Source organism: Giraffa tippelskirchi, chromosome 5, assembly GCF_054371585.1.
Source record: "Giraffa tippelskirchi isolate mGirTip1 chromosome 5, T2T-mGirTip1v1.2.pri, whole genome shotgun sequence".
NCBI lineage: Eukaryota > Metazoa > Chordata > Mammalia > Artiodactyla > Giraffidae > Giraffa > Giraffa tippelskirchi.
The window spans coordinates 135,976,414-136,120,592 of record NC_137279.1 but is presented as its reverse complement, the minus strand read 5'-3'; the positions used below and the strand labels follow the sequence as shown (position 1 = coordinate 136,120,592).

The following is a 144,179-nucleotide window of genomic DNA, read 5'->3' as shown; positions in this document are numbered from 1 at the left end:
GTGTGACCCCAGAGATGGCAGCCCACCAGGCTCCCCCTTCCCTGGGATTATCCAGGCAAGAACACTGGAGTGGGTTGCCATTTCGTTCTCCAATGCATGAAAGTGAAAAGTGAAAAGTTAAAGTGAAGTTGCTTATTCATGTCCGACTCGACCTGCAGCCTACCAGGCTCCTCCGTCCATGGGATTTTCCAGACAAGAGTACTGGAATGGGGTGCCTTTGCCTTCTCCAAACTGTATTGGAGTACATGATTAAAAATTTAAAGGGATTTGGAGGAGACTGTGGGGTGAAGATGATGCCTAACCGCCTCCACATACTCTGTGAGGGCGAATGGCCCCCTATGGGAGTAGGATGGCCACCAGAGAACACCATGAACTTAAAAATAGTGGGAACAGTGTATACAGTAGTCACAGGAGAGCCAGGACACCCAGATCAATATCCATATATTGACTCATGGCTACGGTTAGACCCTCCTACTTGGACAAGGTTCTGTATCCAGAAGGGAAAGGGATAAATATTAATGGCACAAAAACTGACTGATGATAAAAAAGAAAATTCTACAGGATTTGGATGGGGATGACCTGACCCCTCCCCCATACAGGATAATGACGCACCTGCCTCCCAGTGCTCCATCAGGACCAGAGGCCACCTTAATGCCCCATCCAGGGCCAGGTGAAGTTCCTGCAGCAGCCGCTGCTCTTCCACCAGCTCTCCTGGAGATCGTAGAGCCACCATTTCGGCAGGCTCTGATCCCAGCAATGGAGACTTCTGATCAACGCCCCCAAAATTCCACCTCAGCCAGACCTCCTAGATTGTATCCACCTCTCCCAGTGAGTACTGATGGGAAGGGGAAAAAAAATACAGGAATTAGACAGAGGCGAAAGAACCCCACTACAGATGCCCCTCTGAGCTACAACAGCCTCCGGTTCAGGACGCATGTGGGTACTACCATCAGCCCCTTGTAGCCTACTATTATTACCAGCCATTTTCCTCTACGGATATATTAAACTGGCAGAGACACACTCCACCACACTTGGGGGAGCCACAAGCCATGATTAGGCTAATTGAGATTATTTTTCGAACCCACCTCCCTACACAGGATGACATAATCCAACTACTGGTCTCCCTTTTCAGCACTGAGGAAAGACACAGGATCCTAACTGAGGCCAGGAAATGGTTAAGAGAAATGGCACCTGAGGGTACCGTAAACCTCCAACAATGGGCAGAACTAGCCACCCCCGATGAGAAGCCCAATTGGGACTGTAACACAGAGGAAGGGAGGGGCCACCTGGAGAGATATCGGGTGGCTATTTTACAAGGTCTCAAGAGGGGGGCCCGAAAACCTATGAGTATGGCAAAACCCTCCGAAGTGATTCAAAGGGAAAGTGAATCACCCTCTGAGTTCTACAAAAGACTGTGTGAGACCTGTAGACTTTATACGCCAATAGATCCAGAGGCTGCTGGGTCTCAGATGGTGATAAATGCAGCCTTTGTGTCTCAAGCCTACCCTGAAAATGTCAGATGGGGAGACACCAAGTGACTCGTGAATTTTTATACATCCCTGAATGCCCAGGACCTTTGTTGGGAAGAGACTTGCTGTCTAAATTGGGAGCACAAGTGACCTTTCTCCCCCACGAAAGACCCACTGTTTGAGTGGACTCAACCACCTATTTACTCTTCCTCTCGGTAACCCTTCAAGATGAAAGGAGGTCGCACGATCTCCCGGAAGGGAAATCAGATGGGCTAAACAGTCGAGAGAGATCATTAACTCAACAATTCCATGAAGTCTAGGCAGAAGACAACCCCCTCTCCAGGCTTGCAAAACAAATCCCACTGGTAATAGAACCCAAACCCAGTACAATTACATCAGCCCCTGCCTTGGGCCTGCCAGATCTTGCTAAGCTGTTTTCTCTTTATGTGACTGAAAAGGACAAGGTGGCTATGGGAGCGTTGTCCCAGACTATGGCGACATGAGACAGACCCCTGGTTTATCTCCCCAAACCGCTGGACAATGTTGCCACTGGGTGGCTTGGATGTTATGGGCTGTTGCTGCAGTTGCCTTACTGGTCCAGGAGGCAACCAAGCTGACTTTGGGCCAAGATTTGATTGTAAAAATCCTGCATGAGGTCAACACTCTCCTGCAAGGGGACCTTCATAAATGGTTGTCAACATCCTGGATTACTCAATACCAGGGACCGTTATGTGAGAACCCCCATGTTACTGTTGAGCCTTGTCAGGCCCTGAATCAGGCCACTCTCCTTCTTGTGGGAGAAGGTGGGCCCTCACATGATTGCAAGGAAATATGCCAACAGACCTGACTTGAGAGACCAGCCAATCCCGGACCCAGATTTGGTCCTCTACACCAATGGCACCAGCCTGGTGATACAAGGACAGCGACTGTCGGGATATGCAGTAGTCATGGCAGAAACCATCGTTGAGGCTAGCTCTCTGCCATCACACTGGTCCGCTCAATGGGTCGAACTATATGCTCTAATCCGGGCCCTCCAGCTGTCAAAAGGTAAAAAGACAAACATTTACACAGACTCCAGGTATGCTTTTGCCACACTACATGTACACAGGGCTCTGTATAAGGAGAGAGACCTTTTGACAGCTAGTGAAAAAGATACTAAAAATAAGGAAGAAATTAAGACCCTATTAGATGCCGTCTGGGAACCAGAAAGGGTTGCAGTCATACACGGCTGAGGACATCAAAAAGAGGATACCCCCAAGGTTTGGGGAACAGACTGGCAGATAAGACCACTAAACAAGCAGCTGAGGGCTTGGGGGTGACAAGTGAGTTTCCTATTAAAGCTCTCGTATTGGCGGAGCTGCCTGAGCTAACGTTGGACTCTCCAAAATACACTGAAGCCCAAAACCAACTAGCCAAAGGGGAAGGGACCATCAAGACTGAAAAGGGATGGTGGAAATTGCCAAGTGGCAAATTGTTGGTACCAGAGGAGCTGGCACCCACTCTGGTAAGCCAAACACACCAAACGACCCCCCTAGGCCATGATAAACTGGAAGAGCTAATTCATAAATATTTCTTGGTTCCCCGCCTCTCTTCTCTATGCAGGACAAAATCTCAGAACTGCACTGTCTGCTCACAGGTCAATGCTGCCTCTCAGCACAGACAGAAACCTCCAGGGATTCAGCTAAAAGGCACGCTGCCCTTTGAACACCTGGAAGTGGACTTCACTGAAGTGAAACCTCACCGACACTACCATTACCTGCTGGTCATGTTATGTACATTCTCAGGATGGGTAGAAGTTTTTCCTACCTGGACTGAAAGAGCATCAAAAGTAGCCCGGTGCCTGCTTGGGGAGATAGCTCCCAGATTTGGATTTTCTACCAGTGTTGGATCAGACAATGGCCCGGCTTTTGTAGCTGATTTAGTACAAGTAAGCAAAACTTTAAACATCAAGTGGAAATTACATACAGCATATAGGCCCCAGAGTTCTGGGATGGTGGAAGGAACTAACCAGACACTTAAAGAGACACTCTCCAAGTGGATCATAGAGACTGACTGCTCCTGGGTGGACTTGTTTCTGATGGCTCTGCTCAGACTCAGGATGACCCCACGGTCCCATGGCTATTCTCTGTATGAAATTGTGTATGGGAGGCCCCTTCCCATAATAAAACAGGTGTCAACAAATTTGCCTCAGGTAAGGGGAGATGAGATTTCACAGCAGATGGAACTGGGTAAGGGAATAAATCAGGTAACTAAGTTTGTACAAGAAAGGGTGCTGTTCCCCCTTGGGGAACATATTCATGAATTTGTGCCTGGGGATCAGGTGTGGGTCGAGGACTGGAAACATGACTCCTTGGCCCCACATTGGAAGGGTCCATGTACAGTTGTTCTAACCACCCCTATAGCAGTTAAAGTTGCAGGTGTCACTCTCTGGGTCTACCACTTGAGGATGAAGAGAACATACCACAAAGACCCAGAAAACGCTGAGTGGACCCCACTGACCCTCAAGAGACTAAGATCATCCTTAAGAAGAAGGAAAAGAAGATCTTGGATGAGCCCCTTCAGGATGAAGCCACATAATCAACTCCTGCTGCTTGGCTTCATCAACGTGATTTTGAATTTAACTTCTGTTTCAACTCAGCACAATGTTTTAATCTCATGGGCACATTCCTACATGGACTTCCACAACACCTCCAACTGCTGTGTATGTGGGGCAATGCCTCTGTGATAGATGGACTTCCTTGGTGCTATTTTCTGGGACGACAAAAAGAGACTTTCCCTTCTCTTGTCAATCATAATCTCTCCCTGCTCTCTTGGTGTAAGCCAGACCTACAGTCAATAGACTTGGGTCATGGGGTCACATTTGATGTAAACACCAGTTTCATAGGAGTAATAAAAGCCTATACCTCATATTTAAAGAACAAAAGGAAAAAAGCTCCCTGACCGGCAAGGGAGGACAGGCCTCTAGGAATGTTGAACAATTCAAGTCTGGGATGAATATTTCTGGATGACCCCAGAAAAGGGTCAATTAATCACTCCCACTGCTATATGCTGGGAAAAAAAGAACAAAGGATAGGGTTCAGTGACCTCCATTAGACCCAAAAGAACTAAAATATATGGGGTATCTATCCCCTGAACAATGTAAATGAACTTTCGAGGTCACACACCACCCCAACCAGTCCATCCATTGGCCAGGCTCTGATTGGAAATATAACCCTGGAATCCATTGGATGGAGCCCAGTGAGACCCAATGGCTTTGTGGGCCTAACCTTTGGCCTTGGTTACCAACTGGCTGGGTAGGCCGCTGCACACTGGGATTCACTTTTGCCCATGGCAGCATAAAGCCTAACCTACAACAAGCCCTGGTAAATCTACCTTATTTACATGCTAGATGGACAAAGTCTGTGTTTCAATTGTATGAGTATATTGCTGCCTTATTCATACCTTCTATGAGGACAACAGATATTATGATTAAAGTAGAGGCCTTGACTAATTTCACAAAACAGTCCCTCCTAGATGGTGCTAAACCCATCCAAGCCTTAAATGAGGAATAAATCCAAATGAGAAAAGTGGTAATTCAAAATAGAATGGCTTTGGACATGCTCACAGCTGCTCAAGGAAGGATCTGTGCTATAATTAAGGTTAAATGTTGTATATATATTCCTGATTTACCTGACAATGTATCAGCTGCTTTAGATGACATGAAAAACCAGGTAAAAGCAATGTCAAATGAAAATATTTCTTTCTGGACTTCGGTCCTATCTTGGGTGAAGGATGATTGGCAGAAAACTGTATTTACCATTGTTACAGTTGCCTTGATAGTTCTGCTTTGTGGACCCTGCATTTTACAATGTATTATGAACTTTGTAACCCAAAGGTTGGTGTCATTCTCCCAAATTGGCGGTCGGAGAGCCAGGGTGCAATATATCCCTATGAGTGATGCTCATACTATGAGTTAAGAGCATCAAGAGGGGGGAATGAAGGAGGAAACAGACAGAACAGGCTCCATCTTGAAAGCAGGACTCCATCTTGGGCCGGACTGTGGACTTTGAGCTATATGCCCAGTATCTATGGAAACAACAGACATACCAACTGGAAAACCAGACCCCCCTAGATGAAAGAGCCCCAGGGCTCGTACCTAGACTCTCCATCACCTAAAAGAATACCCTAATTATCTGTGTAACTGAATAGAATCATAAATTCTATTATGCTTATTGGGGTAGGACCACAGGCCTATTGATAATTGTCCACTGTTAACTACCTAGGCTTAAGGCATACGAATCACGGGTTAACTTTGATTGTCTCTTTCTTTCCCTTTGTTTGGACTAGTTTCAGAGAATTTGGGGAGGTGGGTTTGAGCACGTACACTTAGGGTATATAAGGTTTTCACAAAAACTGGTCAGGGTCCTTGGCTAAGAGGAGACTCTGCCTTGGGCCCGCCGGTGTAATAAACTGCACTCTACTATCTGCATTGTCCTTCTGAGTGAGTTTGTTTCTGCGAATGTGTGGCTACAACATTGACAGGCAGACTCCTTACCACTGCACCACTTGGGAAGCACCAATGCACCAACAATCATGATCAGAAGTCTACAAACAACTCCAGTTGCAAGTCTGGGTTTCCAGGTACCCTGCTCCCCTCTCTACTTCTCTTTAGACCCTTGTCCTTCATCTTCCTGCCCCGCCCCCACACACCCATAGGATCTCATGATTCTTCCAGAGAATGGGTTTGGACCACGTGTATGATGATCTAGATGGGCATGTCTCCTCAGGCACAAAATCGTATCTTCTCCCCCGCTCCACCCCTGTCTCTCTCCTCCCCCACCCCTACTGCCCTGTTTCACAGTTAGAATTCGGCTCAGAGTGAAACGAGCTGGCACCCAGGAGATGGCTGCAGGCAGTACCTTCACACAACCTGGACACCCACTCCTCCGCAGAAGGAACCTGGCAGTGCCATATGTCAGGGCTGCTAACATTGCCAGCAGAAGAGGAGCTTTGTTCTTTTGTTGGGTTTGTTCTGAAAGGGAACATAAATAATCCACACCCACTACTCCTTCCCCAGCAGTCCGGGCAGAGCTCGCTGGCAGGCCTTGTGGTGGCTCTGAGTGGCCTGAATTGTTCCCCAAACATGGCTGGGGACGAGAGCCAGCCTTGGCCACCAGATGGATGAAGTCTGATGAATTGCCAACAGTAAATAGTTCTCCTCTTGCTTTTCTCATATTTAATCATCAAATGAGATTTGTTTGTTTGTTTCAGAAACAATCATGTTTCCCTGTAAAAATTCAGGATCTTTGTTTTCACACAACCCAAAAAGCTTCTCACAAAGTCGATGGGAGCAATGGGTGTTCTTACCTTCTGGGCCAACTGTGTGTGTTGGGGAGCGGAGAAGGAGGGGAGAAGAAGGGGGGAGTCTATGGGGATGGGGGAGGGCCAAGGTCTGAATGTCCTCAGGGTGCTTGTGGAAATAGTGTCAAATGAGGAGCCCCAGGGGTCTGTTCTGCCGCAGCCAGCCAGGTTTGTTTCTCCTACAGAAATTCTGCATGCTTCTCAAAGTCACTCATTTCAAGCTGTGAAAAGCATCTGAAAGCTTGGAAAAGCAGCCCGGCCTTTCTCAATACCTCATCCAGCCTTAGCAATGCCGGCACATTGTCAATTCTCAACAATTTCTGTTGGATGAGTGAGTGAGTGAGTGATTAGATGAATGACTGCTATTTGGGTTAAATTTTGATAGCTTACAATGTGTTTTGGAAACAGATTTATGTGTGTGTGTGTGTGTGTGTGTGTGAGAGAGAGAGCTTGTATTACGTGCATATGTATCCAAAAAGGATCTAAGATAATCTAGCCAGGGTATTAAAAGTGCTTAATATTTATTGCTAGTCTCTATTTTCTGCTTTTTATATATTACTTTGGTTATTAGAAAAAGATTAACTTCATTTTGAAAAGGAAACAGGCATCACTAAATAAACAAAAATAATATCAATCATCATCATTATAGTAATTACAATTTACCAAGAAACTTTGCGTGTCAGACACTGTTCTGAGCATCTTCCATGCATGACCATACTATTAAGTAGGAATTATTATTAACCCTTTTTACCGAAAGGAATCCTATGAATGCAAATGATCTGTGTTCCTAAAGAGTGTGCATAATGCAAAGATAAAGAAATTAACACAACATCCATTTTATAGCAATTTCCTGGCAGCAGTGTGTAACTGACAGCTAGGCTCTGAGACGCCGTATCCGAAGTAATGCGGTCTACGTCAACAGCGGTGTCTGCTGGGTGTGAGAGGAATCAAACAGATACGGGAGTTTCTGGCACTGGTCCTGGCCTTGGGCTGGATTTAATAAATGCTAGTTCTCTCCTTTGGAGAAGGCAATGGCACCCCACTCCAGTACTCTTGCCTGGAGAATTCCATGGACGGAGGAGCCTGATAGGCTACAGTCCATGGGGTGGCTAAGAGTCGGACACGACTCAAGCGACTTAGCAGCAGCAGCAGTAGCAGTTCTCTCCTTCAGCCTTCAGTCCAGCCTCCACCCCTGCCCCCAGATTTCTCCTGGGTCCTTCATGGGTGAATGGTAACATCCAGGCTTGAGCTGTAGCATCCAGAAACATCATCACCAACAACAAAATAACCAATTTGAGAGGGAGTAAGGACTTGCCCCATGGTGGATGTTTTGTAACTCTTCCCTCCTTCAGTCAGTCTGACTACTAACTCTGTCCCCCAGTTGTAGCCTGTATGGACTCCATCTGCCAGTACGGGACATCAACTGGATTTATGCAAACAACATGAGACAAGACTGTCCAGTCTTCTAGAGCTCTTGACATCATCCCCTAAAAATAATGTTCCATGCCACTGTAGTATAAAATGGATTTTGTTTGGGGAAAAAAAAATGTTGTTCTTTTCAAAGTCAGTAATCATATATGGCTGTCATCTCCATTAACAACTCTTTGCAGCGAGTTCATGGATCATGCATCCAGTGAATAGGAGAGGCAGCTGTGACATTTTGTGGACGATGGCGAGGTCAGGAGACTAAGTTAATCCTGACTCTGCCTCTCAGAAGCTGGGTGAAAGAGGGCTTCGGCTGCTCACTGTAACACAACGAGGTTGGCTCTGTCTGGTTGCTTCCAGCTATAAAATTTCAAGAGTCTGAGCTAACAAAGCCCCTGGAGACAAAAGGACAGCAGAGTTTTCCCTGTAGGCAGGGGCATATGATGAGTGTACTCCCCACAGACTTGTTAAGTCCAAGTTCTGAAACCATGGACAGATCTGCATATTATTGACAATAGCCTTCTTTAAATGTATGAGAGTGAAGTGGGTTTTGTGGGGATGGAGGAGAGAAGGCTTTCTCTTGAAGTGGAAGGAGATTAGAGAAAGGTGTCGGGAAAAAAGCTTTCCTGCTTGGAAAATACCGAAATCTGCTCACCAGGGCAGGGCATGCAGCACATGTGTGCTCAGTCACTCAGCGTGTCCGACTCTTTGTGACCCCGTGGACTGCAGCCCGCCAGCCTCCTCTGTCCATGGGATTCTCCAAACAAGAATACTGAAGTGGCTTGCCATTTCCTATTCCAGGAGATCTTCCCAACCCAGGAATCAAACCCGTGTCTCTTTTGTCTCCTTCATTGGCAGGTGGGTTCTTTACCACTAGCGCCACCTGGACCTGGAAAATGCAGTTCAGTTCAGTTCAGTCACTCAGTTGTGTCCGACTTTGTGACCCCATGGACTGCAGCGTGTCAGACTTCCCTGTCCATCACCAACTCCCGGAGCTTGCTCAAATTCATGTCCACTGAGTTGGTGATGCCATCCAACCATCTCAACCTCTGTCGGCCCCTTCTCCTGCCTTCAATCTTTCCCAGCATCAGGGTTTTTTCCAATGAGTCAGTTCTTCGCATCAGGTGGCCAAAGTATTGGAGTTTCAGTTTCAGCATCAGTCCTTCCAATGGATATTCAGGACTGGAAAAGAGAATGGCAAACCACTTCAGTATTCCTGCCTTGAGAACCCCATGAACAGTATGAAAAAGAACATGCAGTAGCCATATAGTTAATAATAATTTTTTTAAAAAGGAACAGCTTACAATGAGTTAGTTCAATGAACATTTGTGGGTAGCTGCTGTGGGTCATGGAGAAGGAAATGGCAACCCACTCCAGTACTCTTTCCTAGAAACTCCCATGGATGGAGGAGCCTGGTAGGCTGCAGTCCATGGGGTCGCTAAGAATTGGACACGACTGAAGCAATTTAGTAGCAGCAGCAGCAGCAGCTGTGGGTCAGGAATAGACTGGTACTAGAACATCAAGGGGGCTTCTCTCTGGTCCCTGCTCTCAGAGAGTTTCCAATCTAGTGATCAAGCCTCGAGCAGGGCGGGTCACTAGAGACCTCCAGACTTTTGGGAGAATGGCAGCAGTACAGAGACTCACATATTCAGGAAGTGTCATCTAGGTCAGCAGTCCCTAACCTTTTTGGCACCAGGAACCAGTTTCATGGAAGACAATTTTTCCATGGCCCCAAGGGATGCAAGCAATGCAGAGCAGCTGTAAATACAGGTGAAGGTTCACTCTCTCAACCCTCACTTCCGGCTGTGTGGCCCGATTCCTAACAGGCCATGGACTGGTAGCAGCCTGTGGCCCAGGGGTTAGGGACCCCAATCAATATCAATGTAAGATCTTCAATTTAGCAATGAGCCAACCATAAGACTTTGACATGGCAGAGAAGGGAGAGGAAGGGATAACATCCTTCCCTTTAAGATGATTGACTCCTTTCTCTGGGCTCATGCCTGTGCAAACCCCCTGCCTGCTGCTGAAAAGGCGATCCTCCTAAAACATGGAGAGCCTTGGGTCACTCTTCACAAGCTGTCATCACCTCTCCATTTGCTGCAGAAAACTCCTAGTGTGGCACTCAAGCTCCTTCACAGAATGACTGTCTTCCTGACCTCACCCCCCACATTCTGTGTCCTGGGGATGTGCCAGGAGTGGACTCGTTTCCTCGTGGCTGTTCATGATGTTGTCCCTTTCTGATGACCATCTAGTCCCTCTTTTCCTTAGGGAGCCAACTCAAATATTATCTTTCCTGGGAAGATTTCCTCTTCTTACAAATTCATTCCATTTAGCGCAACAAAACCTCCATTGTATCCCTTTTCTCCCAGTGCCAAACACATTGCTCTAGATACATAGGCATTCTTGTGAGCAAAATCCTCAGAAACTGAAGGGTTTTGAATGAAATTGCTAATAGGAACTCTAATTTGCAGACTGGATTTTTATCTTGCATGCCAAACCCTGTCCTCTGATGACGCAGAGAAGGATTTTAATGCAGCATTCTGATCTAGCAGGAAAAGTATGGTGGTTGATTAATGAAATCTGCCACTGTCACAGGAAGGGGTAGCAGCAAGCTTGCCATTTTCCCATCATTTCACTAGAAGCTTCCAAAAGGCACATACTTTGTGTTGTTGTTAATATAATATAGTCCTGGCTGTTGATTTTTTTTTTTTTTGTCAGTATAATATGTTCTCAGTCATTACGAGCCAGTTTTTCAGCTGTCCGTAGCCCTTCCAGCTGACTGTATCTGCATATAGCCCATAGATTCTTGGAGGCTATAGCATGTATTATCCATAGCTCTGGTTAAATAATGAGAAAAAGATCTGTAAAACAAAATGCAGCTGGATTAAAATGCCGTCCACTGATATTTTATAGCATTGAGGCATATTATTATGTAGACTCTTAGTTTTCAATGCTCTGAGCCTCAAACACTGCTGCTTATCTGCATAGCCAATCCTGCATAGTACTGTCTTCTGCATTCATTAAATAACGTGTTCTGGATGCTTAACAGTGAAGCGCAATCTGGTCTTCATTCAGCAGTTTGGAGAAAAAAATGCCCTTGCAAAAAACCAAATATACTTCTTCCAGTCCTTATTTGACTTGGGTGCCCACAGCGAGGCAATTTGCACCTGAAGCTCAAGACAGATTCCCAGTCTTTGTGCAGACACTCCCTTGTGAGGTTTCTAACACAAATCAGTGGTCCATGAGTGCCCTGTGATCACAGTCAACTCAGGTAAAACAAGGATATCTCCTGAGTTAAGGCTGAAAGCAGTTTTATTCACTCAGGTATTTTTTCACTTTCTCCGTAGACTCTGAAGGTGATGATCTTCCCAATCAAGGACCATCTACTGCAAAGGAATGCAATCCGTGTAACACCCAAGGGCACACGGTTTCTCTCGCCAAACATGAAAAATATGTCTCAGCTGCAGAGAGGCCGCCTGGGTTGTCGCCACTGCCAAGGGACAGGGGAGGGAACCAGAATGGAGCCAGGATGCTCTGCTGGAAGGGAGGTGGCTGCCTGTCTGAACTGATGCTTTTGAAAAGCTCCTGCTGGGAACACCCTGGGAAGTGCTAATGGATGTAATGAACCAAGACTCCCAGGGAAGCCAGAGAGAGCAGTCCCATCAGCCAGATCATTTAAAATTAGAGCAAGGAAAAACACTTTGGAGGAGAAACACAGTGGAGCCCTTCAGTGTGGCCCTGGAAATGGGCCAGAGCTCCTGAAATCAAGGACTTAGTCATCAGCCCTTTGGCCCTGAAAGAAGATACATGGTGTGTTTCCAGCACAGAGATAGAAGGTAGGCAATCCGCTCCAAACAGGAGTCTCCTACCTGCTTTGGGGAGGGGTCTAGGCTGGTGAGGATAGTTTTCCAAGGTAGACCGCAGTGGAGGGGGAAGCACAGGGCGCCTGAAGCTGGGTGCTCCCACAGACCCCTCCCCCTTCTTGGCCCGTGTCCGCCTCACCTTGACCATTTCATCCTTGTCTGCACATATTCAAGTGGGTGCCTGCTTCCACTTCTGCCCCTGTACTTGTTCCAATTTCTACTGTAACAAACTACCACAAACCGGGTGGCATAAAACACCACGTGCTTATTCTCTTACAGTTCTGAAGGTGTGGAGTCTAAATGGGCTGTGCATGTGTGCTGCATGCTCAGTCGCTTAAGTTGTGTCCGACTCTCTGAGACCCCATGGACGTAGCCCACTAGTCTCCTCTGTCCATGGGACTCTCCCAGCAAGAATACTGGAGTGGGTTGCCACGCCCTCCTCCAGGGGAATCTTCTGGACCCAGGGATCGAACCCGCGTCTCCTGCAGCTCCTCCATTGCAGGCAGATTCTTGACTGCTGAGCCACTGGGGAAGCCCAAAATGGGTCGTATTTGGCTAAAATGAAGGCGTCAGTAGGGTGCATCTTTTCTGGAGGCTCCAAGGTTGAACCCATTTCCCTGTTGTTTCCAGTTCCCAGGAAAACCTACAATTTCATAAGCTTACATTTTTCTGGCTCATGTTCTTTCCTCCATCTTCAGAGTCAGCAGTTTGGTGTTTTCAAATTTCTCCCTGAGCTTCTCCCCACTGCCTCCCCCCGCCTTTTTTTTTTTTGCCATGGAAGGATCTCGGCAATTACACTGGGCCCACTTGAATAATCCAGGATAATCCCCTCAGCTTGAGATCCTTAATTTAATCACATCTGTTTGTCACGTAGGGAACATATTCACAGGTTCTTGGGGTTAGGACTGGCCCTCTTTGGGGAGCCACTATTTTGCCTACAGGGCTTCCCTGGTGACACAGCAGTGAAGAATCTGCCTGCAACGCAGGAGACCTGGGTTTAATCCCTGGGTCAGGAAGATCCCCTGGAGAAGAAAACCGCCACCCACCCAGTATACTTGCCTCGAGAATCCCATGGACAGAGAAGCCTGGCAGGCTACAGTCCAGGGGGTCACAAAGAGTCGGACACAACTGAAGGGACCAAGCACATTCTGCCTACAGCATCTCCTGACCTCAGCAGCCAGTGGCAGAAGTGCTGTCCCAGGAGCTGCAGCTCAGGAGCCAAAGGGGCCTGGGAGAGGGTGCAGCTAGCATTCTTTACCAGTTGGATCATGAAGCTAGGGTGTCTTTACTCTACTCGATGCACCCATCTGGCACACTGTCATCTTGACTCCTGGCACTTCTAGCACCTGGTGAGTAGACAGCTTGCCTGGAGCTTGAACCCTCTCTGCCCATACCCATGTGTGTGCATGCGAAGTCACTTGAGTCGTGTATGACTGTTTGAGACCCCATGGGCTGTACCTCATCAGGCTCCTCTGTCCATGGGATTCTCCAGGCAAGAATACTGCAGTGGGTTGCTCTTCTCCATGTGGTCAGCTGTAACTCTTTGGTGCTTCAGGTTTGGAGCTCACTTGCACTTGACAAACACAGTCTTAAAAAAATATATATTTATTTATTTTATTTTTGCCTGTGATAGGTCTTCATTGCTATGCGCATACTGTCTCTATATCCTGCTAGTGGGAGCTACTCTCCAGCTGCGTTTCATGGGCTTTTCATTGTTGTGGCTTCTCTTCTTGTAGAGTACAGGTTCTAGAGCGAGGGATTCAGTAGTTGTGGCACACAGGCTTAGTTCCTCTGCCGCATGTGGAATCTTCCTAGACGAGGGATCGAGCCCATCTGCATTGGCAAATGGATTCTTAACTACTGGACCACTAGGGAAGTTAGACAAATGTAGGCTTAATAAGTCATTTTTCCCACCCACTGCTCCTTATCCACTTATTAGAAGAAGCCCTTGAATCACCACATGACACCAAGAGTCATTTGAGTTTTAGCACAGCCTAGCGGAAATTCAAATGCATTTTCCAATGAAAGCAGTGTTAACAATCATGGAGAGAAATCACTGAAATGGTGCTATGTTCAAGGTACGTTATGTGTTAAGATTGTTGGGTAGCTGAGACCTGCCGTTCACCTTGAACTTTACTTCTGTGGTGCAAATGTTCCTGGGCCAGCAAGCGCTCATCTGCCATCCCAGTGTGAAGGATAGTTTTCCAGCTTCTGTGTTGAACTTAGGATTTTGCTAAGTCCAGCCACATGCCTCCATCACCACTCTGTTAAATTGCTCCCTTCCTGGGAGTTTTATTGTTTCACTGGTAACTTCAGTTCGCTCACTATCCTGGGGAGACACTGCACATGCCTCTTCACCTTATAGAAAGAATTGGCAACATTGGACCTCAGTGTAAGGTTAGTAGGAAGAGCAGAGAAATACAATGAACGGGAAAGTTGTTAAATTTGCCACAGTCTTGTACAGCTGATGAGGGAATTATTCAGCGATTGAGTCTGGGCCCAAGATCATACCTTCCTGAATTTTAACCTGAATTCTGCCATTTTAGTCTATACGACTGTCTCACCTTCCTTGTGTGTGTGTGTGTGTATAATATATATATAATATACATAATAACGGTAGAACATGCCCAACCCTGTCTTCCTCACCTGCTTCACACTAGAAGTGGAGAACAACAGACACATGTCTTCCCATTCTCCTTTGCTGCTAGAGGTGACCCAGTCCTGGCCATGGGCTGCTGGAGAATTGGGAGAAATAGTTTCCTCTATAATAGAAGGCATGGGAAGAGAGTCTTCTTTCTTTTACCTTCCTCTCTTTCTGCTGTGGATGCTGCCTTGTGAGAATGTGACGTTTGCAACTGCCATCACCATATCACCAAGAAAGGGAGGCCAAGAGAATGCAAAGATGCTCACCCTGTGCCCGGACATCACTGAGCTGCTGAATGTCCCTGCAACTACTCATCTTTCTGTCCAGTGAGATGATTAAATGACCTCAGTCTAGACCACCATCCACCGAGTGTTCGGATTCTTACAACTTGGAACATCCCAGCTAATACAAATTCTTATCTCAGGGAATCATGGTAAAGATGAACTGAGATAGTGCGTGTCAAGTGCCAGGCACAAAGTAATCATTCTTTAAATGATAATTTATAGAATTATTCTATAAATGGTAATCTAGAATAATTATTACTAATACATGGGGTTTAACTTGGTACTTTCCAATACTGCTAACTCATCAATTTATATTTATGCTGGGAAATGAGTGAAGTTTCATAGACTCAACTCCATTTGTTGAGTACATATCCCTATATGGACTCCTGGGACAGGAGCTCCTCAAGGTCAAGAGCTGTGTCTCATTTATCAGTAAGCTCCATGCCTGGCACAGAGTGTCCTGAGTAGATGTTCTTGGGTTGATGGATGCCTGGATATGGATGGCTAAATGGATAGATATGGTTGGATATGAATGGGAGCGGGGGTGGATGGTTGGATAAGGAAGGGTAGATGGATTGATGGTTAGGTAGATAGTTGGATGGTATGGATGGATAAATGGATATGGATGGATATAGATGGGTGGGTGGATGAATATGAATGCATGGGTGAGCTGATAGTTGGATTGATAAACAGATGGGATAAATGGCTGGACAACTGAACTAACTCCAGAGCCTATGCAGAGTCCTTTCTTACATGGCATCAGGCCCAGTAGTCTCTTGTTCTGCACAATGCCAAAAAATGAAAATCAAAATTCCACTGTCATAGAAATTTGGCACTTCTGATTAAGACACTAACTAATGATATTTTACAGTCTACGCAGGGATATTTCTACCTGGGCTGAAAATAGGTCAAGGTCACCAAACGGATTTATCCTTCTCACTGTGGTGATCAACATCAATCATCAAATTTTATTTTATTTCATATATTCCTGTATCAGCTAGGAATTTCTATTGGCTGCTACTAACAGGCTGGAACTAATGCATAATAAACATGAAGTTTGGAGATAGGTAGGGTTTCCCAGGTGGCTTAGTGGTAAAGAATCCACCTGCCAGTGCAGGGGATGCAGGAGACTTGGGTTTGATCCCTGGGTCAGGAAAAGCCCCTGGAGGAGGAACTGGCAACCCACTCCAATATTCTTGTCTGGAAAATTCCATAGACAGGGAAGCCTGGTGGGCTACAGTCCATGGGGTTGCAAAGAGCAGGACACGACTGAGCAGCTAACTCACTTAGCGGTAGGTGGTCCAGGCCTGGTTGGTGATTCTTTATGTCATCAAGAAGTTAGGGTTTTATCTCACACTTTTAGTTGTGGTTTCCACCTCAAGGCTGCCTCATGCTTCAGTTATGGTCACAATAACTCCAGTCATTAAACCTGACTTCCAAGTAGGAAGCAGAAGGAACTGAACAAGAGTACTTCTCAACCATTTTCCTCTTTAAGGAACCTTCCTGGAAGTTCTACCAAACAGCATCCATTTATATTTCGGTGGCCAGAAATTTGTCAAATGGACACAACTCCCTGCAAGGGAAGCTGGAAAATATAATATCAAAATTTTGGCTGGTAAGCGGCCACCATGCATATGACTCAAGTTCATTACTAAGGAAGTCTAGGAGGATGGTTATTGAATAGAAACAATCAGTTTGCTCCATCTTTACTCTGCCTTTCCCTATTTCACTCCCAAGAGTCCATCTAAGTTCTGACCTCTGATCTATTTGGGTTTTGGTTTTTCTTTAAATCAGTGTTTAACTTTTCATGTTTATTACCTAGTCTCTGTGGAGTAGGAAATGGCAACCCGGTCCAGTATTCTTGCCTAGAAAATTCCATGGACGAGGAACCTGGTGGGCTACAGTCCATGGGGTCCCAAAGGGTTGGACACAACTGGGGGACTGAGCACGCACCAGCAGGCCCACATCTAGTCTCTGTATGAAGGGGCTGTTTGTGGCGTTGTTAATGATGCCTTTCCACCACAACAGACTGAACAGCTTAACTCAGCCAGGCTGCCTCTCACCTTAGACAGAAGCCTAATGCCTCCAAGTAGCCTGCCATTAATTTCCCAACACCACCAAAGATACAGGTTTAGAAAGAGGCAAACAATCTATGACTGAGTCTTTACTATGTCTCATTTAATCCTTCCAACCAACACTTAATGTTAAGTACCATTATTAATCCACATTGATAGATGAGGAAACCAAGGACCAGAGAGATTAAGTAAGTTACTCTAAGTCATACAGCTGTAAGTGGGATTTTAAACTCAGATGTGTTTTATCCCAGAGCATTTCTTAGTACACTAGATGTTTTAGTAAGTTCTAGACTGCCTCCTGAAGATAAAACCAGGCCCAAACTGGAGCCCACAAGTGTGAGGGTCTGTCCAGAACACACCAACCCCAGCCTGGTTAGGGTCACTGATTTCAGAGGCTGCCCTTGGCCGTCTGGCAGTCTGCAAGATGGAAAGAATCGTCATTGGTCTAGTCTTCAGCCTCTGTGCTGCTTCTATCCCATCGTGGCACATGTAGAAAATGACAATATTTGTACAGCAGGAGGGGAATAGAAGCGGATCCTGGTGCCCTCCTGCCAGATGATGAGGGCTTCATGCCCCTTGCCGTCTCCTCTTTCAGGAACACTGATGCCCTTTTCCTGTTCCAGGCTGCAATCCAGGGCTCCACATTTCATCTGCTTGGCATTTCTCTTCAGTCTCCTCTAATCTCTGGAAACTCCTCTGGCTTTCCTAGTCTTTCATCACCTTGATGCTTTTGGAGCACTCTCATCAGTTATTTTTTATAGCATATCTCTCAAACTGGGTTTGTTTGATGTTTTCTTATGATTAGATCAAAGATTTTATCAAGAGTGCATAGAAGTGATGTGCCTGTCTCAGTCTATCATACCCAGGGGTCCATGATGCCAGTGTGTCTTACAATTGGTGATGTTGACCATGAACATTTGGTTAAGGGTGGTGTTTTCTGAGTTTTCCCACCGTCAAGTTACTATGGCCCCATTGTAATTAACAAGCGTCTTGGGGGAGATACTTTCAACCCATTCAAATAATCTGTTTCCTGTCAAACCTCTGTCCACTAATTTTAGCATCCATCTGTGACTCCTACTCATGCTGTTCTGAAGGTGATTGTTATATGTGCCTCATTCCCTCATTTATTAATTTTAATTTTCCTGTAAAGAAGAGTTGTCCCTTTCCCACATTTATTTATTCATTTGACAATTTATTTATATCAATATTGACTCAGGAATATTTTTTTCTAAGAACTATAATACTGTTTTGAATTTTTTGCTACTCAAGTTGCTTTAGCTCTGGCCATTGGGAGCTCTTTCAGATTAGCTTTTTCAATGAGCTGTTGTCCTTTTGGGGATAATTTCTTACTTTTCAGAAACTACAAGATGTTTCAGATTTATCCTGGGTTTTAAGGCCATAAGATAGGAAACTGAAAGGTGAACTCCCCAGATCGGTAGGTGCCCAATATGCTACTGGAGATCGGTGGAGAAATGACTCCAGAAAGAATGAAGAAACGGACCCAAAGCAAAAACAACACCCAGTTGTGGATGTGACTGGTGATGGAAGTAAAGTCTGATGCTGTAAAGAGCAATATTGCATAGGAACCTGGAATGTTAGGTCCATGAATCAAGGCAAATTGGAAGTGGTCAAACAGGAGATGACGAGAGTGAACGTCAACATTTTAGGAATCAGCAAACTAAAATGGACTGGAATGGGTGAATTTAACTCAGATGACCATTATATCTACCACTGTGGGCACGAACCCCTTAGAAGAAATGGAGTAGCCATCATAGTCAATAAAAGAGTCCAAAATGCAGTACTTGGATGCAATCTCAAAAATGACAGAATGATCTCTGTTCATTTCCAAGGCAAACCATTCAATATCACAGTAATCCAAGTCTATGCCCTGACCAGTAATGCTGAAGAAGCTGAAGTTGAATGGTTCTATGAAGACCTACAAGACCTTTTAGAACTAACACCCAAAAAAGATGTCCTCTTCATTATAGGGGACTGGAATGCAAAAGTAGAAAGTCAAGAAATACCTTGAGTAACAGGAACATTTGACCTTGGAGTACAGAATGAAGCAGGTCAAGGGCTAATAGAGTTTTGCCAAGAGAACACACTGGTCATAGCAAATACCCTCTTCCAACAACACAAGAGAAGACTCTACACGTGGACATCACCAGATGGTCAATGCCGAAATCAGATTAATTATATTCTTTGCAGCCAAAGATGGAGAAGCTCTATAGAGTCAGCAAAAATAAGACTGGGAGCTGACTGTGGCTCAGATCATGAACTCCTTATTGCCAAATTCAGACTGAAATTGAAGAGAGTAGGGAAAACCACTAGACCATTCAGGTACGACCTAAATCAAATTCCTTATGGTTATATAGTGGAAATGACAAATAGATTCAAGGGATTTGATCTGATAGACAGAGTGCCTGAAGAACTATGGATAGAGGTTCATGACATTGTACAGGAGGCAGTGATCAAGAAAAAGGAAAAGAAATGCAAAAAGGCAAAATGGTTGTCTGAGGAGGCCTTACAAATAGCTGAGAAAAGAAAAGATGTGAAAGGTAAAGGAGAAAAGGAAAGATAGACCCATTTGAATGCAGAGTTCCAAAGAATAGCAAGGAGAAATAAGAAAACTTTCCTCAGTGATCCATGCAAACAAATAGAGAAAAACAATAGAATGGGAAAGACTAGAGATCTCTTCAAGAAAATTAGAGATACCAAGGGAACATTTTATGCAATGATGGGCTCAATAAAGGACAGAAATGGTATGGACCTAACAGAAGCAGAAGATATTAAGAAGAGGTGGGAAGAATACACAGAACTATACAAAAAAGATATTCATGACCCAGATAACCATGATGGCCAGACATCCTGGAATGTGAAGTCAAGGGGGCCTTAGAAAGCATCACTACAAACAAAGCAAGTGGAAGTGATAGAGTCCCAGTTGAGCTATTTCAAATCCTAAAAGATGATGCTGTGAAAGTGGTGCACTCAATATGCCAGCAAATTTGGAAAACTCAGCAGTGGCCACAGGACTGGAAAAGGTCAGTTTTCGTTCCAATCCCAAAGAAAGGCAATCCAAAGAATGCTCAAACTACTGCACAATTGCACTCATCTCACATGCTAGTAAAGTAATGCTCAAAATTCTCCAAGCCAGACTTCAACAGTACGTGAACCATGAACTCCCAGATGTTCAAGCTGGATTTAGGAAAGGCAGAGGAACCAGAGGTCAAATTGCCAACATCCGTTGGATCATCCAGAGAAGGCAATGGCACCCCACTTCAGTACTCTTGCCTGGAAAATCCCATGGACGGAGGCTGGTAGGCTGCAGTCCATGGGGTCGCTCAGAGTCAGACACGACTGAGCGACTTCACTTTCATGCCTTGGAGAAGGAAATGGCAACCCACTCCAGTATTCTTGCCGGGAGAATCCCGGGGACGGGGGAGCCTGGTGGGCTGCCGTCTATGGGGTCGCACAGAGTCAGACACGACTAAAGCAACCTAGCAGCAGCAGCAACTGGATCATCAAAAAAGCAAGAGAGTTCCAGAAATACGTCTACTTCTGCTTTATTGACTATGACAAAGCCTTTGACTGTGTGGATCACAATAAACTGTGGACAATCCTGAAAGAGATGGGAATACCAGACCACCTGACCTGCCTCTTGAGAAACCTGTATGCAGGTTAGGAAGCAACAGTTAGAACTGGACATGGAACAAAAGACTGGTTCCAAATCAGGAAAGGAGTATGTCAAGGCTGTATATTGTCACCCTACTTATTTAACTTATATGCAGAATACATCATGAGAAATGCCGGGCTGGATGAAGCACAAGCTGAAATCTACCAAGATTGCCAGGGTAAATATCAATAACCGCAGATATGCAGATGACATCAGCCTTATGGCAGAAAGCAAAGAAGAAGTAAAGAGCCTCTTGATGAAAGTGAAAGAGGAGAGTGAAAAATTTGGCTTAAAACTCAACATTCAGAAAACTAAGATCATGGTATCCAGTCCCACCACTTCATGGCAAATAGTTGGGGAAACAATGGAAACGGTGAGAGACTTCATTTTCTTGGGCTCCAAAATCACTGCAGTTGGTGACTGAGGCCATGAAATTAAAAGATGCTTGCTCTTCGGAAGAAAAGTTATTACTAACCTAGAGAGCATATTAAAAAGGAGAGACATTACTTTGCCAACAAAGGTCCATCTAGTCAGAGCTATGGTTCTTCCAGTAGTCATGTATGGATGTGAGAGTTGGACTACACAAAAAGCTGAGTGCTGAAGAATCGATGCTTTAGAACTGTGGTGTTGGAGAAGACTCTTGAGAGTCCCTTGGATTGCAAGGAGATCCAACTAGTTCATCCTAAAGGAAATCAGTTCTGAATATTCATTTGAAGGACTGATGTTGAAGCTGAAACTCAAATACTTTGGCCACCTGATGCGAAGAACTGACTCATTTGAAAAGACCCTGATGCTGGGAAGGATTGAAGGCCAGAGGAGAAGGGGACAACAGAGGATGGGATGGTTGGATGGCATCACCGACTCTATCGACATGAGTTTGAGAAAACTTCGGGAGTTGGTGATGGACAGGGAGGCCTGGCGTGCTGCAGTCCATGGGTTGCAAAAACTGAACTGAACTTCCCTCTCAGTCCTATAGTCAGCCACTTTTCCAAAGGAGCCCTGGTTTCTTTTGATGGAGAACAGTATTTAGAAAACAAGATCTGGATACTAGGTGGCATTACCTATCATTGTAAGATAATTTCGAATCAAAGCTTGACTCATTTTAGAGGTGAGAAGTATAGGGATTGGTGAGGTTACATGAATGCCTGATGTTACACAGGACAAAAGGCTGAAAAGTTCAAACCAGAACAGATCCTGCACGCTGAAGCTCTCCAGTAGTGTAAATGCCTTTTTTGTTATAAATATGAATTGATACTTGGCAGAAAAAGTGAAGATGTGCTAGTGTATCTATGTGTAGAAATGTGATTTCTGGTTGATGGAGTGTCAAATAAAGTAGACATATGTAAAAACAGACTCGGCATCTAATAAATATTTTTGGATAGATTCCGTTGAATGAATCATCATTACCATCAAATATTTCTAGGTCTCTGTGAAATATTCCTACTATTCAGCTGTACTTTCATTCCTTTCTGGAACATATGCAAAATAATAAAGAACACAGAAAAATAAAAACATGACAGGTTCACTTTCTGGGTCCCCATGGTCTTTGGATGGAAGTTTAATGGCAGAGTTCACCCTCCCTTTGCCATATTATCCTAGCAAGACAAAACCTAAGTCTTAGGACAGTATCTTGGGTTTAGCAAGTGGGGAGCAGAGTGGACCTAGTATTGCTGTCTTCAGGCTGTCGTCCCAACTGCCTTTGAGCCTCATGATCTGATTAATTACAGCCCAGGGCAGAACAGCAGCTGCAGAGACTGAGCTTGGTTGGGCAGGACCAAAGTTGAATCCTCTGTACCTTGTGACCCAAGCGCTTGGGTCAGGTGAAAGGCCAGTCCACACTGCCAGGGGAGACCTAACAACTCCAGTCCCTTCTTGTCCCTTCCTATGCTTAATCCTCAACACCAAAGCCACTTCAGCTTTAGTCGTGGCCAAAAATCCAAAATACACATTAAGAAGAGAAAGTAAATATGGTGGCTTGACTGAAGGAGCCTAACCCAGAGGGAGGAGACCTGGTTTCTAAGTCCAGTTTTGCACTAATGAGTTGTTTATACAAGGAAAGATCTCTCGTCTTTCTGAGCTCCACAAACCTGGCCTCAGAATGATAGGGTTGAACTAGATGATCTCTAAGGTCCAATGTTGGTTTGAAATTCTAGGATGCTTCAAATTCATCTCAAGAATTTCCCTACAGGGGCCATAGGCCAACTGTGGTCTCATTGGTAGAGCTCTGGCCCCACCTAGTGGCCAATTTGGAGCATTTTCCCCTCAAAACGCCTTCTGCTCATAGGTCTCCATTGAAGTAAGAGAACAAAGCCAGTTCATTAATTCCTTTGCAGAAGTACAGCAAACTGCCAGACCTGGGAGAAACACGTTTAATTAATGTCCTAGAAAGATATTTTTTGTGAACACACAGCCACTTCCTATGGCAAAGGCCTTGGTGTGGTGGGCATGTGGTTCCAGAGCCGGCTCCTGATGTCAGGAACACGAAGATGCCCTGGCACATGCAATGGGGAGATGTGTCTGGGTTACTCCGTGTGTGCTGCTCCGTTACACACTGGTCCTTAATTCTTTCAGCTGCTCCACAGTTAACACTTATTACGCATGCATGCAGTGCTTCCATCCTGTGCCTTACCCTGCAGTCAGAACCTCCGGCCAGACATCTGACTCAGAAAGAGGAGGGAAGGACCCCTTGGGTCGCCTGCCAACCTAGACCAATCCTTCATTGTTGGACGATCCCTCTGGGTTTATTTTTTTCCCCGACGTGTGTACTCAGTTGTGTCTGACTTTTTGTGACCCCACGAACTGTAGCCTGCCAAGCTCGTCTGTCCATAGGATTTCCCAGGCAAGAATACTGGAGTGAGTTGCCATATCCTACTCTAGGGAATCTTCCCAACCTGGGGATTGAACCCACATCTCCTGCATTGGCAGGGGATTTTTTTTTGCCACTGAGCCACCTGGAAAGCCCCTTTTTTCCTGACATTCCCATCTAAATAATGACTCTTTCTTTCTTTCTAAATAAAGACTATGTTATTTTATTTATATTCTGAAGCCTATCTGGTCCTGCTTTGAAGTATCCGGGTCATCCTTGGGCTGCAGTGCGTTTATGTCACACATTTGTCAGTGTTGCCACTAATTCTGGAATGACAGACACTGCCTGATGGCTCATCACTCTCTCATGGTGACTGCTGTTTTCCTGGAGCCAGAAGTTCCACGTCGTTTGTCTTCTGTTTCTATATCCTGGCGAGGCAAGTACATATAGGCAGCAGTATTGATGTCCATTGTACAGGCAACAAAACCGAGGTAAAAAACAGGTAGGTGACTCTCCCCACATATCCAAAGAGCAAGGGGTGGAGTAACCCCAGAGTGAAGGCGTTTTGACCCCCTGTTCAATTAACCCCCACTGTTTGGGACTTTGTTTTCTATGGTATCAGTGAGGGGCCATTGATTCGTTAATTTTTACCACAAACACCATTGAAAACTATTAATTGCCCATGCCTTAAATAGCTGTGTTCTTTTGTTGTTGTTCCGGAGTTTTTTCATGCCAAGCAAGACAAGGGGTGGAGAGGGCACTGGGATGGGAACCAGAAAGCCTGGGTTCTTTTCTGACATGGCCTCTGCCAAGCTCAGGGCAGAGGAGTCACCATCCGAGGCTTTCATTCCCTCACCTGTGAAGTAAAGAGTCTGCATTAAAGTTCCTTCCCTTCCAGAATGCCATATACATGGAAAGGGCATGTCTGCATGTTTGGGGCATGTTCCAGTACCTCTCTGACTCTGGATCTGTTCAAATAAAATGATTCAGTGCAGATATCTTTGCCTAATAACTAAGTATCATTCATCTGGACCATCAAGATTGTTCAGGTGAATTTATTTATCGATTTTTAAGCTTTTTCTTTCTCCCTCTTTCTGTTTTGTTGTTGTTGTTTGGTTGGTTGGTTAGTTGGTTGTTTTTATGTGTGTGTGTGTGTCCTGGCCTGTTCTTGGTACAAAATTCCAATTCCAGGTTATAAATTCCCAGGGCAGTTGGCAAAAAGGTTTCATCCTGAATGCCCTTCACTTCAGTGGGCATTGGCTGTCGGGAGCTCTGAGTTAAAGAGTCCATGTTCTAAGGCTGTGGGGGAGAGAGACTGATTAGCCATGTCTGCCATGGGTGTGGGCTGGGGAACTCTGGAGGTCAAGGGCTTTGTCTACAACAGGAATTCCCCAGTGGCTCAGACAGTAAAGAAACTGCCTGCAAGGCAGGAGACCTGGGCTCAATCCTTGGGTCAGGAAGATCCCCTGGAGAAGGAAATGGCAACCCACTCCAGCACTGCCTGGAGAATTCCATGGACAGAGGAGCCTGGCAGGCCCCATTCCATGGGGTTGCAGAGTGTTGGACACAACTGAATGACTAACACAGGCCATGCTCAGAGGCACAGAGCCAGAAGAGAGATTGGAATCCAGGCCTCCTCCCTTCAGGACTCCTCCTCCCTTCAAGTCCAGCCAACCCCCACCCAATTCTCCCTCCTACTTGGATGTCACAGGCAATCAGATGTTTTTGGATGATGATGATGAAGAAATTGATGGTGCTGCAGCAGCAGGCTGCCTGCCTAGTCTCTCTGAGCAGTTTTGTGTCCACCCCACAGATGTGTTTCTTCCTTTCCAAGGGACAGAAAGCCTTAACACTTGGCAGAAGTTTGACCGGATGACTTTAATAAATGCCCCAAAGGCTCACGTCTGCGTTAAAACATGCCCTTCTCCTCCCCGCCCGTCGACAGGTGGCAGCACGGGGAAAGCATCGGGGCTGCACATGGGAGGGCGGTGGGGAGGAGAGGGCAGACGGGAGGGGGGCGAGGGGACAAAGGCACCGGCCTCCTTGCTTCGCAGAGGGGCGCCTGAGTGAACAAGGATGGCTTGCGGCCTCCAAATGGCAGAGGCACCGTCGCAGAGAGGCTGGCTGTGGAGAGGCTGCCCACCCAGATGGACTCGCTGTCCTGTGAAGGAACGTCCTGTGCTCCCTGGCTGGCAGCCAGCACCGGCCCATCATCCTCCCCTGAGTGCACCCCTGGGGCCCCGCCGGCTTTCTCACGGGGCACCCGGAGCTCCTGCCCTGAGCAGAGGCCTGGGCTTTATGTTCCCACACAGCAAGTGGCCTGCGGCGATCCATCCGTCTTTCGCACCTTCATCAGGGAGACAGCGCTGCGGCTCTAAGCCCGTGCAGGGAACCTCTGGCCAGGCGGTGAGGGAGGGTGCCGTCTGGGTGGACAAGGCAGCGTGGACCCTGGGCATGGGGGATTCTGGGGCACGTCCAGGGCCCTGGAGCCTGAAGGCCATTCTGTTTGCAATGGGACGAACCCACTCTTTAAAAAAGCATCCATATTGCTGGAGTCCCAGGAAAAGTGGGTGCAGCTGACAAGCTGCTAGGAAGGGACCCCTCAGGCTCTGTGCGCCACCAAGCCTCTCCAGGGATGCCTGGGCCTGCCTCTCTGTGTGCACAGGATTCCCTCGAAACACGTCTTCTGTTCACAGGTGGGTAGCTCCGCACAGAGGAAGGCCCAAATGTCATCTCAGAGCTACAGAGAAGGGGCTCTGGTTCCCCTTATAGGTCTGGAAGAGGCCCGTGTTCTCCGATCAGTGAGCCTTCCAGTCGACTCCTCAGGACGAGCTTTCCCATCCTCTTCTCTCAGTTCAGACACAGGGACCACCCAGCTCCCACGGGACTCCAATCCAACCAAGTGGGCTCGTCCTTTCTTTGCCACCATCAGCTCACATGCCTCAGTCACACAAACCCCAGGATGCCAGACATCTGCATCACGAGGTTGCTGATTTTCACAACATGATGATCACCAGAGGGTGAATATGATTTGGGTCCTCAGAGACATTCAGTCACTATCAAAGGTGACCTTGTCAATCAACTGAGACTTGGGGCTAAGTTTCTGTCTCCTGGGATTCCAGGGCAGACCTTTCAGGGGAGGCAGGAACAGTCTGAATCCACCTACTGGGGCAATCCTTGCCCTTGGGGTCAGACCAGGACATTTGTGTAAGCATTCCTGACCCAAACTGTCTGGTTGGGTTTCTTTACACATCTGGCCCCATTTCATGCTCAGATTTGTCATGCTTTCCTCTGCAATTGAATGTAAGGAAGAGGCTGCTCCCATGCATAGATGCACCCCCTGCCAGGCAGAAAGGTACTCAGACAAATAAGTGAGCAAACATTTATTATCTGCCATGTTCCAGGCATTGCGCCAAGCTCAGGCTCCCTCAGAGGTCCTCACTGCGCTTTCAAATATGGGGAGGGAACCAGTACAAAATGTTACAGGTGCCGTGTTATAATGAAATATTGGTTTTGTGGGGACACAAAGTAGATGCAGGAGGGGAGAGGAAAGGGCAGGAAAGCTCCCCAACCACCTGGAGTTGTTTTGGGGATGAAATTCACAACATGGAGGTTTTTTTAATAGACTCTTAGATCTGTTTGCCAGGCTTCAGTCCTGATGGTCACAGGCTATCTGCCTGCCCTGTCTGGTGGGGACCAGCATCTAGGGTGTGGGTCAAGTCTTCCAGCCTCCCAGGAGGTGGTTAGGACATCAGATTGTCAGCATCCTAATTTTCCACAATGGGAGAACAGTGATGTCCATGAGACAGCATCCTTACTTGGAAGGAGGCCACTCCTTCTCTTGCATAAACTTGCCTAGGGAATCCCAAATAGATGTTCTCTTCAATAAGAGCTGTGTGTATCTAAGAAACACTCCAAGCCAGGGAGAAAATAAATAAATAAAAGAAACAACCCAGGACTTCCCTGGTGGCACAATAGAAAAGACTCCACCTGCCAATACAAGAGACTCGGGTTCGATCCCTAGTCCAGGAAGATTCCAGGTGCTACAGGGCAACTAAGTCTGTGTACCACAACTACTGAGCCTGTACTCCAGAGCCCATGAACCACAACAGCTGAGCAGTGTGTTGCCACTACTGAAGCCTGGGCCTAGAGCCCATGCAATGTAACAGGAGAAGCCACTGCAACGAGAAGCTCACACACTGCAAGGAAAAGTGGCCCCCACTAGATGCAACTAGAGAAAGTCCTCAGGCAGCAACAAAGACCCAATACAACCAAAACTAAATAAATAAATAAAACCTAAAAAAAAAAACAATAACCCATCCCTGGCTAGAGAACCTGAACACTGCTCAGGAAATCCAGCTAGGTTTGTCCAGAGAGCCATAGACTTGTGATTTTATGTGATATGACTAAGGAAAAACACACTCCCAGTACATTTCTAGACCACAACATCAGGAGAGTTCGGGTTCTCCCTGCTCCCAGATCTGTTCAGGATATCATCGCCTTTCATGACTGCATCAGTCCATGGGCCTCATGCAGTACTGTCACAGTGATGCTGTATTACAGGTGTATTACCATGGAAATGCCGCCTACAGCATGGACAATAGTTCACAGCCAAGGGCCAAAGGTGGCTTCTTCCTTACCTTGCCAATCTCACTACCCAGCATGAAACTAAATTCGAACATGAATTATCTAAATTAACTAAATTCTAGCAAGAATTGCTAGGTCACGCTAGAGTTCATGGAGCATGCTCTCCTTTTTGCTATTAGTTACCTTATTTGATTAATTTTCTCCTCTGGCTTGATTTCTCTGCTCCATGCAGGCTTGGGGAAGGCACACATCTGCTTATTACAACCTCTGAAAGTGCTTGGAGTTTACAAGCACTTTGTCCTATGGAAAAAACCCATGCCGTTAGAGGCACCTCTAAGTCAACCTCCAGGAAGTCTCCGAGGTGCATTATTGTATTCAGTTCACCCTCTATCTGGTCTTGATGGGGTGTGTGAACCCTGGAGGCTGGGTGAGGTGGGGCCAGGATGCTGAATGCTCCCTCTGGCCTCACCCCAGAGAAACAGCAGGAGCAGGCAGCCCTTCCCACCTCGCTCCCAGAGGCCAGGGTGTGACCAACACAGGTTGCTGCAAAATCAGTAGCAGCCAGGCAGAACCAAGAGCAAAACTCACTTTTGCTTTTATTGAAAATCAAGATCTGTGCTATGTGCTGCCATTAAAAAGTCATTCCTGAGTTTAAAAGCAGTAAACCACCCATTGCCAGGGTTACTTTTAAGACACGCTTTTGGTCCTGGAGGAAGTAATGATACCTGGAGGGAGAGAGGAGGTGGGCTGTGGGGAGGGGGGAGGCAGGGGAGCTTCCGGGAGTCCCTTCAGGCTATAACTTTCCTGTCGGGCAAGGGCTCAGATCCCCTGTGCATTTGGGGGCTGTAGGACTCTTCAGAGCACAGCTCGGTGCCTTTTGGGCACTCTGTTGTTGCTCTGAAACCCAAGGCTTGTCCCAGGCACACAAGCGTTCCTGTGCCCAACATCCACTTTTAGGCCGTGTCACTGTATGGAATCGGAATCGACTCAGAAGAGATGCCTTGTACTCAAGTGTCTTTAGGAAGCACTGACTTGGTACCTCCCCCCACTGCCCCCCACCACCCCACATGGCAGACACTGGTCTAGCCACAAAAGTCCAAGAGTGAACCCGACACAGCTGCTGTCATCATGGCGCTAACATTCTTGGGGAAGGCAGCAGACAATCAGCAAATAAAACACATGACTGTATAACCTAGCATCTGATAGTGATCCACACCAGGAAAAGTATAAAGCAAGCTGGGAGGACACGAGCGTTCCTAGGTGGGGTGGTCTGGGAAGGTCTGCTGATGAGCTGAGCTTGGAGCAGAGTCCTGAGTGGAGAGCATTTCAGAGGGATCAGTGGGTGCTTAGACTCTCCCTTAGAGGAAAGGAGTCTCCCTTAGAAGAAGGGAGAATCTGGCAAAGAGCACTCTGGACACTAAGAACAGCTACTACTATTGAGTGCTTATTGTGTATGTTACACCTTGTGTTCTCCTTACACGGTGATGGTTTAGTCACTAGGTCATGTCTGACTCTTTGCAACCCCATGGACTGTAGTCCTCCAGGCTGCTCTGTGCATGGAATTCTCCAGGCAAGAATACTGCAGTAGGTTGCCATTTCCTTCTCCAGGCAAAATTCCTGACCCAGGAATTGAACTTGAGTCTCCTGAGTCTCCTACATTGGCAGGCAGATCCTTTACCACTGAGCCACCTGGGAAGTCTGCTCCTTACATATGCCATCTTATTTAATTGTAACAACAGTTCTGTGTCACTGGTACCATTACTCTCCCATCTAGAGATGATGAAGCAGAGGCTGAAAGACCACCTAGTTCCTCTCAGATCTCATAGTTAGGACACGGCCGCGCTGAGGCTCAGCCCCTGTGTCTAGGCTGAATTCATGTTCCCAGCCACTCAGCTGTAGTGCTCTGTGTTGCTACAGCAGAGGCCACTCCCAAGCCCACAGGGCTTCGTGTGGAGGAAAGAGTGTTTCTGAGACTGTGTGTTACCTGGAAGATGCTTTGCTCTTCAGGAAAATCGCTTTCTTTTATGATTGCTTTCTTTCTCTAACCTGGAAACACTGTTCAGCCAAAGCTACTTCTGGGGGTGCCTTGCTAAGTCTTTGTGTCTTCACGGTTTTTATGAGGTAAATGTGGTTTCTCCCAAGATGCCCATGAATGCTACTCTGGTCCTCAGCTTTATTTCAGGGCTTCCTAGGGGTGCCAAAAATGTGCGAGGTTCTTTTAAGAACCTGGCATTGGGGATTCACATTTGTCAGGCTGATTCATTCTTACATTAGCTCCGAGATCAGAAATAAGTATAAGGAATAGTCAGTGAATGCATCAGCAGCAGAACCATGCAGACACAGTGAGGTGTGGTGAAAAGAACAGCAATTTGGAATCAGTTAGTTTGTAGTTTTGCAGAGTCAGACCAAAACCAGACAAAAAACAAACAAAAAAATCAAAACACACACAAAACGGCAACAACTGCGTGGCCCTGAGCAGGTAAGTCGATAGTCTTCCCTGGCCTCATCTAAAAAATGTCAACCTCTTTCTACCCTCTTCAGTGTGAGAATATGCTTCTTGTGAAGAATCTCCTTCAACTCTCTCCAGAAGAGAAGGAAAAAAAAAAAAACCACGAACAAAATTCCAGGTGCAGAGCCCGACTCCTATCTCCTGGATAAGAAATGCCTGGATGCTATAAAATCACCTTGGTGTTTATCCATGCTCAGACAGCAGCGTTGTGTGTTGGCTCTTCTACTGGCTTCCAGAGGCAGAGCAAGGTCACTGAAGGATGTTCTTTTAGGCAGAAGCAGCACGGAAAGCACCCTGAATCAAGATAAATAAGAAACCATCTCAATAAATACATTTTGGAATTTAAAAACTTGACCGAAAATACAATGTGTAGGTAGCTGTAGATGTGATTCATCGTTCAGGTATGGATTCTGAGCCAGTTTCTTGAGTTCAGACTGTGGCTCTGCCACTTTCTAGCTGTGTGACCTTAAGTGACTTAATTGACATCTCTGTTCCTTTGTTTCACTCTCTGTAAAACAACGATAATAATAGCACCTACCCCAGAGTTCAGGAACATCCCTGTAGTTTATACGGTAAAGAACCTACCTGCAATGCAGGAGACCTGGGTTCGATCCCTGGATCAGGAAGATCCTCTGGAGAAGGGAATGGCAACCCACTCTAGTATTCTTGCCTGGGGAATCCCATGGACAGAGGAGCCTGGCGGGCTACAGTCCATGGGCTCGCAAATAGTCGGACACAACTGAGCAACTAAACACACACACACCCCAGATTTCTTGTGAGGTTGAGTAAGTAAATGAGATACATGTACACAGAGACCCTGACAAGTTAAGCACTATTAAGTGTGGGTTATTTTATAAGGGTAGGACCAGGTAAGTACTGGTGCTTGATATTGGTTTCTAATAACAGACAAACAAAACAATAAATAAATAAATAACAAAAAGGGAAAGAAGACAAACTAAAGTCTCTTCCAGTTAAAAACACCTCACCTGGGGGAAAACTCCAGTCCATGAGAAAGACACTGTCACTTAAATATCCAGGGAATAGTATTCTCTAGGAAAAGCAAAATGTACCTAGGAAAAGTGGCTCCTTGGGTGAAGGAGGTGTGTGGAGGCGGCCCTTGACTGGGGCTGAATGTGTATAAAAGCTCCGTTCCTCGGCTCTCTGTCTCATCTCTGGGGGCAGGAGGAATGTTAAGTGCATGCTGCATTGTCATTAATTAATTTCTCAAGGGCTGCAGTAATCAGGATGCTCATTAATGTGTTTGAGCCTGGCTTTCATTTAGAGAATGAGTAGCAAATGTAAATGCAGTGCACTTAGAAGCCTTAAAAACCATTCAGGGCTGTAGTAGGAGGAGAGACACCCTGGTATGTCTCGAAGGAAAAGAAAAAAACCCACGAGGGCTTCTTTAATCACATGAAGGACGAGCAATTCTAACTCGACAGCAGCGGAGGCTCCCTGTGGCTTTTCAAATATTAGCATTTGGAGCCTGCTGTCCCTCTGCTCTGTATGATGTTTGAAGATGCCATGGTCCATTCAAATTTATATTCCTCCCAGCAGGGAGCCTGACCCTGGTAGGCAGGTTCCGGGGTCCAGGACTGGGTGTGCACGTGTGCTAAGTCGCTTAGTTGTGTCCGACTCTCTGCAACCCCACTAACTGTATAGCCCGCCAGGCTCCTCTGTCCATGGGATTCTTCAGGCAAGAATACTGGAGTGTGTTGCCATGCCTTCCTTCAGGGAATCTTTCCAACCCAGGGATGGAACCCACGTTTCTTACATCTCCTGCATTGGCAGGTGGGTTCTTTACCACTAGCGCCACCTGCCACTGTAAAGGGGTGGCCCTGAGCTCACCAGGATGTGCAAGAGGAATCAGGTCCCCAAAGGCCCCCCCTACCAGAGGCTTGTCTGCTGGGCCAGGTTGGGGGCACAGGCTGGTAGTTTCTATAATTCTTCAAGGCCAACTTCGGGATTACTGGCATTCTTCCTCACTCTGATCTTGACCTCCTCTGAGGAGGTGCTCAAACCACACCAATTGCTTCTTGTCTGTGAAGTCAGCATGTTTCGGAGGACCCTTTCATAGGCCTGGACCCCTTCTTCCTCAGTTAGTCCTGTTACATGACCATAGAAAGGGTTTAGCACAATGGCTCGCTGCTTGTAAGCCCTCTGTGTTTACTATTCTTGCTGTTATTGTTAGCCACTGGCAGAGAGTGGCCACAGCATCTGGGGTCTGTCACTCCCAGGGTTCCTCACTGGGCTGGCTTTCTGACCACAATCACTGTACAAGTCATCATATAACCAATCACAGCATCTTGGACTATGACTCAAACTTTCATACGTCCAATTTCCCCATCTTTATCTTTGATCCTCTTAGGTCAGTTCAACACCTACTCTCATTTTTACCCTCCCCTAATGTAGAGGGCAGAGGGCTGGGCAGAGGTCTACACCCTCCCTCCAGAGTAGGACATGCCTCCAGGGGAGATGGTGATCAGCCCACAGAGAGCAGAGGATCCCCCGGGCAGAAAAGGAACACCAAGGAATCTGAGCACATTTCTACTCCCCAGGGAAAAGAACCATTCAGTCACCTAACATGTACACTGCCCCATTTCACCCTACCCCTGCCTCACTCTATGGCCTTGAAATATCCTGCACATGTGTCTCCAGCCTTTCCTTGTTAAGTTCAGTTCAACAAGCAGCTATTGTGTGGCAAGCTCGATGACAAGTGCTGGGGAATATAAAATGAATGAGCCTCTACCCTGAGGGATTAAGTCACACTTGGAAACACAACTCCAATAAATGGGGGAACAGAGAAAAGTATGTCACCCAGTGTAGGCTCCCCAGAGGGGATGGTGACCTAGGCTCGGTCGTCAAGGATACATGGCAGGGCCCCCCAGCACTGGGGAGTGGGTGGGCATTCCAGAACCAGGCAGGGAACATGACGGCATTTACTTTCAAGGAGCGCACAGTGTGTACCACCCAGTAGGTGCCCAGCATGCCCACCAAGAGGTTGATGGGTGGCAAGCTGAAAGATGCTGCCGCAGTGTGGATTCCAGGCTGTCCTGGGAGATGGTGCTAGAGAGGGATTGAAACCCTGAACCTGAGCAGGATGTTGAATGCGAGGCCTTTACCTGTAAAACATTATCCCTACAAGAGTTTGAAGCAAAAGGGGCTGACACGGTCGGTATAACATTTTACTTGCTCAGTATTCCACTACTCCAGAGGAAGTCCCCTGAGAACACTGAAGAGGAAAGCTTTCAAGGTCACAGTTTTATATTCTGCTAATGAAAGGAGAGAGCTTCCCTGGTGGCTCAACGGTAAAGAATCTGCCTGCAATGCAGGAGACACCGGAGACATGGGTTCGATCCCTGAGTGGGGAAGATTCCCTGGAGGAGGGAATGGCAACCCACTCCAGTATTCTTGCCTGGAGAATTCCATGGACAGAGGAGCCTAGTGGGCTACAGTCCATAAGGTTGCAAAGAGTTGGACACGACTGAAGCGACTGAGCATGCATGCACGCGTTGTAAGGAGATGTTCCCCAGCCCTAAGAGAACCAAGCTGATCCTTTGTTAAACAGTTTGATAGCTGGATGTCTAATCTTGAGATGTTTAGTTGAAAGTTGTTTTTTTTTTTTTCTTTTATAGCTTTTTTGTTTTTTTATAAATTTATTTATTTTAGTTGGGGGCTAATTACTTTACAATATTGTAATAGTTTTTGCCATACATTGACATGAATCAGCCATGGGTTTACATGTGTTCCCCTTCCTGGACCCCCCACCCACCTCCCTCCCCGTCCCATCCTTCTGGATCATCCCATTGCCCCGGCCCTGAGCCCTTGTCTCATGCGTCGAACATGGAATGGTGTTCTGTTTCACATATGATAATATACACGTTTCAATGCTATTCTCCCAGAACGTCCCACCCTCACCTTCTCCCTCAGAGTCCATAAAATTGTTCCATGCCTCTGTGTCTCTTATTCTGTCTCGCATATAGGGTTATCGTTACCATCTTTCAAATTCCATATATATGCATTAGTATACTGTATTGGTGTTTTTCTTTCTGGCTTACTTCACTCTGTATAATGGGAAGTTTTATAGGTCGAAACTTTCAGTCTCTGCCTTAGTTCCTAAACTGTAAATAGACCTTTTGACTTCTATTGAAATACTTTCTCCTCCATAAAGCTGTCCTATTAATCAGTTTGTTCCTGTCTCCTGCTCTTAAGCCCTGTGATTCCGTGTCACAGGGCTATTTGTACCTTTATGGGTCTATATCACAATATTACAGCCTGGAACTGGATCAGCTTCTTTGATGCAACATGCTGCAGCATAAAGAACTTAATTCTAGGCTTTGACACAAATCAGGCCAAGGCTGAAATTCAAAGGAGTGGTATTTATTGCAGTACTAGTTTTAAACCTGAATCATGCCTCACTCTTTAAGATTTTTGTTACATTTTAGTGATTTTTCTGAAGATTAAATAAAATAATGGGTAAAAAGCTTACAAATGCTCTACTATAGTAAAACCTCAAGAATGCTGCCTCTATTCATTTTTATTCACACAGGTATTTCTGCTAAAGATTCAAAGTTATTTGCCTCAAGAGGTTGAAATTAATCTACTGTGAGAAATGAGTTTGGCATTTTTTTTAAATGTTTGATTACTTTGGCCTCATTTAACTTCTGTATTGTTTTTAATGTTTTGTATTCAGGTCTTGGGTCCCTAATTATACTATAAGGAGTTTGAGGGCAGAGATCTTATTAGACTTCTGTTTTTATACCCCTCACAGAACTTAGTACCATTTGGTGTGTAAAATAGATGCTCAAGAAACACATGTAGAAGGACTAGATGCATACAGGGCTCTATCAATGAATATTAGAGTGTTCATCATCACAAAACTTGGCAAGTCATTATCTGCTCCAGAGCCCTTTACTTTGCCATTACTTCTCAGTTCAGAAAAATGAGTAAAATGAGGGTCCCGAGGTGGAGTAAAGAACCCCAAATACTATTAATATAAACCGTGCCAGGTGCCTGGTTTGCACAACTTGTCTCATCCCTGAGTCTCCTTCCCGCATTGTACACTGATCCGGCAGAATTGATGACCTTCTCTGCCCTCTAGCTTCCCAGGTCATAAAGAACTTTTCTGCCAATGCGGGAGATATAAGAGACATGAACTCGATTTCTGGGCTGGGGAGATCCCCTGGAGAAGGGCATGGCAACCCACTCCAGTATTCTTGCCTGGGAAATCCTATGGACAGAGGAACCTGGCGGGCTACAGTCCATGAGGTTGCAAAGAGTCAGACATGACTGAAGTGACTTAGCATGCACACAGTCTGCCTTCTAGGCTCCAGGGAACCAGCTCCTCAGGCTGTTACTTGTGCTAAGATCCAAATGACTTCTTCACAGTTCAAGAGCGGCTTTGTAGAGGAGGCTCCCTCCTAGGTCACCTGCAGCAAGTTGGGGCAAACTGGGTTGGCTCCATCATCCCTTTCAAATAATAGGCTATTCAGTCTTAGGGAGAGAAATGACTCAGCAAGCCCAGGGCCATGCTGGTGGCTGAAGCAGCTGCCAGCCAGGGAGCCCATTTCAAACATCTAATTAGTATGAGAACCACAAGCGGATCTGAGCAGACCCAGGCACCTCTCTCTGCACACACATGTGAGGGAAAGTGAAGTCATTTCACTTTCTGCGGCGTTGTTCCACTCCAAGGAACAAGCTTCATTTGTCTCAGAACTTGGCTCTCCTTGACTGGCCAGATGAAAAATGATGTGAAGTTCCTGAAATCACCTGCTAAGGGAAATGAATCCAAGCTCAGTAGAAGTTTGCTGCTTTTCCAAAGCACATCTGTCAGACTGTCTTATAAGCAAAACAGAACCTTACTACCAGGTAAAGACAGTAATTATTTCAATTAGCAATGGTATTAGATGTAGAAGGTAATGAAGAATAAAGATGCTGAACCCAGCGCAACCATTCAGTACCCATGCTTCTCTTTGCTGTTCTGGCTAAAACAGCAGATAAACACAGAGTGAACTCAGCTGAGGGATGGATGATGGAGGCTTTCCCCTTGTTAGACTGAATCACAGTTCATCCTTTGCTGCCTGACAAGAGGCAGCACGATGCTGGAGGCCACATGGCCATGAGATGCCAACAGTGCTTGGGCCACCCTCCGTCCTTGCAGAAAATGAAAAACTACAAGGTCGTATGGCAGTTAGGGAAGCGATACTTTTAAAGATATTTTCAGCTGTATTGCTGAAATGAAATAAAGAACTCTCTTATGGGACAGCTGCATATCTAATCTTGAGATACTTCGTCTAGAGTATTTTTATTCCATATCTTCTTAGATCATTCTTTTGATTTTAAATACATGTATTTCTGGAATGGGAGGAAGGAAAAGAGAAGAGGCGGAAGATAGAGAAAGGGTTATCTTGTTCTGGAAAGACTTTGACTAAATGGGGTTAATATGGCAGAAAAGACTGAGACAGCTGATAATCTTTTCTGCAAATGTAGCAAATTTGAAGTTTCTGCTTTGATTAGTGCCTCTCTGTGTTAGCTGAAAAAGTCTATCACTTAAGCCAAAACTGACAGTTCTTCAAGGAGTAATTGACAAATCCGTGATCAGAATGGGAGATTTAATGCTTTTTTCTTAGTAACTGATAGATCAAACAACCAAAAATATTCAGTCAAGTTATAAAGATTTTGAACAACATGATTAACAAGTTTGACGTAAAGGACTTTTACAGAGCATAGCATTCAACCAACCACTGGAATGTATATACTCTTTCCAAAATCACATATTACATTTCAAAAACCAATGACAAATTAAGCCTTGAAGTAAATCTCAACAAATGTCAAAGAATCAGTTTTATAAGATTATACCATCATTAAGTTAGAAATAAAAAAAAAATTACAACTTAAAACCTCCATACATTTAGACATTTAAAAGCACATTACTTAAAAATCTAAAGGGAGTTTTATAGTTTCTGGTCTTACGTTTAGATCTTTAATCCATTTTGAGTTTATTTTTGTGTACGGTGTTAGGAAGTGTTCTAGTTTCATTCTTTTACAAGTGGTTGACCAGTTTTCCCAGCAACACTTGTTAAAGAGATTGTCTTTTCTCCATTGTATATTCTTGCCTCCTTTGTCGAAGATAAGGTGTCCATATGTGCGTGGGTTTATCTCTGGGCTTTCTATTTTGTTCCATTGATCTATATTTCTATCCAGAATATTGGAAATAAAAGCAAAAATAAACAAATGGGACCTAATTAAAATTAAAAGCTTTTGCACAACAAAGGAAACTATAAGCAAGGTGAAAAGACAGCCTTCAGAATGGGAGAAAATAATAGCAAACGAAGCAACAGACAAACAATTAATCTCAAAAATATACAAGCAACTTCTGCAGCTGAATTCCAGAAAAATAAACGACCCAGTCAAAAAATGGGCCAAAGAACTAAACAGACATTTCTCCAAAGAAGAAATACAGATGGCTAACAAACACATGAAAAGATGCTCAACATCACTCATTATTAGAGAAATGCAAATCAAAACCACAATGAGGTATCATTTCACACCAGTCAGAACGGTTGCTATCCAAAAGTCTACAAGCAATAAATGCTGGAGAGGGTGTGGAGAAAAGGGAACCCTCCTACACTGTTGGTGGGAATGCAAACTAATACAGCCACTATGGAGAACAGTGTGTAGATTCCTTAAAAAACTGGGAATAGAACTGCCATATGACCCAGCAATCCCACTGCTGGGCATATACACCAAGGAAACCAGAATTGAAAGAGACACGTGTACCCCAATGTTCATCGCAGCACTGTTTACAATAGCCAGGACATAGAAGCAACCTAGATGTCCATCAGCAGACGAATGGATAAGGAAGCTGTGGTACATATACACAATGGAATATTACTCAGCCATTAAAAAAAATACATTTGAATCGGTTCTACTGAGATGGATGAAACTGGAGCCCATTATACAGAGTGAAGTAAGCCAGAAAGAAAAACAACAATACAGTATACTAATGCATATATATGGAATTTGAAAGATGGTAATGATAACCCTATATGCGAGACAGAATAAGAGACACAGATGCATAGAACAATTTTATGGACTCTGAGGGAGAAGGTGAGGGTGGGACGTTCTGGGAGAATAGCATTGAAACATGTATATTATCATATGTGAAACAGAACACCATTCCATGTTCGATGCATGAGACAAGGGCTCAGGGCCGGGGCAATGGGATGACCCAGAGGGATGGGATGGGGAGGGAGGTGGGTGGGGGGTCCAGGAAGGGAAACACATGTAAACCCATGGCTGATTCATGTCAATGTATGGCAAAAACTATTACAATATTGTAAAGTAATTAGCCCCCAACTAAAATAAATTAATTAATTAAAAAAAAAAAATCTAAAGGGAGAAAGCAGATTGTAGTTGCACGGCCTGGGAGGAGAAAGGACTGGGGAGTGGCTGCTTAATGGGGATGGGGTTTTCTTTGGAGTAATGAATATGCGTTGGAACTAGACTGACTAGTGTTTGCACAACACTGTCAATGTACCAAATTGTACACTTCAACATGGCTAACATTATGTTATGTGAATTTCCAACTCAGTAAAGAAGTGTTCATTACCTCTGTTTAAATCCTAAATCTGTGAGTTTATAGGTGTGTACGGTTCCTGAAACTTTTTCAAGTTATTATATGTGCACTTTTCTGTGTAATGTAAGTATATATTTACATCTTCTGCATTATGCTTCAAGAAAGAGTTTTTAAAAAGCAAAAACACATTACATAATAACTCGGGAGTCAGTAAGAAATCGTAAAACATAAAGAGAAAAGAACCACGTGACAGTGCACTCAACATTTACAGTATGCAGTGAATTCACTCAGATCATGGAAAAGCAACCCTGATAGAGGAGAATAACGAGTTCTCCAACACAAAAGAAAGTAGGTAGCTTTAAAAGTTTGTTAGGTTAAAAAAAAAAAAGAAAGGCTTAGAATTAATAAGCTAAGCATCAACCATATGCAAGGAGAAACAGATATCTCCAAAGGAAGTAAAAAGAAAGAAACAAGCTTACTCAAAATAAACAGATAACAGATACAATAAAGATGATCCACAAAGCCAAAGACCGGCTCTTTGAAGAGACTAAACCCTGGAAAGACTGATAAAGGAAATTTAAATATATATACATAGAAAGAGAGAAGGTGCAAAAAATGTTAGGAATGAAAAAGGAGAATATACAAAGATCAAAAGGATAATAGAAATATAAGATAGGAAAACCTTAAGCTGGTAAGCTTGAAAATGTGCATTTTAAATGGAAAAAAAATCTTATAAAGATAAACTTATCAATGTTGATTTAATAAGAACTAGAAAGCAAAATCAGTAGTAGAACATCTTCCCACAAAGGAGATCCTAGTCTTCCAGAATTTCATTTGTGAGTTCTAGGAGACATTTTAATTATAACCTCAGATTATGATCATTATGTTAAATAAGCATAATGCATCGGATATAATTGAGAAAGCGATCACATTGTTGCCTCATATGGTCCCTTTAGGCTTTCCAGGTGGTTCAGTGGTAAAGAATCCGCCTGCCAATGCAGGAGATGTGGGTTCGATCTCTGGGTTGGGAAGACCCCCTGGAGGAGGACATAGCAACTCACCAGTATTCTTGCCTGGAGAATCCCAAGGACAGAAGAGCCTGATGGGGTCCACGGGGTCACACAGTTGGTTGCGACTGAGCACAGTCCTTTTAAATCTTCTCCCCTGCCATTGGCCCAGACTTTTATGGTTGTTATTAAATAAAAGAAATGCTTATGTTTACTTCCAGACATAAACTCTAACCCAAGTTAGTAACTTAAAATGTCCAGTACAATCTAATAAGCTATGCTTTCAATTTAAAAGTTAAGACTTCATTCCACCTTCTTTTCCCCCAATGAGAGGCTATGGCAGGCTGACCACCTATTTGGGGGACAGGAGATGGAATCAGGTTCTTCACTTCCTCTCTTCTACCTCCCCGATCAATCAGGGTCCAATGAAGAAGACAGAAGACACACCAGTTATTTGAGAAAGAATTTAATATAAAGAATTATTAACTAAATGTAAAGCTGCTGCTGCTGCTTACTCGCTTCAGTCGTGCCCGACTCTGTGCGACTCCATAGACAGCAGCCCACTAGGCTCCGCCGTCCCTGGGATTCTCCAGGCAAGAACACTGGAGTGGGTTGCCATCTCCTTCTCCAATGCATGGAAGTGAAAAGTGAAAGTGAAGTCACTCAGTCGTGTCTGACTATAGCGACCCCATGGACTGCAGCCTACCAGGCTCCTCCATCCATGGGATTTTCCAGCCAAAAGTACTGGAGTGGGGTGCCAAACCAGGTAACTGAAGAGACAAGAAGAGGATTCTAAGGTGTCATAAACACAACAATTTCAAGAAGCAGTTACCATCTCCAGGGCTGGAAGAATAAAAGGATGAAGTTAAAAGTCTTAAAGCTTCAAAGCTTAGACAAGGAACCCTGAAGAGCTGAAACTCAGCGTTGTTTCTGATCTTGTCCAGGTTTGGAAGAGGGGAAGGAAAGAGAAGAGCAAGTCTTTACTGAATCAGTACTGTTATTGGCGTATTTGGCTCCCTATGGACCTGCTGGGTATTTGAAGCTGGTTCTTTCTCTCATGGAGTGCTTTCCCGTGAATAATCCATTTTCTTACCTCCTTGCTGCTAATTTCCTTAGATCTGAATGAATGCATTGCATTCTATAAGTTGCTTATTAATCCTCGTTTAATACCAAAAAAAAAAAAAAAAGAAAAAGAGACCAGCATCCACCTCCAGCTTCCCCTGTAATGGAACTTATTCACCTTCCAGCTGACCTGACTCTATTTGAAACAATCTAGGAGGACCCCATGCCAGCTCTGTGTATAAGCCAAGGAGACACTCACACATTCTTTGCCCAGGCAAACCTGGGGATACAAGCTTATCCAAGCCCAGCAGCACCTTTCTTTTACTCTAGCCAGCCCTGGTCTTGCCCTCTGTGTTCCAGATAGGAGCCAGACATGGGTCCACTGGACCTGCTTAGCTGCAGAGGATTCATACGGAGTTCTCCCAGGGGAAACTCTTGAATCCCTTCTCAACTGGCTCAGTTCATACCAGTAACACTTTCCAGAGGAAAAAATTAAAAAATCTTATTGAACAAAATCTCCATCAAACTTCATTCTCTTAAGCCATTTACATGTTCAAGAGGATGAGGAGCTGATGTCAATGAACTAATTCCTGAATACTTCCTTTGAAAAGGCTATCTTGGCCTATCACCCCACTTCGGAAATTTATATCTTTTTAATCTTAGTGCTTCAACTGAAACTTAACTGAGCATCCGCTTGCATCAATCTTAAATTCTTCCAATTTATCCCCCTATTCATGAGGTTGCAAAGAGTCGCACACGACTGAGCAACTGAACTGAACTGAACTGATATCCCAGATACTTCATGGGGTATACTTATACTAAAAATTATTTGTTGTTTATCTGAAATTTAAAATTAATTGTGTGTCCTTTTTCATTTCTGTTGTTTGTTTTCAGCTAAATCTGGCAACCCTCCTCACAAGGAGCTTCCATGATATTTATAACATTCTTTTTCTTAAGTTGGGTTGTAGGTTCATAACTGCTCATTTTATTCTTTTAATTTTTAAAAAAACAAGCAAATAAACTTTAAAGCAAGTCTAATTATTTATAATTCTACCTGGTGGGCTCAACATTTTGCTAAGAAATCAGCAATAAGTGTAAGCTGGGCTGCAGTGTCAGATGCTGGTCCTCCCAGATCCCCTTGGGATGCATCAAACTGCTTGTGGCTAGACTTTCTCCTTGATGCTCTCTCTGTGCTTCTGTTGGTGTTTACTGCAGCCCACCCCACAACTAAATAGCAACTGTTAGAGCCTCTTCTTGAAGTAAGTGCATAAGCAATGGGTAAAGACTACAAAAAATACTGAGAACCTTAAAACAAGAGTAGAACCTTCCAGCATAGCATAAACAGCAAGGAGGTAGTTTGGAGACTGCCAGGACATAGAGAAGAGATTCCAACCTGATGTGCCTCTAATGAGCCCCAGGACCACGAGAAGCTCTGTGTATTCCCAGCGCTTAACCCATCAACTGGCATAGAGTTGTCCTCAGTAAACCTTTGTACGTGGAATGCATAAACACATAACAAATGAAAGAAGCAGCAAAGGGAGGATTGAAGGCTGTTATCAGATCCTTAGAAAGGAAGGATTAAAAAGTCACATCACAATCTGCTGATTCTCTTACATACTGCATTGTGTATGTTAACTGTCTATTGTTCTCAATACAAAATGTGGGTTCATTCATAAAGTCTGCATTAAAAAGAACCCCTGGGTGAAACCCACATATCTATTTCAGTCAAGAACCAGGTGTCCAGAGTGGGCAGAACCAAGGAAGCAGCTTCTAATAGATGCCACTGTAACCGGGCCTGCTTCTGCCTGGGTTTGCTTAGTCATCCTGGCACAATTGTTGACTTAGTTTCCTCTGTCAGCCCTTGAGGGATGATAACCAAATTTTGACACTTTTCCTTTTGCCATAAGGTTGGTATACACTGGACTTCTCCATCAATTCTTTTGACCATTTATTCAATAAACATTTATAATGCATGTGTCAGGAACTGTGTTAAGCCCTGGAAATTTAGAAGAAGTACTTAATGAGCACTTACTAAGTCAGGCATAGTGAAAAGCAACTCCTTGTGGGCCTGAGAGCCTCAGTTTTTTGCTGGCTGCCAGCTGCCTCAGCTCCTGGCCATGTTGCCCTCTCCATAGGGAAGCTTATAACACAGCGGCCTGCTTCCTCAAAACCAGTCAAGGAGACAGTCTTCTAGCAACAGAGATGTTATAGTTTATGTAACAAAGTACAGAAGCAACATCCTATCACCTTTGCCATGTTAGTTAAAATGAAGTCACAGATCCAGGGGAAGGGGTGACAGAAGGTTGTGAATACAGTGGGTTGGAAGCACAGGAACCACTTTAGAATTTAGCATCTTTGCTCTTCTTCATCTGCCCGGACTAACTGTTCCTCCTATTCACCTCCAGAGAGGCCCAGGTTGCTACATGTGGCTGTGCAATATGAAAGCCACTTTGCCCCCCACCTGGATTTGTGTAGCACACAACTTACATAATGGTACACAGCAGCCCTGCCACTTCCATCAAAGTGTTTCCTATGTTTTTTTAACTTTATTTTTTTATCGAAATAGAGTGGATTTACAAAGTCATGTTGATTTCTGCTATACAGCAAAGTGATTCAGCTACACATGTATAAACATTATTTTTTAATATTCTTTTCCATCATGGTTTGTCACAGGATATTGAATATAGTTCCCCCTGCTACACAGTAGGACCTTGTTACTTATTCTACATACTGTTGTTGCTGTTGTTCAGTCGCTCAGTCGTGTCCGACTCTTTGTAACCCCATAGACTGCAGCCTGCCAGGCTCCTCTGTCCATGGATTTCTCTAGGCAAGAACACTGGAGTGGGTTGCCATTTCCTTCTCCAGGAGATCTTCCTGGATCAGGGATTGAACCCCCATCTCCTGCATTGGCAGGCAGATTCTTAACCACTAAGCCACCAGGGAAGCCCTATTCTACTTACAACAGTTTGCATTTGCTAAACCCACACTCCCGCTCTATGCCTCCCTCACAGTTCCCATCCCTTGAAACCACAAGTCTTTCTACATCATACTGTTTCTAACACTGTGTTGTGAGTATCTGTTTACTTTTCTCTCTCTTCACTGTACTGTAGGCTCCTTGAAGTCAGAGACTACTAGATGCCCCATATAGCAAGTGTCAAACAAATATTCATCAAATACAATGGAAGATGGCAGAGCAGGGGGCTCATGTAGCGTAGCCTGGGCAAGACTGCTCAGAGAAGGCACCTGGGTGCTCTTCCTTGTCTCTCAGCTTCAGCTGGATGCTCAACTTCCTTAAAGAGACTTCTGGACACTCAACTACATTAAAGAGACTTCAGGAACAATTTCTAAGTAGATAAAATAAAAATCTTGGTATACTGTGCTTTGGTTTCCTACCAAATAATCTCCATGGAGATAAACACATTGATTCAATCCAGTAAAAACCAGTGTTCTTTTTCTCTCATGAAGTAGGAAATGGCAATCCATTCCAGTATGCTTACCTGGAGAATTCCATGGACAGAGGGGCCTGGTGGGCTACAGTCCATGGGGTCGCAAAGAGTCAGACACGACTGAGTGACTAACACTTGCTTTCTGAACGAGCTACTATAGTGGGAAGTAGCAAGTGGGAAGTTGCCTATTTTCCCAGACCTGGCAAATTGGGCCCAGAGTGGAGAAAGAGAGCTGAGCTCTGGGCAGTCCAAGTTGGGAAGGCATGTAACTCTGGGGCCACATCTCTGCCAATCCAGCCTCAAGCTCCCCACTCACCTCGCTTCTCCTGCTACTCCATTCCCCGCCCTGGAGCACGCTGAGAGCTTTAAAATAGAGATGCAGACAGAACTAATGACAGTCTTACAACTGGTTACACATTTTAAGATCATTATCAACTCTCTTTTCAGGTTTTTCTTCACATAAAATCATTTCTGTTTTCTTAGAGGTTTTTTTTTTTTTTTCAATTTAAATAGTTGCCATGATACAGCTTTAAGTCATTTGCTGTGGTTCTTCAAAGAAATGACAATGGTAAAGTTCAGACCAACATTCTATATCCCAGGGCATGGCAGCATCTGCCCAGGGCTCTCTCACTGGGACCTGACCAATGGGCTAACAAAATTGGGAATTTTAGGACCTGCAGCCACACACAAGAAACCAATGATAAGGGCAGCAGTGACAGGAATTAAAGGACTAAAGTCAGAAAGGGTCGTTCTGTGGCTTTCTCTGTAGGGACAGAGTTTTGTTGTTGTTGTTTGGTCTCTAAGTCACATCCGACCCTTTGCAACCCCATGGACAGCCATATACCAGGCTTCCCTGCCCTTCACTCTCTTGCTCAAACGCATGTTCATTGAGTCAGCGATGCCATCCAACCATCACTGACTCAACGGACATGAGTGTGAGGGACAGAGTTGGTTCCTCTTAACAGAAAATCACACACTAGACTGAATGCCATCCTCACAATGCTGTCATGGGGAGGAGAGGCAGGGATGAGTGGAGCTGAGGTTCAACGGAGCTCACGTTATCTGTTCAGTCACTAGAGGCCTTTGGACCTGACGCTCCTCTGCCTTTGGAGAAATGCTTTGAATCAGAACAGAGGCCTCCACCAGCAAAGTTCATGGCTGTCTGCTGCTCCCCAGATCACCTTCGCACTGTCCAGACACTGATTCACTTCTGCTGACCACCTCCCAGGGCCCTGCTCCTGAAGGATGGCATAGTTAGAAAGTTTCTTTCATGTTGCTTCTATTAAGTGTGAGCCTTTTGGTGCCCTCGAGTGGTTTTGAGGCAGTAAAAATGACTCAGAGGTTAACGTTGCTTTTAAAAATTAACGTTCAATTTATTTAAAGTTACAGATTTAAAAAACTATTTTTTTCTGAAGCTTTTAAGTTCTGCATCAAATATTATTGTTCACTGTAATAATATATATATCCTGTCATATTTTTAAAAACTATGTCAGAGGCCTTTAGATAATATATGATCCTATTTCTAAGCTTTGCTAAATTAACACCTTCAAGAATTTTCAATTGCATTTATAAATCAATGTATTCTGTTTCTTTCTTTATTATTTCCATGCTTTGATTGAACTAACACAATTTTCCTGAGTACTCAAATAACAAATGTGTGTTTAGTCACTGAGTCGTGTCTTACTCTTTGCAACCCCATGGACTGTAGACTGTCAGGCTCTTCTGTCCATAGGGATTCTCCAGCAGGAATACTGGAATGGGTTGCCATTCCCTCTTCCAGGGGCTCTTCCCAACCCAAGGTTTGAACCCAGGTAAACTGCATTGCAAGCAAATTCTTTACCATCTGAGCCACCGCTCATAATTCAAACTTATAAATAAACTTAACTTCTTTTATATGTTTCAATGTTGTATATAAATTTAGTAAATTATAACAAAAACTGAAAGCAATTATTCACATATTATAAATTGGATTTGAAAACCTGTTAATTTTAATATTAGGCCAAATCATGTTAAACATTACAGGCACACGAGATACCAAATATATGTTTCTCCTTCACACAAAATATTATTATACAGCAGGTTGATTTCTTTAAACACATACATACATAAATCTAAGCCAGATTGGGATGGAGTGATGTTTAAGCTCTGTATCACAATCTTAGCACTGCTGTTAAAATCTTGTCACAAGCTGAGTGGCTTAAAACAACAGACGTTTTATTCTCTCCCAGGTCTGGAAGCTCAAAGTCTGAAATCAAGATGTCAGCAGGACCCTGCTCTCTCTGGAGGCTGGAGAGGAGCATCTTTCCATATCTTCTGCATCTTTGGTGACTCCAGGCTTCCCTGGCTTCCTTGGCTTGTGGCCACATCACTCCAACGTGTGCCTCCATCTTCACATCACCTTCTCTGTGTGTCTCCTTTTCTGTGTCTCTTTTTTTTAAAGAAACTTACTAGTTATGTCTATTTATTTGTTTTTGGCCACACTGGGTCTTCTTTGCTGCACTCGGGCTTTCTCTATTTGCAGCAAGGGGACTACTCTTTGTGGTGCATGGTCTTCTCTTGTGGTGACTTCTCTTGTGGCAAAAAATGGGCTCTATGTGGCACATGAGCTTATTGTTCCATGGCATGTGGGATCTTCCCTATCCCCTTCACTGGCAGGTGGATTTTTAACCAATGGACCACCAAGGAAGTCCTCCTCTTCTGTCTCTTATAAGGACTCTTGCCTTGGATTTAGGGCCCACTCTGGTAATCCAGCCAGAATGATCTCATTTCAAGATCCTTAATCTTATTACATCTGCAAAGAGCCTTTTCTCATATAAAGTCCCAGGGATCTGGACATGGACATGTCTTTCTGGGGACCACCATTCAATCCACCATCCCCACAAAGTGGCTCTCATTCCAATGAATCACGGTAATGCTCAGAGGTGGTAACCGGGTGCCTTTCTGCTGGCAACACTGCTGGGACATACTAGTGCTGTTTATAGCATAGCTACCAATGCCCTTCAGGTGAGCTTGTTTCACAGTCCAGCCTTGAATTTATATTTCATTTTACTGACTGTCTTTAACTTCTCATGGAATTTGGCACCACCTCTCCTCCTACCTGGACTGCACACTTCATTTGATTAGGTTTTGTGTTTATTAACACAACATATAAAAATACTTTTTTCTGCTTATCTCTAAAGACATCTGAACTTCAGAATCCTGGATCCATGTCTTTTCAATCTGTTAGGCTCATTAACTCTCAGGGTTAGAGATTAAATGGAACCCAATTGAATTCTGTCATTCTTGCTATGGTTTTGCCTGACTAGCTGGTCACACTCCTAAGGTCTTTCCACTGCCAGTTTCAAACAATTGGATAGGACTCTTAGGACTTTGAACAAATCATTGAGAAATGAATCTCAAAGAACCAATACTGATAGTAGGTTCTTACTTAAAGGAGATGGATTTGTAGAGTGGTTAAGAAACTATTCTATACATATAAGCTGTATGACTTGAGAAAATTGCCTAGTCTTTCTGAGATGGTGGACCCCGTCTATAAAGTGGAAGCAACATCATTTCAAGTTACTTCATTGGGTAGTGAGGATTAAAAGAGAAGTGCCAGTACAGTACTTCTCACAGTGCAAAAAGCATTTTTTAAAAAGTGTTAGTGTTTAGAATATTAGAATTTATTTATCTAGCAGCTGTTCAGAAGAGTGTTCCTATGTTCCTTTAGGGACTATTGAACACAAATTTGGAAGATAGAGGACTGTAGTCCCTAAAAGGAGGTTTTCTTCTCCATAAAATGCATTAATTCATTTTGATTTATATTCAAATATTTACTGAGCATCTACTATTTGACAGCCACTGTTCTAAGTGTTTGGGATGGATCACTGAACAAAACAAGCACCAATCTCTGCCTTACAGAGCTTAAGTTCTAGTGGAAGGAGCCTTATTGAAGGGGAAAGTATGACCCAATAAATGGAGCAGGGGAAGGGGGAAAGGCGGTGCCAAGAGGGCAGACCCCATAATGAAGGAGACATTTGAGTAAGGACTTGAAGGAGGTGAGGGGTATGCAGATAGATGGGGATACAGCATTTCAGGCAGTTCAGGAACCAACAGTGCAAAGGCCCTGAGGTGGGAGCATTTCTGACATGTTCAAAGACAAGCAAGAGGTGATTGATGTAACTGGAGTGGTATGAGCAAGAAGGAGAGTAGAAGGGAAAGAGGTAGAGAGGTGACAAGGCTAGATGTTGAAAGTCATTAGCATCCCTTTAATAAGATGGGAGGTCACTGCAAGATTAAGAGCAGAGGGATGCTATGATTTAACTTGAATTTGAAAAGGATCACTTTGGATACAGTATGGATAATAGATGGTTGGAAGAGAAGGGTACAAGCAGGGAGACCAGTCAGAGGGTATACAGGAATCTAGGCAAGAGACAAAGGTAGTTCAGGCAAGGAGGTAGCACTGAAGCTGGTGAAAAGTGGACAGATTCTGCTTTCATGATAAAAAGAGCTAAGGCAATTTGTTGACATACTGACTGTGGGATCTTTGGGGAAAAGTAAAGGAAGGCACTAAGATTGTTGGCCTGAGCAACCTGAAGAATTGTATTACTATCAATGGAGACAGGGAGGACTGTGAGTAGGTCAGGTTTTGGTGGGGAGTGAATGACAAGATGGGCTTCCCTGGTGGCTCAGTGGTAAAGAATCTCCCTGCCAATACAGAAGACATGGATTCAATCCTTGGGTCAAGAAGATTCCCTGGAGGAGGAAATAGCAACCCACTCCAGTACTCTAGCTTGGAAAATACCATGGACAGAGGAATCTGGTGGACTACAGTCCATAGGGTCACAAAGAGTTGGACACGACTGAGCATGCATGTATGAATAATTACACATTCAAAGAGGAATTTTCTTTCTTTTTCTCCTTCCAATTCAAAAAATTGAAGCATAGTTGATTTAAAATGTTGTACTAGTTTCAAGTGTACAGCAAAGTGATTCAGTTGTACATATAATAAATATATATATATATTAATATATAGTCTTTTTCAGATTCTTTTCTATTATGGGTTATTACAAGATATTGTTCTGTTGATGGGCGGGGCTGTGTTCCCTCCCTGTTGCTTGACCTGAGGCCAAACTATGGTGGAGGTAATGAAGATAATGGCAACCTCCTTCAAAAGGTCCCATGCATGCACTGCTGCAGTCAGTGCCCCTGACCCTGCAGCAGGCCACTGCTGACTCATGCCTTAACTGGAGACTCCTGGACACTCATGGGCATGTCTGGGTCAGTCTCTTGTGGGGTCACTGCTCCTTTATCCTGGGTCCTGGTGTGCACAAGATTTGGTTTGTGCCCTCCAAGAGTCTGTTTCCCCAGTCCTGTGTAAGTTCTGGCAGTTCTATGGTAGGGTTAACGGCAACCTCCTCCAAGAGGCCTTATGGCATACCCGGTCTGCTGCACCCAGAGTCCCTGCCCCTGCGGCAGGCCACTACTGACCCATACCTCCACAGGAGACACTTAGACACAGTTCTGGCTCAGTCTCTGTGGGTTGGGCCATTCAATATCACAGTAATCTAAGTCTATGTCCTGACCAATAATGCTGAAGAAGCTAAATTTGAATAGCTGAGCTATTTCAAATCCTAAAAGATCATGCTGTGAAAGTGCTGCACTCAATATGCCAGAAAATTTGGAAAACTCAGCAGTGGCCACAGGAAAAGGTCAGTTTTCATTCCAATCCCAAAGAAAGGCAATGCCAAAGAATGCTCAAACTACTGCACAATTGCACTCATCTCACACACTAGCAAAATAATGTTCAAAATTCTTCAAGCCAGGCTTCAACAGTATGTGAACTGTGAAATTCCAGATGTTCAAGCTGGATTTAGAAAACAGAGGAACCAGAGATCAAATTGCCAACATCCAGTGGATCATCGGAAAAGCAAGAGAGTTCCAAAAAACATCTACTTCTGCTTTACTGACTAAGTCAAAGCCTTTGACTGTGTGAATCACAACAAAGTATGGAAAATTCTTAAAGAGATAGGAATACCAGACCACCTGACCTGCCTCTTGAGAAATCTTTATGCAGATCAGGAAGCAACAGGTAGAAATGGACATGGAACAATAGACTGGTTCCAATCGGGAAAGGAGTATGTCAAGGCTGTACATTGTTACCCTGCTTATTTAAATAATATGCAGAGTACATCACGCTAAATGTTGGGCTGGATGAAGCAAAAGCTGGAATCAAGATTGCCAGGGGAAATATCAATAACCTCAGATATGCAGATGACACCACCCTTATGGCAGAAAGTGAAGAAGAACTAAAGAGCCTCTTGATGAAAGTGAAAGAGCAGAGTGAAAAAGTTGGCTTAAAACTCAACATTCAGAAAACTAAGATCATGGTATCTGGTCCCATCACTTCATGGCAAATAGATAAGGAAACCATGGAGACAGTGACAGAGTTTATTTTCTTGGGCTCCAAAATCACTGCAGATGGTGATGGCAGCCATGAAATTAAAAGATGCTTGCTCCTTGGAAGAAAAGCTATGACCAACCTAGACAGCATATTAAAAAGCAGAGACATTACTTTGCCAATAAAGGTCCATCTAGTCAAAGCTATGGTTTTTCCAACAGTCATGTATGGATGTGAGAGTTGGACCATAAAGAAAGTTGAGAGCTGAAGAATTGATGCTTTTGAACTATGGTGTGGGAGAAGACTCTTGAGAGTCCATTGGACTGCAAGGAGATCCAACCAGTCCATCCTAAAGGAAATCAGTCCTGAATATTCAGCATCAGTAATGCTGAAACTGAAACTCCAATACTTTGGCCACCTGATGCGAAGAAACGACTCATTGGAAAAGACCAGATGCTGGCAAAGATTGAAGGCAGGAGGAGAAGGGGTCGACAGAGGATGAGATAGTTGGATGGCATCACCAGTGCAACGGATATGAGTTTGAGTAAGCTCCAGGAATTGGTGGTGGACAGGGAAGCCTGATGTGTTGCAATCCATGGGGTCGCAAAGAGTCAGACGGACATCGCTGAGAAACTGAACTGAACAAGATATTGAGTATAGTTCCCTCTGCTATACAATAGGTCCTTGTTGTTTATCTACGTTATATATAGTAGTGTTTGTATGTTAATACTAAAGTCCTAATTTAGCTCTCCCTAAAGGGGGGATTTTCTATGAGTTTAAATTTTGAGAGAGAAACAGAGAGGTCTTGGCTAGACCCAGCAATCCCACTACTGGGCATACACACTGAGGAAACCAGAATTGAAAGAGACACATGTACCCCAATGTTCATCGCAGCACTGTTTATAATAGCCAGGACATGGAAGCAACCTAGATGTCCATCAAGAGACGAATGGATAAGAAAACTGTGGTACATATACACAATGGAATATTACTCAGCCATTAAAAAGAGTACATTTGAATCAGTTCTAATGAGGTGGATGAAACTGGAGCCCATTATACAGAGTGAAGTAAGCCAGAAAGAAAAACACCAATACAGTATAATAACGCATATATATGGAATTTAGAAAGATGGTAATGATAACCCTATACGCAAGACAGAAAAAGAGACACAGATGTATAGAACAGTTTTTTGGATTCTGTGGGAGAAGGCGAGGGTGGGATGATCTGAGAGAACAGCATTGAAACACGTATATTATCATATGTGAAACAGATCGCCAGTCCAGGTTCGATGCATGAGACAAGTGCTCAGGGCTGGTGCACTGGGATGACCCGGAGGGATGGGATGGTGAGGGAGGTGGGAGGGGGGTTCAGGATGGGGAACACATGTAAACTCATGGCTGATTCATATCAATGTATGGCAAAAACCACTACAATATTGTAAAATAACTAGCCTCCAACTAAAATAAATAAATTAAAAATAAACCAATAAAAATAAACAAACAAACAAACAAAAAAATTTCAGAGCTGTCAGCATATATATGCTTAGAGTCACGTGACTAGATGAGATGACCAAGATAGTGGAGGTGAACAGAAAAGAGAACTGGACTGATAGCAGAATCCAGCAGCACTGAGATGCCAGGGAGAAGAGTGACCCCAGCAAAAGAGACTGAGAAGGGGCAACTGAGAAATGTGGTGTGTCCTGGAAGCAAGGGGCTGATCCTCAATGGCACTAGAGTCTGTTTTTAACTGGAAATGTCTTCCATACGATGTCAGTGAGCCCCTTAGTAGTCCAGCTTATTTATATCTGTTGTAGCCCTCTCAGTTTCCCCTAACTCTTCCTCTCTAGCTAAACATCTTTTGACTTTCTCCATAGACTTCGGTAGTGGAACTCAAATGGATTTTAAGTATTAAAAAGTAATAAAGGAAATAAAAATCAAGAAATACCCCTTGGGATAGCAATAATAATATTTTAAGTAGGCTTATAAAACTCATTCATACAACCTACGTAAAATGTGCACATTAACATGCAAATACTCTTGCAGTCATTGGTTCTTAGGAAAATCCCAGTTGGTCCCATAACAACAGTGAATTTTATGCCATAGTCTGTAAATTTTGCAAAGGCTGTGCATCTTGGGCAGTGTGGGCAACCACTGATTTTAGCCCCTTTCTTGCTCTATGAATATCTACTCGAAGAGGCTTAGTGACTAATGTAAGCTCTTTTTAAGCTTAGAGTCAATCTCATTGTCCTTGGTATTTATTTCACAATGCTTTATGATAGGTACTCTGAAAGTGTGCTCAGAAAATGAATGAATAGTGAGTGCATGATGCATTAATGAATGACTGGAAGTAAAAACATTTTCTTGGTCAGTAACTGAAAGTCTGATAAGCATAACAAGTATACTTAATCATTGTCTTTTATACTGAATTTATTGCATACTTTTTTTTGGACCATTTATACTTTTTTTTTCTATAATGTAACCTCATAATATTTTCTATAATGTAACCTCAGAAGTGTAGGTTTTCCATCACAGGGCAGGTAAAACACTTTCAACTTTATTTGAACCACATATATTTATAAAAGTACTAACTAGACAAAGAGAGGAGAAATTCAAGCTTTGTAATCACCACTGCTATTAAGGACACGGCATTTTATTTTTCATTTCTCTCTCTCTCTCTTTTTTTTTTATTTGCTATCACTTCAGGAATTATGATTTTCCATAGCCTCAAAGTAAAAAAAAAAAATCTCTGTGAGAAGGCAAGCAAAGCAATGTCATGACTGAGCATACCACACAGGTGCCTATGAGAAGCTGTATTATGGGCCAAAGGGGCATAAAACAGAGTTACTCTGCAAACCAATCAGAGGGACCATTTCCATGAACAGCCACCTTATTAGATGCATAATCAACAGTCTATCTAGGGCCTCTTTCTGTGGGGAAAGCGGGGGAGATAAAAAGATTTTTTTTATCAGCATGTTCTAGTTTTTCATATGATTCTTTGCTGTCTCCAGAATTTTTTTTTTCAGCACTCAAGCAGACAGCTATAAAATGGATTGGCTTGAAAGCCAAATAAAATAAAGCGCAGTAGCCTACTTTATCATTTACTACTAGCTATTTATTATGAGCAGTGCTGTGTTGGGATATCGACCCTGAGATTAAAGCTGGAGAAATATAGATTCTAAGATTCTGCAGACACATAAAACTCCCAAGCCAGGGTGACAGATGATAATGCGATTATACTTAGAGGCCATCTTTTATCTCAATGGACCCCAACAGCTAACATTTCTTAAAAATAATGAATTGTACAAACAATACGGAGAACATTTGCTTAGCAGTTCTGCAGTGCAACTTCCTGGAGCCCTAAATCCCGTGGCAGGCTGCCCAGCTGTCTGGCCACTGAGAGAACACACTCGCTCTGTTTGTTAGTTGGTTGGTTGAATCATTCGTCCCTTCATTTACTTCAACCTATCGAGCCACAAGAGGCACCCTTCTCCCCAAATTTTCCTTGTGTTCATCATGTTCTTTCTTGCCGCCATTCCTTTTTTTTTTTCTTACAGCATCCCTCCAGCTGGGAAGCCTTCTTGCCTCTCCAAAATCAAAACCTCACTCCACCCTTGACACACAGCTCAAGTCTCACATTTACCACAAAATCTTATGCAAAAATTTAGAGTAAACTGGTTCTGGATCTATATCCTGGCTTGACTACATATTAGTACTGGCAACTCACATCACTTGTCTAAATCTCAATGCTATGAAGTAGAGATTAAAATTCTTATCTCCAAGGTTCTTATCTAATTCTTATCTTATTGGGAGGGGAGGAATATGTATGTAGTGCACAACACAACTCCTAACCCATAATGGGCACTCAATCAATGTTAGTTTCTCCTATTTTGCCTTCTTTTCTCAGTTAAAATTTCAGCCCACAATTAGGTTATCAAACAGATACTGATTTTTTTTCACAGCAGGTTGTCCAGGATCTTAGGCTCTTCTGTGACCCCCTCCCTTCACCTTCTTGCTTTAATCCATGGTTCTGAACTCTGGCTATACATGGCAATCACTTTGGATGTACCCCTGGCACCAAGTTGCAGAGATTCTGATCTAATTGGTTGGGATGGAGCCCAGACATTACTTGACAGACATTTCAACTCTGTTTTCACCATGACTGCAGCCAGTCAACTAGTCACACTCAAGGGAAACACATGAACTTTCTGGTCTTAAATCTCACTGGGTGGACCTTTGTCGGAAGCGCTACTAAACGCATTCACTGGCCTACTCCTTAGACAGTGATTTCTCACCTCACCTTCTCTACTCAAACCTCCAACTCCTCTTTGTTGTTTACTCAGTAAGTCCTGTCCGACTGTTTTGTGACCCCAGGGACTGTAGCCTGCCAGGCTCCTCTGTCCATGGGATTTCCCAGGCAAGAATATTGGAATGGGTTCCCATTTCCTTCTCCAGGGGATCTTCCTGACCCAGGGATTTGAACCTATGTCTCCTGCATTGACAGGAGGATTCTTTACCACTGAACCACCTGGGAGGCCTCCAACACCTCTTGCCTTATCATTATTCTCTGCCAAGGATTTGAAGCCCTCACTTACTGATAAGATGGGGAAAAAAGTACATACACACATCCATCAGATTTACTTCCAGGTCCATGCCTGCATACCTTTCCTCCACACCCCCCACCCCAGGAATGGAATGTCCCAACTGCTGTCAAAGGTCAAACCTTCCTCTTGTATCTCAAAGTCCATTCCTTTCTGCAGTTATCACCATGACTCTCCTGAATCATCACGTATTCCGCCTTTACTGGAGCATTCCCACCAGGAACTAACAAGCTGCAATGATTTCCATCTTAAAATAAATCCCTACCCCCGCACCCAGACCTCGCATATCTCTTCAACTACTGCCCCATTTCTTTGATGGCTTTTTAGGAAAATAAAAACAATAATTTAAAAATAGCTAGTCCTGGGACTTCCCTAGCCATTCAGTGGTTAAGATTCTGCACTTCCATTGCAGGGGGCAGGGTTCTATCCCTGATCCAGGAACTAAGATCTCACATGCCACTTGGCACGTTCTAAATAAAACAAAAACTAGTCCTCACTTGACTCCTATCCTCTCCTCACAATCTCTCTTGAACCCCCTACAATCATTCAGTTATGCTTTCACCACCAATAGTTCAGTGGGTAAAGAATCCACCTGCAATGCAGAACACTCCAGTTCAATTCCTGGGTCAGGAAGATCTGCTGGAGAAGGGATAGGCTATCCACTCCAATATTCTTGGGCTTCCCTTGTGGCTTAGCTGGTAAAGAATCCACTTGCAATGCGGGAGACCTGGGTTCTATCCCTGGGTTGGGAGGATCCCCTGGAGAAGGGAAAGGCTACCCACTCCAGTTTTCTGGCCTGGAGAATTCCATAGACTGTATAGTCCACGGAGTTGCAAAGAGTTGGACATGACTGAGTGACTTTAACTCACCAAGCTTTGTCAAGATCACAAACACCTCCACAGCCAAATCAACAGTCACTTCTTGAGCCTCAAGTTCCAGCATTGGACACAGTTGATGACTTCCAGGTCTCGTTGACTCTTGGTTTTCTCCCTATGCCACTGGTTGCTCCTCCTCTGTCTCCTCAACTGATTCCTCATTTCTCTGACCTCCAACATTGCAAATGCCCAGGGGTCAATTTTTGAATCTGTTAATCCATCTATACTTACTGTCCCTGGGACTTAGCCCAGCCTTGTGGCTATAAATACCATTCATATACTAGTGATTCCAAGATTAGTATCTCCAGCCTGGACCTCTCCCTGAGTGGGAGGTTTGTTTCTGCAGCTGACTTTTCAACATCTCCACTTACATGTATCTCTACAACATTAAGTACCACACTAAAACTGAATTCTTGATTCCTACCTATCCCGAAATCTGTTGTTACTACCACCTCTCCATCATTAAAAGAAATCCCACTTTTGTAGTGGTTTAGATCAAAACACTTGAAATTGCCTTAACACACCTCTCTTGCTGCCATATCCAATCCACTGGCAAATCCTACACTATCACATGCTTTTCCTTATTAGATTATCCCTACCTGTAACTTAAAATTACCAAATAGCATTCTATCAATAACAATAAATACACTTTCACAGTGCCCAGCATTGTTCTAAGTGCTTGACTTATAATTTAATCTACAACAACCCTATGAGGGAGGTAGAATTGTGATACCATTTTGTAGATAAAAAGCTGATGCACAGAGGAATTGCCCAAAGTCACAGAGCTAGTAAGTGAAATGGCTGATTGTAAATGCAAGGAAATTGGTTTGAGCTCACAGGCTTGACTACAATGCTTTACCTTTATCACATGCTTGAATATTTACATTGTTTAGAAGTTTCCAGTGTTATAAATCATGTTGTTTTGATCACCTTTGTGTAATAAACCTTTCTTAATTTAGAATCGTTTCTTTAGCATACATTCTTAGAAGCTGAATTGTTCAGAGTATAAACATTCTCTATGCCTAAAATAGCTAACCTATTAATTATTAGTAAACGTTGGCTCTTTGAAATGTGAAGTTATATGTATAGTTGTAGGAAACTTTTTCTTAATAGAGAAGAACCTCTGAAGAACTTAGCTGAGTTTGCCCCTGATTTAGTCACTTAAGTACTCATTCAATCTTGTGGTCTTCAGTTTCCTCACTTGTAAAATCAAGACAATGCCTACATTACAACTTTCTCACAATAATGCCTAAATCAGACCCTTATTTCTATCAAAAGGAGAAACTTTAGTGCTACTTCCCTCTGCCCCCCAAACAAACCACAAACTCTGAAACTTAGATCTATTCCATTCAGCTTTACAAAAGAATTGATCCGTTACATCTTTTAAGACTGTGGAACACTCAGTTCTGACTTTTAAATAACTTTGCACATCTATATTTTACACCTCATTTTACCTTGGCTCACTCATTGTTGTTTCAAGATTCTCTTCTCATCATCTCAAAATCTAAAAGAAAGTTTGTTGCTGTTGTTGTTTAATCTATCAGTCATTTCTGACCCTTTGCAACCCCATGGACTGTAGCCCACCAGGCTCCTCTGTCCATGGGATTCTCCAGACAAGAATACTGGACTGGATTGCCAATTCCTTCCCCAGGGGATCTTCCCAACCCAGGGATCAAACCCCCATCTCCTATGTCTCCTGCAATGACAAGCAGATTCTTTACCACTGAGCCACCAGGGATGATTAAGTAGTACTAAATTTGCCATGGCTCTGTATCAACTGTAACCATACATTTTATTTCTCATGCTCAAATCTCAAGTTTGATATCACCGATTTGGATAATAAATAGCCAATAAGTAAACTATGTTCTTACATTCTTTTTTTGTCTTATTTACCCATTCAGCCTTCAGAAGATCCATATACTGTAAGGTGGAACTCAAAAGTTACACATACCAACACTAGTTTTTACAGAATTTTCATCGCTTACTCTAGAATTGGACATCCCTTGTGGCTCTGCTGGTAAAAGAATCTACCTGCAGTGCGGGAGACCTGGGTTCAATCCCTGGGTTGGGAAGATTCCCTGGAGAAGAGAAAGGCTATCCACTCCAGGATTCTGGCCTAGAGAATTCCATGGACTCTATAGCCCACGGGGTCGACAAAGAGCTGGACATGACTGAGCGACTTTCACACTCCACTCACTTTAGAGCTAGTTATGTTGTCTTCTATCCACAGTCAAGAAAAACTAATGGGACCCATATCTCAGAAAGGCAGAGTCTCAGAAGCCAAGAAGACCCCGCCCCTTCCTTTTTTCTTTTTCCACCTGCTGTATTGTCAGCAGTCCGCTGGCTTGCTGATCCTTTCTCTGCTCGCCCCGAATCCCAAAAGTTGGAAGCCTGGGAATTATATTTCCCAGAATACGAAGCCAGCAAATTTCCCAGTTTAGATTCTGCAAGTGCCACATACAAGCGAAGAGGCGGGCAGAAGGCAGGCAGAGGCCATATTCTTCCCAGCAATAGCTGTGAGGTTTTGCGATGGCCCCCGCGTATCCCTCCACGAATCACCTGCCTCACTGGGTGGCTTCCACAATTTTCTGAGCTGTGTGGCGAGAATTCCTCCAAGGTTAGTCACAAACCTGCGAGCTAACAATGGGTTTCTTTCACCTCTGCTCCTCTATCTTTTCCAACTCTCTTATCAGTATCTAATTACGTATTTTAAATGCCTTCCTGCTTCAAGTGCCCAGAGTGGTTTCTGTTTTTCAATGGGAAGACTGACAGAAATCTCCCATCTCCTAATTTATATAAACGTGTAGTCAAGTGTCCTCTTAAAGACAAGTCTAGTTTAGATGATCAGTACCAGACCTGCAACCCATTAATTGTATGTAAACTGATTTTAACCGCCAAAGTAGCCCCTTTTGTGATTTCTTTTTCTTCTCTTAGCTTTTGCAGAGTTCTGTATCAATAATTTTATTACAGAAGCTGGATCTAAAAAATACACCAATATCAAACAATGCTCCAAGTGATACCAGGTGGACAGCTACCTTGCCATAGTCCGCCCTTAATATTTTCAGCTTCCTTTCTATTTCCGTACAATTACTTGCGTGTATGATTTTGTCCATTCTTTTAAGGGCAGGGATTTTTTGCTTGTTTGCTCCCTAGCACCTAGGAAATGTTCAAAGATGCTGGTTAAATGCAATGTAAAAATAAGTGTGTGGTTTCCGTTTGCCTGGATGGAGTAAAAAACAATTCACACATTTTGAATTTAAGTTCGCTTTAGCACCCATAAGCAGATCGTCAAATCTTTTAGGTTCTCCATTTTGATTAGTGGTTCGATTTTATTCCAGAAATTCCTTCTTCCCTGTGTTGATGATGGGTTTACAGTTACACATTTCATACCTGTCTCCTAGATTTCAAATGGTCTCCCTAGGTGATCTTTACATACACTAACTCTTCAGAACCACTGCAGTGAATCAGAACACAGCTCCTTTTAGTTGAAATTCCTAATGCAAGGAATAAAATCCAAAGAATCCAAGGCTTGGGGTCCTTTTTATGATTCACATCTGGGAGGCGATGTACAGGATGACAGAATTTTGGAGCTGGAAAGGTTCTCACAGATGATTTAAGTCTGTTATTTAGATCAGCGATCATATCTGGAATTTCATAGATAATTTAGGACAGAACAGAACTCCGAATCTTGGTATTCTGAATTTCAGCCTAGTGATTTCTTTAAGATGGCTATGATAACATTTGTGTGAGTGGTAAAGTGAACAATCCCCCATGTGTGCCAATCATACTGTGAATATGCTTATGTGTTAGTATAGTTGTCTGACAAGTAGTGGTAAACTTCTCACAAAATTAATATATCAGATGATTTCCAATAGATGCAAATGAAGTGTCTTGAGGAAGGGATAGCAGTTTTGAATATGCGCAAAGATGTAACATGGGCTTGTGATGGGCACCACCCTCATTTTTCTTCAATATAGCCTTGGGACTAACATAGAATGTGTAGGTGTTAATCTCAGTAATAAACACAATACAGATGAAGTTTATGGAAATTTGAATTATGTAAACTTGAAGTTTGTAATCTAGAAAAAAATTTTTATAAAGATTGCTGTATAAAATAGTAGCTCTCTAAAAAGCTGGCAAGAACGGTAAATTCCAAAATCCAGTAAATTGCAAACCATGTTCGTGGATTGACATGCAGAGGTGCTGCACTATATATATAGCCTAGCATGACCCGCCCTCTTATTCACGTGTACCGGAATCTCCCCATGTGATTTTAGTGACCATTGTACTAGTGTTTGCACCATAAACCTTTAGCTCAGAAATTACACGTGACAAAATACTCTGAATCCTTAAACATTTGACCATCTGTTAATTTAGGAGAGAGCACACTCTAAGACACTGGAGAGAATGATGTGAAAATAAGTATAGCATTAAGGCCAAATAAAAATCCCTACAATCCTAATGCTATTCCTCTGTGAAAACTAGTCTTACATGATGAGTATCTTAAATTATGTGATGTGTTCAGGGGAACAATTCTCACAAAATGCAGCTTCTCCTAAAGCTCCTTCATGCCTTTAAGTGATTCTAACCCCAGCCCCTATGCTTGAAAGACAATGTGCAATGTTAAAAGGAGCCCTAGGAGTTTCCAATTTAATCTCACATTTAGCGACCCACCAAGAGCATAGAATTCTCTGGTAAGCATCCCATAAGTCAGATATGTGTGTGTTTTAAATACTTGTTAGTATGCAGTGAGATGCATCATTGTGTAGAATAACACTTTGGTTATTTTCACTCCAGGTTCTAACAGGGCTTGAGTCTGTCTCTAAGTCAATTTCATGAGTGTCATCACAGGGCTTCCCTGCATTATGCCTAGTCAATCAGTTTGAGGGTCAAGCATTCTGATTGCCTCCACTCCCACTCACAGAATGATTCGGGGTTCAATGAGCTAATAAAAACAAAATACTCTTGATCTCCTGCAATTAGCCTAGGAACACAGAGCATCGCATGCCTTGTCATCTATGTGGGGCAGCCCCAGCAGATGAACAGAGCTGTACTACCCCCCCCAACTTCTCTTGTACCCTCCCCCCCCCCCCCCCCGTTCTGCCTGCTGCTGCTGCTGCTGCTGCTGAGCTCCCCAAATCCCTGATCCTGGGCCATCCAAACATGGGCTCAGGGTGCCAGTGAAGCAGAGGCATTGAGGTTTCCAAACTTTGATTGCAAATATTTATAAAAAGCATCACAGTGCTGACTGACTGTGAAGGGAATTAGAGTTTTGTTCGAGGCTTACACAAGTCTACCACTCACTTAAAAACATTTTCACCAAGAAATTTTAATTTATTTCCAAAAAACTTCTTTCTTTCCAAGAGACAGTCTTCATGAAGAACTAAATTCTCTCATCAATACATATTTAGCAGAACACCTTGGGCAGTGCTACGAATCTAAGGAGAAAATGAATCTTGTTTGGCTTGGGTGTAGGCCCTGCTTTAAGTCAAAGGCCCATCTGAAAAGGTTAGGTCAGATGTTTAGAACTATCATCTCAACGACTTGCAGATAAACTTGGAGGTCCTAGGATTTGAATAGAAGCATTCTTTCTTTATATTTTTCCAACTAAGAGATGGCTTTCTGTGTTCCTGGTGAGCCCTGAGATGGCTGGCACTTGTCATCTGCAAATATACATGACTCCTCTACTCTTGGACCAGCGCTGAAATATGTGTGTGCATAAAAACAAAAGCTATCTATTTCCACCCTGAGTTTCCACACTTGGATCCCCTCCAGACACCATTCTGAACATGACACTCTGCTGAAGGGTACTAAAAATGGTGCTTTCCTCAAAATAAAACCTTTAAAGGTCCCTTAGTAGCTATTCAGGGACTGGTTTTCAATTTCAATTCTCCACCCCTTGCCCAGCTGTAGATTCAAAATGCTTACATAAAACACTGAGAATATGTACTTCAAAGCAAATCTGATTTTTCTTCTGTAATAGAAATGAGAGCTATAGTTACCATAAACTATATTTTTACTTAGAAAATACACAAAGTAATAATACACCTCCAACGAGAGAAAACAGATTCTGTTTTTTATTTTATTTTATAGGTAGCTTTGGTATAAACTTCAGATAGACCCACTTACTACACAGTTTGTGAAATCTAGACCTTCAAATAATACTACTCTCTATTTTAGGTCATTATTTCTAAAAGCATGACTTCTCAAATCCTTTTATTACAAGTAGTTCTTGCACAAAAATGTTATATCATAATAGCAAAAAAAATGTAAACTTCTTTTGCAAACTACATAAATACTATAATATCTGCTTTGAAGTTATTATTATGTTAAAATCAGAATATAATCTACATGCTTTACATAGAAAACTCTGGCCAGTAGCCTACATGCATAAAGCTTTTCTTACTGACTTGCCTTAATGTTACTTACTTAGGTCTTGGAAGGAGAAAAATTTTAAATAGAACCCAGATCAAAATGCAGTCCGTAAGTAAAACAAGTACTGGAAATATGTCAATAATTGTAGGTAAAATAAGAGATGTGAAAATTACTCTATATATTAAATCTGACAAGTTACCAGGGTATGGAGGGAACTGGATAGACAGACTCAATTGAGCTCATATTGGATCCTACATGTAAGGAACTCAGCCCACATGCTAATATACTTTTCACCCTGCTGAATGTCTGTTTTCAAATGAATCGCCCCTTGCTATTAGAGCCTAAGAGGTCATTTCTACAGCTATCAGTCCTAGACTGAAAAGTCTAGGTGGTCAGTGAATTAATTTCACCATCACTATCTGTGATGTCTTTCAATACAAATTTGAAGTGTGTCAATATGCAAGTGTGTATACACAAGCGTGCACACTGAGAGGACTACATCAAGGCTTCTTTTTTCGCTGCAAGTAGAGCTTTTAATGTTTACCTTTTTTGTTATTAAAGTAAATCTTTTTTTCCTCAGACTGTCCTTTCAGTTAAAGATCAAGTTAATTAATCTGGAGCCCTGACTGATGTGTTACTTTGAGATTCCTATTGAACACCTAGCTACTGGCCATGGTTTGTTTGAGGAGAAAAACATCACTGCTGAAGCATTTTTGAAAAATTTAAAATGCATGCAGAAAGAACTACATATGCTTTCCAAGCAGCTACGGATAGTGGCTCAAGTAACGTTTTTATTTATTTTGGCCTAAGCCCTTTAACAACATCGTTTGAAAACAAGAGAGAATGCCTACAAGATGGCGGCAGAGACCGGAACGCACGGCCTGGTGGGTGGTGCTCCGAGAGGGTCACGGGGCCTCAGATGGGACTCCATTGTGCTGCCGTCCGTCTTTCTGTGCATTCTCTCTAAATGCAGACGTCCTCTCTCTTCTGCCCATGCTTTTACTTGACGTAAAACAATTTTTAAAACAAACTTCCCAATGATTCATTCAGAGCTCAAATAACACTGTACGCGGGCTTCGCTGGAGACAGGTAACCATTTCGAACACTTCTCCCCTAGGAGGCCGGGGTGGGCGGAGGGGCGTCGCAGCCTACGAGCTGCTCTTGTTGCAGACGGGGCCTCGGTTGTTATCCTCCATATACTGGCTGCCTCCTGTGTCGCTCCGGCTGAGGACCATGGAGGGGAGGCGGGAGGGCCGCCTCTCTGCGTTCTTCTCTTGCGAGAAGCAGCAGAGCATCCTCTTCATGGTGCTGTACATGTCCTCATCCTTGTAGGAGTAGATGATGGGGTTCATGACGGAGTTGAGCAGCGCCAGCAGCAGGAACCACCTTTTCACGTGCTGCACGTTGCAGCGCGTGCAGTTCAGGCCGTCGAGCAGCAGAACCACCAGGCCGGGCGTCCAGCACACGACGAAGGCCCCTGGAGGGAGAGAGAGGGGAAGCAACAGGCACTCAGACGTCAGGTTAATTATTTAGGTTTCTTCTTGACCTGTCTTCCATCAGTGGCATCAAGGGACTTTGAGGATTTGTTTTGACAACTGCAAAGCAAACTTCCAGACTTCCTCTAAGCATTTGAGACCTGGGCTTGTTAGAAGCAAACAGACTATAAACCACATGCCATTTCACCTTCCCATCTGCTTACCCAGGTACCTTAATTAGAGGCTTACACTTATCTCTTACATATTGAGCACAACAGAGACCTTATTTCCATGTGTTCTCCGAATCACACTAGAAAGCTGTGCAGTCATTATCCACATTCTGCAGGTGAGAAAATTGAGGCCCAATTCCAGAGTCTGTGTGGGGGAAGCCTCACACACATAGTGTATGTGGGGAACCCTGCACTCTGCTGTTCTCCAACTCAGACTTTCCAAGTGCGGTCCTAAATAAGATGCACTGCATACATAGGTGTCTCCTAGTCTTTTAATCAAGTCACTTGCTCAAAAACTATATTAACAAAACCACGTTTAAGCTGAGTAAGCACGAAATTCTTTTTGACATTCACAGGCCATCTGCTTAACTAATTGCTCTAAGTTGAGATATTTTTGTCAGAAATAAGTCTTTCTCTTTCAGGAGGAGATAGAGATGTGCTTTTATTAGCACATTTATTTAGCATAATTTTAGCACCAACTGCACATGAAGGAAGTTCTCTTCTGAGTATCCATCTGACCATATTTAGCTTACTTCAAAACTTTCTGATATATTCTTCCTGAGATACAAGACACAGGTTCATTATTTCCCTACTTAGTCAGCATAACATCAGATAACAACGACAGCTAACACATGAATGCTTCCCTTTATTAACTCACAGAACCACACTATGAAAGCAGACATCATTATCATCCTCAGGAAACTGAGGTACAAGAGAAATTCAGTAACTTGCTTATGAGAAAACAGCTTGTAAGTGACACTGAAATTTTGAACCTAGGCAATTTTCCTTCACAGGCTGCGCACTTGGCCTCTATGGGACCTCCCTCCATCTTGGGGTGTGGTTTCTTTCTCCAAAAGTCCTTATCAATTCTTAATGCCCTTACTTATGCATTCAACAAATAGTCACTGTGAGCTTTCAATGTGCCAAGAACTGTGCTAGAAGGTGAATGAGGTGAGGACCATGAGCTCTGGGAGCTAATGGGGGAGAGAGAATGAACAAGCAAGTCTGTGAATTGTATCACTAACTAGTTACTCCTCTTGGTTAGATTCAGACCTGGACAGTATTCCTCTTAGTGCTTTATCTTTGTTCTGAGAGATATAAATGATAAGCAAGTCAAGTCAAGAATTATAAAGAGACAACGCGAGGCCGTGAAACTCCATGAGTTCTGGGGTCAGACAGCTAGGCCCAGCTCCTCACCTTACTGAGCTACTAATAAGGCAAATCACCTCTCTGAGCCTTCTTCATTCCCTCATTTAATAAAGATAATGATCTTGACTTACAAGGTAATTGGGAAGGTCAGAGGTAATGAAAAGTGGAGTCTAACACCGCGCTAGGTTCACTCATCAGCGGTTATCATGAGATGCTTTGTCAGAGAGATCTGACAAAAGAAGATGTGCCAGAGTTCTCAGGGGGGTTCATTTCCCATTTCATAACTACACCTCTCCAGTGGCTCCTTTTTTTCTCCATCCTCTTATTTTGGGGTTGGCTGACATATGTGAAGAAAGAAGTGACCTTGGAGTTAAAAGATCAGAGATTTGGGTCCAAATTCTTCACTCACTGTACAACTCTGGGAGATCCAGGTTATCAGTTTGGGCTTCATCTTCCTAAACTGTAAATTGAGGATCTGTGGCAAGCTGTGGGTTTTTCAGTCTGTGAGCTGGGGCACCTCAGTGGGTATGCAATCAAATTAATGAGTTTGGAAAAGTTTTTTTTTTTGTTTGTTTGTTTAATGAAAGAATAGAAATGCAATAGAATGAAACAGCTCAGAGTATATTACACAGACCAAGGGAAATACTGTTTCATGTGATTTTTGTTTCAGATTTATATACTATATTTATGTGTGCATTGGGCATAAAGTAAGATATTTCTGACTGTTAGGATTAGTCAGAAAGTTTGAAAAAGGCCCCATCTAGCTCCAATGGTCTGTATTTCCTAGAACAATAACACTTCTGCTCTCTCTGCTGTTTCTGAGACAGGATTACTGTATTGTCAACAGGGAAGAACTAAACAAAGCAGACATCAAAAGCTGCAGCTACCAACTTTGATCTGACGTGTCCTTTCTGTGTGAAACTGCAGAATTCCAAAGAAATTCCAGAGGGAGTTTCCAAGGGCTTTGTGTTAATGGGTAGGAGGAGGAAATATTAGTAAACTTCATACCTAGTTAAATATACATATCAAAGGTTTTTAATTTTTACTTATTTTTTATTTTTTACTGTGCTAGATGTTTGTTGCTGTGAGGGCTTTAGTTGCAGTGAGTGGTGGCTACTCTCTAGTTGTGGTGCTTGGGTTTCTCATTGTGGCGGCTTCTCTTGTGCAGCACAGGCTCTAGGACAAAAGGGCTTCTGCAGTTTGGGCTCCTGCGCCCTAGAGCACAGACTCAGTAGCTGTGGCACATGGGCTTAGTTGCTCCACAGCATGTAGGATCTTCCTGGATCAGCGATTGAACTTGTGTCTCCTGCACTGATAGGCAGATTCTTTACCACTTAGCCTCCCCCTTGTCAAACTTTAATAGTGTATATAACTTCCAAACTAATGGAAGGGGAAGGATGCAAGCAAAGGAAAAAAAGGTATCAATACAAAAGAAAGGTGGCAAACATAGAAAAGTGGGATAAAGAAAAAAATAAGGTACTGGAAATGAATCCAAATATGTTGACCCTTGAAAAACATGGGGGTTAGGGGCGCTGACCCCTGCACAGTTGAAAATCCATATATAACTACGTTTGGCCCTTGCATCTATGATTCCACATCTGTAGACACAACCTCAGATCAGATCATGTAGTATTGTAGAATGTATTTCCTGAAAAAAATCTTCACATAAATGAACCTGCTCAATTCAAACACCTTTTGTTCAAGGGTCAATGGTATCCTAATAATCAAAATCAATGTTAACTGTATAGTTAAAAAAGTCAGTTGAAATAATTTGATGTCTAGCATTACAACCATATGTGGTAAAACCCATGAAGAAAAGCAAGATGATTAACATGAGATTTATGATATGGTTACTTCTAGAGGAGAGAGGGGTCCACCAGGATAGGGTACAAAGGAGGTTCTAAAGACATTGCTAATGATCTATTACATTGGGTAGTAAGTACACAGGTGTTTTAATTTTTTAAATTCTTTAAGTATTATTCTTTAAACTGTACACGTATCATATAATTTTGTTTGAATGATCTATTTCATACACACACATCAAAAAAGGGATAGAAGTAAATTGCCAATATGTTTTTCTAAAGACTGTTTTTAAAATGGAATTTTTAAAATTTATTAAAGCTTTTTTCCTCAGCATAAAACTCTAGTTTGGATTAATCAGGGGACCTTAACATTCTAAATAAATCTTCAGATCTGTTTGTCATAATGTGGTAATTCATACACATTTTTCTTTTGCATTGAACTTCATAAAATATTTCATTCAATCAACACTGAAACACTTTTCTTCAAGCAATGATTATATACCAGGCACTGTTGTAACCATTTTATATGAATTAACCGATTAATTCTCATAGCAACCTTTGGAAATAGGTACTATTTTATTTATATATACATATATATGTATATATACACATACACACACTGTGCTGTGTGCTGTGCTTAGTCACTCAGTCGTGTCCGACTCTTTGCGACCCCACGGACTGTAGCCCACCAGGGTCCTCTGTTCATGGGGATTCTCCAGGCAAGAATACTGGAGTGGGCTGCCATGCACTCCTCCAGGGCATCCTCCCAAGCCAGGGATCCAATCCAGGTCTCCCTCGTTGCAGGGAGATTCTTTACCATCTGAGTCACAGTACCCTCATTTTAAATCTGAGAAAAATGAATCACGGATAAGTTGGTAATCTGCTCAAAGCCATGCAGCTGATAAGTGGAAGGGCCAGGATTTGAACTCAGGCAGCCTGGCCCCACAGCCTGTGCTCCTGTTCACGTGCTAGGCTCAGAAGTGAGTGCAAAGGATCTTATTTCTAGAATAAGTGATGGGGAAGGGGAGAGAGTACTTTTGGCCTTTAAAGTCCTGTTCATAGAATGTCATATCTAACTCTAAAGCTGCATATATCACAACTACGTCATTCTTTGGTTTGCTAACAGAAAGATTTTCTGGTGAAGGAAGGAAAGAAGGAAAGAAGGAAGAAAGATGAAGAAGGAAAGAAAGAAGGGGAAGGGGAGGGAGGAAAGGAGAGAGAATTTCAGCAAAAATATAGGCTGGCCATCAGGGTATGAAGAGCAAAAAAAATCTGCTGACCTTTTCATTACACTGTTTCCAAGAACAACAAAAGGCAAGGCTCTGACAGAACAGCCCAAACACACTGGGCTGCTGAACCAGAGATGGTGCTTCAGTGGTGCCATTTGAGGTGACGATTACGCTCTGAGCAGGGACCCTGGGAAGCCACAGTTCCGTGACTCCTCCACCCAGCGGCCAGGCTCTCCTTCTAAACACACCACAGAGTGGAGGCACAGCTTATCGTAACGGTTCATTTGTTAGGGGTTTTTTTACTGTGTGTCAGCAGCAGCAGATATCAGGTCCCCCCAAAATATTTAAAAGGAGAAGAAAATGCCAGGAATGGTTCTGGCCTTGGGAATCTGTCCTCTTGGAGAATTCTTGAAGAATGTGGGAGATGTCAGAAACATACAAATGGGCAACTGCCCCAGTTCTTAAAAGAGGGCCAGATGGCGCATTCTAGCAAATATATATCAGTCAGCCCCTTATGAATTTCCAATAAATTCTAGAAGAAAAAACTAAGATGAGTGTTTTTTGAGTATTTAAACTCAATGCTCAGAACAAACAGCTAGGAATAAGCAAGGCTTACCAAGAGACATATGTCAAGACCGGATTTTTTTTTTTTCCCCTAAGTTAGGCATTAACAAACAGGAGGAGATCTAAAGCTATCTATCTGGGAAATGGAAGAAATCAGGTACATTTTTCTTGGAGAAGAAAAGGCAAAGGAAAACAAGATTATGTTAACTGTTCCTAAATACCTGAAGGGTCATTACATAAAAAGAAGTACAACTTACCTTGAAGGTCACCCTGAACCAAATGGAAAAGTATCAAAAAGCAGAATTTGAACATAATTTTTTTTTTTTAAGAAAATAGAGCTATTTTGGAGAGGGATTTGTTGTCCAGCAGATAGAGAGCCTCCCTTAGCCTGAGTATTTTCTTTGCCCAGATGGTCCTGAGATGTACAAAGGGAAGGGATTTTCCCCAAATGAGAGAGAGAGGGTTAAGTGGCTTCTGAACTGTTTTCCAAGTAGAAAACTGCTATCTACAAACTGTGAGTTTCAACTCCCCACGCAATCCAAAGAAATTCGACTTGTTGGTTTCCCAGACACCGTTATCAGACAGTATGGCTAAAAACTGATTAAGACAAATTCTCCAAGATAGCAATTCCCAAAGCTGGTTGTCCATCAATTCCCAAGGGTTTTTACTAATGCATATCCTCTGGTCCTATATCAGACCCAACGGCCAGACTCTCTGTGGTCGGACGGGGAAATCTGTAGAAAAAGTTTCCTGGGTGATTACAATGCATGACCAATTTCACAAATCACTTCTGTATGCTGACAAATATGGTTTCATCAAGCTGACCTTGTCAGTAAAATTGTAGACTCTATATAGATTTGGCCAAAAGACATGGAAAAGAGAAAGGGGGCAAAATTCTTCAAAACAAAAAAAAAATCACCTTTAGATCAATACCTTCAGCTTCTACTTGGAAAAATGTTTGAACAGATCTTATGCATAAATGAAATATATGAACACAATCAGGGAAACTAGTCTACAGGCAAGGCATTTACCATCTTCCACTGGCCTTAGCTCTCTGGTTCACCCTGCCAAGAATGACTTCCTGGCTCCTAATCTAAGGTCTATTTTTCATTCCAAGCTTAGCTCCTATTCCGCCTCTTCCACTGGACCTCTCCCATTTGTCCAACCCACAGTGACCATTCTCTTCTCTCAATTCTTGTGATACTTCCCACCTACAACATCCACGTGGTACTGGGCGTATTACCTGCTTAGTTCTACTCTAACATCTCCCAAGACCTCTGGGCCAGGCAGTGTGCTTAGAGCTTTACGTACACCCATTGTTTAAATCTCATGGCCCTGTGAGGTTGCTTCTCTTATTTTCAGTCTCATACTTGATGAATCTGAACTTCAGAATGGCTCAATGGTTTAGTCAGAAGCCAATGAATAGAAGAGTCAGAATTTGAACCCCAGTCTGATTCCTCCATGCAAATTCTTGAGCGTTGTGCAATACTGAAGTAGTTTTTAATACATAGGCCCCATTGCTCAGGTCTATTATAAACTTCCCAAGCATGCAGGCTGTGCCTCATACCTGTCTGTATCCTCAGAATGAAGTATAGAGCCCCATACTCAAGTAGCAGAGAAGACATGTCCATTGAATGTAACAAGTTTATTAACAACCACAGGGCCAGGTAATGAATAAGCGCTGGCATTTCTGATGCAAGCAGTATAATGCCCTGCCCTTCAGGCACTGACAGGCAGGGAACCAGGATGGGATGGCTCTGACTACTGTCAAGGAAGGTGTCAGGTGAAATGATACTCAGTTGAGCAGAGTACTGAAGGTCAAGAATGACTGTGCAGGGGTGAGCAATAGTGTGATACACTTGGGGAATTCCAAACAGGTTTGGATGGTTTTACTCCAGGAAGGTGACTAGGGAAGTAAGATGAAGTTTGAGAGATGAACTTGGGTAAGACCTGGAAGGGCCCTGTGGGAAGTTCTCAAGAGTTTGGATTTATTGTGTAAATCATACCCCATAAGCACTTTTCAATCAGGAGTTCATCAGGAGAATTAAGTCTGAATGCCCTCAGGTATGCACTATATTAGCACTGAATTAACCTCTCTTCCAAGCACCTAGAATGGTATGAGTCATAGACCATCATGGGAGGATTAAGACAATATTTCTATGTTCCACGGTTCATAAAGAAAACCTATTGAGAAAGGTTAGAGCTGAGGTTTTTCTGGCTCAGTTGCAACTCATCAGTGGCCTGTGAAATCATTTAATAGGCTGAAACCAGCAATTTTCTAAAAAATAAAATAGAACAGAAAAACATCAGGACATATCAAATACAGTAAGGGTATGTTTCATGAAACTTGTTTCAGTTACACAGAAAAATATTTGTATGTTTTGGGTCATGATAGAAAATGTACATTATTTCTTACTGTGAGGTTCTGATTTTCTTTTTAATTGAAATCTACTTCATTATTTCATTTTTTTTTCAAATGTAGAGGGTTACTTCCCAAAGGAAATCTCTTGTTAAACTTCAAAGTGAGAGCTGCTGTGACTAAAGAAAGAGATGGGGTGGGGGCAGTTGAATAAGGATCTTCATAGAGAATTTACCCTTCACCCTACAATGTGTCCCCTACTACCATGCCTTACACATACACACATTGAGGAACCCTTGAGGAACCCCTGGGAACCTCACTGACCACAGTTTGAAAACCACTGCTGTAGAATTGGTAGTTCTTCGAATATTTTTAATCAGTAGCATGGATAAGTCTTATATTTTAGAGCAAAGCTGTATCTGAGTGCTCAGGATGGAATGGTAGTATGCATCAGAATCACCTGGGCTGCTGGCCTGAAATTCAGATTTCTGGGTCCCATCCATACCTACCAAATGAGAACCTGATGAAGGTATGATCTGGCCATTTCCAGTTTTAACCAGCTCCCTGGGAAATGCTTTAGTATTGTAAAGTATAAGAACCACTGATTTGGCAGGGAGACACCCCTGAAGACCAGCTGAAATTCAGGTGAAAAGTCTAAAGATTTGAAAAAACACTGGCGATGGAGATGGAGAGATGTAACCAGGTTAGGAGGTGGTAAGAAGAAAAACCTGTATGATTTGATGTATAAATAACTAGATCTAGGAAGTGAGGGAAAGGAAAGAATCTAGGGTGCTTGGGCAGCATGTGATTCTGATAACCAAGTGGGAGAGAGAGGAAGGACGGGTTTAGAAGGAAGAGTTGGTGGTTCAGTTTTAGGCAATGGGAACTCGGACTATCTGTGGCTCCTCCAGGTATAGAGGAGGAGAAAGCAGCCAGAAACATGGGTCAGAATAATGTTGACTTGGGAGTCATCAGCAGTAGGTGGAATTGAAGCTGTATGTTCTTTCATTAATAAATACTAGGCAACTGCATGTCATGTGCCAGCTACTAAGAGTGAATGGCTTCCAGGTGATTACATTTGGATAATGAATATAACTTCCTTCTAGTGCCACATGACAGGTCAGTTATGTTGATGAGAAGCATTTGTTTATTTTTTTATGGCTGCACTGGGTCTTCATCAGCTCGCAGGCTTACCTCGCTGGCACGTGAGACCTTAGTTCCCCAACCAGGGATCACACCTATGTCCCCTGCACTGGAAGGAAGATTCCTAACCACTGGATTACCAGGGAAGCTCTTGCAATTATTTTTTTATTTTAATGATGTTCTCCTTTCTTTCAGTACCTGTTTAATAAGAGACTCACTAACAGTCCAATTAGACTACAAATGAGCCTTCCTCCAGTAATTCAACTAGTTTCAGTGCTATACTAAGAAACTAGTGTCATGAGTTTCATGTAACTTTCTAAAGCATAGTGAATCAGATACTCGAATATTCAATTAAATACTGAAATGATATCTAATGACTGCAATTTAAGGTAATCAGAAACATCAAATTAAGGAATGTTTAACACTTTTGAAAATAAAATTACAACTGAAAATACTGGTGGCAAGTGAAATCAAAGATCTTTCCAATTCTCTAGTCAATATTATCTTGAAATAATCTACAACCACCACCTACCTTATTTGGAAAGTTTCAAAATATCTCAAACAATACTCTGGTTAATACCTCATCACTGCATTACAGGAAAGAAGAGATATACATTATAGGAAAGAAGAATACCAGTCCATCTGGGAGAAAGGCCCCTCACTGGAATGTATTTAAGATAGTTCTTGGGGTCTGGGTGACAGACAAGATATGTAGAGGATTCGGATCTCCCTCAAGTTTTTTTTTTAATTCTGTTCTTTAGTACTCATAGTTTTCTAATCTGTCTAGTTAGCCTTATTTTCATCTGTTTAAAAATTCACACATACAATTAAAAAGAAATCTTCACATGTCAGTGGCACACAAATAAAACATCCATAACAATAAATCACTCACACAGAATAGTTTCACTTTGGCACATGGGCTACTCATTTCATCAAATAAGAGGATACATTTTAGATATGTTCACTCTGTTATTCTTTGTTTTTAGTCCAGGAAAAAAACAGCAGGGTACTAGCAATAATGCTAACCTACTAAGCCACAAGAGTGTCTGATTTACTGAAATAGAAAATTACAACTCTACATAAAAATCAGGTTGGGAGCCTCATCCACAGGAAGCTCTCTTATTTGAAAAGAATTTTAAAAGTAAAAATTTTTAAATCAGTAGATGTTCTTGGTTAGAAGTATCACAATGCGTAAGTTACATGTTAATGGAATATTCAAGTGAAAATGCTCTTATGACACTAAGGAATTTATTTAATAATTTCAAAGTAACACCTCCAGATGTGGTTTGCATTCAAATTCATACTCGTTTACCCAGTGTTTTAGAATTCCAATAATTCAGAAAATAGATTGTCACATATGTGAAAGGAATGAAAATATATACCTTTAGTAAACCTGACTTATTTTTACTGCAGAAAACAAGAAAGCACTGAGACACTTCAAACAGATGATGAGCAGTTAAGCATTCCACAAATGATTCATTTAACACGATTGTTACTACTGCTGGGTCTTTTGACTCTAACAACTGGTTTTAGACACTTGTTTCAAATTTGTGGCCAGCTTTGGAAAATTGCAATTCTTTGGTGCCAAGGGGTTAGGAGATAAAATTTAAAGCAGAGGCATACCAGCTAGAACCACAGCCTAAACCTAATTCTAGTGTCTAACTCAGGGAGACAGCTGAAAATTATAAACTGCAACAGTAAGAGAACACCATCTCCACCTCCAGATTCCGCTTTAAGCATCATATGCAGGGGCCTGCATACCTCAGCACCTCTGTAACTACTATAACAAGGGCTCTCCAGCATCTAAGAAAAGGTGTGAGGTCAACAGTGTGTACTGGCAGCAGCTGTTTGCCTGGTGTAATCTTAAACCCTGACACATCCCAGCTAGCCCGCCCCAAGATCTGAACTTCTTTCTGCTGGAGTCGCTCCTTTGAATTAGGAAGGCCTGCCATTATACCTTACCTATACATACAAACATACAAAACTGTAGGCATGTAATAATTTACATAACACATAAGCTGCCATTAGCACACAGCAAGGTTGTGGGACATTGCAAAAGGGATATCTTTGATAGGGCTGAAAATTTTGAAAAGAGTTACTGCCAATGAAGGAGATACAAGAAACACGAGTTTGATCCCTGGTTTGAGAAGATCCCCAGGAGGAGGAAATGGCAACCCACTCCAGTATTCTTGCCTGGAAAATTCCATGGACAGAGGAACCTGATGGGCTACAGTCCATGGGGTCACAAAGAGTTGGCCATGACTGACTGCATGCACAGACACACACACACACACACACACACACACACAGCATGGGACACTGTACAGGGGAGCTGACTTGATTAGGAGACAAGAGTCTAGACATCTCAATGGCACAAAATACTATCCTGAGCTTAGAGTAAGGGAACAGAACGTGGTAGGAGCTGGAAGATGTGACTCAGAGTTGGGCCTAGAACAGTGAGAGCATGGTATAGCTCAGGAAGTACAAAGTCCTGAGTCAGGGCTACCCTTTCCATTCTATACCCATGAGTGCTAAGTCACTTCAGTCATGTCCAGACTCATTGCAACTCTATGGACTGTAGCCCGCCAAGCTCCTCTGTCCATGGAATCCTCTAGGAAAGAATACTGGAGTGGGTTGCCATGGCCTCCTCCAGGGGATCTTCACAACACAGGGATCAAACTCACATTTCTTATGTCTTCTGCACTGGCAGGTGGGTTCTTTACCGCTAGCGCTATCTGGGAAGCCCAATGGCTGCCATCATTAACCCATCACACCAGGTGCTTCTGAACCTAGATACTGCCGGAATCCTTCACAGTACAGTGCTCAGCCTCTAGCAATCAGCTGGAATTTGCCCTTGAGATGAGTCCACTTATCCCTATTACAGTAAAAAGGGCTTAAGATCAAGCAGTCCCAGAGCTGAAATCCTGGTTTATGCCCACAGGAACATCAGTTCATTTTCCTGAGCCTCCCTCCTCTTCTTAGCTATGGAATGAGCATGAAAGATACTGACCGGACAGGATTTTTGTGAGATTTAAAGAGATAATGGGAGGAAAGTGTCTAACACAGAAAACACTCCAAAAATGTTCATTCTGACTGCCCAGTTGGGGTCAGATACTTCCCCTGCTGTGCTTTCTCAGTTTATAAACACATCTAGTAGAGAGCTTCAGTTGCTATTGTACCTTCACACCTGCGTGCATACACACACACACACACACACACACACACACACACACACACACACACACACACACACTTTATTACACTCTATCCTATTTTGGCTGCCCTGCTAGAATGACATCCTCAGGGGAGATCCTGTTTGTATCTTCTTCAGCTTGTGATACCCAGTGCTTGGCCATGCATGGTACCCACAATAGGTACTTAACAGACGCTTGTTAAATAAAGAAGTAAGGGATCCTGATTCAAATCCAGACCCTGGACTAGAGTATGCTTTGAAAAAGGTCATTCTGTGTCTCTCCCCGCCAGGTTCTTCCTCTGTATATTAAAGGAGTTGGATTAGAATGACCTGTAAGTTTCCTTCTGGCTCTTACATTGGAAAATTCTGGGTTTCACCTACAGCTTCCTTCTCCACACACCGATGTGGAGAGAGTCTGTTGTAAATACATTCTGCTAATTCTTAAGTAGCTAGCTTCTCCAATAACTCATTTTGCATTTGTTATGCTTTCTGCGACCAAGTGGGTAAAAATAAATCCAAGTGACAAATGTATAGTTTTAACTTGGCAGATACATGAATCTGAGTGCCATTCAGATTCTGTCGAAATATTTTCTACCTACTGCTTCTGATCATATCTAACTTGTCCTAAGCTAGCTGGAATTGGTATTTACCATAATTTGCTTTAGTGACTAAACCACCACCATAATGTGACACCATCTTTGTTTCCCAAAGATTTTTTTTTTTTGGTTTACTTTGCAAAATAGAAAGCAATGCTAGTCAGAGCACACTGCTCAAATCCCAAGAAGATGGCAATAATTACTAATCAACCTATTAACTAGCAGTATAGGGATGACAGAGGTGCAAAGATGGCCTTCTTTTCTAATTTTCTTTAGGGGCTTCCCTGGTAGACAGCAGTACAGTGATGCCAGGGGTGCAAAGATGGCCTTCTTTTCTAGTTTTTTTTCCCCCTCAACTCCTTAGCTGCTCTACTGCCATCCTCCTCCCACCCCCAACCATGTCCTATTCATCCCAGATGCTCTCCTTTATCCACTTTTCTTCATTTTCTCTATTTCTTCAGGAATTCTGCTTGTATCCTACTTGTGATAAGAACCCCACATTAAGTTCCTGTAAGCCTATACAGTTCACCGTTATCAAACTACATACCACAGGAGATTACACAGTATATTCAAATTGAAGATTTTTGCTTTCCTGTGGAAAGATCCCTAAGTGGGATGTAAGCAGATTTGGTCATCAAACTTTAAGACCCAGGTCTGCCCAGCACTTTGCACATTTACCCTGAGCATGAGACTCCCTTGGGACATTTGTTAAACATTCAGGTTCTAAATGTTCTAAACCTGACTTAGAGACCCCTGCAGACTTAAACAGCATTTATTTGATTCCATTGTTCAGAATCTGGGTATAAGCACTGCTATCTCAAGACTGCATGCATTATCTAACAAAAATTCACTGAGCCATAAGAGATGCCAACAATAGTGCTAACCACCCAGGGCACAGGTAAATAAAGTGAGACATACAAGCTCTTTCCCAGTTCCTGATTTCACTGGCTCCTTCTCAGAGTTAAGCTCCAAGTGTACCCTTTGGAGAGCACTTACTTTGTGCCATATAAAGTAGCACCCAGCCCAGTCATTTCCTAAAATATTATTCTGTTGGATTTCCTTGTGTCACTCTCTGCAATTATCTTGTTTATTTGTTGACTGGTTGGTTAACTCATTTACTAATTGCAAATTATCCCAATTGGACAGAATCTGAATGTTTAACCAATGTCCCAAGAGAGTCTCATGCTCAGAGTAAATGTACAAAGTGCTGGACAAACCCAGGTCTTAAAGTGTGACGACCAAATCTGCTTACATCCCACTTAGGGATCTTCCCACAGGAAAGGAAAAATCTTCCATTTGAATATACTCTGTAGACTCCTGTGGTATGTAGTTTGATAACGGTGAACTGTATAGGCTTACAAGAACTTAATAAAAGCCGTTTTCAGTCAGGTTCATATTTAAGAAAAAGAAAATTACTGGTAAAACACAATCTGGTTAATACCCCAGTGAACATACTATGTAGTCAGAAAAAGAGAAAAAAAACCATAATTTGGAAATACATTCTTAGTTTGCATTGAACAAACTTCCAAAGCCTGACAGAAGGAATATAAGGAAGTATGTAGTTAAGCATACAGTGAGGATGAAAGGAGAAGAAAGCAAAGTAAGGTTGGAGGACATAAATAGAATACATGTAACAGATAAGAGTGAAAGCAACAATGGACACTGCAAGTAGTACAAGGAGATGCCAATAAAACATTCTATAAGAACCTGGAAACGAGAGGAAAGAGGTTGTTCTTTCAGTTAAGTCCTAAAGAGATATTATAGTCCTCAGACCTGCAACAGCTTTCCTGAAATCTGACTGAAGGCAATAACATCTCAGAAGAAAGAATGTCATCAGAGCCAGGGATGTCTAGAATGACCATATACAATTTCAAGGGAGAAAGTTCTTGGTCAATGTCAGCCTTTTTCATGGCTGGGATATCGCTTTTGTTCTGATTCTGTGCAAAAAGCAACCTCTGATGGTAACTGGATTTGCCAGGTATTGAGTATCCAAACGCCTTGGTAATTTTATTTCCTCAATCCAAATAAATATGATGGCATTCTAGTTAAGGTTAAGGGTAGGCCAGAGGGAGGAAGGAAGGAGGGAAGCCAGTTTTGGCACCATGCTTCACGCACATTCTTCTGTGTGCTAATTTTACGGCCTTGGGTTCTTCTTACTCTTTCGAAGCTGATTCCTTTTTTTCCTCCTGTGTGCAGCTCTCCCCGGACACTCCTCCCAGGCTGGGTCAAATGATCCCCATCCCATGTTCCCATAGGCTCTCCACACGTGTATCATCGAATCAGACACTGTTGGTGGATTATCCCTTCATCTGGCCAGCTGGATTGAGAGCACCTGAAGGGCAGAGATGCTGCCATATTCACCTTGGATTCCTGACTCCTGATGGGGGGTGGGGGCTGGATGTTTAGTAGTTACTCAATTTTCAAGGGAGCGGGAAAGGTCCTAGCCCACTGAAATGCTCCTAACCCACTGACCACACACATGACGTGTAAATATACCAAATACCTTTGAGATGAGGCACTGTCCCTTGGTGCAATAATAGCAGCAAAATGGTAGGGCTCCCAGGGCGTTCTTCCCCCATGTTATAAACCACGTTATCATAGGTACTGGGAGGCCAAGGACTCCTCTTCTCATGTGAGCTGATTTATTATAATCTAGAACAGAGGAGTCTGAGGCTTATCTTACAGTCCATGTGTTTCCACATTTGGGTTGTGTGCTTAGTGGCTCAGTCGTGTCCAACTCTTTGCAACCCCATGGACTGTAGCCTGTCAGGCTCCTCTGTCCATGGGGATTCTCCAGGCAGCAATACTGGAGTGGGTTGCCATGCCCTCCTCCAGGGGATCTTCCCAACTGGTTCTCCTGCCTTGCAGGTGGATTCCTTACCATCTGAGCCAACAGGGAAGCTATATTTGGGTTAATCAAACACATTTAAGTCACATTACATCATAGTTTGAAAGAACCCTCTGTTCAAAACATTAGTTTTACTATTCTAGTAATCAAATAAGATTAGTAAGTCAAATATGTAAACAACAATAAATAATTTGTAAATTGTTAATCAGGGAAGAAGAAACATCCAAATCACAGAGCTATGGATGCTGAGAAAGGTCATTCAAAGTTTAAGGTGTCTGTCTTTGAAGTAGAGACTGTCTATTTACTCTGGTACAGGATATTGGGTACATCAAACACCCTAAGTTCAGTAAAGGGCAAATAAAGTCTGAGATACTGTCTCACTCAAACTGTGGAACTAAAGACATCGTGATACTCAAATAACAGAAAGCTATCTTCTTATCCTTTAGCCCCCACTCACTGGAAAATATTAAACACTTCCTCTTTCAACATATACCTTTTTATTGGGTTGGCCAAAAAAGTTTGTTTGGGTTTTTCTAGAAGAACCCAAATGAACTTTTTTGGCCAACCCAACATTTTCCTGAAGCAAATGTCTGTTTACTACTGGGTACAATGACTAATTTGATCTTTTTACCTAACGATATTCATATACTGAAGGATTTACTAGTTAGGTAAACATGAGTAATTTTCTTAAACTTGCTAAACCTTGTTTTCTCATCTGCAAAATAGACAATAAAATTCCCCTTGTGGGTTTGGTGAGGCCCAACTGGGAGAACGGACTTAAGGTTCTTCAGTACAGCATGGAGCACAAAGTCATCATCATGATTAGCATCTCTTACTCTTTCTCTAGGAAAAGCCTTTTGTGATCTGATATTTGAAAAACCTATTAATACAACAGCATTGGTCAGAGGAGCAACATGGCATGGTATTATAAATAGCTTGTCTACTAGGGCCAAACTACTGGGTTCAAACCCCTAATTTACACTTGCTTTGGGGTACCCATGGGCTATTTTTATTTAACCCGTTTAACCTACCTAAACATCAGTTATATCTGATCTGTTACATGGAGATAACAAGGATGCCCACCTCCTGGGGTAGCTGTAAGGGCTACATGACTGATCATACAAAAGTATCCAGATCAGTGCTCAGCACTGAGTTAGACAGGATGCATTAGCCATTCTTGCTGCTGACCCTGCCCTCCAGGTTTAAAGATGCTCAGAATCAGACTCCAGAGTCTGAAGAGGTGGGAAAATACTAAGAAACCAGTTACTTAAGATGCAAAAATTAGTTGTTGTTTCCTAAGTCATCCCATTGGGATAATGATTTTTATCAAGATAGTCAGTCTTTAATTTTTTCATTATGTTTTTTAACAGCCTTTTAGAACACAGGAATAACTAAGTGGGAAGACCAGAGGGGCAAAAGTAGCCTGCAGAGCCCTATCCATTTAGCACATCTCTATTACAGCACTAGTGATGCTGCAGATATTTTTCACCTTCATGCCTGTTTTCTCTACTAGACTGTATGTATCTCAAGGGATGAGGACTACATTCAGCCAATTTACTTTTGCATTCCCAGTTCTTAGCAGAGTGCCTGACATAAAGCAGGCACTTGATATTTATTAATGAGCGAATGATCATATGAGTGAATTAAAATCCCCTAAGGGAGGAAATGGCAACCCACTCAAGTATTCTTGCCTGCAGAATTCCATGGACAGAGGAGCCTTGCGGGCTACGGTCCACAGAGTCACAGAATCAGACACTACTGAGCAACTAACATTTTCATTTCACTTTCTAAGATACATGTAGACATTTTTTCAAGTACAAGCATATCATGCAGATCTTTTTATACTATCTGAGCAGAATTTGACTCTGAGGTCACCAGGTAGGAGCCAATAGCAAATGAGAAGAAAGATGAACAAGAATGATGTCCCTATAGCCTGGAACCTCAATTTCACAGTCCCTACTTTTTACCATAGAGAGATTTTATTATGAATCCTCTTGGCAATTCTAGTTAGCCTAGCCAGAGCTGATGCACTGCATGGGGCCTTTGGCAAGATTGTTTTTGCTTTATGCGGTTGATATACACCCAACCCAAATAAAGTATTTAATGCTTGCATCCAGCTCAAATAAGATCAAGTCATCTTCCCATACTTGCACAAAAATGTTATCAATAAATCTATTAAAACATTTTTTATAGAGTTATAGACTCTGAGACTCACAAGCCTTCCTACAGTTTGTCCATCCATCCTCCCACACTGTGTAAGAATCCCTGGATAGCACCATACATGAAGAGTCATCTCTCAGTTACCCAGCACCTCCAGCAAGAGGAAGCTCCCTCACATCACTCAGCAGCTGGCTCCCCTGGAGAACAGCTCTCATTTTTAGAAAATTCATCTGATAATAAGTTAAAATATTCCTTCTGTAATTTCTACCCCTTGATCCTATCTTAACTTTCAAACTTCTAAAATGTAATTCCTTTTCCAGGTAACAACTCATAAAATGTTTTAAAATAATTGTTGTGTCCTCATTTCTTATCTTCTTTGGTGACAATTCCAATTCCTTCATCTGTTCTGGATCCTTCCAAACCCCAGTCACCCTCCAGTAGGTGCTGACTACACTGACAATATTCGTCTCAAAATGTGAGCTCCAGATCTGGCTTTATGGTGCCACTGTGGATGTCCTTGTGTCCACAGAATACAGGACAATTTCCTAAGTCTAGATCCTTCACATTCAAGGAACATGTCTATGACTACACTCCCCTTTGGGAGAATTACACAACATGATGTCCTCGACACAACTGCACTTCTGGTCCATAAAAACCCTTTCTTCTTCTTTTGCCCCTACCCCCACCCCCACGTGTTGTTTTAAGATGTTCCTAATCTCTTTGGTTGTATAACTGCAAAGTATGTGTGTTTCGTTTAAACCTAACGACTACATCTATTCTTATAAAGTGCTGTTCTTGTTCGCTTTGGCAGATCTATTCTGTTGACAGCTGTTTGAGTCTGGAACCTCCTACCTAACATATTAGCAATTCTTCTCTCTTTTTGCTACCTGCATATTTTGACATCTGCAAGTAATGTTTTTTCCATCTTCTCTAAGTCATTGCTACTTTGCTGGGAAAATACAGACTAAGCACAGAGTCCTCTGGCAGTCCTGAGATTCTTGCTAGATTGACATCAAGGCTGTACCTAATCACCAAGGCTCAAATGAAACGTTCAGTTACTGGTCAATCTCCTGACTATTCTATAATCCTGTCCACAGTTCCTCTTGATGATCAGAATGCAATGTCCAATTATCAAAGGTCTTCCTGACATCCACATATACATACTGTCTATAGCATTCTCTTAGCTACTCTCCTAGCAACCTTATCACAAATTATAAACTGAATTAATTTGTTATTTAATATATGTGTGTCTTATGAGCACCATCTTATTTTTTTACTTAAAAATCCATTCTACAATTTTGCTGAGCATATGTTTCTTTATCAAATATTAAAATAGTTTTGCAATATAAGTTCATGACATATCTTCTGACTTCATATAAAAATGTTCATATTTATAAAATACTCAGAGATCTTGTAAAGGTGATCAGACGATGAAATTTAAATTTCTAAAGTCCAAAACTATTATTTTTTTCCACATATACATTGTGTCCCAGGAAAGAATAAGACTATTTCATTTGCAATCAACCATAACCACTCATTTGGGACTTTATTTAGAAAATTAGAACAAAATCTTAAAACCACAAGTCTCAAACAATCACTTCTGTGCTAACTGCCTCATTTCATAGGTGTGGAAATTGAGACACAAAAGGATTAGTAAATCTTATCAGCAAATAATACAATTAAGGCTGATCTCTTTAGCAAATTAAAAGTCCTACATTCTTAAAAAAAATTCTATCACTGAAAGAAAAACATTTACTTTATCAATTATTTATTATAAAACTCCCTTGATATGAACATAGCACTTCATTTTAAAAAAGACAGAAACCTTCGCCAGCTTGATTCTAGGCAGCAGATATGCCTCCCCGCAGGTTATGAGCCAGTTAGGGGCCAGTTCAGAGAATGTGGGGTCCTTTCCTACTCTAGAAAAAAAACAACTCTAATGGAATCTACAGAGGGTACATGAAATGTCAAACTTAGGGAGGAGTTTCTCATCATAAAACATGGAACAATGATACATATACTAATATATAGCTTCCCTGGTGGCTCAGATGGTAAAGAATCTGCCTGTAATGCAGGAGACCTGGGTTCAATCCATGGCTTGGGAAGATCCCTTGGAGAAGGAAATGGCAACCCACTCCAGTATTGCTGCCTGGAGAATCCCCATGGACAGAGGAGATGGGCAGGCTACAGTCCACGGGGTCGCAAAGAGGCGGACACGACTGAGCAACTAACACACACACACAGGAACATATTAATATATAATATATATACACATATATAAGCAAAACACACACAAAGCCCCACATAATATATATATACACATATATGTAAAACATATATAATACATACACACATATTTCTAAAACACACATATATATATTTACACATTTATATGCAAAACACATATATACAAACACATATATATGTAAAACACACACAAATAATATTCTTATCAGTTTGTTGCCACTGAAAAAAAATGCTGAAATCTAATGGAAGTAACAAGATACAGAAACAGGAGGGTAGTGAGGCTAGGGAGAGTTATGTTCTTATTGGCACAAAAACTAGGGTGAAAACAATCTTACTTGGAGCTGGAAGCAAAAATGATGTGAGTCAGAAATGGTGTCCTTACAATACACATAATTCAGTATTATCACTTCTACTTGTGAAATATCCTCTGTGAACGGCCGAACTAGATGGCATCTGAAGTCCCTCCTGATATAACAGGATGTGATTTTAAAACTCCCTAGAAGAGCAGAGCTCTGTAAAACACAGGAGTATCACGTATTGGGGCCTAAAGAGCATCAGGCCAACTCCTTGAGAAACGAGGTGCACTCCCCTCCTGCCAGGGTGGGCCCTGGAGGCTAAGGGGCCAGCAGGCATTCTCAGAACAAAAGAAATCTGAGGATGAGAACCATTTATCCCTACAACCCTGTACTAATATAGTCTGATTACTAGCCTCTCTGCACGAATGTTGAGAAATCTGTGCCACCCAGTACTGATTGTGCCAGCTCCATGGTGGATTGTTTCATAGGTCACCCTCTTTCACTGTGTACTCTACCATCTCTCATGTTTCTCAATGCTGCTAGAACCTACACCCTTATATATGGGTTACATGCTATGAGTTCAAGGAAACAGGATCACTGTCCACTCAGTTGTCCAGGCCAAAAATTTGGATATCATCCTTGACTTGTCCCTTCACCCACCTTCACATGGAAACAATCGCCAAGGACTTTCAAGTATCTCTTTAGTATCTCTTTAATACATTTGCTTCTTTCCAACTACCCTATGTTTCCCATAGATTGAATTACCATCATCCCCTCAGTTCAGTTCAGTTCAGTCCCTCAGTCGTGTCCAACTCTTTGCAACCCCATGGACTGCAGCTCGCCAGGCTTCCCTGTCCATCACCAACTCCCAGAACTTGTTCAAATTCATGTCCATAGAGTCGGTGATGCCATCCAACCATCTGATCCTCTGTTGTCCCCTTCTCCTCCCACCTTCAATCTTTCCCAGCATCAGGATCTTTTCAAATGAGTCAGTTCTTCGCATCAGGTGTGCAAAGTATTGGAGCTTCAGCTTCAGCATCAGTCCTTCCAATGAACACCCAGGACTGATCTCCTTTAGGATGGACTGGTTGGATCTCCTTGCGGTCCAAGGGACTCTCAACAGTCTTCTCCAACACCACAGTTCAAAAGCATCAATTCTTTGCTGCTCAGCTTTCTTTATAGTCCAACTTTCACATCCATACGTGATTACTGGAAAAACCATAGCTTTGACTAGACAGACCTTTGTTGGCCAAGTAATGTCTCTGCTTTTTAATATACTGTCTAGGTTGGTCATAGCTTTTCTTCCAAGGAGCAAGCGTCTTTTAATTTCATGGCTGCAATCACCATCTGCAGTGATTTTGGAGCCCCAAAAAATAAAGTCTCTCACTGTTTCCACTGTTTCCCCATCTATTTGCCATGAAGTAATGGGACCAGTAATGGTTTTTCCAGTGGTCATGTATGGATGTGAGAGTTGGACTATGAAGAAAGCTGAGTGCTGCAGAATTGATGCTTTTGAACTGTGGTGTTGGAGAAGACTCTTGAGAGTCCCTTGGACTGCAAGGAGATCCAACCAGTCCATCCTAAAAGAGATCAATCCTGGGTGTTCATTGGAAGGACTGATGTTGAAGCTGAAACGCCAATACTTTGGCCACCTCATGCAAAGAGTTGACTCATTGGAAAAGACTCTAATGCTGGGTAGGATTGGGGGCAGGAGGAGAAGGGGATGACAGAGGATGAGATGGTTGGATGGCATCACCAACTCGATGGACATGGGTTTGGGTAGACTCCGGGAGTTGGTGATGGACAGGGAGGCCTGGTGTGATGCAATTCATGGGGTTGCAGAGTCGGACACGATTGAGCAACTGAACTGAACTGAATGGGACCAGATGCCATGATCTTAGTTTTCTGAATGTTGAGTTTTAATCCGGCTTTTTCACTCTACTCTTTCACTTTCATCAACAGGCTCTTCAGTTCCTCTTCACTTTCTGCCATAAGGGTGGTGACATCTGCGTATCTGAGGTTATTGATATTTCTCCCAGAAATCTTGACTCCAGCTTGGGCTTCATCCAGTCCAGCATTTTGCATGATGTACTCTGCATAGAAGTTAAATAAGCAGGGTTGCAAGATACAGCCTTGACATACTCTTTTCCCAATTTGGAACCAGTCCATTGTTTCATGTCCAGCTCTAACTGTCGCTTCTTGACCTGCACATGGATTTCTCAGGAGGCAGGTAAGGTGGTCTGTTATTCTCATCTCTTTAAGAATTTTCCACAGTTTGTTGTGATTCACACAGTCAAAGGCTTTTGCATAGTCAGTGAAGCAGAAGTAGATGTTTTTCTGGAGCTCTCTTGCTAGTGTGTGAGATGAGTGAAATTGTGTGGTAGATCATTGCTAGCCTGGGTTAATTTAATAACTTTCCAAATGGTCTTTCTGCCCCTATATTCTGAAAAGTGTGGTCAGCAGTCTCTATGTGTGTCAAGTCTAACAAAACTATCTCCTTGCTTAGAAGTCTTCAGGATGAGCCCAAAGTCTACAGCCTGACCAGCAGGTCCTTCATGACCTCACCTTGACGGATCCACCCGTCTCCTTGTCCCTTCACCCCCTTGTTTTCACTTTCTGTGTTATTTGCAGCTCCCTGAACAGGCCATACCATCTTTCATTTCCAGGTTTTTGTCCCTGCAGCTCCCTCTGTCTCCAACACACTTTAAAGAGCCACAAGCCAGTTCCTCACACCACTCCACAACTTCCAGTGTTCGGTTTAATAAAAATAATAGCTTTCACTTAATGTGAGTGGTTCTGTTCAGGGCATTTTTATGCATCCAGTCACTGAATCCCCTCATCAACTCTCTGAGGTAGGGATTATCATGTTCTTCTTTTATAGATGAGCTCACATAATCTCTCAAAGCTGGGTGTTATGTGCCGCTTCTAAAGTCCTCCCAGAGGCTCCTGTGTTTATCATAAAACTTACAGTTATCTATTTTCCCAATCTTCTGCACAGAGTGCAGTCCTGAAGGGAAAATACATGTTTGATTTTTGGTGGTCTCTGAGATGAAGCTCAACAAATGTCTGTAAATTAATATTTGATGGCAATGACAGCAATGTTTGGCAATATGGTAGAAAGGGTGGCAAATGGTATATAGGTTAGTAGCACATTCTTGGGCTTCTCAGGTGGTGCTAGTGGTAAAGAACCTGCCTGCCAATGCAGGAGATGTAAGAGATGAGGGTTTGATCCCTGGGTCGGGAAGATCCCCTGGAGGAGGGCGTGGCAACCCACTCCAGTATTCTTGCCTGGGGAATCCCATGGACAGAGGAGCCTGGCATGCTACTGTCCATGGGGTCACAAAGAATCAGGCACGACTGAAGCAACTTTCACAGCACAGATGGCACAGAGCACATTCTAGGAGCTTTCTGCATTCAGATCTCAGATCTTCCCATGACTGTGTAACTATGAGCAATTTACCTCTCTGCCTAGAATGGGGATAATGATAATACATATTTCTGTAAGAGCTAAATAAGTTGATATCTGTGCGTGCTTAGATGAATTCCTGGCACAAATAAGGACTACACAAGTGTTTGCTATTATTAGCATTCCTGTTAACAAAGAAATTAAACGCACTTGTAAAATGAAATGAATATCATTAGTTCAATTTTACAGGCAAGAGAAACTAAGATAAAGTGACAATCCTCAAACATCTGCTGGTCCTAGAATTAAACATCATTGCCCAAATACTTGTTACAAAGCATCAGAGAAACAGCTTAAGGATGGATTCCTTACAAAATATCCTGTCAGCAGATTTTTTTTAAGAACAACAAAAACAACTAACAAAAACAGCAGATGAATGAGTCAGCTCTAACAACTCTAAAGAAGAAAAGGTCTGGAAGTTTCAGAGCACACCACTTACTCACATTAGGAATAAACTCCCACATGCTCCTGTGCTGTGTTTAGTCGTGTCCGACCCTTTGCAACCCCAAGGACTGTAGCCCATCAGGATCCTCTGTCATTTGGCTTTTCCAGGTGGATTCTCCAGGCAAGAACACTGGAGTGGGTTGCCAGTGGGATCTTCCCGACACAGGGAACGAACCCATGACTTCTGCCTCTCCTGCACTGGCAGGCAGATTCTTTACCACTGCGTCACCTGAGAAGCCCTATATAAGGACCAAATTAAATAAGAAAGCTATCAAGAAATGTTTCCTAAGACTAACTAACAGCACAAGCTCAGATTTGTGAGAATGGTTAGGACCAAAGACGTTCCATTTGATGGGGAAAAATTTATGGCGAAAATTCCCTGAACAATTTCTTCACTGACAGTGAAAAAACTTGCATCCTCAGACCTTGACAGGGATTTAGTTGTGTGCTCTAAAAAACACAGCAGATGCCTTATTAAAACAATAATTTAGAAAGGATATAACCGAACGAACAGACACTCTGCCAGGATTTTGTGGAGTCACCGAGTACTGCATCCCTTGTTAGGAACACTCTCTGTTCAGAGAATACAGGAATGGAGACCCTATTTGCTAAAAACAATGGCTGGTTTTCACCAAAAGAGACACAGAAATACAGGAAAGTTTCATTCAGAGTAGACCCTCTGCCAAGCAGTCCAAAGCCTTGGTCCGCTCCTCTGTGACCCATTTAAATGCTCACAGGAATTTCCCTGTGAAGAAACAGTGACCAGAACTTTTACTATAAACATCATCCTTCAGTTTTCAACAATGATCCATTCCTTGGCAATGCTTGGCAAAGAAAATAAAACAGTATTCATTGAGGTGCTGTGGCTATCTATTCTTTCTGGATCCCAGGTCAAAAATGAATTCCTGAAACTCAATTTCCCATTTCTGTGATGGAAATTAAATCCTCCTTAAAATGTAGCATAATCATGAAATTCTTTATTTGCTTGAGGAGTTTGGAAGGACAACCAATGGTCCCTTATGACAAGTAATGTTTCTTTTATTCATGAATTTAATAAAATTTTTTGAAACAACAAAACCCCAACTAAAAATCTGGAGAATTTTTAGATTTCTCTGAAGTGGAGTTTGTTCTGTAGTGGGAAAGATAAGTGGATGAGGCCCCCCATGAGATCCTAGGAAATTCTCAGGGGCTCCTCTGTCATTTGTCAATACCCACCACTGAACTCGTAAATCATGCAGTGTGTAGGGCATCATGTTTGGAGGTTAAAATGGACACCTACAAGTCAAAGATTCCCTCTTCTCTGGCGACTGCATACCCCCCAATTAATCTCTCTGTGTCTTAGCTTTGTAGAAATTAAGTATCACATCCCTTATCCTTCTGTCTCTCTCTTACTCTCTGTCTCTCTCCCTCACACATACAGACACTCCATCCACGTGGTTACACAGGTAAGGCTCCTGGCACACCTGATACTACTCCTGACCAAAACTGGTTCCTCTGAAACACCTGACTCAAACTGGACCAATCAAAATCCCATTCTTAGACCCCAGCTTCTGGCCAGATGTGAATGTTCTAAGGTTTGGTCTGATTTCAGGCTGGGCCAGGGTAAGACTCATCCCGGAGAATATGTAAATGGGAGAGAAAGATTTTGATACATACACACAGGAGCTACTGGCTGCACATTTTGCACAATCTAGATAGAAGTAGCTGAAAAATAAAAGGGCTTCCCTGGTGGCTCAGATGGTAAAGAATCTGTCTGCAACATGAGAGACCCCAGTTCAATCTCTGGGTTGGGAAGATCCCCTGGAGGAGTATTCATGCCTGGAAAATTCCATGGACAGAGGAGCCTGGCAGGCTAATAAAAAGCAGTTTGCAGAGGGAGATAAGAAGAAAATAAGCACATAGGAAAAACACAGATGAAAAGGGAGTAGAATTTCCTGGAGAACACAGGACTTTCCAAGGTCTGCTTCCAGGCCACTCCTTAGGTCTGGTGATCTATACACTCTTGGTTCTTCAACTTTTTCACTTAAGCTGACAGACATGTTTGGTCCCTGTTTTTTGCAATTAAGAGTATAGTTAATAAATGAATGGAACTCTAAATGTAAGCATAGATTTCCATATATTTCAGAAACTGAAATATAGTTTCTTCCAGATGTGTCATAACCACTGCAATCAGATCAATCATTTGCTATAATTTTAGAGTCTCAGACAAAAGAAGTTGAGTCATTCATTGGTCAAAAGCCAAAAAGTTCCCAAAGAGTTTGGGGGGAAGGGCTGGCATAGAACATAATGTATAGCCACACAAGTGGCTTTAATGATGTAAATAAGCTTTTAGAAATTATTTTCCTTCCATTTCCCTTAGCTTCATAAGTCAGAGATTTGAAGAGATGTATTAAAGAGGTGCACTTAAATAGATTAGTTTTCATTTTGATAAAATGCAAAGTATTTGTACAGATTTTAAGCCTCATCCATCTGTTTATTCAAAGCACTCTTATAAAACTGTCACCTAAAAAAAAATCATCTGTTAAAGCACTTCTAAGTAGGCATATTTCTTCCTTATGTAGGTAAAGGGGGTAGACTCAAGAGCTCCTTTCAGAAGCAGAAGATAGTAACAGTCCTATGTTTGAATTTCAAGTTCAATATCACACTTGGCATGAATATCAAAGTCTTCCAGGGGTACTGTTTGGTTCACAGGGAGGTTTTTCTTGTTTGAGCCTTCTTACATAAGACTCTTGGAGAAGAAAAAAAAGACTCGCCACATGTTGAGACATGAAGGAGCTGGTGTGCAAGCAACATAAACCACCCAGTACACAATGCTTTGACCTCTATAATCCTTAAAGCCAGGCAATTTCATCCTTTCCTTAACAGATGAGCTCTATAAGGAGGGGACCAAGCACTGAAGAGAAAGTAAACTCCTATCTCACTCTTCACATCATTAAAAGGAACTCAAGCCTGGGGTGTTTGTCAGGGATGAGCCAGAAGTTCAATGCCTATGGAGGCTCTGGCCCGCAGAAAATTCTAACTCCTACCTGCATCCTCACATTTAAAGCTGCCTTTTTGCTTTCAGTGTGTCCTCTTTCAAGCTCCACTCAGCTCCCCTTCCATCTCCCGGCTGCTGCCCTCAGCCTCTGCCTGTGTTCCCGAGTCAGAGATGAGGGGACAGGTGATCCATCTTTGGACACAGGAGTAACTTCCCAGACCTGGAGAGTGGAAGCTGCTTTCTGTGATCACCTTCCAAACAAACTTGATTTCAATTGTGACTTCTCTCTGGTGGTTTTTAAAACATTTTAATAAAGAACTGCATTCTTATGAAGCAAAGAAGCAGGGGGAAGGAGATATCAGTCATAAGAGTATGCTGGTCTAACCTGCAGGCTGGAGGAGTGGTGGGTATGGTTTTAAACTTTGATGTTTCTATGCAGGGAGTTGTATTGTTAGTGAGAGAGACAATGTGAGAACGCCACCTCTGCTGGATCCTGGCTGGGACTAGCTGAGGGATTTTAGTAGTTAAAAGTCCTAGTTTACCCTATGAGCATCACTTAATTTATTTCCAAGTTCACTCACCTGCACATGGCCTTCTATAAAGAAAGGAAGTAGCCCCGTTATCCTCTTCAGACAGATCAAAAGTCAGTGAAGCCTTGAGGCTACTTCTGCAACCCGCCAAACTGCTCCTTTCTCAGGCTTTTGCTCTTGCTCCTGCCGGCTCTGGGGGGGCCCTCTCTGAACAGCACTGGGCTCTGCCCTCACTGCATCTGGGGTTCTACTCAGGCATCAAGTCTGCAGAGAAAATTCCAGGACCACCCCCTCTCCTCCGGCCTCTACTACTACTACTTAAGATCACACTACTTGAGATGATATTATAATTTATTTAAGGTTCACGCCCACTAGAATGTAAGCTCACGAAGGCAGGGACTTTGTCTTTGTATCACTCTATTCCTGGGACCTAAGTTGGGCCTGGCCCATGTGGGCCCTCAGCGAATGCTAAGAAAGAATGAATGAATAGGAACAGAAGTCAGATCTCTCATTTCTAACTCCCCGTCAGCTCTGATTTATTCCTCTATGCTTTTTGCCCTTGGTTTGCTGACAGGAGTTGGGAGATGGATAGCTCTCACCCTTTTGCACATCTTGTGCTAAAGCAGAAACACTTCATTTAAAGGTATGTGAATTATATAAACCTGGTATTGATGGAAAGCATGAGGAGAAAGAATACTGCACTGCTTGTTGGAGAGGGGTTTGATAAAATCAGCTGGAGGACAGTTTAGAAATACTTAATAAAATTTTAAACAGGCATTTTCTTGATCTACTAATTCTCAAATAATATATTGCACAAAATAGTCCCACAAATCCTCAGAGATGTATATACAAGGATGCTCACTGCAGCATTATTGATAATGGTGAAAAATCAGAAGTAACCCATAGGTGCATGCATGTTCAGTTGTGTTCAACTCTGTGTAACCCTCTGTGTAGCCCTATGGACTGTAGCCCTCCAGGCTCCTCTGTCCATGATTCTCCAAGCAAGAATATTGGAGTGGATTGCCATTTCCTCCTCCAGGGGATCTTCCCAAGCCAGGTTTCGAACCCACGTCTCCTGTGTCTCCTGTATTGGCAGGTGGATACTTTACCACTGAGCCACCTAGGAAGCCCAAGTAATCCATAAAATATCAATTATTCAATGTGGAATACAATATAATCATATACAGTCACTAAAGAAAATTAGATACATATGTTGATACTGATATGACAAAAAATCCAAGATATTATGGTCAAGGGAACAAAGCAAACTAGAGAACTATTATGAGTATTAAGAATACCTCTTTGTTCAAAAATCATCACTATATGTGTGTATCACACATTTTATTTGCAGGGAAAATGTCTCCAAGATGACACATGAAACTGTTAACAGTGGTGCTGATGGCTCTAAAGAGAGGGCTGAGGGGGACTTCCACTTTCTAAATAATACATTTCTGTCATGGATACATTTCGGCAACAAGCAAATGCCATGTTCATAATAATAAAAAACAATAAAGGTTTTAAACGTCATTTAAATTCTGGAGCCAGAACACTTTAATATTTATAAAATTATCTACATTTTGAGCTCTTGTCGTGACATTCAGATTAACAAATTCTATCAACTCTAGGTTTTATTTATTCCTGACTCATAAAATGAGGCTAGGAATTCTTGTCCTGTCTACTGCTCAGGGTTATTGGGTAGCTAAATCAAATTTATGGGATGAGTTTTAAAAACACTTTTAAATTCCAAGAAGCCATTGTGTATATTGTTTAAGTTTAGCATTATATTTCATTTATTCCTAAGAATAGACTCTAGAAAGGATGTGTGTTATGATTTTTACAGGTGAGGAAATTTGGGCAGAGAGAAATTAAATTTCTCCCTTGGATAGCAGAACTAGAATCAAACGCTTTGACGTTAAACTCCCATTTCATCCCATACATTACCCAGAAAAAAGGGAGGTGAATAGACTCAGGAAACTATGAAATCCTCTAAGATGTAAGGGATTGGGTATAGTCAGGAGCAGTAATAAGCACCTTAGGAACTATAAAATAAAATATGACTGCAGCAAAAAAAAAAACCCTGTACATTTCATTTCCTGCAAAGTGTCTTGGTCCAGCTTTACCGAGGCCAATCAATCTTTTTAATTATGCTCAAATAAATGCACTTAAAACCAGAAGAGTTTAGGAAAACTTCTTCAGAGTAAATATTCAGAATTTTACTTAAGAAGAGAAAATGTACACTTTGGTAAGACAAACATGCATTTACCGGGAGGAAAAATGAGACTTAGAAAAAAGAGGGGCACTAATTCCACCAAAGCGCAAAAAGGGATACTCTGCTGTTGTTGCTTAGTGGTTAAGTCGTGTCTGACTCTTTGAGACCCCATGCACTGCAGCACACCAGGCTTCCCTGTCCTTCACCATCTCCAGGAGTTTGCTCAAATTCATGTCCATTGAGTCGATGATGCCATCCACCCATCTCATCCTCTGTCACCCTCTTCTCCTCTGCCCTCAATCTTTTCCAGCATCAGGGTCTTTCCCAATGAGTCCGCTCTTCACATTAGGTGGCCAAAGTACTGGAGCTTCAGCTTCAGCATCAGTCCTTCCAATGAATATTCCAGATTGACTTCCTTTACGATTGACTGATTTGAACTCTCCACTATGACCTGTCCATCGTGGGTGGTCCTGCACAGCATGGCTCATATTAATAGCATCATTGAGTTATGCAAGACCTTTTGCCACCATAAGGCTGTGATCTATGAAGGGGCAGATGTTTTAGCTACTGGGAAGTTTATGAAGGAAGTTTTGTTCATTGGGGCACAGCTACCATTATATACAAACAGGGTGTACAAACGAGGGCATGACATGTCCTACTTGTTTCAAGTAGCCATAACCCTGGAAGTTCTCACCGTTGTAGTAGTAGTAGTGAAGTTGCTCAGTCGTGTCTGATTCTTTGAGACCCCATGGACTGTATCCTCCATCCATGGGATTTTCCAGGCAAGAGTACTGGAGTGGGTTGCCATTTCCTTCTCCAGGGGATCTTCCCAACCCAGGGATCGAACCTGGGTCTCCTGCACTGTAGGCATTGTAGCCTCTTACCGAAATAAGAGGGCACATTCTCAGATAAGGTGGGTATGTTTCAATTCTTTCAGCTTCAAGCAAGTTTTAATCAATATTACAAAGTTCTATCAATTTCCCAGCACTATGGATCTAAAAACCAAATTCGAGACAGCATGTTTATTGATCATAGTGCATGTTAAGTCGCTTCAGTAGGGTCCAACTCTTTGCAACAGTATGGACTGTAGTCTACCAGGCTCCTCTGTCCATGGGACTCTCCGGGCAAGAATACTGGAGTGGGTTGCCATGCCCTCCTCCAGGGGATCTTCCTGGCCCAGGAATTGAACCTGCGTCTCTTATGTTTCCTGCATTAGCAGGTGGGTTCTTTATCACTAGCACCACCTGGGAAGCCCTTTATTGATCATAAAAGACGAAAAAAAACTTTCCAGATAAATTTTCCTCTATGTTAAAACAGCCATTTTAAAGATGTCCCAGTTATATAACTGAAACAGTAGACATTAATTTAAAATAATATCGTTATTCTCTCTTCCTTGGGGGTGTCATCTATACTTCAAGGCATGAAAAGGTTGTCTTCTTAAAGATTTCCTTGCTTGGATAATTCAATTCCTGTGTGTAGTTCACAGTACAATATAAAGACAAACCAGTCTGTGCCTCAAAGGGCTTCATCCGACACTCAGAATTAAGGCTAGAAATGCTAGGCCTAATTTGCATTTCCTTGAAAGTTCCAGTCCTATTAGAAATCTCAAAACACAATATTGCAGAACCCTATGCAATTTTTATCTTCAAGATGCTATAGCAACGGGCTCCTGTGCCCAATTCAGACAGACTGGTGTTGGAGACATGTTGCTCAAAACGAGTCAAGCTTGTCATCAGATTAATTTTAGAAGTCCCTTCTCCCCTTCTCTGCCTTTACGACTTTTCCACATGAAGCATTCTCTAAAATATTTTGGGGCATGCTTCCACTCCATGGTTCCTCAAGAGTGCAGTAATATTGCAAGCACAGTCTGCAGGACATCTTGAGAGGTCAGCGAGAAGTCCCCTGGTGTCAATAGTTTGAGTAATATTGTTTTCTCCTTCAAACCATACCCCTAAATTGTTTTCATTACCCACCAAGGGATTATTTGTGTCAGAGCAAATGAGATCTGATACAAATTCACACTGGCTAATTTCAACCTACCAAAATAGTTTATTCCTACAACGAAAAGAATAAGACATTGATTTAAAATGTGTTAAGTCTCTATAATAGGGAGGCAGAAGAGAAGAAATGTATTAAATAGGTAGGTCTATCAAAGCAAATGACACAGCTTCGATGTGCTACCTGGAAGTTGTGAGGATCTAGCCTGTAGGTTATTCTCCTAGAGACTAGAGTTGGGGAAGCAGGTATTTTCCAAAGGCCTTAAAAGAAACGATATTTTATGTTTTCTAGGAATATCCGAGATTTGGGTTTGAGTATCTCTATTTCACTGAACTTTTCCATTTCTAAACCACCATTTTCTTTGTTCTGTCAGTCACCCAAATTTAAAATTCGGAAGCTGGAGTCATCCTTTGGCTGCTCCCCTCATGTCTGATATGTCTCCACCTTCTGAGGCATCTATCATTTTAATGTCTTTTAATTCTATCTTTCCTTTTCTTTTCTCAGTGCCATCACAGGACCTCTTGCTTCTGAAGTGTGTATGCATGGAATGAGGGCATTCAGAACACCTCAGTAGTTTTTTCAAAATATGCACATCAGGGCTGTGCCAGCAGACCACTGAAGTAGAAACTGGTATGCGTGTGTAGGAGGGGAAGGAGAGCTCTGAGTATGTGCAAAACGCCCGAGCGACCTTGATACAAAGCATCACCACATCACCCTGAAACCACATTCTATAATGAACTGTCTGCGCCCCTCCTCTCTCAACCCTCCAAACCAAGTACTTGGAGCCACTTAGAGCCCATCTCTGATCAGGAGGAATCTGAGGAGCTTGAAGCCTCAGTTCCGCTTTAACCCTGGTGTCTGCCTTATATTCCAGCCCCACTTATTAGGTCTCCATGGTAACCTGATACTCAGGGTCCACTGAGGCTGGGCCTCTCCTGGACTCTCAGAGACCTCTCTCAGGGACTCTAAGAGACTCTGAGGTCTCTCAGGGACCTTCCAGCCCTCCAGACAATTCATCCACCCATTTTGATCCCAGCCTGGCCTGGGTTGATGACCAGTTCCCAGTGCCCACAGCCAGGCTTACCTGAGCCTCACTTCCAACTGCCGCTCCCAAGGGGGCTGCCTGCACCTGGCTGTTGCAAGAAGTGGCATCTGTTGTCCAGCTTTTCCGCCTGGATCCCAACCCTTCCTTGGAGGCTCCTGGGCACTAATCTTGGGCCCCTACTGTCAATGAGGCCCCGCCACTTACATTGATCTGTCTGTGGCACTCCCTCAGCACCACCTCTGACAGTAGGCACAGGCATTTGTGGGCCTGCCTGGAGCCAGCTCCTTCCCTCACAGCGGTCCCACAACCTGGCCCCCTACTCTCAGCTGACCCAGCCTTCACCTGCAGCAGAGCCCGAACAATGGCAGCTTGAAGGGAACAGCGTTCTCCATGTGAATGTGGCCAGCCCCCATCTGTACTACTTTCTTAACCCTACAGGGGGTCCTGCCATCACTCTGTGACCTGATCCTGGTCTAGATGTGTGGGAAAAGCTCCACGTAGGTGGCCATCAGACTCCAGAGGGCCATTTGTCCTGCCAGATCTCCAGGCATCCATTTCCCATGCCAAGGGAATGTCCAGAGAGCTCCCTAGGAAACTCCAGAGGAGCCCACAGCTGCTAGAGAACTTCATCTCCCATGGGTGCAGTGACCTTTGCATTTGATCTTTCTTGTTCAGTGTAGGAAGGGTCGTCTCATCCAATGCCCCTGACTGACAAATGTGAGACAGGCATTAGTGTCCTCCAGTAAGCCTCCCAGGGACCTTAAGAGAATGTGGCATCTCCTATAGAGCCCTTGGACCCTAGTCCACTCTCTTTTCCATTGTCCAAGGCTGCCTCCAGCTAATGAACCCTGGCTTGGCTTGTTCTCTTGAAGACCAGTGCCTAGTTTAAGTTAGTTGCTTAGTCACGTCTGACTCTTTGCAAACCCATGGACTATAGCCTGCCAAGCTCCTCTGTCCACGGAATTCTCCAAGCAAAAATACTGGAGTGGGTTGCCATTCCCTTCTGCAAGGGATCTTCCCAACCCAGGGATCTAACCTGGGTCTCCTGCATTGAAGGGAGATTCTTCACCATCTGAGCTACCAGAATCTGCCTGCCAGTGCCAAGTTAAGCCAGTCTCTTAATGACTCAAGATGGCACTCTCTCCTGAGGACCTGACACCTCTTAAGGCTGCCCTGATTCCACATTCCCAGAGCCTAGCCCTGGGGGGTGCAGAGAGGCTGCAGAGCCAGGTGCCAAGGAACTCCACAGTTTAGAGATCCCTATTCTTCTTGGCCAGATCTGAAGGCCACGGCTCCTCCAGTCTACAATCGCTGAGGCCCTCTAAGCTGAACCCAAGCATCAGTTTTCCATGTGGGGCAGACCTAGGCCTGACTCTCCCACTCAGGAGTGAAGTTTCCTGTGTTATCTCATCCCTGAGTTTGAGGGAATCCATGAAAGCCCTAAACTTAAGAATGTCCAAACTTCCCTGAAGGGCTCCCAGGCTGGCCAATGTCTCTCCCAAATGGCAGAAATCCAGAATCCAGGGGCTTGTTCTTGGCGTTGCCCTGGGGACCACATTTGGAGAGACTCTCTGTGTCAGAAGGGTCTATACGGCCCCTGATTATATAGAGGCCCCAAGGAAGAATTGGGACACCTAAAGATCCTCCAGGCCCTGAACTGTGAGTTGCCTTAAAGCAGGGGAACAATATTTCCCCTCCAAGTCAGAATACATGAAGAGAGTCCAGTTATTACCCCAGAAATGAACATTCCCCTCTTGTAGGACCACCTCTATGTCCTTCTGAGGGTCCATTCTGTGCTACCAAAGAGATACCGCTTTAGCTTCTCAGCTGCAGAGAGATCCAATGGAGCACCCAGCACCGCTCAGGCCTGCTGTGAGACCTTGATATCCTTAGACTCCCCAGACCCAGTGAGAGCACTGAACTACACTCCGAAATGACATTCAAAAGTCTGCCACGTGGTGAATAGAAAAAAGACCATGTGAAGACACAGCAAGAAGACATCCATCTACAGGATGATGAGACAGGGCTCAGATGAAGCCAACCCTGCTTAATCTTGGCCTTCCAGCCTCTAAACAATGAGAAAAGAAATGTGTGTTTGTAAGCCTTCAAAAAAAGAGAAAAAAGGCTTCCCATGTGTCTCTAGAGTAACAATAAGATATCAAAGGGTCCATGCAGGTCCTAGGAACTTTGCTACATGCTTTCCAGAATCCAGACCCTCAGGAACAAACTCACTACAACTCCTCTGGAGCCCAGAGCTGTCCACAGAATGACAGACCTAGCGATGAGGAGCCCCAGGATTGAGAAGCTTGGAACGTGTCTTCAGGAGGAAAACACAGACCTCCCAAGGCAGGGATTGTTCAAGTCGCATGCAAAATCCTGACCTTTTGTACAAGGCCCATCTGCAGTGTTCTCATGGTGACCCAGTCATGAGAGGGACTGTTCTGGATACAACCCTTATCTCATAAGCCTTGTCCTGAACCCACAGAGGCAGCTCAGAGCAGATACACAGCAGGAACAGGCTGTTCCCTGACTCATCGGTGAATCCAGTTCTGAAACCCCAGCAACACATGAGTTCTGAGCTGGAGCCCCAGGTCTGTCTCAGCCACACAGCCCCACTCCACCTCCCACCAGTACTCAAAACTGGTGATAAGGAGACTCTCCCTAGAAACAGGCACAGGCCCTGGTGAAGACAAGGAAGCCTCTAAGAAAACACCTCTCGTAGTTGAGGAGGCTGATCATGAGATAACGCACATGGCTGGTCCTCATAAAACTGATGGCGCAGATTCAGTGAGACTTAAGTCTATCAAAGTGCCCCGCATCACAGCAGCTGGATTCTGGGTGACTTAAGGCCAAGGGGTCAAACTGAGCAGCCAGGGCTAACCTTGTGGGCGTGAAGACTGTGCAGTCACAAGTTGCTTACACAAGGACCCTGTGCTTGGCTTACAGCTCTGCTTGAAATCCTAAGCGTATCTTTGAACTTAACTTTTTGTAAGTGAAGTTTGACAGGACAATGAGTATGAGTGTGAGCAGAGGAGATGTGCAGAAGAAAGGAAAGAGCTTTATATCTTACTACCTTTAGTGGTACTTTTTTTTCCCTGTAATTTTGTAATTAAAAATTTTTTTTATTGAAGTATAGTTGATTCACAGTGTATAGTGTTGTGTTGAATCTGCTGTATAGCAAAGTCATCTATATATATTATATTCTTCTTTATGTTCTTGTCCATTATGGCTTATCACAGGATATGGAATATAGTTCCCTATGCTATACAGTGGGGCTTCCCAGGCGGCACAGTGGTAAAGAATCTGCCTGCCAATGCAGGAGACACAAGAGACATGGGTTTGATTCCTTGGTCAGAAAGATTCCCTGGAGTACGAAATGGCAACCTGCTCCAGTATTCTTGCCTGGAAAATTCCACAGACAGAGGAGCCTGGTGGGCTACACTTCATGGAGTTGCAAAGAGTCAGACATAACTGAGCAACTGAGCATGCGCGCGCACACACACAGACACAGGCTATATAGTAGGACCTTGTTGTTTACCCAGTCTGTATATAATAGTCTGCATCTGTTAACCCCAAACTCTCAATCCTCCCCCTTTCCTGCCTTCTTTTAAAAGAGGTCCACAAATTATGAAGCTGGTCCTGTCAGCAGCCCTGATATAACTGCTTCCCAAGCAACATAATAAAACTCAAGGTATTCCAGGAGTTGAGCTCCCTCAACCTTTAGTTCCATGCCTCCCAAAGAAATCTCCTTTGAAGGAAATTAGGGTCACTCCTCACACAAGTCAGTTCCCATCCCAGCTTTACTTTCTACCCTCTTCAAAACTTCCCCAGCTCAAAAAAATAAGGCCACTGGTGACAAGTTGGACATAGGGGACCTGCATTCCAGAAAGCAATCAGATTAAGATAGCCTAGAGTTAGTAAGAAGGATCCTGATTGGCAGTAGGACCACCTCTGTGGTTATGACAAGGACAAGGAGAGAGGCTAGGGCAGCTGCCTCCCAGTGACCCATCCAGTAAATACGTTTGTTAGTTCATTTTATAAACATCTCTGCAGAATGAAGATATTCTTTGTTATTCCTGTCCTTGACAAGTTCACAATCTAGTAAGAGATATAGAAATTTTACAAATGAATCATAATAAAATGGGCTAACTACTTTTATGCATATAAACAGTGTGCTATAGAAGCACTGGATAATTAACTCTGCCTGAGAGTCAGAAAATATCACAGGGAAAGATCTTGAAAGATGGATAGGAGTTTGCCCTTTTAAGAATTACCACAAGGAGCATTAAACCATCGTGCATTCCTGCAAGGTGACAGTGAGAGGCCTGACACACGGAAGCATGGACTGGGATGGGGGGGCGGCACAGGAGGCATTTGGGAAAGAAGACTGGGAATGGAGAGGTGAAAGGAGCCTTGCAATTCCAGCAAAGGAATCTGAGTTTTATCTAGTATGTAGGAGGAATGAGAAAAGATTGGACAGAGTTAACTGTGCTTTTTAGGAAGATGCCTCAGCTGGAGGTATGGAGGAAGGCCTGGGGCAGAGAAGACTGGGAAAAAGAAATCCAGACAGACGCAATGTTAAGCAACAAAATGGTGATGGTGGCTTCATCAGTGCCGTCTCAGTAGAATGGCAAGGGTAGCATGCTCTGAGGTATTAAGAAAATAGTATAATAAATGGTAGGAGAGAAAGCAGTAGTTAGAAAAGGGAGGTTAAGATCAAGGGTTATATTTTTAAATGGCCAAAAATAGAGCACCTGAGAGCAAGAATAAGGATGAGGCCCCTGGGGAGATGAGAAATCACTCTCACAGAAAAGCTAGAAGGTAACGGATGGGGGCCTTTCCAGTTGGCTAAGCTGGTGAAGGGCAAGAAATTAGGGGAATTCATGCCAGGTAACTTATGTCTTCTTGGTTAGAAGAAAGGAGAGGTCAGCTGGGAGGGGAAAAGAGAATAGCTCAAAAGCCTAAAGGAAAGTGGGAAAACTTTGGGTAGGTCCAATTTTGTTCTTATCAGTCCCCTGCCGCCAAATCCTAGTCCTCATGATAGATCCCTGCTTCCTGCCTCCAGGTCTCTCTGACCTTGGCCACCTGCTTATTCTAGCTCCATCTCCTGCCAGATTTCCACCAGCTCATGCTCCACTGGCCTGCTTCTCCTCTGCTCCCCTGCAGCCCCCTGGGCCTCCCTGGCTGCTCTTGCCTCCCCGTGTAGACTGGGACTGCTGGTGACAGACCAGCAGGTCTGCTTTCCTGCAGCACCCACTAGGACAAGCCAGCTATGTCTCTCTCTGGTATCTGAGCTATCTACTGCCCACAGAGTCCTGGGCCAATACCATCAGTCTCCTAAGGGGTCTCTCCCTCTCCAGCCCATCTTGCAGTTCCCATCTTCTTCTCAAGCCATCAGTACCCCAAGATCCTACAGGGCTCTCCATTGCCAGGTGAGGCAGCCTAGCTATGGGGTGAAGACTGGCCACAGACCTATTTGCCTTGGCCTGCACGACGGCTTTTAACAAAAGTTGAACTGTCAGGTTAGCCACAGGTGCCACCCCTCCCTAGGGCCTGATTCCCACCCCAGGCCCAATTCACCCACCAAGGTGTTCTACTTGGTCTCTGTAGACATTTGACAATAAAGTCCACGCAGTCTTAGGATTCAAGGCTTTTCAATCTCTGGTCCAGTCACTTCTCAAACCAAACTGTCATCACCATGCAAAGCCCTTATTCCAGAGACCCACCTGCCCTGTCCTTGTCCTCCCCCTCTTGACCTTGGCATGTCTCTCTAGATGTCTACATGTCTGCCTCCCACCCTACATTTCCCCCTATCAGTAAGGCCTTGCCCTCTCCTCTCCATGCATCACACAGACCCCCTCATCTCCCCTCTCTCTTCAAGGAGGACTCCACAGATCGTCCAAACCCACGGTACTTTTTGCCTGGACCCTTGACTTGCTCTTGTGTATATTTGTTCTTTTAGTTATCTTTTTTAATAAGCTTATTTCCTCAGATAAACCTACAAGTAGGATTCCCTATAAGTCATTCGCACAGTCTATCTCACACACCACCCAACCATTGTCTCAAACCACGGCCATGCCCCGACAACCATAAAACATTAGAGCAGCACAGATTTGTAGCCTTCAGAACAGAGGACGTGTCCTATAGTTAGTATACCGTCTAAAATCAAGAAGGTACTCAATAGACATTTATGATGGGGAAGTATAAAAAGCAGAAATTTCTTCTTGTTAAGAAAACATAAAGGATAAAACAGGCCCACTGTTTTATCTGTTTTTACTGTTTATGTAAACTCTCTGACTCGATGGAAATAAATAACTCCTGTTGTTCATCACTGCCCTGCAGGCACCCAAGGACAGGTGTATTTCACCAAGGCAAGAAGCAAGACGTGCAGGAAGCAGCAGGGACTAGGAAACCCAGAGCTCTGGCCCCCACACTAGCGATGATTTACAGGATGAACCTGGATAAATCTCTCAACCAATATTGATTTTTCTAAGTAATGGGATCTTTCTTTCTCACACTCTGCAGAGCTATATCAACCTGGTGGAGAGGGAAGGAGAGAGGGTGCCTGGACTAGAGGGACAATCAGAGCAGGAGGAGGGCTGCCCATGTGATGTCCCCTCCCCACTAGTATTGCCTGGTTTCCCTTTATCCCAGCTTCCATGCTGACCCCTAGGTCTATGAGAGGCTGTGATTCCAGCAAACACCTTTTATTCCCAATTCCCTCCCATAAAATGTGTGCTTTAGCTACACACTGAGTGCAGTCCACAGTGGAAATTTTATGTTTTTAATTAATTTTTATTGGAGTCTAGTTGCTTTACAATGTTGTGCTAGCTTCTACTGAACAGAAAAGTGAATTAACTATAGGTTTACATATATCTCCTCTTTTTGGATTTCCTTCCCATTTAGGTCACCACAGAGCACTGAGTTCCCTGTGCTATACACTAGCTTCTTATTAGTTATTTATTTTATACACACTATCATTAGTGTATATATGGAAAGCAACTATACCCTGATAAAAAATAAAAGGTAGTATCTAAATACATCAGAAAAAATAGTGTGTGTGTGTGTGTAAATATATATATAAATATACATGTCAATCCCAATCTCCCAATTTATCCCACTCCCCTCCTTTCCCCGCTTGGAGCCAGTGGAAATTTTAAAAGTACAAACATGGTTAACACAGATTTGATATAAATTCTACCATGGATCAACATATACCATGCTATTCCAGGTGTTAAGCTACTCAGCTGGTATGACAGGAAATAAGCACATTCTCCTTTGGCAGATGTCAAGGCCCTAAGAGAGGGCATCGCTGAGTTCTGGAACTAAACCTTCCAGGAGGCTAGGTGCTGGCAGGAGAGTGGGATGCAGTCGAGTAAAGAGACTTCTCTGCTAAATGAAATAAGCCAGACAGAGAAACACAAATGCTGCACACACCATGTATATGTGGACTCTTAAAAATAAAATGACCGACTTCACAGAGAAAACAGAATGGTGGCTGCCAGAGGGAGGGGAGGAGGAATGGGAGCCGTAGATCAAAGGGCACAAACTTTCAGTTAGAGGAAGTGTAAGTTCTGAGGATCTAATATACAGTATGATGACTGGAGTTGGTAACTGTTTACTTGAAAGCTTCTGAGGGTGTATCTTTTTGTTCTCACCACAACAAAAGGGAACAGAGTTAACTATATGAAGTGATGAATGTGTTCATTATCTTGATCTCGGTCATCAATTCCATAATGTATATGTCTATCAAATCGTCATGCTGTGTACTTTACACACATACAATTCTATTTAACAATTATTCCTTAATAAAGTTGGGGGGAAAAGCAAAGAGGCAGAATTTGAGAAGTGTTCTTGTACCTTATACTCAGGAAATATTCAATCATTGTTCCAGCTGAAGAGTAAGGTTTCAGGTTTCTGAAAAGATGAAAAACCAGAAAAAACAGTTCTGAAGGAGGGAGTGTGATAGGGAAATGAAAGAAGCTGAATGAATTTAGATGAACAGAACTCAAGGGGCACACGGAGGAAACGGAAGCAGGAAGAAGGCAGAGAAGTGATTACACTGGAAATACGGACAAAGATTTAGAAAAACGACTTTTGAACTGACTTGCAAAGGAAGGTATCTAAAACATGAAAGCAGGAAAAAAAAAAAAGAACCAAGAGCCAGAGGTGATAAAACAAAGGCCTACATACAGCAGAGGCAGAAGGGGAGAGACAGACTCCTAAAAATGTGGGATAAAAAGAAGTATCAAGAAGTGTAGACAATTTGAAAAGGTGGGATACAGTGGCAAACAATGATGCTTTTTTAAAAATTTAGAGTGAAATCCCCATGTTGAGGTTTTCTCAATCTACACATTTCCCCTCAGAATAGAAGGGTCTGTGACACTGTGTTGCTGGGGGCAGCATTTGGGAAGTGACTGCATTTTTACCCTCATTCATTTACAGCTGGCCTGGAAGCCAGGCCCCTCTCCCGAAGGCCCCTGGTGCAGTGACAAGAAGCCCATGGGAGAAGCGTCTGCCATGAAGGTGCTCCTTTAATTATCTGTTTCCAAGACAAAAGTAAAAATGCCCCTGGACAAAATGTACTGAGTGCTGGTGCCTGGATGGCTTGACTCTGAAAAGCATTAGTCATTCTGAAACAACTGCACAGCAACAAGAGAACTCTTGAGTGCCAAAAATCTGATCATTTCACTCAGCATTTCTTAAGGCAAAGCTTTAACTTTTTTTTTTTTAACAGATATTTGATTATGAAGGCATGCAAGGCAGCAAACACTGAAAGCAGGCTTTTAAGATGCAGAAGCCACTACAAGGTCACAAAAGCTAGAAAGAAACATTTCACATTTCCTGGGGACCCATAGCTAGTTTCTCTTGAGTCCTGATTTCTGTGCATGTGTGTATGTCTGTGTGTGTTCACAATTCTTTGCAAAGGGCAAATCTCCCAATCCTAGTAAAAGTGGTAATAGTTTGTGGCTACCTAGGAATCCTGGTAAAATTCATTAGAAGATGAGGACAGTTTTTTATGAGAAATATCTTAACAGATTCACACATAAGATGTTGGTACTATATTACAGGATTCCTCTTAAGCTAACACTTGATAGTCACGGTCTCACTTAGCATGTTTGATTCATAAATGATGCAACAGCAAAATGAATTATTAATGCAAAGATCATTTGTTAGAGATAGGAACCACTGACAGGATTTTACTAGGGCTGATGGGGTGGCAGAGGGTGGTTTATAGGGACTGGCGATGCAAGCACAGAGTCTTTCATGGCCATGGTGGCCACGTTTTCAGGTTGGCCTGGGTCTCCAGGAACTGAACTGCTGCCATGTGTCTGCTGTCAGGCAGCCTCTGCAAAGCACAGCCAGTTAAGCTTCTTTCTGGCTACTTGCCCATGTTACAAAATCTGCCATCATGCTGGTGCCAACAGTGGGTCTCCAGTCCCCATCTCCACAGTACCTGCAACATTACTGAGGACAAAAGGGCTTGCATGCAGGGCAGAACTCTTCAGAGCAACTTACTCTTCTTAGTACTGAACTATTTAAGTTGTTTAGTACTTTCCATGTGTCAAGCACTCCTATAGGCACTTCACGTGCACTGTCTCACTGCATCCTCAAAACCTTGCCATACCAGGGGTACTGATATTATCTCCATTTTACAGATGGGGAAACTAAGTCACAGAGAAGTCAGGTGAATTGCTCAAGGTCACGCAGTTTGGAAGCAGCAAGGCCATATTTTAAATCTGGTCCCCTCCCTATTTCAAAGCCCCTACTCTTGCCATTGACTTTAAAGAACAGAAAGTCTGAAGAGTGTGGTGCTGTCATTCCCTGGGAGACGCTGTCATCATTGTCACCATGCTGTAGAATCTTTAAGACAAACAGCAAGGTAAACATCAGATATCAAGGACCTTTACTGAGATAAACTGAACTAGAAGTGAAGGGAGATACAAAGTATAAACCTTAGTAGTGTTAGTTGCTCAGTTGTGTCTGACTCTTTGTGATCCCATGGACTGTAGCCCGCCAGGCTCCTCTCCATGGGATTTTCCAGGCAAGAATACTGGAGTGGGTTGCCATTCTCTTCTCCAGGGGATCTTCCCAACCCAGGGATTGAACCTGTGTCTCCTGCATTGCATGTAGATTCGTTACCATCTGAGCCACCAGGGAAGCCCATAAACCTCATTGCGTGCCTCAATGCTATTCTAGCCCACTTACCAGAGGCTGCTAACTAACCTTGAAAAACTGGGTCTTGGAGCCAATCTGCTCAGATTTGAATGTCAGCTCTGTTATTAATACTATTCTCAGGGAAGACATTGAACCTCTCAGGGCCTTAGCTTCCTGGTTATAATAACAAAACCTCCCCCACAGGGTTGTCATGAAGATTAAATGAAGTAAAACGTGTCTCAGAACCATGTATAGCACACAGCGAGTATTAACTACTATTATTTTTACCAGTATGAGCCTGTGGGCAAGATGCTTGAGTCCATCTGAGTTTCCTCATCTATAAAACAGATTGGCAGAGAGTCGTCATGAGGATTAAGTGAAATAAAATCCCAAAAGCATGTAAGATGCAGACCTCAGAGTAAGCACTCAAAAAACATTCACTTGTTTTCCTCTTCCAAAGAGACCACTGTCACTGGCCCTTCTGAGACCTCAGTCTCCCACAGTATGACAGGGGACACCCACCCACCCACTCCCCTGCCATCGCTTACCTCACAGGCAAGTCACAGCCAGAGCCTGCTGAAGGTCAGGCTGCATGTGAAGAAACCTGGGTTCTACTTTTAGTTCTAGCTTTTGAAAAGTCACTTCTCTAAACCTCAGTTTCCTCACTTATTCCTTCTATTGTAACCTCAGCACATGTATTCCAGACAGCATGCTACCTGTTAGATATGCAAAGGCAGACAAACAAGGTACAGGTCCCAACTTCCAAAAGTGGACACCCTAGTTCAAACCAAAGGCATGGAAAACAAATGTAGTACACTGACTAAGGTATAGATAAGTCAGAGAGTGGCCCAAAGGAGATAGGAGCCAGCTGTATCTAGGCAGGGCAAGATTCAGAGAAGAGAGGCCCTTGGGTTGAGCCTTACAAATTGAATAGGAGTCTCCCAGGAAGAACAAGAAGAAAAGTGTTCCAGTCTGAGCAAAGGCTCAGTGATGCCAACTGAGGAACTCAATAATGACTTATAACTGAGTAACAGGGAGCAATTAGGGGAGTGGCAGGAAAAAAGGATGATAGTATCTTCCCCACTTACCCTACAGAATTTCCACAAGTCCAAACCAGAACATTAAAACACTGAAAAAGACACTGTGTTGCAGAAATGTTGTGTATGATTACTATTAGTACTCTACCAAGGTTCATATGGCACTAACTTTTCACCCATTTCCTAGCATGCGAACTCCAGGTACTGCTTCTTCTCTTACCACCACTTTGCCACCCTTCCCTCCCCACTGAGAGACGGTAAGGAGGATTCAGCATTGATCTAAGTGGAGAGGTGGGAGGCAGAAATAAGAAAACCTTTCAGCTCTTTGTTTCAATGACCACAAACTGAAAAGTCCTGTAACTCAAAGCTGCTTATATTTTTAAAAACCTCAGTCTGTATTGGCCCAAAACTAACCTTGACCCTAAGACCATGGCTTTTCAAATGTTCTTCTCCATGCATGCATGCACGTCTGTGTGCTAAGTTGCTTCAGTCGTGTCTGACTCTTTGTGACCCTATGGACTGTAGGCCACCAGGCTCCTCTATTCATGGAATTCTCCAGGTGCAAATACTGGAGTGGGTTGCCATGCCCTCCTCCAGGGGATCTTCCCGACCTTGGGATCAAAACCACGTCTCTGCGTATCTAGCCTCTCCTGCACTGGCAGGCAGGTTCTTTAACACTAGCACCACCTGGGAAGCCCAATCTTCTCCATAACCCATAGTAAAAAAAAAAAAAAAAAAAATTATACCATAAACCAGTCTCTCCCTCTCTCACACACACACATACACACTATGAAACAATACACTTATACCAACTATATGTAATTCACTCTGATACTTCCTCTTCTATTCTACTCTATGTCATTAAAAAAAGGTGTCAGTTACAATTTTCTAACTGATTTGATTACTTGCTAGAAGGTCACACTTGCAACTTGAAAACAGCATCCTAAGAGACAGGAAGGCTTATGAAAAATTTCAAAAGAATGGTTCACAAATCCTTTGAATCCTTCTTTTCTTTTGCATTTCCAGATATTGAAAAATAAAAGAAAGTCCAGGCCATTTCCTAGGAAATAAGACATCCTTGGGTGCACAGTTCACATAGGGTGCTGCTGATGACAATAAGTTAGAGGTTTGCACACAGGGTATTTTGTGTGTTTGGTTGCCATAGGCTGGCTGACCAATAAGATTTCAAAATACAGGAGTCTCTCCTGGGCAGGGCCTTTGTGCCCTGTGGAAAGTAGGATTGTATGTCTTCAATGTCTTTTCAATGAGAACATTCAACAAGCAACTTCTTTCATGTAAAGGGATCATCACACATCATAACCCAGATGTGAGCAGCATTCCGCCTCAGGGTAGCTGAAATAGGAACACACTGCCTAGATGCCTTTCCAGTCACGCACAGACTTAAAATTTGTACTGCCATCGTCGCTACCATCATCTATTTCCTCAAGCCTAAAGAGTGCTCCCCATCCAGTTCTGCATGCTTTTTGTGTTCAACCAAAATCCTAAACCTGGAAAGAAACACAAAGGTCATCTGGATCTACCCTTTTCCTTCCAAAGAGAATAGTCAACTAAACTTTTCCTCTTCATAGTCACTTCTTCTTGCACCTCAACATGCATCTGTGTTTCACAGGGCATTCCTTGTGCTACTGCACAAGCTTGAGATGTTTCTACCATCACACTTCTGATTATACTGTTTCTCCTGCTTAAAATTCCTTCCCTCCTGCCAATACAAACCCCACCCACCATTCCAGATCCCTAAGAAGCCTTCCCCAAATTTTATGGGCCCTGTTATCCCTTATTCCTTCTTTGAAATGAGATTAATCTCACTGAATTCATACAGCCTTTGGCCTCTTAGATGCTATTTAACACACAGTTGATATGTGTTTATTAATTTTCTAATACTTAAAAGAATTTATGTTTACAAGAAACATTAATTTTAAATTAAAATTTTCTACAAAATACACGTCAAGGAGTAAACATGAGGATTTAGTATTTTATCATGAATTTATTTAAATCAAGTAATCATTAAAGAAATAAGTATTAAGCTGTTAATTTCAACATACTCAGAACCAGTGACTATAGTGGTGGTAGGTGCCAGTCCTTTGATTTTTCTAATATATATACTATCATATGACAGATACCTGTATTAGGCAACTGAATTCTTACATGCATCAGACTGTGCAACTGAGGGGCTTCCTTCCTAAGGAACACCACAGAAGATGCTCTCATGGAAGGAGACTTTGTGCTTTGATACTCAGTGAATCCATGAACTTTGTGTAGGCTCTGGTTATTTATTGTCATGGTAGACTACTGAATTTCAGAACTTGAAAAGAATTTAAAGGTTACCTATTGAACCTCTGATAAGGAAATTTAACCAGGAAAAGGTGAGCTTCACATTATCTCTATAGAAAATCATAGAAGTGAGGCTAAAAACCTAAATCTGTTACCCAAAGAAGTCAGCAGCTGTAAGTCTAAAAACCTCACACCACCGAGCGCTTCAGTTTCATTTCCTGTGTCCCCACACTTCCCGTCTTCCACCAGATGCCTCTGTCTCACCACTGAGGAACTTCCCCAGGTCCTCCACACCAAGCTATTTTCCTGCCGTTAACCAATTCCTCAATGCTGTTTCATCTTGATGCCATGACTTCTCCTATCTTGCCTGGAAATTTCACTGTTTCTTCTGGTTTGGCCCTTATCCAACACCACACCTGCCCAAACTATACAACTTTAATTTTAACTCTTCCAGAAAAACTTGTTATATGTTCCAGTCAAAGTTACATATGACACTGAAGCTGGTGACCATGATGACCATCTCACAAAGAGTCCTATTCTAGGACAGAACAGGATGACAGAGTTCTTTTCCATCTCATGCTGAACATAGAACACGCTGAAAAAAGTTTTCTCTTCAATCAGGCAAGTAGTTTCTGAAGGTACATAGCCAAGCAAATGCCCAATATGCTACTGAAGAAAGAGCGGAGAAATAGCTCCGGAAGAAATGAAGAGGCTGAGCCAAAGTGGAAATAAAGCCCAATTGTGGATGTGCCTGGCGGTGAAAGTAAAGTTCAATGCTGTGAAGAACAATATTGCATAGGAACCGGGAATGTTAGGTCCAGGTCAATTTACCTGAATCAAGGTAATTGGAAGTGGTCAAACAGGAGACAGCAAGTGGTCAAACATCAACATTTTAGGAGTCAGTGAACTAAAATGGACGGGAATAGGTGAATTTAATTCATATGACCATTATACTTACTACAATGGGCAAGAATCCCTTAGAAAAAAAGTGAGTAGCCCTCATAGTCAACAAAAGAGTCCAAAATGAAGTACATGGGTGCAATCTCAAAAACGACAGAATGATCTTGGTTCATTGCTAAGGCAAACCTTCAATATCACAGTAATCCAAATCTATGCCCCAACCACTAATGCCATAGAAGCTGGAGTCAAATGGTTCTATGAAGACCTACAAGACCTTCTAACACCAAAAAAAAGATGTCCTTTTCATCATAGGGGACTGGAATGCAAAAATAGGAAGTCAAAGGATACCAGGAGTAACAGGGAAGTTCGGCCTTGGAGTACAAAATGAAGCAGGTCAAAGGCTAACAGAGTTTTGCCAAGAGGACACACTGGTCATAGTAAACACCCTCTTCTAAAAACACAAGAGACAGCTCTACACATGGACATCATGAGATGGTCAACACCGAAATTAGACTGACATATTCCTTGCAGCCAAAGATGGAGAAGCTCTATACAGTCAGCAAAAACATGACTGGGAGTTGACTATGGCTCAGATCATGAACTCCTTATTGCGAAGTCCAGACTTAAATTGAAAAAAGTAGGGAAAACCACTAGGCTATTCAGGTGTGACCTAAATCAAATCCGTTGATTATATAGTGGAAGTGACAAATAGATTCAAAGGATTAGATCTGATAGACAAAGTGCCTGAAGAACCAAGGACAGAGGCTCAAACACTGTACAGAAGGCAGTGATCAAAACCATCCCCCCAAAAAAGAAATAAAAAAGCAAAATGGCTGTCTGAGGAAACCTTACAAATAGCTGAGAGAAAAGAAGTGAAAAACAAAGGAGAAAAGGAAAGATAAACCCATTTGAATGCAGAGTTCAAGGAACAGCAGGGAGAGATGAGAAAGACTTTCTAAGTGAACAATGCAAGAAACAGAGGAAAACAATAGAATGGGGAAGACTAGAGATCTCTTCAAGAAAATTAAGAGATACCAAGGGAACGTTTCATCCAAAGATGGGCACAATAAAGGACAGAAACGGTATGGACCTAACAGAAGCAGAAGAGGTGAACAAAAGAACTATACAAAAAAGATCTTAATGACCCAGATAACCACGATGGTGTGATCACTCACCTAGAGCCAGAGATCCTGGAGTGTGAAGTCAAGTGGGCCTTAAGAGGCATCACTACGAACAAAGCTAGTGGAGGTGATGGAATTCCAGCTGAACTATTTCAAATCCTAAAAGATGATGCTGTAAAAATGTTGCACTCAGTATGCCAGCAAATTTGGAAAACAGCAGTGGCCACAGGACTGGAAAAGGTCAGTTTTCATTCCAATCCCAAAGAAAGGCAATGCCAAAGAATGTTTGAACTACCATCCAATTGCACTCATTTCACATGTTAGCAAGGTCATACTCAAAATTCTCCAAGCTAAGCTTCAACAATATATGAACTGAGAACTCTCAGGTGTACAAGCTGAATTTAGAAAAGGCAGGGGAATCAGAGATCAAATTGCCAACATCCATTAGATCATAGAAAAAGCAAGGGAATTCTATAAAAACATCAACTTCTGCTTCATTGACTATGCTAAAGCCTTTGACTGTGTGGATCACAACAAACTCTGGAAAATTCTTAAAGAGATAGGAATATCAGACCACCTTACATGCCTCCTGAGAAAACAGTTGAAGAGGCAACAGTTAGAAATGGACATGGAAAAATGGACTGGTTCCAAACTGGGAAAGGAGTACGTCAAGGCTGTATATTGTCACTCTGGTTATTTAATTTATATGCAGAGTACATCATGTGAAATGCCACACTGAATGAAGCACAAGCTGGAATCAAGATTGCCAGGAGAAATAACAATAACCACAGATATGCAGATGACACCACCCTCGTGGCAGAGAGTGAAGAGGAAGGAGCCTCTTGATGAAGGTGAAAGAGGAGAGTGAAAAAGCTGGCTTAAAACTCAACATTCAAAAAACTAAGACCATAGCATCTGGTCTCATCACTTCATGGTAAACAGATGGGGAAACAATGGAAACTGTAACAGACTTTATTTTCTTGGCCTCCAAAATCACTGCAGACAGTGACTGCAGCCATGAAATTAAAACACGCTTACTCCTTGGAAGTAAAGCTATGATAAACTTAGTATATTAAAAAACAGAGACATTACTTTACTGACAAAGGTTTGTATAGTCAAAGCAATGGTTTTTCTTGTATGGATGGATGTGAGTGTTGAACCATAAAGAAGGCTGAGTATCAAAAGAATTGATTCTTTCAAACTGTGGCATTGGAGAAGACTCTTGAGAGTTCGTTGGACAGCAAGGAGATCAAACCAGTCAATCCTAAAGGAAATCAACCCTGAGTATTCACTGGAAAGACTGATGCTGAAGCTGAAGCTCTAATACTTTGGCCACCTAATGTGAAGAGCCAATTCATTGGAAAAGACCACGAGGCTGGAAGAGATTGTTGTCAAGAGAAAGGGATGACAGATGATGATATTTTTGGATGGTATCACCTACTCAATGGACACGAGTTTGAGCAAGCTCCAGGAGATGGTAAAGGACAGGGAAGCCTGGCGTGCTGCACTCCATGGGGTTGCAAAGAGTCAGACATGACTGAGCAGCTCAACAACAATAACAAAGCAAATGGTTATGCTTGCAAGTAGGAAAAGTAGAGTTTATTGACACTAGAGATAAAGACCAAAAACATCAATAGCTCTAGCTCAAGAGTAGAAAAATGGATCAACGTGACTCCACCTTTTCTTATTGTTGTCTACATTCTTGTCAAGGAACTACAAGGAGAATGAGGTGTTCAGATTTGAAGACAGAACAAAGAATAAGCCAGTAAAAAGTCCAAATAAAGCAAAACTAGTTACAGAATGTGGTAATAAACATGTGGACTTCAACGGCCACATGGTCATTGTTGGTTCCACCATTAACAATGAATGACCTTGGCCATGCTGCTTAAACTCTCCACTCAGTTTCTTAATCTGATATAGGGATAGTAGTACCTGATCTCACAGGGTTGCCAAGGGGATTAAACAAGCTAATATCTATAAAACCCTTAGGGCAATGCTTGACACATATTAAACCCTATATAAATATTTGTTATCTAAAATAAATCCTCAGTTTGAAATTATTTTAACAATCATACTACGTGTCTGCTGACCTCCAAACCACACTAGCAGTTTCAGGACCTACTGATATCCTGATGGTTCTCATTCCAGACCACATATCCCCTGCATCTCCCATTATGAATTGCTCCCCAAGAATTCACTTTAGAGCTCCCTCACATTGGGAATTAAAAGGACTATACTCCTGAATCTCTCTCAACAATGGTCCCCACAGCTGCAGCCACCACACAGGGTGAGAAATGGCCTTTCAAATGTAGAAGTCAAGGCCTGCAAAACCATAAAAGTCTTTGTTTGTTCACCCATCACAAAGTCTGTCTATCTGTCACCTGGACACAGGACTGGAATGGGCGCACAACCGGCTACCTGCCACAGAGAATACAAAACAAAGGTAAAATTCTTCACCCAAATGAGTCTTCTTAGTCCAAGAATCACAGTGGAAAACAAAACTCCTGAGAGCTGCTCAAACCCATTGTCTTAAAGGTTCTCCTCTGTCCTTTTCTTAATTTCCTGTGGATCAAGGTCACCAAACAGCTATGTTAGTTTTGACTTTTCCAAGGTCACCGAACAACTACCACTCTGCTAAACCCAGTGAGACCTTGTCTGACTCTACCTCTCAGGATTATGAACATTGCTGATACACTCTTTCCTTTTCACAGTTTCCAGGCCACTGTATTCCCCTGGGTTTTCTGGCTACTCCTTTTCTTGGTTTTATGCTGGTTGCTCCTGCCTTTCCACCTTCCCTACACTGGAGGTCCTGGGGCTCATTCCTTGGTCCTCTTCTTTCCTCCATCCACACTCCCTTTCACAGTGGGCTCATCCAGTTTTTTGGTTTAAAATACCACTTTTCCCCCCAGTGACTTTCAAATATAGATCTCCAGTCCACCCCTAAATCCTGAAAGCTTCATTCAATAACTCCCTGAGATGTCTAAAAAAAAATCCTAAACTTAGCTAGATCAAAGCCAAACTCCCCACCTTCTCCCCAAATCTCCTCTTCTGTCTTCCCCATCTCCACCTTCCCCTAGCCCTCCCATCTTCCTTTGTACCTTACCCATCAGCAAATCCTATTGATGCTATGATCTAAAAAGATTCAGAAACCAGCCACATCACATCACCTCTAGACTGCTCTCTGGTCCTAGTCATTACCATCTCTCTTGGGCAATGAAATGCCCTCTTAAGCAATTCTCTGCTTTTGCCTTTGCCCCACTACAGTATTTCCTCAAAACAGCAGCCAGAGAGATGCCACTAAAATGTAAGTGAGATCATGTCACTCCCTCATTCAAAACCTTCCAATGGCTTCTCCTCTCATTCAGCAAAGCCAAAGCCTTTATGGTAACTGCACAGCCCCATTGAATCTGAGTCTCCCCAACCCCACCCCTCAGCTCTCTGACCTCATCGCCCCCCTCACTCACTCCACTCCAGCCATTCTGCCTTCCTTGCTGTTTAGCCTCCAAAACTCATTGCATCGTTTGCCTGGAACACCCATCTCCCCATACCCACATGATTTGCTCCCTCACCACTTTCCTATCTTGGCTACAAAGTCATCTTCTAGGTGAAGCTGTCCCTCACAACACTTTTTTTAAATTGCAAACTATACCTGTTTAGCACACTCCTTATCTTTCCTGCTCTATTTTTTCCCATTAGACTCCTCAACATCTTATTTTACAAAATTTATAATAAAATTTACTATAAAATTATTTTGTTTGTCCCATTAGAGTACTTACATTGTCTTCCCCTACTAGAGTATAAGCTCCAGGCAGGTGGGGGCTTATGTCTGCTCATGTTCACTGCTGCATTCCTACTACCTAGTAAGTGCCTTGTTTTACAGCAGGTACTCAATAAATATTTGTTGAATGAAGGGGAATAATGGCTGACTTGGTTCCTCTTACCTAAGACAGTCATCACCGTCTTCATTAGCTTCATGGGTGTCCTCCGGCGGCTGATGGACCCACTCGTATGCGGAGACAAGACGTTGGTTTTCCTCTTTACATACATGTAGATCCGCAGGTACACCACGACCATAATGAAGAAGGCCATGAGGTTGGACACAGTCCAGAAAATGAGGTAACTCCTGCTATAAATGGGGGCCAGGGAAGAGCAGGCAGAGATGTCACAGAGGCAGTTCCAGCCCAGCGTGGGGACAGCCCCCATAAAGATGGCAATGGCCCAGACGAACAAGATGAGCAGCGTCACCCTCTTTTTGGTCAGGTTGCTGTGGACGCGCATCCTCATGATTGACATGTGCCTTTCTACAGCAATAACCAGCAAATTGGTCAGGGAGGCTGTTAAGCTAGCGTCCAGAAGTCCCTGGCGGAGAAACCACCGGTTGACAGTCAGAGTTTTTGAGACTGGGCCAGTGTTAAACATCAGGTACACATAGGCAATGCCAGCAAAGAAGTCTGCAGCAGCCAGGTTAGCCAACAGGTAGTAGAAGGGGAAATGCAACTTTCTGTTTTTGATCACTGCTGCGATGACTAGAGAATTAGCAAAAAAGATAAACAGGCAGAAAAACGTTCCAACACACAAAACGATTAAAAGCTTCGTTCCTGTCCACTCATCAGCAGTGTCAGTGTTGCTCCTGTTATAAAAAAAGTCCATCCGCTTATCATAGTAACACTCATTCATTGTGGAGAAGAACGGAACACCCTAGAAAGAAATTTAAAGAAAAAACAAACATCACTCTTTGCAAAAATCAATCACTAAACCATCAGTTGCCATTGCTAAGCCCCTTATTCTAGTCAACTCCTGTTAATCCTTCAGTCCCTTGCTCCAGGACTCTGGTCCTTGACCTCCTATTACAGCATTTATCTCACATGAGTCACTGTTGTCTGTTTCTCAGGTTAGGTGCAAGCTCAGTGAGGGAGGGTCTGTATCTATTTTGTTCATCATGATAACCCCAGGACCCATCTGTCCTGGCTGTCTCAAGACCAATATTTACTGAATGGTTGGCTGTATGGCTGAAAGAATGAATGATCAGGAGGCAAAACTAGGTCAGATATTCTGAACCTTGCAATAATCCACTCTATACTGGCAACAATTACAGCATAGCATGTTAACACTTCTCCTGGTGGTTTCCAGCTCATTTCTTATTTACAGGTTCTGTTCATTAATCAAGGGCAAGTTGGTAATGCCAGGCACATTCTTGCCAAGATATCAGGTGTTGAGTTACTCTTCACATGACCATATGGCTTTCCCAAGACTTCTGATCCACCTTTGCCATGTTTTAGTTTCAAGCTACGACGACACTGGTTAAGCATGTGGTACAGGGCTGGTGACTTTGTCCTCAATCCTCCTTTTTTACCTTCTTGTTCACTTCTTTCTTATTCTCCTAAGCCAAACTGCACCAATGTGAATCTGCATATTTGATTATCCACCTCAGTCACTTCAAGTCAGTTTCCTTCCCTGGGCTCTGTTTAACAGCAGGTAGCAGAAGACCAGTCCTTCATGGGTAAGACTAGGATCTGGAGTCCGAGGGTACGAGAATGCACTTGCCAAGTAAGGACAAGTTGTCCAGACACATGTCTGAAAGTAGACCCCACACTGGGATACCAGGCAGACAAGGAAGATACTAATCTCAGGTCTCTTGCAGTCTGAAAGTGAGGGGTTCTGACCAAGCAGGGGCTGGGAAGGGGCTCAAACAATGCCCATGCATCTGTGCTTGTTGGGAAGACCAGGTGTTTTGCCTCAGAGTGATCCGGCCATTGCTATGAAGGGTCCGATCAACGGAGACTGGAGTTGAAGACCAGGAAATCTATCTTCTGGGGAGAACGGCCAGGGCTCCCTCTCAAGAAATGAGGCTACAATATTTCTTCTGGAAAACTGGATAGCTGGTAGACACATGCGCTGAGCAGTCCACTGGTGGGAATGAAGTGGCTCTAACAGTGAAAACAGTGGCAATCCCCAGCTTTTAAGGCTCTTATAAATTCTAAAGGCTCTTGTAAAGCCCAATATCACATCCAGAATCAGGATAAGGGGATCAAATATCAGCCTAAATTAGTACAAAATAGAAATTTATTGTAGACAGTCTTCATTTTAATTTATAATGGTACAATGATATTTTTACTGAATTAGATATATGTGTCTCTGCCATAAATAATGAAAGGTAAAATATCATGTTATATGCTTCAGATAAACAAATGGGAATGATCTCAAGATACAAATGGGTCTAAGTTCCTTTTACTAATGACAAAACAAAAACTACTTTCTTTGGAAGATATTCACCAAACACTAACTGCCAATATCAGACAGCTTCATAAACAGGTCAATATATCTACATATCATGATAATTTTCCCAAATTAAAACTACGTGTCTATATGATAATTTTCACAATATTCCAGTATGAATATACCACAATTTACTTAACTAATCCCTAACTGTTGGATATTTAAGTTGTTTCTAATATTTTATCTTGACAAGAAAGACTACATTCTTATGCATTAAACTTTACACACTTGCCCAGTTATTTCCTTAGGATTAATCCATAGATTTTAGTTGATGAAGTAGCAAATATAAACTTATTTAAAGGTTTCTTGTATATGTTGTTGAACTGCTCTTGAGACAGATATTTCTAATCCCACCAGCAGCAGATGAGAGTTGAATGGAAGATACTAATCTAGTAAAATTCAATTTTAATATCCAAAGAGAAAATGTAGCTTTCAACAGTACTGAAAGTAAACTGAAATTCAGGACAAAAAAATCCAAAAACTACATGAGAAATTTTAATGATTATGGGTCTTTTTAGTGTGCAATTGCTCTGTGTCCTTCTACTAATGAAAAATATTTTATGTATTTTATTTTGCTATATGTTCTAGATAGCTAAGAGAAACACAGTTCTGATTTTAAAATTATATTTATTGCTGTTTAGTTGCTAAATCATGTCTGACTTTTTTGTGACCCCGTGGACTGTAGCCCACCAGGTTCCTCTTGTCCATTGGATTTCCCAGGCAAGAATACTGGAGCAGGTTGCCATTTCCTTCTCCAGGGGATCTTCCCAACTCAAGGATCGAACCGGAGTCTCTTGCACTGGCAAGTGGATTCTTTACCACTGAACCTCTTGGGAAGTCCTAAAATTATATTATCTTTAACTCATCAGTTTATCAAGATTAATGTCAGAAAGATGTAGGAATTAACATACTAGCAGAAAGCTAAATTTTCCTAATTTCCTTTAAAAGGGGTTTTTAACATTTATTGTGGTTCATAAACCTGACTGAATTTGTAATTACATCATGCCCTAAAACCTCAATGATTCTTAAAAACTTTAAAATCTTCAAATTCAACTTCCCCTCATCAAAACCAAAATGACACATTCTTCGACATATTTTAGCAAAATTTGTCCGAGAATGAGAAGTAGTTTTGTCTTACAAAGTTGAAAACCACAGGAAAACCCACCACACAGTTTCCTACCTCCCAGACTCTAATTCTACTTTTGGGAGAAGTAGACAATAAGAATATTAAAAAGTTAATTTAGGGAATTAGTGAAAAAGATTCCACAAGATGGAATATTATGTAGCCATTGAAAATCATGTTTACCATGAAGCTGTATTAATATGAAGAAAAGCATATGCCATTGTTTTAATTAAAATAAAGTATATGTATGTATACATATATATGTAAGTACACATACATACACACACACACACACACACATATAAACACACACAAATACGTGTGTGTATCTTGACTACTTTTAAAAGACAGAAAAAAGAAGAGGGAAAAAACTCAAAGTGTAAATAGTTAATGAAGAATGGTAGAATTGTGGGTTTTTATTTTTTAATTCTTTCCAGTTTTTTCTACAGTCCACATGTTTTGTAATAAATAAATAGACTCTTAAATGCTGGTTTACAAATTCTGTTTTAGGAGAACACATTCTAATTAGTATACCTTTCTTTGAAAACTATGACACTGAAAAATCAAAATTAATCCTCAAAGGAAAAACCTCAAGGATTCACTTATGTTCATTATTATTACTCTTAGCAGTATAGTACACTTTAGAGTTTTCCAGTGATAATGAAAATAAATGGTTTGCTACTTAAAACTTCATGAAACAACAAAACTTTATAATGCCGACAACAGGCCAAATCAAGAGGTTCCCCAGTTCTCTTATAAAACATTCCCAACACAATCACCCTAGAGTCCCAAAAATGAATAATGGAAGTTTGTGAATTAGTACTTCTGATTTTTTTTTCTCCTCCATAAGCTGTCAAGCTTGTTGACAGTCCCCAGTACATATTAACAACAGATCACCATATTCTCTTAGCTGGAAATTACCAAAAACTTAGTGAGCTTATAACAAATGATTGACTTATAATTTCTTGACCTCTCTCAAACCTAAAAATATGATTCTATTACAAATTCTAAACATCCCCTCTACAGAGATACCCCCTCTAACCAATCCAAAGTAACCCTCAGTTCCCGCTATCAGAGAGCCTTGCTTTCTCTACCAGTTATGACATACTTTTTGTGCATGTTTTGTCCTTATTATCCATCCCTCTCTGCTAGACCTCTCTGCTCCATGAGACCAGGGACCTTGCCTTTTATGCTCACATCTATAGCATCAGCATGTGTGAAGGGGGCAAATGAATTTCCATTTAACACTATCTCTTCCCCACTAAAAGGAAGAGGTTCAGTTAAATGCCTTTGATGACTTACACATCACCCACTAACTATGCCAACTGGAGAATTTCACTGATTAACTATGTGTTCTCGGGTTAGTTACTTAATATCTTGACTTTACTATTACTATTTTTAATTGCTAATATTTGAGTGATTACTCTGTGCCTGATGCTGGACTAAGCATTTTATGTAGGTCTTCTCATTTAATCCTACCCACAGTGATGCAGATACTATTATATTATGATCCATTGTGTGCGTGAGGAAACTGAAGTATCCTCGCCTAAGGTCACACAGCTAGTAAGTGGAAGACCTTGGCTTCTCTTGAGGCAGCTGTGCTCCCAGGCTTGCAAGCTTCTCCACAATACTACATTTTCTCTCCACAGACAAATGAAATACCAGACAGACCAAGTCAACTATATATATCAACCAACTATAGTCATACTTACAATAACCATGGAATTACCAAAATAGAATGATCTCATCAAATCACGTTCAAAGACTGTCTTGTGTTATATGCATATTAAAAAAAAATTGGGACAGCCTAAATACCCTTTGGGTTTGTTATTTTGTTTTTAAAGCCCTGAGAAATATAGGAAAAGACTTTTTTTCTGAAAACACGCTTTCAAATTTCATAGTAAGCAGGCTACACAATACAATTTTAAGACTAATGTTGTTCAACTTGAATTCTGCCAAATCTCAAGCTGGGCTTTTTTTTTCTTTTTCTTTCTTTCTTTCTTTTTTTTTCCCCTATACTAAAAGTTTAGAGGGTTTGAATAGTTTGACCCAGAAACAAAAGATGTTAAACTCTGGAGGTATTACCACAACTTGAAACTTCAGTAATTTAAGACTTCAGAAAATGATGGTTTAGAAAGTCTATATGTGGAATCCAAATGAAAACTTCAGAAGCAAAGCTTTCATTTAGACTCTCCCAAACTTGATTCTCTAAAACACTGTCCAGCCAGCCCATAATGTGGAAACAATTATGAAAATTAAAACATGTGAAAACCACTCAAAAGGCTTATTTCAAACTACATCTTGGGAGACAAGTTGCTGCTGGCCTTTTAGTTGGCTTTCAACAACACTTTCTTTTTCCCCTTAGGATGAAACAGGGTACCTCCAAAACAAGATCTGTTGGTGCTGTGCACATTTTCATTTCCTGTGGTCCACAAGTGTAGAACTCTCCTCTCCTCTCTGGAAACCCCATCTAGATGGGAGCTGGAGATCAGGTTAGTTGGTACACGAACAACCAGAAAAGAGACCACTCCTGACAATCAACCACATTTGTGCACTGAATTCTTCTTACTAACTCATGTTAATGGCAAAATAGGGATAGCATGGGATATTTTAACTCCACATATGATCCCTGAGGTTCATTTCAGCCATGAATTTCAAGGCCCTTAAACTGCGGCCCTCTGCTCAGAAGCCTCTTCCCCTAGATATTCTCAGGGCTCACTCTGCCACCTCATTCCTGTCCAAACATCACTTCATCAGAGAGTCCCTTCCCTGCCACTTTGTAAAAGAGCACCTCTCCAAACTCCCACCCCACTCCTTGCCAACTGCACTGTCACCCTGTCCCCTGCTGTATTATTCTTTACAGTATTTCTCACCACCCAGCACTGCCTATGTGGGGTTATGGTCTGTCTCCCCATGTGCTTAGGAAGCTGGGGCCTTTGTGCTATTGTGGCATGTGCCCAGCACGTGGAACAATGCCCAGCACATAGTAGGCCCTCAGTAGATATTAGTTCAATGCAGAGTTAAATGAGGCACACATGTGCCCACATGCACCCTACCTGTTTACCCAAACTGAGCATTATTACTTTCCGCTGCTGCTTCTGCTGCTGCATACTCTCTAATTAGGGTCTCAGAACTCTTTCACTTTCCTCTGTAGACTTGGCTCTCAGCCCTGCTAGCTGAGAGGTGTGAGGAGTAGTGTTTGCCACCTTGGAACAGAAACCTCACCAGAGCAGACAAATCAGGGTGGTCTGAAGGGTACTGCCATGGTAGAGACCTCTCCCCAGTCTGTATGGACATCAGAAATTATGACTCCTCTTTGAACACAACTTCCAGAGAAAAGGGGGACTCAATGGCCAAAGCTAGGCCAATTGAGCAGCAAAGTAAAGCAGGATTGGACTATCACACAATGTATTAAAAAAAAAAATCTATTAATCATACTGCTGGAAATAAAAGACTGAAAAATATAATAAATGAAAAAGAAGAGATGAATCTCCCATGCAGAAGAATTCCAAATAAATTATGTAGATGTTCCCCTCTAAGGGAGGGGAACATCTCTCCCAGTCCTTACATGTGGACTGTGCATGGTGACTTCTTCCCAAAGAGGAGAGCATGACAGGGTGTGGGCCTCTTTTCAGTGCAGAAACTTGACAAACATGACTTCAGCCAGGTAATCAAGGTCAGCATCAACAGTGACCAGTCACATTGCTAGCCTGTGACCTTGATCAGATACATTAAGAATGATACTTTACTCTGTAATCTTCTTTCCCAAAACCATGCTGCTGCTGCTTAGTCACTCAGTCATGTCCACTCTATGACCTCATGGACTGTAGTCTGCCGGGCTCCTCTGTCCATGGGGATTCTCCAGGCCAGTATACTGGAATGGGTTGCCATGCCTTTCTCCAGGGGATTTTTCCAATCCAGGGATCAAACCCAGGTCTCCCGCATTGCAGGAAGATTCTTTACCACCTGAGCCACCAGGGAAGCCCAAGAATACTGGAGTGGGTAGCCTATCCCTTCTCCGGGGGATCTTCCTGACCCAGGAATTGAACCAGGGACTCCTGCCTTGCAGGCAGATTCTTTACCAGCTGAGCTACCAAGGAACCCCTGCAAAACCCATAACCCCAGGCTGATCTGAGAAAAACCTCAGACAAATCCCAACAGGAAGACATTCTCAAAAATCATCAAAGTCATCAAAAACAAAGAAAATCTGAGAAACTGTTCCAGCTAAGAGGAACCTAAGGAGACATGACATCTAAATATAATGTGTATCTCAGATCCTTGAACAGAAAAGGAATATTATGTAAAAAGTGAGAATACTTGAATGAATATTATTATATTTATTATTATATAATATATATAATTATAATATAAACATTATATTTATATATTCATAAATATATAATTTATAAATTTAAATATATTAAGTACATAATTATATATTATATTATATATAATAATTATATGCAATTATAATTATATAATATTATTAGTATCTGAGACTAACTAAATAAATATTTAGTTAATAATAATGTTTCCACATCAGTTCATTAAGTGTAACAAATGCACCATATTAATGGGAGATGTTAGTAATAGGAGTAGGGGTATAACATGGGAACTCTCTATACTATCTGGTCAATTTTTCTGTAAATATGAAACTGTCGTATAAGCAAATAATATTTAAAATAGATTTTAAAAAGAGAGGGGAGAGGATGTCAGCTCTGCTATACTGCAGCAATTTCAAAATAAATAAAGCCTGCGGGTTTCATAAGCAGTAATTTTACACTTTGCTGTAGCAAAATAACACAGAGGAGCAGCCATCTATTGGAGATTCAACTTAAATAGATACCGTCCATGACAGAAGACTGGGATCCTTGATATTCTCAGGTAAAGCTCATACATTTATATTAGGGCTACCTGCTAAGTGTAGGGCTACTACAAATCTGCCACCCTCTCTGAATACACTAGACCATTTGGCTTAAGCAAGTTAAACTCAATTCTGTTAAAAAGTTTCATTACTCTGTTTAAGAACAAATGGTAAACTCGGGCACATCAAGTTGTTCTGATCTCGATCCCCGGTTCTCCAGATGGCATCCAGGTCCCGCAGTACACAGAGGGACACTACTGGTAGCAGTGTTCCCCAAACAGCAGACTCACAGGAGGAGCAGGCACAGCCGGGTGCACTTGGGAAGTGAGAAACTTCCGTGCCTCAAGCCATCTTCAGCTTAGAGTGGTGACACACAGGGGAAACTGCAGCGAGAGCTCAGCAGGATAAACAGATTACTGCGTCAGGGCTCATTTCCAAGCCCTGTAGGTAGGGAGGACCGCCTGTTGCATGTCAGCTGATTCGATCATTGCTTTCTCTCTCCATCAGGTGGGTGGATTTATGAACGTGCAGGCTGTAAACACACAGCTTCAACCCAAGGACTTGTTTAATAAACAACTAGAGTCAAACGTATTGTTCCCCAGATGTCACTGATGACTGACTGAGGACTGTCTTAAACCTCTTGGTTAAACAGGAAAGCAAACTTGAAAACATACCGAACTAAACCAAATAAAAGAAGTGAGACATGGATTTTACGTGATCAGCAAATTCTCTGACTCAGCTCATCCAAATGCAATATAAATCTTTAACTGTGTTTACTCTGTCAATTGTATACAATTTTAATCTCCTCTAATTCATTAGGCAGGACAGATGACATACATTTTGGCTGTCTTAAAAGTAAAGATGCTAATCAGAATGTTTAAAATGAATAATATTTACATATAATATAACTCCATATGTTCTATTATATAGCAAATGATCCTTAGATCATCATGTAATCACATGTTTGAATGAGGAGAGAATGCCAAAATTTAAAATATGGACATTCATCCCTGAAAGAGATATTTTTTGTACAAAGAACTTTGTCTCTCTGTGAAGATATATTTTGAGAAATTTCAAAGTTCCTACTTAACAGCCAAGGACTTCTCATAAGAAGAAAATCAGATTTCTTTTCGTTATAAAATTCACAACAGAGAAAATTTTGGTCCAAACTGCTTGTCTTAACGTAACCACATACTGCATTCATTCCCTGGGTTGATCTATTTCGTGACTAAATCTGCCTCTGGTACTGAGAAGGACGTTCAAGAATCTCCTACTCTACATCGTGTGTTCCAAAGAGTCCCCCGCTGTTCCCAGTAACAGATGAATAGTGACCGGCAGTGACCCCTCCTTGCTTCTGGAAAACATGCCCGCCCAGGTTAGTGCCTGATTGAATCCTGAAATTCGATACAGAAAGGAAAATCACACTTTGAAAGTGTGCTTTGAAAGCATGTGGCTATAGAGGGAAATGGTTGTTTTAATGAACGCTTCAGAGGCTCTAAAGGAGAGCACCGCTGTTTGGTCACTAAAGCGGGAGTCTCACAGCCATCCCCAACCAATCCCCCTCTCCTACCCTATGTGTGTCGAGAAGTAAAACAGCACATCTGTATGAAGGTAATCAGGTCATAGAAGTGCATATAAAAGACAAGAGAACGCTGTGCCCGATTTCAACCATCCGCCCATCCAGCTCCCTCTCCGACCCTCTCCACTTGCTCTTTTCCCTGTTGGGACCACATCAACTGGCTTCCTTGCCCTCCAGCTCCTATCCTGAGAGGTACAGTGAAAGATGAAGAGGAGGGGGTGGGGCAGAGCTGAGACACTGACTTCCCCTGCTCACTCCCTGGCATATTGCTCTGCATTGGCCGGGTTAGTACCTGGCAGGCAGCCTCTCGTTACTGGCAGCCTCCCCTTCCCCCTCTCCTTGGCTTTCAGCTTGAGGGGTGTTAACAGCTCCTTGCTGTTTCCAGCTCTGGGTCATTGCACCATCTCTTGATTTCCATGAACTCTGCCCTCCCCCAGTTACCAAGTGATCATCCCCCTCCTCCAGATACCAAATTAACTCTCACGTAGTGAAACAGATATCATCTTCAAGTACATTATAATACAACAGTGTTATGTGAAAGGTGTTAATATGTTATAGATTTTCTTTAATCTTTTAGTACAATCAAGCACACATAATATCTCCTAGCTATAAATGTAGCAACTCTCAGAGAAGGAAAGAGGAATAAACAGTATTCTCAAAGGCATGGGCCAGTATTACAATTCTTTAGATGTTCCCTATGTCCCCTTAGACATGCCAGAACTCTAGCAAATTTCCCTACATACACTAAGTGATTCAATCGATGAGTGATTTGCCCACAGTTAGGGGTTATATGCAGGCTTCGCTAGTGGTTCAGTGGTAAAGAACCTGCCTGCCAACGCAGGAGATGCAAGAGACACAGGTTCAATCCCAGGGTCAGGAAGATCCCCTGCAGTAGGAAATGGGAACTCACTTCAGTATTCTTGAGTGGGAAACCCCATGGACAGAGGAGCCTGGCAGACTACAGTCCATGGGGTTGGAAACAGTCAGACACGACTGAGCACGCATGCATCTGCATCAGGGGTTATATACAAGAAAGATGACTGCACAACAGATCCCTGCATGCCGGAGTCTACCTCATGGATGTCCTCCAGTGTAATCCAGCATCAGTCCCAGCTCTGAGTTCCTGGTCTTGTATACCATGGAAATAAATGCCATGGGGTGAGATGTTCATTTGGGCCTCAGGTTAGCCAGATCTGAAACTAGAACTGGAGAGAAAGAAGCAGCAGACTTTTCCTTAAGGTGCTGTGAAGAGGGTGGGGCTGAGAGGGGCAGGGTTATGACAACCTGAATCAAGAGGGCACTGCCATCTGATATGAGGCCAGGCAGACATTGCCACAAGGGCTGCCTTTTGGTGGCACCACTGATCCATCCTCCACAGTGGCATTTCCAGTGGCAGGGCCAGCCATGGGGGCTGCTGGATGAGTGCTGCTCTCCCAGAAGCTCGGCAGGCTGGTGGAGATGCTAAAATGCTGGAGATACTGTAATGGTGGTGATGTAATAAAGGCAGATGATTTTAGGCCCTGCGGACATGAACCAGACTTAGTCCCTGAGTTGACATAGAGCGTGAGGGCCTGAGGCACTGAGGGAGAGGGAGGGGCACAGGAATCAGCTTATCTCCATTCCATCACCAGTCTCATCTTATTCCAGCATTCCTCACCTCTACTCTTCCAAAATGAATACAAACACACTTGGGGGAGATCAGAGGCAGTCCTTAACTCTGGAACCTATACACATGTGTACACCTGGAACTTTCAGACATATATCCATTCATTCTCCTAAGGTGACTCTTTATTTACTAAATTCAGATTCTTTTAGCCACTGGAGGGAACTCCCCTGTTCACTGCACTGTAGAAGCAGCCTCTGTCTCAGTGTCAGTCTTTACCACCAGACTGCAAGCTTCTGAAAGGCCACCACTTTCTTACTCACATTTGTGCACCTGATGCCCAATGGACAAGGGCATCATGGGCATGTCCGTGAGCACGGACAACACGTGTCTAGTTCATGTGTTGGTTAGTTTTAGTTTGCTGGTTGGGAGTAGAGGAGGCGAGAACTTGATCACACTTTATTGAATGATGCCCGGGTGATATAGAAGTAGAAAGAAAGTATAGGCTATTCTTTCAAGAAATTCAGCCATAAAATACCTGGTACCTCTCCTATGTCATTCAACACACCGTATTAAATACTTATTTGTCTTCATCTCACTTCCAAACCTGTTGGGCAGAGCTGGTATCCTTCTGTCTCCCTGTTCTCTGAAGCACAAACACAGAACCTTGCCTAAAATCAGCACATAATAAAAATATGCTCAATTTTACTGAATAATTCAATAACAAATCCTTTATTTCCAGTCTCTCTTTTTCTTTGGTCTCACTGTGGATATGGACAGAGAGTTACTCTCTTTTTGAAACTCCCCTCCCAAGCCTCTGTGACTCTACTCTTTCCTGGTTCTCTTTCCACTTTCCTCAATATTTCTGTCATGCTTTCTTCCATCAGCCTTGGAGTGTACATATTCCTAGACTCGGCTCTCAGGTCTCTCTTCTTTTCCCTTTAAAATTTATTGCACCAGAGCTATGATTGCTAATTTCCTCTATATGGTGACTAGAACTAGCTCAAGCCCTGACACTGCTCATGTCATCTCTCTCTCATGCTAAGCTCCCAAACTGCCTCCAAGATAAACAAGAAAGTCACCATGAGGGTAGTATCTGTGCAGGATGAGATGAAACCTCCTTCAGTTCAGCTGTTGGAATAGGAACAAAGTTTGAGGCTTAAGCACCAGGTTTTAACGCGGGGGTTAAACCAAGGGTGGTCTTGGGTTTTAACAGTTGTTTGTTGCATAGCATTTGCAAGCTGGCAGAGAGGTTTAGGACTGGAGAGACTTCTCCCAGCTCACACTGGCCAGGACCTTTTGTCTTCCCTCTTCCAGGTCTTTGCTTGGATTCAGGATAGACTAGTAGAATCCCTTTCCCGGTGCTCCACCGGTCCTGATCACTGCAGCATCCCAGGCAATCAGATCCACCTCTGCCCCAGCACTTTGAATACAGCCTTGTGGATTCTAACACCAAATCTGTGTATCTCATTTCTGGATTTCCTCCTGAGAACAGTTCTTGGCCCCTTGTTGCGTGAACTTCCCCTTGTTAACCTCACCACACTACCAGCCTGTGTCCCTCAAGGCTGCATAAAAGGACCAGCAGAACCCCAGACTCCATTTCCAAGAGGTCCTGTTCTGAGTGACAGGACACTGAGCTCAGGACAGTTCTTCCAACTCACTTGCCTGTGACTGACTGCTGCCCTGTGACTTCTCTCATAATTATTTCTTTTGTCATTCTTAGCTTTATGGTCTATAGCACAGACTGTTAGGTCATGTCTTCCTTTTCTTACAGAGTAATACACTTCATTTCCCAGCCTCCTTACAGCCAGGGTGGTCGTGTGGCCAACTCCTTGCTAATGGACTGTGAGCATTAATGAAGAGCACAGCTCCCGGGTTAGCCCTGGAACAGCCCAGACACCTTCATGCTCTTTCACCTTCCTGCATGCTGGAGCTCAGAGAGGCCTGTGATCCGGCACTCAACATTCAGACCAAGGCAGAGCCCTAGAAGCACAATTCAAAGTCACCTGGGGACAACTTTCCATTAATAAACAGATAAAAATACAGAAATTATGAATAAACACCTAGAAATGTCTGTCACAATTTGACACTGTTATAAAATACAAATGCATGATCCGTGGAGTCCAAACCAAAATACTGGTCTTCAGCACACTGGATGTAAAGAAATCTATCTTTAAACAAAGGGAGTTTGAGAAACGTTAGATGGTAGATGGTAGAGAAACAAAATAAAAGGAGCCCTTCAAATCCAAACCACTCACCTCAGGATTATTAACAAGAAAGAGAAAAAAAAAACTTCTGTCATCTTCAAACCACTGTATTTGGGGGCCTCTCTGCCAAAGAAGCTGCAGCTCTAGGTACACGTGTTGGAAGGAAACATACTATGAGCACGCACTGGCTGCTCCTCACAGTCTTTAGTGTTTGCGTGTGCGCTCAGTCACTCAGTCATGTCTGACTCTTTGTGACCCTATGGACTGCAGACCACCAGCATCCTCTGTCCTTGGGATTATCCCGGCAAGAATACTGGAGTGGACTGACATGCCCTTCTCCAGGGGATCTTCCTGACCCAGGGATCGAACCAGCATCTCCTGCATCTCCTGCATTGGCAGGCAAATTCTTCAACCCTGAGTCACCTGGGAAGCCCTAGCTTTTAGAAAGGCATTCCCAGAAAGAGATGAGCTCAGGCAAGGATCATCTGTAAGCAAAAGTGGAGAAAAAAATGAGTAGTACTTAGAAGCTGGAGGCCTTGGAAGATCAGAAAAGTTAACTGCTTCTACAACTGCAAAGAGTAGAAAATAGTATCGTTGCTCACAGCCTTTCTCAAAGGCCTCTCAGTAAAACATGGCATTGGAACAAAGAAGTCAGGCTGATAGGAAAGATCACAGTAAGCGTGCACCCTCCTGCCCAAGTCGGTGGTTTAGAGGAAGTCAGAGTAGAGCCACTAAGGAGAGAAAGAGAGAGATGGGCCCAGGCAGAAGCTGGGAAATAAGGAATGCCCTGACACTGATGGTGGGAATGCAAACTAGTGCAGCCACTGTGGAGAACAGTGTGGAGGTTCCTCACAAAACTGGGAATAGAACTGCCATATGACCCAGCAATCCCACTGCTGGGCATACACACCAAGGAAACCAGAACTGAAAGAGACACGTGTACCCCAATGTTCATCGCAGCACTGTTTATAACAGCCACAACATGGAAGCAGCCTAGATGTCCATCAGCAGACGAATGGATAAGGAAGCTGTGGTACATATACACAATGGAATATTACTCAGCCATTAAAAAGAATACATTCGAATCAGTTCTAATGAGGTAGATGAAACTGGAGCCTATTATACAGAGTGAAGTAAGCCAGAAAGAAAAACACCAATACAGTATACTAACACATATATATATGGTATTTAGTCAATCAGCAAAGATAACCCTGTATGCGAGACATCAAAAGAGACACAGATAAATAGAACAGTATTATGGACTCTATGGGAGAGGGCGAGGGCGGGATGATATGGGAGAATGGCATGGAAGCAAGTAAATTATCATATGTGAAACGAATCACCAGTCCAGGTTCGATGCATGATACAGGGTGCTTGGGGCTGGTGCACTGGGATGACCTCGAGGGATGGGATGGGGAGGGAGGTGGGAGGGGGGTTCTGGAAGGGGAACACATGTACACCCATGGTGGATTCATGTCAATGTATGGCAAAACAAATACAATATTGTAAAGTTAAAAAATAGATAAATAAACTAATTAGAAAAAAAAAAAAGAACTTGGTCCAGAATAGAACTTGGATATGGTAACTGGTGTATGGAACTGACCAGAAGCAAATAGATCAGACGACTGTAAAGTTTTTAAGGAACCATCCTGCCATGGAAGCTACTGCATGGCACGGAGCTCACACTTTCCAACATCCATTTCAGATATGGCCACAGAGGGTAATGAACAAGGGAGAACTTTCCAGGTGACAGAGTCAAAGTCAAGGCCACTAGGAAGACTCTCCCAGAGCAGAAGCAGGGATTGAGGCAGGGAAACCTTAATAATTCCTGCCCAGCAGTGTTTCATCATTTTTACACACCCGTGGCTGCTAGGCATCTTCCACTTTTCAGAATGGGAGTTTTATTTCGTTGTGGTCTGCTTGTTTCTATTCCTCCATTGTATAATGAATGTTTGTCGGTCAGAATAAGCAATGAAATGCACATTTTATCATGAGTGTTTAAAACAGGGTTTAGAGAAGGGAAGGCCAGATCTGTGGAGTTCTGGTCATCTAAATCCTTTCAAGGAAAGTATGGCAGGCTGTGACACACAGGAGGCTGGGGAGCAGGGAGAAGGCAGCACAAGCTTTGCTGACAGCTGGCCCTGGGTCAGATGCAGGCTCATCACTGTCAACAACACCTCTAACCTGGCACATCACTGATCTGGCCAGAGCCTTTTCCGTCTTCTCTAAAAGTAACTACAGCACAATAACTACAACAACTACATAGATTGTTGAAAGGATAATGAAAGCAATGTTTATAAAGCACCTAGCAAGATGCTTAGCACATAGAGTGTACTCAATAAATGGTAGATAATACTTCCCAAGAAGGTTAGTTAACTCAAAATTTCCCCCAAATTCAATGGAATATACAACTGGCATTCTGGAATCACTGTTCACACTCTAACACTTCAATTTAACAAGGACCAATAACAAAGGCATCCTATACCTACACTAAATTAACTACAGTCCAGGAAAGACTCTTCCCCTGCCTGAAAGTATGGGCCCAGCACTGCTGTGATGAGGCTTAGGGCACTGCCACTTCCCTCTTCTGCTGCTTGAAACAAAGCAGGAAGCAGGAAGCGGCAGGTAGAAGGGGGTGAGGAAGTAGAGGAGAGGCAACGTGGTGCGGTGGAAGAACACAGGTTTTGGGTTCTGGGTTCAAGTACTAGTAGTAAAGCAGGTGAGCAGAGTGGTTAAAGAGCAAGGCCCCGACAATGAACATCATACTCAACAGTGAAAAACTGAAAGTTCTTCCTTTAAGATCAGGAGGGACAAGGCAAGGATACTCACTCTGGCCACTTCTGTTCAACCCAGTATCTCAAGTTCTTGCCAGAATCAGACAAGATGAGGATATAAAAGGTATTCACATCAGAAAGGAAGGCATAAACTTATATGTCTGCACATGACATGATCCCACACACATAAAAAAAAACCTGTTAGAACTAATGGATGAATTCAATAAAGTTGTAGGACACAAAATCAACATACAAAAATCAGTTGCATTTCTAAACACTAACAACAAACAAACTGAAAAGGAAATTGATAAAACAATCTGATTCACAATAGCATTATAATGAATAAAATACTTAAGAATTAATATAACCAAGGAAGCAAAATATTTGTATATTCAAAACCATAAAACAATGGTGGAAGAAACTGAAGAAGACATAAGTAAATGGAAAGACATGCTGTGCTCATGGATAAGAACCTAATATTGTTAAGATATTATGGCAGAGAGTGAAGAACGGAAGTCTCTTGATGAAAGTGAAAGAGGAGAGTGAAAAAGCTGGCTTAAAACTCAACATTTAGAAAACTAAGATCACAGCATCCAGTCCCATCACTTCATGGGAAATAGATGGGGAAAAGATGGAAACAGTGAGAGAGACTTTATTTTCTTGGGCTCCAAAATCACTGCAGATGGTGACCGCAGCCATGAAATTAAAAGACGGTTGCTCCTTGCAAGAAAAGCTATGACCAACCTAGACAGCATATTAAAAAACAGAGACAATACTTTGCCAACAAAAGTCCATCTAGTCAAAACTATGGTTCTTCCAGTAGTCATGTATGGATGTGAGAGTTGAACTATAAAGAAAGCTGAGCGCAGAAGAATTGGTGCTTTTGAACTGTGGTATTGGAGAAGACACTTGAGAGTCCCTTGGACTGCAAGGAGATCCAACCAGTCCATCCCAAAGGAAATCAGTTCTGAATATTCATTGGAAGGACTGATGCTGAAGCTGAAGCTCCAATACTTTGGCCACCTGATGTGAAGAGCTGACTCATTGGAAAAGACTGATGCTGGGAATGATTGAAGGTGGGAGGAGAAGGGGACAACAGAGGATGAGATGGTTGGATGGCATCACCGACTCAATGGACATGAGTTTGAGTAAACTCCAGGAGTTGGTGATGCACAGGGAGGCATGGTGTGCTAAGGTCCACGGGATCGGAAAGAGTTAAACAACTGAGCAACTGAACTGAACCGAAATGAACTGATTGTTAAGATGCCTATACAACAGATTCAGGGCAAATGCTATCAAAATCTCAGTGGCACTTTTTTTTTTACAGAAATAGAAAAAAATCTTACAATTCATATGAAAACACAAAGGATTCCAAATAGCCAATACAATCTTGAGAAAGAACAAATCTGGAGGCCTCATATTTCCTGGTTTCAAAACATACTACAAAGCAATACAAAGTTATAGTGATCAGAAAAAGTATGACATAAAGACAGACATATAGACAAATGGAGGCTTCACTGGTGGCTCAGATGGTAAAAAATTTGCCTGCAATGTGGGAGACCTAGGTTTGATCCCTGGGTCAGGATGATCCCCTAGAGAAAGCAATGGCTATCCACTGCAGTATTCTTGCCTGGAGAATTCCATGCGCAGAGGATCCTGGTGTGCTACAGTCCATGGGGTCGCAGAGTCGGACACGACTGAGTGACTGTTATGGAACAGAATAGAGAACCTAGGGATAAATTCATGTATATATGATCAACTGATCTTTGGCAAGGGTGCCAAGAATATGCAACGAGGAAAAGACAGTCTCTTCAACAAATGGTGTTGGGGAAACTGGATATCAAAAGACCAAAAAGAGCATGGCCTCCGGCGATAACTGGCCTGAGTGTAAAGCCTTGCTTTTGTTGTTGTTGTTTAGTCGCTCAGCTGTATCAGACTCTTTGTGACCCCACGGACCGCAGCCTGACAGGCTCCTCTGTCCGTGGGATTTCCCAGGCAGGAATACTGGAGTGGGTTGCCATTTCCTTCCAGGGGATCTTCCTGGACCAGGGCACTTCCTGCACTGGCTGGCAGATTCTTTATCACTGAGCCAACAGGTAAACCCAAAGCCTTGCTTACCAGGTTTAACCTCTCTGTGCCCTAATTTTGTCATCTATAAAATGGGGATAATAACAGTACCCTCTTCCTAAGACTACTGGGAGACTTAATGAGGCATTCAGAATAGTCTCTGACACAGAGGCTGTACTGTTATCATCAGTGGGGCCTGAGGACAGTTGGGCTTCCCAGGTGGCACTAGACCTGGGTTTCCACTCCTGGGTCAGGAAGGGCCCCTGCAGAAGGAATGGCAACCCACTCCAGTATTCTTGCCTGGGAAATCCCATGGACAGAAGGGCCTGGCGGGCTGCATTCCACAGGGTCACAGACAGTTGGACACGACTGAGCATGCACACATGAGGACAGTTACTTAACCTCTTTGAGCCTCAATTTTCTCTGTTATGAAAGTGAGACAAGACTAACTTATCAGGTTATTGGGTTATTGGGACAAAGTGAATGAAATAGCCAGTGTAAAGTTCTCAACCCACTTCCAGGTCCAGAGGAGTCAGACAAGTCCAGTAAAGCAACAGGGCAAGTCTGTCCCCAACAGGTGGGGGCGGGGGGATCCCAAGAGAGTCTGCCAGGGAGGGAAGATCAAAGCAGGAAATCCCTCCCTCAGGCTAGGTGGGTCACTGGCATTACAACCTCAAGACGTCTCCCCTCTACCGCCCTGTCCAGGGTCACTAACTGGTGTTTCTCACTATCAGTTGGAAACATGTAGCCCCAGAGAAAAAGTATAAATGGAGGTTAGCCAGCTGGGTTAAAAACCCGATGTTTAATCTTCTAATAATTTTACTACACTTCCTATAGAATACTCTACCTAGATCTTGGAGTAATTCATCAAAATATATTCATTAAAAGACCAATGAACAGTTTTCAAGGTGAGTTCATGTCTCTTTTCCTGTTGATCCCATGGTGACATGGGCAGTATAGCTTTCTCCATCTCACAAAGGAGAAAACTAAAACTAGGAGACACTTATTCACTCTGACCAGCTCTCATCCTTCTAGCCCAGGGCTCTTTTCACCATACTGACCACTGGAGCCTCTTTTTTTCAGTAGTTAATCCCCTAACCCCACGAGAAATAAAATATGCAGATTTGTTCTCCATAATGACATTAATGCCTTTTGCAAACATTTAGTGATTCTAGAAGTAATATAATATGATTGTGGTAAATGGCAATAAAAATTTGTAAATGTATCTCTACTTAGAATTTTTGACAAGAGTTCATGGGGAAAATCCATAATCAAATGAAAATGACTTGCTAAAACTCTAAATACAAGATATAAAATAGCAACGATTGGTTAGTTTGCCTGCTTCAGAGAAAACTCAGAAGAGCAAGCAACCCAGTTTACTTCTAACATGTTGAATGATATAATTTAAGAAACAGTTTCTCCTAACGCATTTTACCTTCCCCATCAACTCAACAGAGTCTACCAGCTGAACTAGGCCACAGATGTCAATTATCTGACTACAGAAGTTAGACTAGAACTTAACTAAGAAAGGCTAGTGATGACCTAGAACCAATCCATGGAAACTCTTAAAAATGTATATACTATTTCTCTTTTTGCTTTCTATCATTCCCATCTTCTCTCTTCTTCTGCCTTCTCTTTTCTTCCCTCCCCAGAACTGAGGGGCCAGCAGGTGGCTGAGAATGCAGTATGATGAAAGGGAATCTGGGGAGTTGCAAGGAAGAATGGGCTATAGTTGGGGAACCACACAGTGAGCTGGAGGGATTGGAGGCTGATAATAAAGCTGTACACATGCCTGAGCTAACAGGCCTGACAGTCAAAGACAGGCAGCAGTGGGAAGAGAGGTGGACACAGAGGTGGACACAGAGGAAGCAGGATGGCCTTTGTGGCTGAGAGATGAGCTACTTTGAACAAATAAGTAAAAATACTGAAGGTAATGGGAGTCAAGTTTCTAACTGCCAGAGACGATATGTAGAAATATATAAACAGGTAAGACTAGAAAGATCCTTGGGTGTTGGATTGGAATTGGAGGTCTTAGTATGAACTCATGATTTTATAATATATGACCTTATGTAGACAATATATAAATGTATATGTATATATACATATATTTCCTAGCTTTGTCCTCTGAGAGATCTAAAGCAACAACACCCCAGTAACAACAGGCACACCAACCTTCCATATCTTGTTTTCTAAATACCATTCTCTACCAAAAGGGATGACTAACCAGGTCAGGGAAAGTACAAGATAAGCCTGGGATATCTTGTGGTGACAGAAAACTTTAAAATGCTCAGTGAATGATAAGGACGCCAAAAGGACAAAGGAGCCAGCTCAGAGGGACTCTCAACTGGTCAAACTGAGAACAATTTGAGCATCAAAATAAATAATGATAGTAACAGATCTCAACATATTGTATCAAAAGGAATCCATGAATACGTCCTAATATAATGAATAAATGCATGAAGGAGAAAGTAAGTTCTTCCTTATAATAGAATGTCAACTAACAAATGTGAAAGGAGTGATGGAAATAAAGAATCACCATTTGGTAACCTTCAGAGAGGTAGCTGATTCAGGCAGAAGTCAGCAGGGAAGAATAAAAAGTCATGTCCGACTGTTCATCGACCCCACAGACTATACAGTCCGTGGAATTCTCCAGGCCAGAATACTGGAGTGGGTAGCCTTTCCCTTCTCCAGGGGATCTTCCCAGTCCAGGGATTGAACCCAGGTCTCCCACATTGCAGGTAGATTCTTGACAAGCTGAGCCACAAGGGAAGCCCAAGAATACTGGAGTGGGTAGCCTATCCCTTCTCCAGTGGATCTTCCTGATCCAGGGATCAAATCGGGGTCTCCTGAATTGCAGGAGGATTCTTTACCAACTGAGCTATCAGTGAATCCCAGTAAGGGTTTAGGTAGAGGTTTAATGAGGAACAGGCTATTAGCACAATCTCAGAACACCTCTCCACAAACACCAATATGTTTCAAAGGGAAAAATGGTGAATTGAAGGTGGGGAGATGTGGCAGACATCAACATAATCAGGTGATTAGGGCCAAAATTCCAGTGGTGGATAGGCTGACGCTGTGTACCTTCTGATGTGATGTGCTGAGAAGAGCAGAGCATCCTGCCAAGAACATATGCTCCAGTCTGGTTTGGAAGAAATGCCTGCCAGATCCAGGTTGAGAGTCATCTACTATATGCAAGACCTGTATAACTGCAAGGGCTTTAGGAAAGGGAAAGTCTGAGGAACTATTCTAGAAAACAACATGACCAATTTAACATGAATCCCAAATCAGGCAGGAAAAAAAGAGACATCTGGGGGACTCTTGATGAAATATGGATGGGGTTTGTGGACTGGATGGTACTGTCGTAACAATGGCAACTTCCTGGTTTGGTGGTGCAAGGATTATTGTTATGTGCAACTTGACTGGGTTAAGGGATGCCCAGGTAGCCGGTAATTCATTATTTAAGTGTGCCGTGAGGGTGGTTCTAGAAGAGATTAGCATTTGGATCTGTAGACTGTAAAGAAGATGATCCTCAAGCAACATGGTTGAGTATCATCCAGTCTGCTGAGAGATTGAATAGAGCAAAAAGGAGGAAGAAGAGCCAATATTCCCTGTTGTCTGAGCTGGGATAACATCTCCTCCTGTCCTCAGACATCAGAGCTCCTATTCCCAGACCTTCAGACTCAGACTGAATTCCACTACCTGCTTTGCTGGTTCTTCAGCTTGCAGATGGCAAGACTGTGTGACTTCTCAGCCTCCATGACCCTAAGTCAATTCTTAAACATCCTCTTATAAATAGCTATCCCATTGGTTCCATTCTTTGGAGAACCCTGACTAACCCTAATGCCATGGGGATATAGAAAAAGATTATAGCTATTTTCTCCTTGCCAGACCCATGTGACAGTTTAGTTCAGGGAAAGGGGTCCCATTCACAGGATTGACCTATTAGAAATCAACCAGGGCAGGAGGCAAATCATTCAGGGATGTTCTATACCCAATGCCTTGCTTTGATCTTCAATAACTAGTTACTCTTAAGGGCTGTGAGCTTTAACATTGGATTCTAGCTCTCTTTGGGAAGTGAACATCTGTGACGGACTCTACTGCCCACCTTTGATTTACATGCTCTGAGTCCATCCGGGGACAGCCCAAGCCTTTCTGAAAAGGAGGGGTTTGGAGGCAGCATGACTGAAAGGGGAGACCAGAGGACTTGCTTTAAAGGTGCATTTACAAAGCACATTGCTTTTATTCAGATTGCATATTTGGAGAGCCTTTGGGCAAACTAGTGGCACTTATGGAGGAGATAAAATGCCCTCCAACCCACCCCTACCACCTGCCAAGCCACTCTGATGATACCACCCTGCACAAGGCTGAATCAACCAGGGCTAGTAGGTCCTCCAGCCAAACGTCCAGAGAACAATAAAGACACAGGCTAGCTGATGAGTAATTTCAGGGGCTGACTAACATCGTTAGGAAGGGGTGGGGCAAGTTGTTTTCCAGAGTGACACTCAGTCTGGCCCAGACTTGGCTGTATGAATAATTCACATCTGAGGATGGGAGGCAAGGTCCACAGGAGCAGGGAGGGGAACAGGCAAGCGAGGAGTTCAAGGCCGTGGGTAGATGGGACAAGAGGCTAGGGGTCGGGGCCACAGAGGCCAGGCCAGGAGATGAAGAGCAATAGCGATGAAGACATCAGCCTGGAGAGGGAAGAGGGGGTACAATCCAGGAAGTGAGACTTTCCTTTCACTGGGCTCTATTCTCCTGGCTCACCAGGCAAGTCAGACAGAGAGCAGCACACACACCTTTCAGACTGAATTAAATAATAAGCTTAATTGTTCGCGGTAGGAGGGGGAATGCCTTGAGTCAGTTTAGTGCTCTGCAGAGTAAGCTTTAGAGACTCAAGTTACCCAGTAGGCACAGGCCAGTGAGGACGGCTCATGCACGCATGCTAAGTTGCTTCAGTAATGTCCAGCTCTTTGCGACCCCCATGGACTGTAGCCCACCAGGTTTCTCTGTCTATGGGATTCTCCAGGCAAGAACACTGGAGTGGGTTGCGATGCCCTCCTCCAGACAATCTTCCTGACCCAGGGATCAACCCACATCTCTTCTGTCTCCTTCATTGGCTGGCTGGTCCTTCACCACTAGTGCCACCTGGGAAGCCCAGGGACAGGATAGGGCACCCCAATTTAATGTCCGATGATCGCCAGTACCACTCTGCTCTGACTCACTGGCTGGTTAGTTAACTCTATGCTTCTGTCTACTAAGAACTGAGATGAGCAGACAGCACAGGTAATTCTAAGATGGAATGAAAACTTCTTTGGACCTTTGCCCTGTGCCTTCGATCACACAACGTTAGGTAATCTTGGTCCTGAAATTTCTCTTCCTCTCATATTTCCCATGAAGCAATCTCTCAACCTTTGGCAGGATTTCCTCCTTGAGGAGGCAGCCAGTTCATTCTGCACATCCAACACCCATGTGGAGATCCTCCCACCCCTACAGCCTGTCTGCCCCACATCTGGAGGCCCTGCCTCTTTAATTCCAACATGTATGTGACCCTGGCCGGGCACAAAGCTCTTCTGCATACCTGATTTAATGGGACCCAACACAACCAATGCAGGTAGCTAGAAAAGGAATTATTATCCCCATTGTGCAAATGAGAAAACTGATTCAAAGATGATAAGTGATTTATTCAAGGTCACAAGAGTTCACTCAAGAGTGGCTGGGATTAGAACCCAGACCCCTGTACACCAAACTGCCTCTCTAACCCAGAACTGTATGGGCACAAGCTCTTTGGGCTTTCACTCAGCTTTGCACCCCTCACCTCCACCTCTCTCAGCAGGACTAAGTTCCAGGGGACTCCTCCACATACACACAGAATCCAGGATGAGGGACAAAGGTCAGAGATGGGGCAGCTCAGTACCTTCAGGAGAAACGATGGATGGAAGAGCAAAAGGGCCATGGCGAGAAAGCAGGAAAATGAGTAAGAAAAGTGAGAAGAACATCTCTAAGTCTCCCAGGACTTGGGAATCTCTCCCTGCATTCTCACCAGTACAATGTACATTTGCATCATGTTTATAGAAATGTCAATACTTCAGGGTTTATCTAGGAGGGAAAGGGGGCAGCCAACATTTAAGGAGTACTTCCTGTACATCGAGACCCCACTAAGTGCTTCCTCTTTCCATCTTGGGAGGTGGATATAATCTTCATTTTTACAGACAAGGAAATTAAGGAAATTAGAGAGGTGAAGCGAAGTATTCATAGTCGCAAAGCCTGGCCTGGAACAAAGGCTGGTCTGACTGCAAAGCCCAGCTCTTCTCTTTACACCACAGTAAAAACGTCCTGGGCCTGGGCTCTGCCATTTAGAACCTTGCAATCAGACTTAACCACTCTGTTGGGTATAATCACAGTCCAGAAAGCATTTTGAACTAATGTATACTCCACAGAGAATGGCTAATGGGTAATTTGAGTTATAGTAATTCCCATTCGAGTTACAATGATTCCCCCAGCCACAGCCCGAAGAAATCAGATGCTAGGCTTAGATTATGGTGGATTTCTGCTCCAAAATGAAAGGGGGAGAGGCAGCCAGCCTCGGGCATGGGTGCACCACTTTGAGGGTGTGTGCCTTGACTGCTAACTGGCTATGGTGCTATGTATGCAGGGGTTCCTCTGTGTCTATGTGTTTGGAAAAAATGAGAGAGGATTAGCATGTAGATTTTCAAACAGGTTCTGATGAACATAAATGGAAAATTATCTCATTTTGAAATGTTTTCATTTTAGTCTTCATTTGTAGAAAACATATATAGATCTGCTCAATTAAACACCTTGTAAATCAGCCAGATATGTAAATTGTTCTTTAGTCACTAAGTCGTGTTCAACTCTTTGTGACCACATGGACTGTAGCCCGCCAGGCTCCTCTGTCTATAGGATTTCCCAGGCAAGAATACTGGAGTGGGTTGCCATTTCCTTCTCCAGGGGTTCTTCCTGACCCAGGGATCGAACCTAAGTTTCCTGTGTTGGCAGACAGACTCTACCACTGAGCCACCAGGGAAACCTAGATACTTAACTAGACCTGACCTAATAATATAAAGAGGCTGGAAACTACTATTTATGCATTTGTAAGATTTAGAAAAGAAATGTGTTACTTGGAGTTAAAGCTACAAAGTTTTGAATTCTAAAGACAAAAATAGAAAACCTGAAAAATCTGTTCAAATAATCTGTTTTTCTAGGTACTTGGTACTTATATGGACTTCCCAGGTAGCGCTAGTGGTAAAGAATCCACCTGCCAATGCAGGAGACATAAGAGACATGGGTTTGATCCCTGAGTTGGGAGGAACCCCTGGAGAAGGGAATGGCAACCCACTCCAGTATTCTTGCCTGGAGAATCCCATGGATGGACAGAGGAACCTGGCAGGCAACAGTCCATGGGGCTGCAAAGAGTCAGACATGACTGAGCATGCATACACACACATGCACGCACTTGGTACTTATACTGACATAACAATGAATATGTTATGTCCAGATGACTGAATATCACTACATGATACATACAGTCGCATGGTACAAGAGACACCTCCAGAAGCTTATCTCAAGTATAGAAACCTCACTGGCAGGGGTTGCATGCTGGTCTTTTTTAGAACAGCCCACTTTGTCTGGACAAGCATGGTGTTAATAGAGCAGATCTATTCACTGGATCAGAACACACAAAATTGGATGCAATTCCTCATCAGAAGCAGGCTTAGCAACCCCTGAGAAGTAGTTCACTGGAAAACCCAATAACTCTCCTTAGCAATACAAAAGTTCATGCATTGATGACACGCTGTGCAGCGCATGAAATAATAACCGACTGGAGAAGAGGGATCGCCTGTGACTGGCATTTACTTTATTCTCTGACTTACAAAAGTAGGAGCTGTGAGAAGCTAAAAGCAGCCCTTATCTTCTAAAATAATATCCCAAGGCCAGGTAATACCCAGGGCAGCAAAGAAGTGAGGGGGGAGAAATGCACCGCAGTGACAGTAATAAGTAACACTTCGTGGAAAATACCGTTTAAAAATGACCTACATGTTTTGGGGGCAGTTTTAATGATTCCCTTAATAAAACTAAACTGTTTCCAATACGCACAGTCACTCCTCAAAGTACTTGCTTGAGAAATTTTTAAGCAACTTTAGGTAGTTGTAACTTGTTGAAGGAAAGCAATAAAGTAACACTGCTACGGAACAAGGCACTTTTGTCTGCCGGTGGTGAGGGGGACCGCTGGGACCTTTATTTACTCTCAAAGCACAGCCCCTGACAGAGTTACTAGTGAATTCATAATCATCATTTCGCAAATCTTTGGATGCCTGGCATGGTTCGAACTGTTCTCTAACCAACACATCACCAGCCCGGGAGGAGTTGATGGCTGGAAAATGTTATATCTGTGGGCTCTACGGGACTCAGTTCACCATCGACGGCTGCAAGATCGAGTTTGGAAAAGAAGCACCTGTGCAAAGGCAGAGCGGGACCTGCGCCCGGCTCTCCGCTCCTCTGCGCCCAGCCCACCAGCTCACAGCAGCGACGGACACAGCGCGGATTCTGCATCCCGACGGCTTTTTACTCCTAGGGGGAAAAAAGGAAGGCGGAAAGGGCAAGATGTGCTCCACGTCGCCCAAAGAGGTCTGTCCAAGGCATGTGGAATAGGTCTGTGGCCCGGGCTGGACGCCAGGCAACCCAAAAAAGCCGCGGGCTGGGCCCGGCAGAGATGCGCCCCGACCTCCCCACTCGGCCCGGCCGGCTGCAGCTCCGGGAACCCTCCTCGAGCTCCGCGCCCCACTCACCGCTCACGCTCGCCCGCGCCGCCGAGCCCGGGAACCGGGACCGCTGCTGCTGCCGCATGCCCTCGGGGCCGAGCGCGACGGGCGACCGGGGGCCGGGCGCTAGCAGCGGCGGAGGTCGCGGCGGGCAGGCGGGCGGGCGGCGGCGCGCCTCCTCTCCAGTGGCCGCTGAGACGGGCTGGGAACCCAGAGAAAGTTTGGCAGAGCTAGGGGCGGCGCCCAGGGGGCGGAGGGTCCGCGTCCCGCCCTGCTCCGCCTCTCCCAGCTCCGCCCGGCCCGACTGTTCCCACGGGAGAGCGCCCCCGACCGGGGAGGCACGGATCGGCGCTCGGGGCTCTTCTGCAGATGCCCTTCTGCCTGGGACTGATCCCCAGGAGTGCGACCGGCCTCCAGGAGGAGATGGCACTCATTGAAGGACCCCTAACA

General features: G+C 43.1%; 1 protein-coding gene and 1 long non-coding RNA gene across 4 annotated transcripts; one reads left to right on the top strand and one right to left on the bottom strand.

The window, feature by feature from the left end:
* Positions 1–62,674: 62,674 nt before the first annotated feature.
* LPAR3 (lysophosphatidic acid receptor 3) lies at positions 62,675–143,916 on the bottom strand. 3 transcript variants are annotated; one of them, XM_081490064.1, is made up of 4 exons: positions 143,757–143,916; positions 143,423–143,538; positions 116,401–117,157; positions 62,675–64,471 (listed from the first exon to the last, which is right to left on the bottom strand). In XM_081490064.1, the coding sequence occupies exons 3-4, from the start codon at positions 117,134–117,136 to the stop codon at positions 64,143–64,145; spliced, it is 1,065 nt and encodes a 354-aa protein (XP_081346190.1). In that variant the 5' UTR covers positions 117,137–117,157; positions 143,423–143,538; positions 143,757–143,916; the 3' UTR covers positions 62,675–64,142. The 3 variants fall into 3 exon arrangements, with proteins under 3 accessions (XP_081346190.1, XP_081346187.1, XP_081346188.1); XM_081490061.1 differs by lacking the exons at positions 143,423–143,538; positions 143,757–143,916 and adding exons at positions 122,239–122,339; positions 127,375–127,736; XM_081490062.1 differs by lacking the exon at positions 143,423–143,538.
* Positions 63,911–66,881, top strand: LOC145506141 (uncharacterized). Its single transcript, XR_014053571.1, has 3 exons — positions 63,911–64,083; positions 64,327–64,514; positions 66,696–66,881. It is a non-coding gene; the product is annotated as an uncharacterized LOC145506141 (long non-coding RNA).
* Positions 143,917–144,179: the final 263 nt, after the last annotated feature.

Bases quoted from the DNA above. Each gene is read 5' to 3' on its own strand.
- LPAR3 (XM_081490061.1), bottom strand. From the start codon at position 122,328: ATGGGGTTTCCAGAGAGGAGAGGAGAGTTCTACACTTGTGGACCACAG. The intron at 117,158-122,238 runs GTACCCTGTTTC...ATTTCTTTCTAG, and splicing joins CAACAGATCTTGTTTTGGAG to GGTGTTCCGTTCTTCTCCAC. The intron at 64,472-116,400 runs GTAAGAGGAACC...CTCTCCCTCCAG, and splicing joins GACGGTGATGACTGTCTTAG to GGGCCTTCGTCGTGTGCTGG.